The 133,647-nt window shown below is 38.9% G+C and overlaps 7 protein-coding genes and 1 long non-coding RNA gene across 9 annotated transcripts; 5 read left to right on the plus strand and 3 right to left on the minus strand.

The window, feature by feature from the left end:
• Positions 1–4,471: 4,471 nt before the first annotated feature.
• LOC143701922 (uncharacterized) lies at positions 4,472–7,167 on the plus strand. The gene is made up of 5 exons (XR_013190201.1): positions 4,472–4,635; positions 4,942–6,210; positions 6,683–6,770; positions 6,870–6,894; positions 7,051–7,167. It is a non-coding gene; the product is annotated as an uncharacterized LOC143701922 (long non-coding RNA).
• A 25,358-nt stretch (positions 7,168–32,525) lies between these two features.
• Positions 32,526–54,491, minus strand: traf4b (tnf receptor-associated factor 4b). The gene is made up of 7 exons (XM_077195630.1): positions 54,127–54,491; positions 51,075–51,126; positions 49,429–49,533; positions 48,865–49,026; positions 46,580–46,741; positions 46,277–46,432; positions 32,526–33,396 (listed from the first exon to the last, which is right to left on the minus strand). Exons 1-7 carry the CDS (start codon positions 54,267–54,269, stop codon positions 32,737–32,739), a joined length of 1,440 nt encoding a protein of 479 aa, XP_077051745.1. The 5' UTR covers positions 54,270–54,491; the 3' UTR covers positions 32,526–32,736.
• Positions 54,492–56,005: 1,514 nt separating this feature from the next.
• Positions 56,006–65,405, minus strand: aldh3a2b (aldehyde dehydrogenase 3 family, member A2b). Its single transcript, XM_077195639.1, has 11 exons — positions 65,259–65,405; positions 63,928–64,090; positions 63,613–63,844; positions 61,572–61,657; positions 61,228–61,436; positions 59,952–60,069; positions 59,171–59,312; positions 58,638–58,804; positions 58,454–58,553; positions 58,084–58,322; positions 56,006–57,152 (listed from the first exon to the last, which is right to left on the minus strand). Exons 2-11 carry the CDS (start codon positions 64,087–64,089, stop codon positions 57,135–57,137), a joined length of 1,473 nt encoding a protein of 490 aa, XP_077051754.1. The 5' UTR covers position 64,090; positions 65,259–65,405; the 3' UTR covers positions 56,006–57,134.
• A 7,627-nt stretch (positions 65,406–73,032) lies between these two features.
• On the plus strand, positions 73,033–78,562 carry LOC143757373 (uncharacterized). Of its 2 annotated transcripts, XM_077248492.1 has the most exons (10): positions 73,033–73,082; positions 73,718–73,756; positions 74,034–74,309; positions 74,401–74,700; positions 75,494–75,718; positions 75,927–76,021; positions 76,178–76,228; positions 76,473–76,857; positions 76,943–77,122; positions 77,774–78,235. In XM_077248492.1, exons 2-10 carry the CDS (start codon positions 73,726–73,728, stop codon positions 77,875–77,877), a joined length of 1,647 nt encoding a protein of 548 aa, XP_077104607.1. In that variant the 5' UTR covers positions 73,033–73,082; positions 73,718–73,725; the 3' UTR covers positions 77,878–78,235. The 2 variants fall into 2 exon arrangements, with proteins under 2 accessions (XP_077104607.1, XP_077104616.1); XM_077248501.1 differs by lacking the exon at positions 73,033–73,082 and having other exon boundaries at positions 73,640–73,756; positions 78,203–78,562.
• A 5,142-nt stretch (positions 78,563–83,704) lies between these two features.
• On the plus strand, positions 83,705–88,693 carry LOC143757006 (uncharacterized). Its single transcript, XM_077247958.1, has 9 exons — positions 83,705–83,735; positions 84,013–84,288; positions 84,380–84,679; positions 85,467–85,691; positions 85,900–85,994; positions 86,150–86,200; positions 86,446–86,830; positions 86,916–87,095; positions 88,174–88,693. The coding sequence occupies exons 1-9, from the start codon at positions 83,705–83,707 to the stop codon at positions 88,233–88,235; spliced, it is 1,605 nt and encodes a 534-aa protein (XP_077104073.1). The 3' UTR covers positions 88,236–88,693.
• Positions 88,694–93,708: 5,015 nt separating this feature from the next.
• On the plus strand, positions 93,709–97,891 carry LOC143757012 (uncharacterized). Its single transcript, XM_077247972.1, has 9 exons — positions 93,709–93,739; positions 94,017–94,292; positions 94,384–94,683; positions 95,467–95,691; positions 95,900–96,030; positions 96,151–96,201; positions 96,447–96,831; positions 96,917–97,096; positions 97,746–97,891. Exons 1-9 carry the CDS (start codon positions 93,709–93,711, stop codon positions 97,847–97,849), a joined length of 1,683 nt encoding a protein of 560 aa, XP_077104087.1. The 3' UTR covers positions 97,850–97,891.
• A 5,837-nt stretch (positions 97,892–103,728) lies between these two features.
• Positions 103,729–108,571, plus strand: LOC143757020 (uncharacterized). The gene is made up of 9 exons (XM_077247983.1): positions 103,729–103,759; positions 104,037–104,312; positions 104,404–104,703; positions 105,489–105,713; positions 105,922–106,016; positions 106,173–106,223; positions 106,469–106,853; positions 106,939–107,118; positions 108,197–108,571. Exons 1-9 carry the CDS (start codon positions 103,729–103,731, stop codon positions 108,256–108,258), a joined length of 1,605 nt encoding a protein of 534 aa, XP_077104098.1. The 3' UTR covers positions 108,259–108,571.
• A 3,058-nt stretch (positions 108,572–111,629) lies between these two features.
• Positions 111,630–123,598, minus strand: vtnb (vitronectin b). Its single transcript, XM_077195691.1, has 9 exons — positions 123,457–123,598; positions 123,231–123,350; positions 117,097–117,318; positions 116,867–117,006; positions 114,635–114,791; positions 113,325–113,480; positions 113,020–113,251; positions 112,789–112,946; positions 111,630–112,030 (listed from the first exon to the last, which is right to left on the minus strand). The coding sequence occupies exons 1-9, from the start codon at positions 123,509–123,511 to the stop codon at positions 111,909–111,911; spliced, it is 1,362 nt and encodes a 453-aa protein (XP_077051806.1). The 5' UTR covers positions 123,512–123,598; the 3' UTR covers positions 111,630–111,908.
• Between the last annotated feature and the right edge of the window lie 10,049 nt (positions 123,599–133,647).

Consider the following 133,647-nt stretch of genomic DNA (forward strand, 5'->3'; position numbering starts at 1 on the left):
CGTTGGCCAAAAAGAAATCATTGCCAAGGAGCTGCTGAGCTGCAAAATCGACATCGCAGCACTATCAGAAGTACGGCTCGCTGGATCAGGGCAAATGGTCGTTGAACCGCCATCTATCGACGACCAGATGACACTATACCACTCTGGTGGCGACAAACGAGAGGCGGGAGTCGGATTCATGGTTGCCCGCCGCGCAGTCGGGAGTGTCGTCTCGTTCCAGCTGATCTCTGATCGACTCGCGGTCCTTACCATCAATGGCACCACCAAAACCCACCTTGTCGCCGTCTATGCACCGACCGAGACAAACCCGGACCCGACCAAAAACGATTTCTACAACCAACTGCAACTCACGTTGGACTCGAATTCCGCAGACCGAACTGATCATATTGGCTGGAGATTTCAACGCCCACATTGGCATTGATCGATCTGGCTGGGAGAACACAATGGGTCGTTTTGGACACGGTGTGATCAACGATAATGGTCTGCGCCTCTTGTCCTTAGCCAGCGCCAACAGCTACATCATTGGGAATAGCCACTTCCAACATCCAAAGAAACACCAACTTACGTGGCGTAATCCAGCGGGCAACGACTCTGCGATGTTGGATTACATCCTGATCAACTCTCGTTTCCGATCATCACTCAAGGACGTCCGTTCGATGCGCGGCCCAGACTGTGGATCGGATCACTACCTCGTGCGCGCTGTGATCAAGCTTCGACTACACAGAACCAAATGCAAATCGCGTCCATCAGCCAAGCTAGACTGGAAATGCTTGTTGGATCCCGTTCGCAAGACGGAATTCCAAATAACACTATCCAACCGTTTCGCAGCATTGGCTCCATCTGAAGACGTCAACGTTGAAGAACAACAGCTTTCAAATGCCATCATGGAATGCGCAAAGGAACTGTGCCCTCCCGCCCGTCGCCGAACACAGCCATGGATATCGGATGAGTGTCTCAGTATGGTAGACGAACGGAAGCGAGTGAAGCTGGTCGACTTTGAGCGATACCGCCAGCTCAACAAGGACATCCGATGCCGAATGAAAGAAGAACGAGAGGCTTACTGGAACCAAGTAGCAGCTGACTTGGAGGTGGCGGCCTCGAAGCACGAGTACCACACGCTTTATCGAACCCTCCGACGACTGAGCGGGAAGGCTAAATCAACAAACAACAACATCCGAAAAGCCGAGGGCACCTTTGTGCGATCATCGACAGAGCGTCTACAACGTTGGAGGGAGTTCTTCGAAACGTTGTACAATCACGACCCACCGCAAGGACCCCCAGCGGAGCCGCCACAAATCGAGCCACCAGAGGCCGCGATGTCCGATGCCGAACCGACGCTCGCAGAGGTAAAGGCGGCCATCCGGACTTTGAAAAATGGCAAAGCGCCTGGTGTGGATGCGATCACCACAGAAGCGATCAAGGCTGGTGGCGACGTTCTTCTCCAGCGAGTATACCTTCTCCTGCAAAACATCTGGCGTACGGACAAAATACCAACGACATTGAAGAAGGCCATCATCATCCCGATCTTCAAGAAAGGCGACAATCGGGAATGCCAAAACTACCGAGGCATCAGTCTGCTCTCGATCGTCGGCAAGGTCTTCATGAAAGTTATCCAAGCACGCCTGCAGAAACACCGTGAGCAAACGAGTAGAGAGGAGCAATCCGGCTTCAGACCGCAACGGGGGTGCTGTGACCAGATATTCAGTCTCCGCCAGGTGATGGAAGAGCGAATTCGATGTGGAAAGCGGACGGTCATCGTCTTCATCGACTTTCGATCCGCCTTCGACTGCATCGACTGGCCAGCACTTTGGACGACGCTGGAGACCGAGCACATCTCACCGAAAGTCATCAAGCTCCTGCAGGAAAACTACAATGGATCATCAAGCCAAATACGCATCCAAAACGAGCTATCTGCGGAATTCACCATTCGCACTGGAGTCCGCCAGGGAGACGTCGCCTCACCACTGCTCTTCAACATCGTTGTCGATGCAATCATGAGGAAAGTCTTCGAGGGTAGGCGAGGAGTGCAGTTCGACGAAAATGGCTCATCGGTAACGGATCTTATGTTCGCCGACGACAGTGGCGTCCTGGCCGAGGACGATGCCGAAGCCACGGACATTCTCCACGAGATCGCCCGCGTTGCCCAATCATATGGTTTGAAAATTAACATTGACAAAACGAAGGTACTGACAACAGATGGATCGCCGGCCAACGTCCACCTTGACGGCATCCAGATTGAGCAAGTTCAGAAGTTCAAATACCTGGGCTTACTAATTGAAGAGAAGAAAGTTGCGACTACGGCGGAGACCCACAGTCGAATTGGCCAAGCAACTGCAGCATTCGCCTCGCTAAAGTGGTGTCTGTGGAAGCGAACCAATATTTCCATCCCGACCAAAATTCGCCTATTGCGGACGCTAATCCTGCCGATTCTACTCTACGGATCCGAAACGTGGACGGTGCTGAAGGCGGACCTCAACAAACTCGAAGCTTTCCAAATGCGATGCCTGCGCCAGATCTTGCGAGTATCACTTCGAGATCGCCTTCGAAATGAGGACATCCGGCGCAGATGCCAACAACCACTGATCGAGGAACAAATCCAAAGACGACGACTGCGATGGTTTGGCCATGTTTGCAGAATGAGTGGGAGCCGACTACCACACCAACTCCTCTGGCGTAACCGACCCTCCCAGTGGAGAATCCAGCGAACGGCACCAAAGAAAACGTGGCTCAAACAGGTTGAGGAGGACATCAGAAATCGCAGATTAAATATCGACGACGTCAAAACGACCGCCTTGGATCGTCCCGCATGGAAACGCCTCGTGAATGAGATTCGACAACCATTGGCACCCACAGCAGCGTACGGGCTTAGGAGCCAATCCAGACCAAGCGCCAGCTAGGGATCAAAGAAGAAAAAGAAAGAGTCCTTCGTTCTTTTGTCACGTGACTTGTCACCGTATTGAATAGCCTACTAATTTACAACCTTTTTACAAACAAGCACATAGTTAAGGTATTAAATATAATAGTACTTAATTAATGTATAATATATAATAAAACATACCACAGATGCACAAGAAACATTTAGAAAAGAGAAGGACAGGGACAATATAAGATGGAACTTTTATTTTACAGATAATGTTTTGCACATATTTTGTATTTTAATTCCTAAATATAAAACAATATACATTCAGACGCAGTCAATAATACGAATATAATGTTGTATTTGATGCGAGATAACAGCGGTCACGTGACAAAAGAACGAAGGATTTAAAACCCGAACTCGAGACTCGAAGAAAATGAACTAATCCTTTCTCTGTCCGGTACTGACAGCATAGCCTCTATGGACTGACAGGAAGAACGAAAGACTCGAACCCGAACTCGAGACTCGAGAGATGAACTAATCATTTCTCTTTCCGCTACTGACAGCATAGTCTCTATGGACTGACAGGAAGAACGAAAGACTCGAACCCGAACTCGAGACTCGAGAGATGAACTAATCATTTCTCTTTCCGCTACTGACAGCATAGTCTCTATGGACTGACAGGAAGAACGAAAGACTCGGACCCGGTCGAACCCGAACTCGAGACTCGAAAGATGAACTAATCATTTCTCTTTCCGGCCCTGCTGTATCACACACGGCACGGTCGGCCCAGCAGACAGATCCGAGTCAGACACTGGCGAGTCGACAGCTAATGTCTCGAGACACGAGAGGAGAACTAACCTGATAAATATGAAGTTGCAAAGGAAAGAAGGTCTCGGATCAGGAGGTGAGGTGAACTAACAGAATCAGACTGCAATAGCCTGAACTTAAGACCCAACAACTAATCAATTAATAAAACATTTCGGTTTCTTATAATTTGGCTTTGGCTGCATTACCCTATAGTTTATTTTTATTCTTTTTACAAATGTAATCAATATTTTCGTAAGTACTTGATGTGTTGGGATATTTAACATGCCATTTTAATTATATTATGCTGAAATGAACGAAATGACTCGAAAAAAGATTCGTTCTTTTTGCTGAACGAGACTCAAAGATTCGAGTCAGTAAAATGATCCGAACTTCCCACTACTATGGGGCAGAATCAGGACAGAATTCCTGAGTGGCTCATTTTCTCCTTTGTATTTATTAGCCATATCACCAAGCCCAAGACTGGTTGCCCATTGAAGCTAAGCAGGGTTGAGCCTGGTTAGTACCTGGATGGTAAAACCAGGTTGCTGCTGAGAGGTGTTAGTGAGGCCAGCAGGTCTGTGTGGGTCCTAAATCCCCAGTAGAGTGACTGGGACACCATACTGTAAGAAGCATCATCCTTTGGATGAGACGTTCAACCAAGGTCCTGACTCTGTGGTCATCACATGGTAATTGTCGTGAAGATTAGGGGTTTCCCATGCAAGACATAACAGGAACGAAAATCCTATCTACTCAGAATTCAAAGAAATTATACAAGATACAGTTTCAGTTTCAGTTTCAGCCTCTGTTGGAAATGTAATGTTTGACTGTTGAAAATGGGCGTATAGCACAGGGGTGCCTAACACTGTTACTGGAGATCTACCTTCCTGCAAAGTTCAGCTCCAACCGAGATCAAACACAACTGAAGAAGCTAATTGAGTTCTTCAGTAGCACTTGATCATTACAGACAGGTGTGTTGGATCAGGGTTGGATCTTAAACCTGTAAGTAGATCTCCAGGAACAGGATTGGGCAACTTTGGCTTAGCTGTTTAAATGAAATAATTATTGTAATAAACCTTCAGTTAATCATGCAGTTGTTGTTATAAGGCAATCAATTGCTTATTAAATGTTATTTAATAAGAACCAATCAGAGATGAAACTGTTCGGATGTTGTTTGCTTGCTCATTCACAGTGGGTTAGTGGGTTGTGTGGTTGGTTTTGCTCATCAGTGCTGGGCATCATGCTTTTTTGCAAGCTTGTAACAGTTTCATTTACAGCTAGATAACCACCACAGATGCCATCATGGACCAGTCGATTTACAATGTTCACATTTGTCACGGTGATCTTGAGACCAAACATAATGGATCAACCTTCAGAAGACCCTTGAAGACCAACTAAAGGATTGAAGCCTTTTCCCTCATTGAGTTCAAGAAGAAAAGACATGAAAACAGCAGCAAACTGTGATTGGACTGACTGGAAGTGATAGACACAGAATACGGGTCACAGATAAGTTTATTTCAATTAAACTTTTTGCTTGATCAGCTTTCATGTTGGTTTATTTATAATGCCTGTAATAGGCATGTAATAAATGTGTTGTTACACTATTAGACAATATTAGTTTCAATAAAAGTTTGTGGCTCCTAATTATTATATCCGGGAATAATAGTCATATATCATTATACAGGTAAACAATATATGTATTATTTACAAAGTGGTGTAATGATTCTTACATTTTTAAATTTGCTATAGTCCTATAGTTGTATTCGTATAGACTTTTTATTGCTAATTTTTTCTTTGGAGGACCTTCGTTAGGCGGCGCACTTGTGTTTATGTAATATATATTTGTCGAACACAAAGCACAGTTGTTATGGTATGTAGAAATATTTCTCATGAAATAGTTTATATTTCCATCAAACTTATGTTCTTATTCTGGTATTAATAATAAAGCAGATATCGATAATATTGAGTAATTATTGAAGCTTTTATTGTGTGACTGAAAAAAATCAGGCTGTTGCTACATTAGCTATTAGCTATTAGCCTTGCGTCTTTGTAAACTGTTGCATGTTGCGTGTGTGGTTATGTGTTTAGATTCTATAAACTGGCAAAACAATTTCTGCCTTTATTATTTAGTTGCATTTTTATGGCTTTTTTTATCGTTTCATTGACACTTGTTCATCAAGATCATTACACTGCTTTGACCACTTAAAACGAGGCATCCTTAATATTACAGTATTGATATTATATTGTTAATGTTATTTTTTAGCACCTGTAGTATCAAACATGCTTTATGTGAAACTTGTGGTGGAATGGTTTAAGTTCTGGTTAAGAAACCGAAGGTTGGAAATTGACAAGGCCCGATCCACAAGCTATCGCCATCACATATGATAAATTGAAAAATATTAGATATTACTTGAGCAACATTGGTTTTCAGGTCTTAATTTTCTTATAATTCACACTCTGGACTACATTATCTGTGCTTCATTTGCATTTGTTTTCAGGGTTCGATATGCAGCAACCTCTTTCAATCCACAGTACATGAAATTAAGGTATTTATCCTTTTACAGTATAGTGTCTGTCTGTGAAATGGTTCAAATTTTGAAAAATGGCTGAAATCATACATTTTATTGTAGAGCTTACAGTATCTAACAGTTATGGCATTGGGTTATCCCTAATGAATAACTCACAATTAAATAATAATTTTTGTGCATTATCACAGAGCATTACATTTAGTCCTTGTTTCACAGATGGGGCTTAGATTAGGCCAGGATTAGTTATTCATTCAATCAGGGCATTTAAGTGGCTTTTATAAAATTTAAAATAAAACATTACTTGTGTGTATTTTGAGACAAAACAATGGCACTGACATATTTTAAAATATGTCAGTGTGAGCTGCTTTCAGTTAAGCTCAAACATGCATTTTAGTCTGGGACTAGACTTAAACCTTGTCTATGAAACTGGGGGTAAATATTTTAAGTCTTCCTTTATTCATGACATTAACAAATAAAACTGTATATTTAGACCCCTGTACAGAGTGTGGAAAACCCTAAAGGAGTGGGTGGAGTGATATTGTATGATCTGGAGACTATCGCCATTAACAAGCCACACGGTAGGTTAACATACTTGGTAAACTGGGTTAACTGTTTTTATTCCTGTTGAATGACTAGCGACTTAGTAAAATACTTCTTTTGTCTTCTGCACGTGGCAGTTCCTGATCATGGAGCCTTGATTAGGTGAGATATTATATATATTATATTTATAATCTTGATAATTATATTGGACAAAGCCATTTCAGCAGTTCTATAAACAGCAATGCTTAATTTTGCTGCTGCTATTTAAGTCTTGTAATCATATAGTACAACTGCACTAGTAACCAAATCTTCCCTTAGGGGGAAAAGCTCCGTGAGACCATTTTAAACGCAAGCGAAGACAAGAAAGACAAATGCCTTCCAAGACATGAACATCTTCGCTTCCTTTATGCTTCAAATAAAGACATTTCATTTTCACCTAACCTGTGTCATCTGTTAATAGCATTTCCCACAGAATTGAAAAGTGTCCACATTTGACTTTCAGGAGGTCTACAGTGCATCCGCAAAGTTTTCACAGCGCTTTACTTAATCCACATTTTGTTACAGCCTTATGGCAAAATTGATTGAATGAATTATTTTCCTCAAAATTCTACAAACAATACCCCATAACGACAATGTGAAAGAAGTTTGTTTGAAATCTTTGCAAATGTCACATATACATAAGTATTCACAGCCTTTGCCATGACACTCAAAATTGAGTTTAGGTGCATCCGGTTTCCACTGATCATCCTTGAGATGTTTCTAGAACTTGATTGGAGTCCACCTGTGGTGCAGGTGCAGGTGGAAATGGGAGAAATGCCACTCAAGTTGAGAAGAATACAGCTATCTCTGAATTATTGGGTTAATTTACAGGGCCATAGTGAAGATCACCCAGCACAAAGCACTTTAAAACCTTGTTGGGAAAAGGAGAGGAGGGAGACAAAAAGCTTTGGACGGACAGTTATACAAAAAGCAACAGAGTTAGAATTAACGGAATTAAAATTCAATCTAACAGTACCACCTTGGGTACTACCTGAAGCAACAGTAGATCTTACACTATTAGAAAAGAAGAACAAGGACAGGGGGGTTATATTGAATTCACATACTACAGGCATATATTAGTTACCACCAGATATACACAGATGCATCAAACAGTTTAGTTATTAAGATAGGATTAGCTTTTATTGTTCCACAGTTTCACATTACAATAGTGAAGAGTATTAGTGACAATGTATCAGTATACACAGGAGAAATGCTAGCAATTTTGTTAGCAGTGCAGTGGATAGAGGAAATAAGACCATTGAGAGTTATTATTTGTTCAGATTCAGCTTCATCACTAATCAGTTTACAGAGCAGTCACTCAGACAGCAGAGCAGACATGTTGATAGAAATACAGCAAACATTATATAGAATTCAGATGATGGGCATTGCAGTCATATTTTTGTGTTTGTTGCTTAGGAAGTTGTTCTGTGTTACAAAATTATGAAAAGAGAGAGTTTGACAAAAAAACTAAACATAAGTGGATTCATAATGACTTGATGAAACTAGGACATTTGAACAGATGTTGTGCAATTTCTTGGTTCTTATAACTTTCTAACGGAAATTGTTGGCTTGTTGGAGCAAGTTCATAAAATGTAAAATTGCTTAACTCATTTTTTAACTCATCAGAGTTAAAGCAATGTAAAAACATATGTTGTCATAATGTATGGATTATATAATTTTTTACATTTTACCATGATTAGGCTATATCAATTGTGTTGTCGAGAACCAAATTATTTTAAGATTTGTAGTGATTAGTACTAGATTGGGTTCATGTAAGTAGTTACATCATGTAAGTAAGTTAGTTTTTAAACTGACCCTTAAACTAGAACTGAGAACTGATAACAACTGAGTTTCTATGTGGAACTGGCAAGATTGCATTTATTGTTGAGGTTTTCCTGTTGGCCTATTTGTCTGAGTGGTGCATTTTTGCTGTTGTCTGAGTGGTTGCTCTTATGTTTCGAAGAACAGATCTTCTTCTGTAATTAATGAATTACTGGATCTTTGGTAGGAGTCCTGTTTGCTTCCAGATCATTGGGTTGGGATATAACTGAAGACTGTCAGTCCAGGCAGTGACACAGGAAACACAAATAGTTTTTTTTAATTTGCTTTATTTTTTATTGTACTATTTTAATTTCTGTATTGGATTACTTGTGTATCTTTTTGGCAATAACATCACTCCAATATACTGCTGATCTCTGCAATTAAGGTTACGGGTGCTTTGAACATAAAGTCAAGCTCTGCAAGGTTAACCAAAGTCTACGAGGACTTTGAAACTTTGACTACATTTTTTGAAAAATTTTATATCAACAATATATCAGATCTCACTAGCTATACCAAGAAAGCCATACAAGATCTATACAAGAAATATATCGCTTGAAGAAGAAAGTAGCATAATCTATCAAACATGAAGTAAGCACGCAAGGACAAGATCCACGTCTTTTACAATTTTGGCGCCATTTCACACATGAATGAGTTGACCTGGAAACAAGGAAGACTTCCAAGATTTAGAGAGATTACAATCACAGATTAGTACGTAAAAGTAGAAAAGATGTGAATTACGCAGAGGTAAAGTCGGATACATCAATTTTTGAGATCTGAGCACACCAAACTGGTCAGCGACAGTTTTAGTTGGTTCTTCGACATCTCTGTCTAATTTCTGAAGTCAGTTTTGATAATACAAACTCATCTGGGGCCTCATGTATCAATCTTGTGTACGCACAAAAACTTTGCATACGCCAGCTTTCACGCTCACGGTCGGATGTACTAACATTGAAATTAATGAGAGAATGTGCATTCCTCCACGCCAATTTCATGTCTGGTGTACGTACATTTCTCATAGTTTTTGTCCGTTGGCGACTCTACAGGCAATGAAGTGAAGTTGCAAACATTACACAACAAATTGTTCTACAAGTCTATCGCAATACCACCTGTGGGAAGCATTGCTATTAATTTGCAATTTATAAAATAATTGACATATATTGTCACACAAGCCTAATGGGAATATTCTATCAATTATGCAATTAAATTAGAACATATAAAAGCATGTGCAAATTGATACAACCCTTAGTCTATGGCAATGGCAGCTTTGGCCTTATTAGAGGACATTGCTAATGGCAGTTCTCGGCAATCCGAAGAGAACGAGTTTTTAGGGACCAATATGATTTTCTGGCCCAGGATGATGACTGGCTTATCAGCCGTTTCAGATTTCCAAGGACTATCCTCTTGGAGCTCTGTGCAGAGTTTTGTCCGATTCTAGAGAGAGAGACAGCGAGGAGCCACGCAATACCCGTTCCCTTGCAGGTGCTGACAACACTTGGTTTCCTGGCAACTGGTCCTTTCCGGGGAACTGGTCCTTTCTGGCAGACCGCTCAGGAATAAGCCAGTCGTCTTTGAGCCGCGCAATGCCAGCGGTATGGGTCGGGATCATCCGCAGGTCTACCAGGTTTTTTAAGGTTCCCATATGATGCAGTTGACCAGCCAAACATTAAAACGCAATTTGCAGCAATAGGCGGTTTTCCTAATGTAATCGGAGCGATCGACTGCACACACATTGCTATAAAGGCACCATCTGAAGAAGAATTTGCATATGTGAATCGGAAACATTTCCATTCAATAAATGTGCAGATAATATGTGATGCACAAATGTGCCTAACAAATATTGTGGCAAGTCGGCCTGGGTCAACCCATGATTCATACATGATTTCAAACAGCATGGTTGGGATGAGGCTCCAAGCTGGCAGGGTGTGCGATGGGTGGCTTCTTGGTGAGTTATGCATTTAAAGTTATGGTTCTATCTAATTGTATTTTTTTAATTTTCTTTTAATTATTCAACAACCCTTCAGAAGACCGCGGTTATCCACTAAAGACATGGCTGTTAATCCCTCTCACCAACCCACAAACTGACCGAGAGCGCAGATACAATGATACCCATTCTGACACTCTGTCAGTTGTAGAGCGGGCCATTGGGCAGCTGAAATGTCGCAGTTCTCCATTTAACGTTCACCTTTATATCAGACCATTTATTTTTAATGTAATTTACAGTGCGACTTTCAGTTCCCACTGCATTGACGGTATCTGCCAAACTCTCCCACTCATATTTTTTCCTTCTGTTATTAATTCCAGAGGACAAAGTTCCAAATAAATGTTTTTTTTTTCTCGTTTCTACCTCCGATAGTAGCACCTCCAATTCACTTTCTGTAAAGTTTTGTTTCTTGCCGCTTGCTTTAGCCATTTTCTTACTGCTTTCTTTTGCCAAAGTGGACTCATTACCATATTTAAATTTATATAATTAAGGGAGGAGACTGGGTGGGGCGTTGTGCTCGTGCATGTGCGCTCAATTTTACGTTAATTGGGATGTACAAAGAGAATATGCGTTGGGTCCTTCGTACGCAGAGATTCATAGATCTGTTTTTTTTTGTGGGTACACACTACGCACATTTACAGCTTTGTCCGTACGCAATGTTTTAGTATGAATTCAGTGCAAGTCTTTGTACATGAGGCCCCTGGAGTTAGTAAATAATACCTATTGTTTATACATGTACTATTATTAGATCACTGTTATTTGTTCTATTATTTTAGTTAGAGGTTGCAGAACACTGATAGCCAACTTAAAATTTTAATTAAAAATTAATTTGTATTTGCTCAAATTTTGTGAAATGTTTCTTGTGAAATGAATCTTTTTTTCAGTTCTGTTGTTGTTTTATTTTAAGGTTTCTTTACGATATGTGGACAACCAAGAAGGGATTTCTGAAGACACATTTAGTAGTAGTAACCCTTTATTGTCACATAGTCACAAGTACCAGTGAACTTGGCCATCAACCTGTCCATACAAACATACAATGTGACAACAGGATATACAGGACAGGAAGACAGGGAATTGAGGAAAAATACAGCATGACATGAGGAGAGGTGAAGAGAAAAAAAGGCAACCCCCAGACTATGCTCCTGTAAGGAGTACAGTGTGGGAACAGGAAAAAAAACACCTCAGCAACATTAGCACATAATCAGTACACTCTACAACATGAACAAGACTTGCAACAGGGGTGGGGAGTAGGGGATGGAGGTATCCCAGCACAGGCAAGCAGCCATCCGGTCCTGCAGCCATTCTCGGCACTGGTCACAGACCCGCCTGTCAGACTGGGGGTACGAAGCGGCGAAGGCGAGGGATGGGGTGTGGGGCGGATGCATATCTGTATATATATGTAAGAGTTCATGTGTGTGTAGGCCTGGAGAGAGTCACTAAGCCAGCACCATAATCTAGGTGCCTCAGTCCGCAGGATTGTCATAGCGATACACAGCAAGTTGCCATGGAGACAACCTTGATCAGTTCCCATACAGAGTCAACAATCACCAGGTGTCTGTGGAGTCGGGGAAGGAACGCAAGAGCGGCTCACTGCAGTGCTCTTCCGGGAGAGTTGTTGTTCCAACAGCGGCCTTGGCCAAGGCCAGTGCTGGTTGGGGGGGTGCCGAAACAGATAAGATTGGGAGTCTTTGGTCTTCGGGCGAGTAGCCGCATTCAATTTACACAGGCTATTCTCCTGGTCCATATTGGTCTCTGAAACGATCCATTTGCCTTTGCAAAGCTGTGAGCTTCTCCATTATGTTATCCATATTGTGGTTCATAGACTCAGTCTGAGTGCTGACAGCTCTGTCCACCGCCTCAATCATGACGGGCAGCCTTGTGGGGTTTTGGACAGCTGTCACCGTCTTCTTGATTCCTCGATAAACCAGGGCAATGCCTAATCCAATCAGCAGAAGACCTGTTATCATGGTGCCGAATAGGTAGATATCTTCAACGTCCTCCACGGAAAGAGCCGCCAGACACACGACCCGCCACCTCTCCCACGCGTCCATCGTGTAGCCAGCTTCGAACGTTCCGGCAGGGCAGTCAGGTTCCCCCAAACCCAAGCTTCTCGTCGAGAAGATGGTGTCAATTGCGTTGAGAGACCAGTTGATCAAAACCATAATTTCTTAGTTTGGAGAGCAGTGCAGCGAGAGTCTCTCAAAGTACAAGACAATAGACTAGACGTGAGGTGGAGGCTAATATATTAATGGAACCTAATGTAAAGGTAATGAGAAGAGAGCATGGATCATGATTTCTCTAAATGATTTAAGATTCATTACAAACAATTACACATTTTCAGCTCTCAGTGCGTGGAGAACCAGAGAGGCCTATGTGGGCAGATTGTGTATGGTGATGTGTCATACTTCATCCATCTCCAACCTCAGCCAGATATTGATGATGAAGGTATTGTAATCGACTTGGAAGAAGATTGACGCCAGAAATTGGATTATTGTGCAATTGATGTCAACTGTATCATGAGGACGATCAGGGGAGTAAAAGCATGAAGGGCTTTTCACACTATGCAAACCCCTGGTTAAACCCCCTGTTGAAACAAAATATTTCACAGGCACTTTTACTTGAAGAAACAAGTACAATTGGAAATGAAGGACTAAGGCGGTATTTGTTAGAATTTTTAACAAATGGCACTTGAACGAATTTTAAATTCAGTCTTTCTCTTCTTGGAAAATTGAGCAAAACATATTGATGTCCGCAGTGCGGTGGTGTACACTTCTTTCCTAAATTAAACATTATTTTTCCCAATAATACACACTTTAAAAAAAATTAAATGCTATATATTATTGCAGTGGTTCTCAATCCTGGTCCTGGGGACCCACAGCTCTGCACAGTTTGTACTGTATGTCTCCCTCATTTACCACACCTGATTCATATCATCAGCTCGTTAGGGAAGAGCTCTATAAATTGAACTGGGTGTGCCAGATAAAGGAGACATATAAAATGTGTAGAGCTGTGGGTCCCCAGGACCAGAATTGAGAACTAGTGATGGGCAGATCGAGGCTTCGTGAAGCAATGAAACAGTCGAAGCAAATGTGCCATTTTGTTTCGAGGCTTCGAATCAATCCGAACCCGTCTTCACTTGCAGGTGTTGATCTGAAACAACCTTTACAAAGAGCTAATAAAAAAATTTGTTGGTTTTTTTTTTTTATTATTGTATTTTTGTAATATATGAAGCTTGTAACCTGTAGTCTCTTCACATTGCATAATGTGATTTTGGTCATGAAAAATGAATATTAATAAAAATAAATCAAGCCACAATGTCTCCCTTTCTTATAGATTTTTTTTCAAAAATATTAATTTCTCTGCTGTTGAAGGACTCAGCCTACTTCTTTTTTTACAGATAATTTCTCCAGCCTTTGAAAAAATTCTCTCACAAGGGACACTTGTTGCTGGCATACAAAGATATTTTTTAGCTAGGACATACAAATGAGGAAAGATTACTGCTCTCTCTTTCCAGTAAGTTAGAGGATCATGAGTTCTGGGCAAAAACGCATCGCTGAGGTATTTTTTCACTTCCACTGTGGCATCAGCTGTAGGATTGTGTATCATCTGGGTCTCACGGATACGATTGTCAAAATGTTCCCATAAACTGTCTTGTGTTTCAACTGGTGTTGATGATGATGGGCCTGATGTTGACATTTGTGGTTCTGAATTAAAAGAAAACGGCAATTAGTAACAAATCATAAACTGACAACACATATGAAGTATAAATTTCATGAATCACATTACATAAGATAACATAGACTGAAACTCACCAGGAGTTGTGTTTGAACGCATCAGTGAAGCACACTCCAGTTTGATGTGCTTTTCAGCATCCAGGGCTTTGGCAGGATTTCCAAAAGCCACATTTTTAAACCTTGGGTCCAGCAGTGTAGCCAGTGCCAAGGCTCTAAAAGTCTCGTACCCTCCACATCTGGAGTGCAGACCTTCTTGTAGATGTGAGCCTATGAGCCAACACAAGAGAAAACCATATTAATTAAAATAATGACAACAATATGAGAGTTATGGCCAATTACACGTATGGTCATAGTGTCCTACCTAATTGTACAGTTGATTCCTGCGTTGCATTTCCTTTTTTCTGTGCAAGCTTGTGCTGCAACATCCTGTACAATGGTATGAGCTTTGAAGCAGACACTCTCTGTTCCTCTGACATCTCTGTTGTTGCTAGTTTGAATGGTTGAAGAAGTGTCAATGACTGTTGAATAATGTCATACTCAAGACTTGTCAGGGGAGCAGTATCACTGTTTAAATTGGCAAGTGCAGCACCCACTGGCTCACGTTGCTCATACAAGCGTTGTAGCATGTCGAATGTGCTGTTCCATCTCGTTTCAACCTCCTGTATCATTTTCAGACTTGGTCTGCCCATCAAGCTCTGCATCTCCACAAGCTTGTCCTTTGCTTTGCAGCTGGATCTGAACAACCCCACTATCTTTCTGGCTTTCTGGCGAATTTCATTGAATACTGGGGTTTGATCCAGGGCCTTTTTCACTATCAAATTCAAATTATGAGCAAAACATGGGACATGGCGAAGGTTGAGTAGCTGGGCACTTAGGATCATGTTGGATGCATTGTCAGTCACCATGCAGTGAACTTTGGAGGTTATTCCCCACTCAGCCATTAGCAAGGCTTTAGCCTCCATGAGATGCTGGGCTGTGTGGGTTTGGTAAAACCTCCTTACACCCAGTAAAACAGTTGCCATTGTTGCCTCTGGTGTTATGTAATGGCATGTTACACCAAGATATCCATCCATATTAATGGAAGACCACATGTCAGCCGTAAGGCTAACAAATTCCGCCTTTTGTAGGTCCTCCATTGTCTTCTCCTTGGTCGTGTTGTACCTTTCGCTGACCATTGTTTTAAGCACCTTCCGGGATGGGAGGACATAGCTTGGATCAAGCTTGTTCACAAAGGCCCTGAAACCCTCATCCTCCACGATGGTGAAGGGCTGCAGATCCTTCACCACCATGTTCAGAAGAGCCTCATCCAATTCCCTCTGTCTGCCTTTTAAAAGAGAAGATAAAACATACTTTCAGACAAATATATTGGAAAAATAGTAGCCTACCGTGAAAGTAGTCTACTGGTTCATTTGGAAACCTTCCTAAACAAAGTTATGTTATGAATATTTATGCTCAGTGTGCAGAGAAAGATAAAGTGCATTATAGAAATACAACAATTACAAAAAAACAAAATGATGTCTTGGATGAAGCATTTTTGTTGCTTTAGTGTTGCATAGGAGCATTTAAATGGTTTGGTTATGGTTATATTAAACTTGACCACTTGTAAGTTGAATAAAGTGGAACACAAAACAAATGTGAAGACTATGGCTGGTTATTGTTTGTTTGAAGCTTTCAAACTTCAAAAAGCATCATAGGCTTTCCATAAAATAGTAGACTCATGCATCATATTCCAAGTCTTGTGAAGTCATATAATAGCTTTGGATGAGTAAGGCCGAAATTTAAATTTAAGTCATTGTTCACTGAAAAAAAACTAAAATGATCTGCTCTATCTCTCCTTGAGAGTTCATGACAGAATTAGCTTTGAGCTACTTGATTAACCTAAATTAACCAAAAATTTGTTGAAAAGAATGAACTCAAACAGTTTCAGTCACTGTAAAAAAAATGCTGCATTCAATTTTTTAAGTACAATCAACTTGGATGTTTAAGTAATTTCAACTTAAGTTACATTAAACGGACTTAAAAAAATGTTATATCTTGTAGCCTATAACTTTTTTTTAATTGCTTAACTTATTTTGATGAGTTAACGCAATGTAAAAACATATGTTGTCATAACTTATTGATCATATCATTTTTAAATTTTACACTGTAAAAAAGTTGCTGCTTTATATTTAAGTACGATCAACTTGGATGTTTCAGTCGTTTCTACTCAAATGACAATAAATTGACTTAAAAATAAGAGTTGAATCTTGTATAACATAAAAAATTTAAAATTGCGTTACTCATTTTTATGAGTTAAAGCAAAGTAAAAACATATGTTGTCATAATGTATGGATTATATCATTTTTTACATTTTACCGTGATTAGGCTATATCAATTGTGTTTTCGAGAAACACATTATTTTAAGATTTGTAGTGATTAGTACTATAGATTGGGTTCATGTAAGTAGTTCAGGTTTTTAAACTGATCCTTAAACTAGAACTGAGAACTGATAACTGCTGAGTTTCTATGTGGAACTGGCAAGATTGCATTTATTGTTGAGGTTTTCCTGTTGGCCTATATTTGTCTGAGTGATGCGTTTTTGCTGTTGTCTGAGTGGTTGCTCTTATGTTTCGAAGATCTTATTTTGTAATTAATCATCACTTCATATGTAAGATCCGAGATATCTTGATTTCATGCTTTCTCATGATGAACGTGATACAGAAGATAAGTAGTATGCAGGAACATGCTTTTATTTTGAGACCTACATTCAAATAATTTCAAGTCATCATAGAAGAATGTCCTGTGGACTTCATTTTGATAGTTTTAGGGTGTGTATATATTTCACAAATGTTCATTTTTTAAAATCTAATTTCACTACTGGAACATGTGGATTTGAAATAAAATGAACTCAATGGACTACTATTTTAAATTCAGAGAAGACAACTGTAATGTACAGCATATGCTGTGATTTTTGGAGGTAAATTCTTTTTTCTTCTTGCTATTTCAAATAAATTAACATACAAATGATTGTATATTAAATAACATATTTGATTAATCAGTGATACGGAGAAGTATCAGTGTTTTAAATTGTGTATTAATACGATGATTTTACAGCAATTTAATGCTGTGAAAAAACCTTTTTAGAAAACGGCAACAAGTGTAGGACTAAAAGTAAATAAAATGTTAATTCTTTGATACAGGCCTTATTTTATTTATTTGTTAACATAAATTGAAGGGATGTACAGTGCCTTATCTGTACTGTGCCCTGTAAGCAAGAGACAGACATGATATTCCCAGATAAAGCCGCACATCTCACAGTATTGACATGATGTTTTCTTGGAGTAAAGTACCTAAAGGTAAAATCCTCAAACTTTGCCAAACTAAGCTCTGTTAATTTCTATATCATTGTAAAAAAAAAAAAATCCCACCATGGATTTCTCCTTTTTTAAAGCTTAACAATAACAGGAATATAATTGTTCCGTATCACAAGGATTTGCTACTTGTTACTTATGACTGGTATGTTTTAATAGTTTCATTTAATTTACATGCCATGCTGTGTAATAGGTTCAGACACTGAAGGTACAATCAAGCCCAATGACACTTGTAACTTTTTCTGTTTGTTTTTATTCATATAAATACATATAATACTTTTATTCATCAAGGAGGAATTAAATTGAAAGTGACAGTAAAGACATTTATAATGTTACAAAAGATTCTATTTCAAATAAAAGCTGTTGTTTTTAACTTTCTGTTCATCAAAGAATCCTAAAATAAATGGTACACAACTGTTTTCAACATTGATAATAATATTTCACAATATTACTGGGTTAGTTTTGTATTTTTAATCAAATAAATGCAGCCTTGGTGAGCAGAAGAGACTTCTTTTAAAACATTAAAAATCTTACGACCCCAACTTTTGAATCGGCAGTGTATGTATGAATCCACAAAATATCACGAGATCTTCCATGTGTAATTACCCGGAAGTAATTATTTATTACCCGGAACCCGGTAATATTTACATGAGTTGGTCAGAGATTACGATTGCTAAAAGACAATCCACAAAAAAACCCACAAAATAACTGTTCACCATAAGTTCACCATAATATTAATAATCACCATAATAATTGTTTTTATACAACATCTTTTATTGGACAGCTTGGCTCAGATTGTCAACATAATGGTAAGGCAAAACTAGTATTGAGTGCTAACACTGTGCTAACAAGTGCTTCAAATCAAATATTTGAGTTAAACATTACATGTTTTATATATTCTAGACTGTACAATTTGCTTTTCTTTTAAAATAGTAATAATGTTTCTCATAACATAAGGGTACAACTTGCTGCAAATTTGTTCGAGAACAACCTTCGGAGAAATACACTCTTTTGATGGAAGAGGATGTGACCGATGAATTATTGAGTCAATCTCAGATATATAATTCATATAGAGACAGAATTATTTTAGGATTTTAGATAATCTCTACAAATGCCTGCATGCATCTTTCAGATTTCTGCCCAATGTAAGGAGAACCCTGAGGGTCAAGATGGAATGGTGGTATTTGACATGGAAGACTTTCCGATGGTCAACAACCTCTGTGTAGAAGATCTTCCTAAAGTCCAAATAAACAGCAGTAGCTCTCTGCAGATCTGAATTTGAAAGCTTCACATCAATTATGTCATGGAAATGTATTGACATTTTGAATAATTAAAAATTAAAAACAATATTTGTTTAAGAAAAATAAAATTTGGTTATTTTTTGTATTTCAGCCATTTTATTCTGTATTGCTATACTTCCAGCTAATACCATCAAACTGGTCTTCAATCATCTCCTCCATTGGCTGCCTGTTACTGCCCACATCAAGGCCTCTGGTGTGTAGAGGGAATTGTAAAACTAACATTTTTAACACGTTTAAGTGCTATAATCGGGTCCCGAGTGTATCTACCAACCCAGAAAATGTGAAAAGTGACCCATTAACTATGTTTTGGTAAGCCTTTCTCTGCAAGCATGTAAAAAAAATAAGATATTAGATTTCGCTCCACTTCTGACTAGGAAGGGGATCTTATTAATATAATATAATATTATCACCCCTTAATCTGCACGTTCCCACCCACAGCGCTGCCATTTGGTTTACAACAGTGTTACCAGTTCTAACTCGATGGCAAAATTTCCAGCAAACTGTTCTGTCGTTGCTGCACAGACGAGCACAGAACACTATTTGACCAAAAAATGTCACAGTTGTTTATAAAGACATCTTCTATCCAGCGCGATAATCTCTGCTTTGTCACACTGAGCCCTTTGGTGCGGCCGCCAAAGCATACAAAGAGCTGTTCTGACTGTCTGAATGAGGCAGAACGCTCCAAATAAACTCTGATAGCCCTGACGGGACAGAGAAAACCTCTTTCGTCTTCTGGCGAGGAAAGTGCTGCTAGTGAAATAACCTGCGCTCTGAAAGGAGTCGAGAGCACTTTAGGAATATAACCGTGCCTTGGCTTAAGGACAACTCCGGAGTCAACATGAAGGGCCCATAAGTCGGTACGGGAATGGCAGATTAATCGGTTTGCCTGCGTGAGGATGTCTCTCCTCAGCGGAACCGGCCAAGTGGTTGTTTCAAGCAGCTGTGCCAGCTCGGAGAACCATAATGGGGTCTTCCAGATAGGTGCTATTAGTAGCACTGCACACTTGCTCTCCCTGATCCGTTCGATGACCTGTGGTAACATCGTGACCGGAAGGAATGCATACAGCAGGCGGCTCGGCCAATCGTGGACAAGTGCGTCCCTGCTCTTTGAGAAAAACATTCGGCAATGAGCGTTGTCTTCTGAGGCGAAGAGGTCGACCTCTGCCTTGCCGAAGATGTTGCATATTAGCTGAACCATCTGTGGGTGAAGTGACCATTCCCCTGGGGGAACATTGTCTCTGGATAACACATTCGCACCCTGGTTCAGAATGCCTGGCACGTGCGCCGCCCTTAGGGAGCGCAGGTTGTGCTGAGCCCATAAGATGAGGTTTTTCGCCATGGTGTGCAGGTTGCTTAACCTGAGACTGCCCTGGCGATTTATATAGGACACCACTGCCATGTTGTCCGTCCGGACGAGGACAGCGTGGCCTTTTAAGTATGGGAAAAAACTTTCAGCGATAGAGCGACTGCTCATCTCTAGACAGTTTATATGTAGGCGCCTCTCTTGGCTTGACCATAGGCCAGAGACACTTTTCTCCTTGTAACCACACCCATACTCACTCCTGACTGATACCAGTCGTCTGCTTTCCAGGAAGCTAGGGCTCTGATACAGCCGTGGTTCGCTCTGATTTGTAAGTAAGCAGATCGCCATGCATGAGTTAGTACATGGGGTTTTAGCCAGCGCTGGAGAGGACGCATATGCAGTAGTCCAAGCTGGAGTACTGATGATACTGAAGCCATAAGACCCAACATCCTCTGAAATCTCTTGAGAGATCTAAAAGATGCCACTAGGCACTGAATAGTGAGCGCGAGCTCTGATGTGAGGCGCGCTTTCATTTGTATAGAGGCTATCACTGTACCGAAGAAAGAGATACTCTCGCTGGGAGACAGTGTGCTCTTGGGAACGTTGATCCTGAGTCCCAGGCTTTCTATATGGCTGAGGAGCCAGGATCTGTGAGTTATCAATTGTTCTTCTGATTGGGCTATAACCAGTCAATCGTCGAGGCAGTTTAACACTCGCACTCCCCACTGTCTCAGGGGAGTAAGTGCTGCGTCTTTGCTCGTAAAAGTATAAGGTGCCAGTGATAGGCAGAACGGCAGTACTGTGTACTGGTAAGCCTGCCCCCTGGAGGCAAATCTGAGAAATGGCCTGTGATGGGGCGATATCTGGATGTGAAAATAAGCATCCATCAGATCCACTGATATGAACCAATCCCCTGGGCGAATTTGCACAAGGATTTGTTTGGTTGTCAGCATTCTGAACGGTCGGGTCATAAGCACTTTGTTCAGGTGTCTGAGGTCTAGGATGGGTCTGAGACCGCCATCCTTCTTTGGGACGAGGAAGTAACGACTGTAAAAGCCCGACTCACATTGTGATATTGGGACTGTTTCCACAGCTCCCTTCTCTAACAGTTTTGACACTTCGGTGTGAAGGACGTGAGCCACGTCTCTTCTCACTGTCATCTGACCACGGCTGAAAAGCGTGGGGGTCTGCGAGCAGACTGTAGCGAGTAGCTCCGTTTTATTATGTTCAACACCCATTCTTATATACCGGGAATGGCCTTGAGGAATGAGCTGGAGGAAAACTTGATACTGTGTGTGAACAGTGTTTGCGTGTAGGAGTGAGCTCTTCGTAGTGGGCACATGACCTACATTTAATGCATTTCCAGTGTGAATCGAGGGAGAATTTAAGACTGTGGAACAGTGCTTGTACAGCTATGATCAGCTGTTCGATGTTTTAACAGAAAGGCCGAAGCTGATCGGTAGGTTTTTGTCACATGACCTGCGCTTTGCGGCACACGCATAAAACACGATATGTGAACGGCCCCTGACTGGTTCGAGTCGGCCCCCGGCAACACTGCGGAGTAGCACAGTACCTGCACAGTACCAAGACGCCTGCACTTTAGTTTATTTACCGCTATAGCGCCAAAAGTTACGGACTGCAGCTTTCATATATAATTAAAAAGCATGTCACTAAAGCCAAATAACAGATTTGATTTGACTGAACAGTGGGAATATTATTATCATAGTTTCCCAGAGAGCAAAGAGTAATCTGAAGTAGAAATTAGCCTATATATAAGTGTATATCAGTGTTAACGAAATGCAACGTTTTCAAATTTGACATTTGTTAAGTCCGAGAACGTAATTATTATTATCTGTGCAATGTTTTGGTGGTGTTTTTATTTTTTTGCTGTCTCTCCTTTTCTCTGTTCTGGGTGCAAATGGACACGAGCTGACACGAATTACCATCATATCCTGGTTTCCACTGATTGGCTCCTGGCTGGGAAAGCTTGTGGATAAAGCAGGAGAGGAAACCCAATTTGGAGAGGTCCTTTTTGACTCCAGCCTGCCAGGACTGTCTCCTCCTGCCTCACATCTTAGCTTGTGTGCTAAGTCCGATTGTATATCTTGTTGTTGGTTGTTGTTAACCTAAGCAGACTTTGACTGCCATTTTTCTTAACTTCTTTAGACTTTACTAAAAGAACCTTGAGTTTAAACAGTTTCTAACCATGCACTATCGCGATAAAGGTCTCACCTCCCTCTCACCTCCCTCATCCTAATCTACATTTCTCCCCCTCATTCTTCACTCTTGCAGATATTACCCAAACTCACACAAGAATCTTAATGGTTTAATGTGAATGATTATCGAGTTTTATACATGTTTGGTATTATTTGAAATGACTCATTGCGACTGGTACAAATGTCTCATTCCCAAATAAGTAAAACAAAAGTGTCGGCTGCAAAGATGAAGTTGACGATGACTCTTCGCAGCACTCTAGTGAACGCGCCGGAGAGAAATGCACATTTCATACGGATTACATAAACAGAGAATAGTCTGTTTTCTTTTGTTTTGAATTGTTCTGTTTAAAAGTAGACATGTCTGTGAGACAAGTAGGCTAGCCTACCCTACACGCTAAGTTTCGGTTCATTTATGAGATGAGCCCCAGTTCACGCACCAGCGCCTCCATGCCGTGATATCTATTGTCTGCTATATTTACTACTTATTTATTAATTCCAGCCAATTTGGTTGATGAAACATTGATTAAAATTAAGATACAATTAATACAGATCGAAATTCACTTTAAAGAAAGGCTTTGTGCATCTGTTTGATGTCTCTATGAAAGTTTTAAAGCAGTCTTTTAGTGCCGCTTTCAGAGTGGTCACGTCCGTAACATTGTTTTTTCCTCATAAATGCGAACAAGAAAAATAAAATAAAATGAATATTTTATGTTCTGTGGAGAGCCAACCCTTCTTCATCCGGTGGGTATTACTTTTGGTTTGCGCCGTGTAGCCTAATTCACAGAAGTAGTAAAAAATATTTGGCCTAAAAGTTAAATATTTTTTTGTGTCACGCATGTTTATTTCCCTCATATTAAATATAAAACGCATCTGTAGACAGATATTTTTCTAATGTCTGGACTCCTTTATTAAGGGAGTATGGATATACAAACAGAAGTTTCGATATATTGGTATTAAATGACATTTGCAGTCAAAACTTGAAATATACATTCTCAGAAAATGCATGTCCATAACGCAATTGCTAAATTTTAAATAATTATTCCGCAACTAGTTTTGTGGTGTATGACTACGTATTTTATAATCTTAACTTCAAATAATACTAATAGTAATTTAAAGATGTGGTAGCATTGGATCTGGACGGGAAGGATAACTTTGGGAGTTGGAAGGGGTGTGTCGCAATTTTGCCTTCTCGCATGCGATACAGGTTCGTGGATCTGAGTGTCGCGATTTCGGTTTCATATCGCATATTGTTACAGCCCTGTAGCTAGTAGCCTACCTGATACAACTATAAAATAGCAAGTTGACCATTAAAACTACAGCAGACGACTACCCCTGGCTAATTAAAAAAAAAAAAAAAACTTTAAGATGCTTCTTCAGGTTGGAGGTGGCGTCTTTGGACGCTGATAGGAGGATGGTTGCTTGCAAGCAGAGGTTGCACTGCACAGTTATATTTGTTCTCCCTTCTCTTTCTTTAATGTGAAATGCTGTTTGAATTTCCAAGATAGAAACGCATTCTTGCCCTGGCTCTGTTGTTCTGGCTCCATCTCTACATCTAGCTCCCGCTGCTCCTCTTTCGACTCCATTGTGACTGATCACGCAAACCGCGCATTTTTTTTTTTTTCAAATTGGGGCTTCTGGGAAATGCATGGAGTTGCCTTAATTTATTTAGAGAGTGAATAAAATCACGAAACAGAAAAGTATCGTCATGTAGCCTAATCCATTGATTTCAACAATAACTGTATTCTAAATACCAACTATTTAAATTGTAACTGTAACGGAATACAGTTACTCATAATTTGTATTCTGAATACGTAACGCCGGTACATGTATTCCGTTACTCCCCAACACTGACAAAAGGTAATTTTTTTCAAAAGGTTTTTAAGAGTTTAGGGATAATTGACACAAAGGAATTCTCCTCGTTCTCTTAGAAATCTCGTTCTCTCAGCCTCATGTATTTCTAATGTCGGGTAAAAAATTTTCCTCTTTGTTCTGCATTTGATGTTTTGCATTGATTATCTTTGAATTGATTATGAAATTGTAATGATACATTTACCTGACACAATAAATTGTTATATTTGATTATTCTTACTGACTTTGACATTATTTTCATTAGAGTTAAAAGGAATAGTCAAACATCGCTCACATTTAATGATACACAGATATCATTAAAACCTTTTTCATTTATGGAGTCAGATGAAATAACGAGTTAATACATATGAGAAAATGTATTGAATTTTAATCAAAAATACTTTGCTGCGAGAAAAGACAGTAACAAGTGAAGACCTTCCGTTCTGGTCGGATGCCGGACTTTGGGCTTATCCAGCGCGGGTTTACAAAACTATCCCCCCCAAACCCCTTTTTTTCTTTTTTTATGTTTCCCCTTTTTTTGTTCTTTGGACTAATCCAAATAAAGTCACTTTTGAGTGTTTCAAGAACCTGTGTGATTTTTGTGGAGTGCTCCGATCTCGATGCGTCCTCAGGTCATAGAACGGATCAGGGAGAGCGAGTGTACAGTGCTCTTGATAGCCCCTCTCTGGAGGAACCAGCTATGGTTCCCAGAGTTGACTCAGCTGCTAAAAACAGCCCCATAGCCGATTCCACTGACTAGAAACCTCCTCTCACAGGCGAACGGGAAGATCTGGCATCCCCGTCCCGACTTGTGGGCCCTACGTGTAAGGCCCCTCAACGGGTACCCGGGGACGTCTCAGAAAGGGTGCTGAAAACTATTACTGAAGATAGAGTACCCTCGACCAGACGCCTTTACCACCAGGCCCTTTTTACCGTCTGGTGCACAGCTTGGAACCTGGACCTCTACTCATGAGGAGTGCCGAAGGTGCTCTCCTTTTTAGAAGAGCTGTTGGACGCAGGGCGTTCCCCCTCCATGCTCAAAGTGTATCTGGCGGCCATAGCAGCATTTCATGCTCATGTGGCTAGGAAATCACTGGGAAAAAGCGAACTGGTGTGTGCTTCCTTAAAGGGGCCAGAAGGTTAAACCCACCACGACCCCCCTCCGTGCCTGTCTGGGACCTCTCCATGGTCCTGGAGGCCATTAAAGGAGCCCCATTTGAGCCGCTTCAGCTCGCTGACCTGAAGCCTCTTTACCTCAAAACTGCTCTCTTGCTGGCGCTAGCGTCGGTCAAACGAGTAGGTGACTTGCAAGCGCTGTCGGTGAGTGCTTCCTGCCTTGAATTCGGGCCCAACGACTCCAGAGTCGTTCTTAAGCCAAGGCATGGGTATGTTCCTAAAGTGCTCTCCACTCCGTTTCAGAGCACAGGTCATCTCACTGTCAGCTCTTCCCTCGTCAGAGGATGAAAGAGATGTGTATTTACTCTGCCCCGTTAGGGCTCTCAGAGTCTATTTGGAGCGTTCTGCCCCGTTCAGGCAGTCAGAACAGCTCTTCGAATGTTTTGGTGGCCGCTCCAAAGGACTCGCGGTCATAAAAAAAAGATTATCATGCTGGAGAGTGGATGCTATCTTGCTGGCTCATGAGTCTAAGGGCCTCTAGTGTCCCATAGGCGTCAGAGCTCATTCCAAGAGAGACATGGCCTCATCTTGGTCATGGTCCAGTGGAATACCAGTTGAAGATATCTGCGGTGGCCGGCTGGGCCTCAACGTCCACATTTATTAAATATTATAACCTGGAAGTTCCTGCTTTGCAAGCAAAGGTTGTAATTCAATATAATCAATATAATAAGTGTTAAGCACATAACTATAAGGCCAATGCATATCTGGTCTTAGTTCATATATATCATAAGGATTGGCCCTCTCTATGCCCATTCCTTGGTTCCCTATAGAAGGCTCCACATGGGTCTGGCCTCTATTAGGACTCATAACTTTACTCTCATATGGGCTCTGGGAATTTCCCCTGTGCTTTAGTGAGGAGTGAAGTTTAATCACGCACGGCGTTTCGAATGGGGTTTCCATAGCATAAGCTACTTACGCAATACGAGAGACCTCTCGAAAGGGAACGTCTCGGTTACTATCGTAACCTCGGTTCTCTGAGAGAAGGGAACGAGTATTGCGTAACCGGCCATGCTACTGTGCTTAGATCGGGGGATCGCTTCAGTCGATTAAACCTCGTTATATAGCGGAGAATGGGGCCTTATATAATATAAGCCATGCCAGTTCTGGCGGGCTATGACACGCCAGGGCGCGAAGCAAAGTTCGTGAACGCCCCCCTTTCAAAAATCTTGCTTCCAACGCCCCCCGTTGTTCTCTGGTACCACACCAGGGGAGAACCAATACTATGGGCCCTATTTTAACGATCTGAACGCAAGTGTCAAAGCGCAAAGCGCAAGTAACTTTGTGGGCGGATCCCGGCGCTGTTGCTATTTTCCCGGCGGGATAAATGCCTCTTGCGCCTGGCGCAAATCTAAAAGGGGTTGGTCTGAAGTAGCTTCATTATTCATAGGTGTGGTTTGGGCGTAACTGGAAACAAACCAATAAGAGCTTTAGTGGCGGTTCTAGAGGGGGGGGGGGGGCAGGGGGGCCGTGCCCCTGTGACAACAAGCTTGGCCCCCCTTGTGGCCCCCCTAAATGTGGAGTGTGAAATAATTTTTACAAAACTGTTTTTTGCTATCTTTGTTATCGTTGTATGCATATTATTTTTTTATTATTCTATCTTTGTGGATTTGCTTGTTCACGTGACAATTCGTATCACATTCGCGGGAATCGCGGCAGAATAACGTCTGTCTCCTGCACGCGAGAGAGGAGAGAAGGAGAAAGGTGGTCAGTTGCAAGTTCATTCTTTATGTGCGTATGGGGTGTGCGATGTATTGTCTATTAAAATATTGTAATCATTGTTTTAACTACTATGTACGAGGCACTGTGAGCTGACATCGCATTTGTCTATCGTTCTTTCACTGCTGTGTGCGGCTCATAGGTAGGCTATGTCCCCAAATTAGTTTATGTCTTATATTTATATCATATTATGTTCTTATATTAGAATATCAAATCAGCAAGAGTTCCGTTTACCCATGCACAATTGCAACTGTGATATTGATGTTATACAACAGTTAAATTAACAATAAATTAACATTGGGAGTTACTTTTTAGACACAATATTGTCAATATTGTTTGTTTTCCCTTTATTTCGCCGACTAGAATTTCAAAATGAAACCGTAGCAGAGTCTCAATTCAACAGACAGCGATGATTTATTGAAATCCGCGTTTTGAAGGAATCACTTGCTCCTTTCCCGAATGAATCAGCCGTTTGAACAAATCGGTTTAATGAATGAATCCCTCAACTCACTTCTGTGACTTTCCGCCGCCTACTGGCGGTTTTAGTTTCATATTTAAAGTACCCTTCAATTAAAACGTTAAAATTAGAAATCATTTCATGTTTAAATATTGATTTAAAAAAAAAAATCTCATAGCTTTATTTATGCAATTCTGTGCCACCTCTAGACTGCACTGCAAACATGGATTTTGATTGAATGAATTAATTTGACTGGTAACAGTGGTACTGTATAATTATTGTATAATTAAGTATTATTGTATAAATAAGTATAATTACTGAATAATTTGAATGTTAGTATTTGACATAGAAGGTGATTCATAACTCTAAATAAGTTTAGAAAGAATGTCCATATATAGGTGAAAATGCCCCTGGAAATCAATTTAACCCTCTACTGCACGGTGTTGCCATATGGCAACATACCCTTTCTTTGGACATTTCTTGAAATTTGAAAATAAATATGAGCTCTGATTAATCTTAAATTCATGGTAGAACCTGGTGGTAACCAATGATATGCTTTGATGACATCACGACATTACACACACCCTTGCAACGTCATTCTTTTCACACACTTTTGATGACTCCAGCTGCTGAAAAAGTGCTTGTGTATATGTGAAGATTTTCCTCATTTTTTTCATATTTCTTCGGAATAAAAAAATACATCAAGCGTCTGGGGTAAGTTCTAATCTTATTTCAATCATTGTCACATTGTTTTGATACTTAAATTACCTTTTTATTTAATAAAATAGGTGTGTTGCCATATGGCAACATTGTGCGGTAATGGAACAATATTTTGCCCATTCTAATGCAGAGTAGCTTTGTATGAATGACAATGTATGGATGCACTGATATAGTTGGATGGTTGTATTCTACTCATATATTTATATATATTTTATATATATTTATAAAGTAAAGTAAAAGTAAAGTATAAAAGTAAAATATATATCCGTCTTGACCGCTTTGATCACTGGCCAGAGATGGGTGCACCAAAAGGAAGGTGCAAGAATCCTGGCTGCAAGGGCATCGTCAGAGGGGTTTGCTCTAAGTGCAAGGTGCACCTCTGCTTAAAAGGTGGGGTATGTGATTTGCAAAACGGCCGGCAGATTTTGAAAATACACAACTCAAAAGGTCCTACCTTCTTTCCTCCAACGCTGGCCCTGACTCCACCCACTCAAAGAGGGGCATGGGGGAGGGGGGTATGGTACGACCGTTTGATTGACGCACTTACTGTCCAATGATTCTAGGTGGTCTTGGAAATGATTGGCTGTTTTTCGAGTTTTTTCGAGTTTTTCGAGTCCTGCCCGTTCCACAGATGATTAAATTTTTTAATTTTCATGTCAGTGCTTCTAACTCAGTGGCTGTAAGTGGGTTAGGAATAGGATTTCAAGTGATTTTGAAAAAATGGTCAAAAAAGAAAATCACATACCCCACCTTTAACAGAGAGAACCACTGCTTTAAGGCGTTTCACATCGAGTAGTTTCACTTGAACAGTTCTTATGAGTTTGCGTCAGATGTTTTGTAAATGTTGTTGAAATAATCGTTTCACATTGAGTAGTTTCACTTGAACAGTTCTTATGAGTTTGCGTCAGATGTTTTGTAAATGTTGTTGAAATAATACTTTGAAAATTAGTTTCATATTTTGTACACAAAGCTCTTGAAAACATTTTAAATAATAAAAACAATTTCATTTCTAAAAGACAGGTCTGTAATCATCTATGAATTTCATGTCATTTTGGGAGAAAACGCATCAGGCTGTTCCATTGTCGCACAATGTTGCCATATGGCAACGCACCCAAAAGTACCCCCCCAAAAAAAAAAAAAAAAAAAAGAAATGTTAATTTGAGTCTATTTTATATATAAAAAAACACTGTAAAATTTTTTTCCATGATTGCATAATAATGCGTGCAGTAGAGGGTTAAGGTGGCAAATTAAATTAATTAAAAATTAATAAAAAAATTAATTTCGGTCCCTGCTGTTAACTGACCACTGCATAGAATATTAAAAAAAATATGAATATCTTTGTGAGTCTGCTGTCAACAACAGGCCTGAACCAGCCATGTCACCAGCACAAAAACACAATCAGTAAAATATCATCTAATTATGAACAAAACATTGAAAATATTGAGATATATTTTTGTCAATACTCCACACCCCTAATGTACGGTATGAATTTTGATTTCTTCAGGTCTTAAAAAGCCTTAAATTTCACTTTAAAAAGTGTGCAGGAACCCTGTAAACGGTTAGACATAGTAGCAAGTCAGTTATATTCAGTAAATGAATTAATAAGCTTCTTGGTCCCCATTGCTTTTGCTCTATAGTTCTCACCAAAATGAAGAGAAAGAAGGACATCATGTCAATTACAGTTACTGTGACTAATACTGAATATGTAATGCAAATGTAAAAATATAATGGAAATGCAAATACATTGTTTAATGATTATAAACATGGTATTTTGCCTGTTAATGCCTGCAGTGCAGTGCAGCAAATGATATGACAACAATAAGGTCTAAATGTAACTGGCCCCTCTAACAGCACAACTGGCCCCAGCTTGCCCCCCCCCCCCCCCCAGTTGAAATGGTCTAGAATCGACACTGTTTATATCACATTCCCTTTAAGAGCATGATGAACGAGGTGCGCTTGTTCCATGGCGCAATACTATTATAACGGCGCATTTAACATGCGCGCTTCAGAATACAGCCGAGGAGATCGATGTTCTCGTCAGGGCCGTAAAAGAAAGAGAAGTGACATTGGGGATGGGACAAACCCACCCAAATTAGCTTCGGTTAAACATGCATATAATAATTTGGGTAAATGTGTAAGCTTTATGCCTATTTCCCCATCGTCATGGACACAACAATGATTTCCCTCGTGTTTTAATATTTTTCCTTATAATAATGTATCATTTGCAAAAAGTTAAATGCATCTGTGTAGATGAGAGAATCATCTACAGTGTTTGCGAGTTGTTCACACTCTGTCTTATGGCCAAGCATGCGCGCTTAAAATAGCATCTGAATGTACGCGCAACGCGCCATTGACTTTAGACTTTTTTTTCTGGTCAGTGGCGCAATTGTTTTATAGAACAGCAAAATAGCATGAGGGATAGTTTGCCCCGGAACACGCCTCCTCGTTGCGCTGAAGCGCCCCTGGGAGCGCAAGTGTATTTCTTAGTTAACCGACGTGTGTCTGTGGAGGGAAAAGTCCGCTTTGCGCGGGTGCAAAATAGGAATGTACATGCGTCAGTGTACAAAGTCATTTGCGCCGGGTGCAAGATAGGGCCCTATATAGGAGAAAACTAGATCAAAACACAGGTGAAGAAGAAACAAGCATTGCTTATGTACATGTAAAATAACGTGATCAAGAACCATGAAACGGCATAAAAATCAAAACTGCTTAACGTTATCGACTGAAATGTCGAAGGACTGTGCAAGCTTTGGGGGTGTTGATGGAAGCGATCTACTACATCTAGATCATCTTTCTGAACCCGATCCGGATAGTCTTTGGAAAAAACGTGATTTTCTCAACTTTTTGTTCAACATGTAGCTTTTTTTTTATTTTATGAAACACCCACAAAGTGTTAAAAAAATGCATGAAGTTAGAATACATTTTTGTTGTTGATGTTTAATAGCAGAGGCTCTGTTGTTGTTGTTTTGATATATTGCATGATCGAGATATTCATACAGCAAAATATTAGGGCCATGAAAGTTTTGTGAAAATGGTTTAAAAATGCTGGTGCTATTTGACAACTTTAAAAGAAAATGTCATATTATATAGTTATTATTGTGATCATGAATATACTGTTTTGTAGCGCAAAATTTTTTACCTTTTACTGCACTGAATAGTTTTACCTTTTACTCTTCTAGTTATTTACTATATAATGCCACTATAGGTACACATTCACAGAAAATAACTTACTTTTACAGTGTAAATATCCTTCCCTGTGGGGCAAACAAATGGAAAAGCTCATGGGAAAACGTAACTATTTTAAGAACATAACCATCACTCACTGGGGCATATAAAGATGATTGTATGAAATGTAGCCTACATATTAAATCCAAATGTATTAGCCACCAATTTGCCAAAATGTATGGTAGTTATGAGTTGCCATGAGATTGTGTTGGTTTCCCATATTTAATGCGCTTTATGTGCATTAATCATCGTTTAAATAAAAAAATGTAAATAAAAGCCTAAAAGTTAAATATCATCATATAAAGTGATTGTGTCTCTTCCAAAAAACCTTGATTAAACCGTTTTATGGTCTTTATTTGGAAATGTACAGCCCCCAGCCACTAGTTGCACTAATAATTTCAGAGTAATTCTCATTTTAGGGAGAACTATTCCTTTGAAGAGCATGGTTACTACTCAAATCTGAAATTGATGCTATAAATTCTCCTCCCCATTCACATCTGTCACAATAATTATAATTTATGTTTTACCTTTATAATTTAGATAATCCATACATCTCACATTTTTCTGCAGAGTATCTTGCATTATTTTTATGAATTTCTTAACCAAACTTAACAACATAAGGACTGATTCCTTCAGCACAGCCGATGACACTTTGAAGGTATGCTTGAGTGATAAAGAATATTCCAAAATACAAATAAGATTTCCTTTGATTCCTCCATCCTCATTTTTTTCTTTGCATCCTTCCTTCTCATCTAAGGCGGTGGATCTGAGACGTGAGGATAGGAAATGAGGATTCACAAATAAGAAATGAGAAGCACCCCTGTCTTTTTTTCAATTGACCAGATGGGTGGTGCATATTATTTTATTTTTTATAGGGTTAAGCACTACACGCACAGAACATGAAAATTTAATGTCACATTTTTTATTTATTTGAAAACGAACATATTACAGATAATATACATGCAAAAGACAAAACATTTATGAACCTTCTTAGTATCTAAATATCCTTCATTTGTGGTAAAACCCTGATTTAACCAAAAATTATGCATCCTTATTTGATGAGCAAAAAGGGCCACAAGAGATATATTTTCAGATTACTTAACATTTATTCCAGAATTCAAGAGTTCAATATCTTCTGGACCACATCTACGGAGGCTTTAATGAAAATAGCGTTGTCTCTGATATAGTTTCTTTTCTTCATCTCCTCATGCGTGACAAACTTTGGGTAGCCGAACCCCAGCATGCTCTCATCCAGACATCCCCCACGAACACTTCCCAGAGCTCCAGGCCGCGGCCTCTGGAAGTTCTTCCAGGTGGGATCCGGGTTGAAGGTCTCTGTGATGTGCTGGGGTTTGGAGAGCGCCGGGTCGCTCTGATCCAACAGTGAGAAGGAAACACGGTAAGGGAAAGGCCACTGCAGCAGCCCATCATACTCTCCTGGTAGAACTCGAATGTAGACTGATAAGTGAGAGCCCTCGCCACTGCCATTCCCATTGGGAAAGGCAGACACTTGCAGACGGTAACCATAGGTATGGGAGTAGAAGGCAGGACTAAACAATTCCAAACTCCCAGAAGTCCTGATCTTAGCATCTTGTAGTCGCTGGCTGTAGTCTGTGAGCTTCCAGAGCAGTGTGCCTTCTCGACTTCCAGAGAGTTCCTCCACCCCACGCCGCAGTTCCCTGAGCTCCAGCTTCTGACGATTCACCAGACCACACAGAAGAGAGAGGTGGGTGTGGGTGCCCTCCTCAAGGTGTTGTGCCACTCCAGTCTTAGGGCACTATAAGTAAAACAGAGAGAAACATGTGCTAGTTTTTTTGTTATTAATTTCTTAGTAAATATGGCTAAACAAATGAGAGCTACTGTGGTCCCAAAACATATTGCATGTAATTTTGGAGCAGCCCCAATTCCTATTTACTTTCACAAAAATAAATAAGTGCCTTGATGAGTCCAAAACAAAACCTTTATTTTTTGTAAAAACTTTTCTCCTATTATCTTTGGGGTCAATTTGACCCCATCAATGTTTAACGTCTGTAAAAACATAATAATAATACATAAAAATGCTTCAGATTTAATGACTTTTCCTAATTTAATGGGGACAACTCTGTAAACATAAAATTAACCTGCTTTTTCAATGTCCTGTTCACATTTTGTAGCATCGGTGTTCCTTGGGGTCAATTTGACCCCAGGCTCTTTTAGCTGTATAAAACATAAGAAATATTAAAATTTCACACACATTTGTTTTGGATGCTTTTATTGAGGTCACTATAACATGTTATAATTGTATAATGTTCATTATAATTTTACATAAATTTATTCCCCCCGTGCCGTGGGGGAGGGGAAAACATAATTCTCATGGTTTACCAAACAAAGGGGAGGAGAAAACATTATAAAAGCATGAACAGAAGCCTTCTAAACCATTTCTCTTTGTGCTCTGTGTGCTCTCTATGTTCTCCATCTCTCTCATTTGAAAATGACATCTAAACTCCCTTGGCACCCTCGTCCTGATCTTTGGAACCTCCACGTGTGGCTCCTGGACGGGATGAGGCAGATTGAGTATCCTACTACCAGCGGTTGTGGTTACCATCACTTCCGCTTAGCATCGTCCACGAGACATGTCTACCCGTTGAAGTGGAACCTCTTCGTCAACTGGGCTCTTCTCACCAAGAAGACCCTCGGAGATGTTCGATCAGTGTCACCCCTTGGTGTGACTGCCCACTCCCCTGAGTGTGGCGTCCTCTTGGGCTCTAGCGCATGCCGCCTCGCTAACAGACATCTGCAGAGCTGCAGGCTGGGCGACACCTAACACATTCGTCAGATTCTATAATCTCCGAGTGTAGCCAGTGTCCTCTCGTGTACTTGCTTCAACCAGCTAGTACTGGACCCGCTCAGGTGTCTTCGCTTGCTCGCCATTCCACTCCACGGACTGGAAACATGCGATATTCTCCTCAGGTGAGCTTCCCCGAAAGCCCTGAGGTCCTCCAGTACGTCGGCGCCAGTGTCTATTTTCTGCGCGTCGGCTAAGTGCCTCCTCTGTGCATGGTCCCCCCCCCCCCCCCCCCCCCCCTAAGTAGTCAACAAAGACATAAATTACCTGAGACACAAACCTTTGTAAAAAAATGAAATCATATTCTGGAGATATTGACCCCAGTGGGTAAAAGATGTGATCAGATTTGAGGGTAACAGGAGGGTTAAAATATTTCTTCATAGAGTGCAGCAATTCCCACTAAAGTTTGCTTTGTAAATAAACTACCTGATCAATTTCAACTTCTCAGCATACTATACAGCTTTGAAGAACTCTGTGTTGCAACAGAAACTATTTAATCTCTGTGGCGAACAGGACGGCCGAGGGACGTGAGAGAACGGCGCAAGGCCGGTGGTGCGATTGCTAAAGAGCAACACCTGGAAAGCACAACGGTCTCGCATCTCTCATGGAGGAGCGGAAGCATAAAGGAGGAGCGATGACGTTGATGATCGAGAGAGGAACAGGCCTGGTTTTACGTTGTGTTTTGTTTGTATTTTATTTTCGGTAGCCAGCAGTCGTCCGCGAGGGGCTGCTGGCGGTTTTTATTTTGTGTATTATTTGTGTTTTATTTTGAAAGCCAGCCGTCGTCCGCGAGGGGCTGCTGGCGGTTCTTTTTAGTTTGTTTGTTTCATTTAAAATAAAGTTTCTTTGATTGTTCGCCGGTTCCCGCCTCCTTCTTCCCTGAACATTGCTACACTCTCTTTATCTCTTTTTCAGAAATTCAGACATGGATTAAGGAAAATAGTCTGACACCATTCTATAATGAGCACATTCGACTTCAAGAGAGCAGGCCAAAAATGAAACGCAGCTGAAAGTAAACAAAACGTCTCGGGTTATGACTATATGACTACCTCCTAACGGAAGTCTAAAGGTGACACTGAAACACACACAAACCAGCCTCGCGATGAAGCAAGATGCTCTAAGGCCTCGAGGGGCGTGGCAGACCGACGCAGTGTCTCGTTCCCCTCTCAGGGAACAAGGGTTATAGTCATAACCCGAGACGTTCCCTTTCGAGGGAACTCAACACTGCGTTGAGAACTTGACACTTTGGGGAACGAATGCCCACTAGGCCACGCACCGAAAAAAGGCCTGTCCCGGAGTGAAACTGATTCAGGCACTCAACTAGGACGATGAGCACGTGTGCGCCAGGTGTACTAGGGAGGTGTAAACTGTAAAACCTAATAAAAGTGTGCGGGGTACCCCAGCCGGCTGCCTCACAGATCTCCTGGAGGGCCACTCCCGAAAGGAGGGCCCTAGAAGAGGCCATGCCTCTAGTCGAATGAGCCCTAACGGCTAAAGGTGAAGGCAAGTCGCGCACCTTGTAAGCCTAGGTAATAGCCTGAACAATCCAATTACTAATGGTTTGCTTGGATGCCGGGAGACCCTTCTTAGGTGACCCAAAACACACCAATAATTGGTCCGACCTCCTCCAAGAAGAGGACCTCTCGAGGTACACGCTCAAAGCTCTGACGGGGCAGAGCAAATGAAGCTTCTCTTCTTCTGCCGACACATGAGTGGAGGATGGAATGCCTGAAGCACCGTGGACCGAGCCGTACTCGTAGAAACCTTAGGCACGTAGCCCGGACTCGGGTGCAGAAAGGCCTTAACTCTGCCAAGGGCAAACTCCAAGCAAGCTGGAACCACTGCCATGGCTTGGAGATCTCCCACCCTCTTAAGAGAGTTAATAGCTAAGAGAAATGCCAATTTCAGCGTAAGATCCCTAGGCGAAGCCGACTGAAGGGGTTCGAAGGGGGCCAGGGATAACCCTTCGAGAACCACCGCCAGGTCCCAGGCGGGAACCCTGGACCTGGTCGTCGGTCTCATCCTCCAAGTACCACGGAGAAAACGTATGACCAACTGGTGCCTCCCCAGAGGCCCATCACTTAATGGTGCGTGGAAAGCCGCAATAGCAGCCACGTACACTTTAAGCATGGAAGGGGAGAGACCCGCAGAGAAACGATCTTGCAAAAACTCCAGAACTAAAGCCACCGGGCAGTTTACTGGATCTAACTCCTGTTCTCTACACCAAGTGACGAACACATTCCACTTGAGGCCATATAATCTCCTAGTAGACGGAGCTCTAGAGCTAAGTATGGTTTCAACCACCCCAGCTGATAGACCATCATTTAGGTACTGAGCCCCCTCAGAGGCCAGACCCACAGTTTCCACAGCTCCGGGTGAGGGTGGAAGACTGCGCCCTCCGCCTGAGACAACAGATCCCTCCTCAGAGGAATCTGCCATGGCGGAGCTATCAGGAGTGATATCATGTCTGAAAACCACACTCGGGTCGGCCACATTGGGGCAACCAGAAGTAGACTGATACCCTCTTGACGGACCCTCTCCAGGACTTCCAAAAGCAGAGCAATCGGGGGAAAAGCGTACAGGCGCAGCCTCGGCCAGGCCTGTACCATGGCATCCAACCCCAGCGGGGCTGGATGTGAGAGGGAGAACCAAAGTGGGCAGTGGGACGTCTCTCGAGACGCAAAAAGATCCACTTCCATTGGTCCAAACCTCTCCCATATCAACTTCACCCCATCTGGATGAAGTCTCCATTCCGCGGGCCTCAGCCCCTGCCTCGACAGGATGTCTGCTCCCTGATTCTGAACCCCCGGAATATACATTGCTCTGATAGACAGTATTTTCCCCTGGGACCAAAGGATAATCTGATGCGCCAGTCTGCACAGAGGGCGCGATCTGAGTCCCCCTTGTCGTTTCAGATAAGCCACCACTGATGTATTGTCTGATCGTACTAAGACGTGGTAACCTCTGATGTCTGGAAGGAAGGTCCTCAAAGCCCTGAACACAGCCATCATCTCTAGACAGTTTATGTGCCAAGAATGATGATGGTCCTGCCACAGACCCCTGGCAAAGCGGCCGTCCATGACCGCGCCCCAGCCAGTGAGGGAGGCGTCTGACGAAACGGATTTCCGGCGACATGACGCTCCCAACACTGGCCCTTGGGACAGGAACCAAGGTTTTTCCATATTTGTAGAGAACGAAGGCAACTGCGCGTTACTCTGATCATACGAAACGGATTCCCCTTGGGAGAAAACCCCTTGGTTTTTAGCCACCACCGAAGGGGCCTCATATATAGAAGGCCCAAAGGTAAAATTTTGGATGCCGCTGCCATGAGGCCCGCCAATCTTTGAAATTGCTTCATAGTGATGGCCCGACCTAGCTTTACTCCTCAAACCATATTTAGGATGGACTGGACACGTGCGGGAGACATGTGTGCCCGCATCGTAATCGAATTCCATACCACACCCAGAAACGTTGTTTCCTGGTCTGGTTCCAAAACGCTCTTTTTCGCGTTGAGTCTCAACCCCAAATTCTGAATGTGGCCAAGGACGACATCTCGATGCCGAACCGCCATTTCCCGAGACTGAGCCAATATAAGCCAGTCGTCGATATAATTTAGTATACGAATGCCCTGGAGTCTGAGAGGAGCCAGAGCTGCATCCATACACTTCGTGAACGTGCGGGGAGAGAGTGCTAGGCTGAACGGAAGAACCCGATATTGATATGCTTCGCCCCCGAAAGCAAACCTTAGGTACCTCCTGTGACATGGAAGGATGGAGACATGAAAATAGGCGTCTTTTAGGTCTATTGTGACAAACCAGTCCTCGAACCTGATTTGGTTCACAATGATGGGTATAGTTAGCATCTTGAACCTGAACCTCCTCAGAGACTGATTCAAGTACCTCAAGTCCAAAATCGGCCTGAGCCCGCCATCCTTCTTTGGAACTATAAAGTATCGGCTGTAAAACCCTGACTCTCTGTCTGGTAGGGGAACACATTCTATGGACCCTTTGACCAGCAGAGCCTGTACTTCTTGTTCCATAACCCGAGCCTGTTCTGGGACCACTGTAGTTGGTAACACCCCTGCAAACCTGGGAGGTTGGTGACCGAACTGCAGTCTTTACCCTTTTTCTATTATATTCAGGACCCATATAGAAATATTTGGAAGAAGGCGCCACCGCTCCACAAAATTTACCAAGGGAACCAGCCTCTCGAGGCTGGCCTCGGGTGTTTCTCGAGCACTGTTCTCGACCTTCTGAAGCAGCGAACTGGCAGGAAGCGGACGAGAATGATTTTTTGACCATAGGTGGTGTTCTTTTTTGAAAGCTTTTGGGGCGAGCGCCACGGTGTGCGTTCGCTGGAATTTGATGCGACCCGAAGCGTCAGTGACGGCGGGACAGCATCTTTTTCCGAAGGGCTCCGCTGGGAAAACAACCTCGGTTGCCTCACTGCGGGGGGGACAGCCCTTAGAGGTCCTATCACTGTGGCTAGGACCTCTTTCCTGAAGCTCTCTTAGCCTGAATGACGGCCCTTAAGTCACCCTTCTGGCCAGCAGATTTAGAATGAGAGCGTTTCCTCTGTTCCCAAGCTCCCGTAGGGGGGGCTCGAGAGGAAACGCTCTCCTTTTGCTCCAGGCGATGGGAGGAACTGGCTGACGGCTGAGACTAGCCACTTGGACCAGCCTTCCCAGATCTAGAACGGCGGGGAAGGTACTGCTGAAAAGCTGCCGACTGTTTTTTCGCCTCCTGAAACCTGTCGACGACAGTGGAAACTGCGTCGCCGAACAGGCCAGAAGGCGATATCGGAGCATCCAATAAAAAGGAACGATCCTTATCCTTCATGCCCGACAGATTTAACCACAAATGCCTCTCCGTGGCCACCAAAGCTGACATGGAGCGGCCAATGGCACGGGCCGACTCCTTAGTGGCACGGAGAGACAAATCTGCAGCTCTTCTTAGCTCGGCAATATCAGCAGGTGTTGGTCCCTCCCCCTCATCAAATCTTTGAGAATGTCGGCTTGGTACGCCTGCAAAATAGCCATCGAGTGCAGGGACGCACCAGCTCGACCAGCCGCCATATATGCCCTGCTCACCAATGCAGAGGTGTCCCTACATGGTTTGCTGGGCAGCGCCGGGGCTTTAAGTGAGGATGCCGCTTCGGGAGAAAGATAGCTCGCCAAGGCTTCCTACACATGCGGCATCCTGCCATACCTCACCTCTCTCGCACCCACAACGTTAGAATAATCACAGGATGTGCCGTGTGAGATGCGAGATGAGTGGGGCTTTTCCCAGGATCTAACTATCTCTTTATGGAGATCTGGCAAAAAAGGCAAGCCCCGACGCTGAGGTTGTAAACGGTGCTGCAGGAATCTCTCGTCTAATTTACTGTGACGAGATTCTTCCTGCTCATTTTGTGGCCAGCTTATGTTGAGTCTGGCCACAGCACGCGTTACAACCTCGACCAGTTCCTCGTAAGCGGGAACATGAGCCGGCGAGTGTGACTCATGTTCCGCGCTCCCGATGCTGAGCACATCCACTTCCTCGGAAGCAGATAACTCAAGCACCGGGCACTCGTGATGGGCAGAAGAAGCCGCAGCGCGGGCTTCTGCACCATAAACGAGCATTATAGAATCCGCAGATGACGAACGAGAAAGTGCCTCAGCAGTCTCGTTCTCATCTGCTAGATCCTTCTGCGATCCCCACGATCTACGCCTCCGCGCCGCCTCAACCGACGCGGGACCTGAACCGCAAGGATCGCGAGCCTGGCCATCTTGGGAAAAAATAGCCAAGCGGGAGCGCAGCACTCTTAATGGGAGTGCTTCACAGTGTTCACAGGGCTCACAAGCAGCTCCCTCGAGAGCTGCCTGTGCGTGCTGCACTCCCAAACAATTTACACTAAATAGGACAGACAGTTTCAACATAGAGCGCTTGCTGAAGAGCGATAGCTGGTGTGTGTGTGTTTCAGCGTCACCTTTATACTTCCAGTTATGCCGTCACATGTTACGTCAGGACGCAACACCAATCAGGATTGGAATAGTTTCATTCTTACTTCAGAGGCGCACGCTAAGGGAGTGTCCCCAAAGTGTCGAGTTCTCGACGCAGTGTTGAGTTCCCTCGAAAGGGAACTAAAGGTATTTCGCATTTTGTGGAAGGACAGTGTAACTGCATTCAGAAAGGCCTTAAAGACGGCTAGATTTGATTACGTTTCAACTCTCTTAGAAGAGAACAACCACAACCCTAGGTATTTATTTGTTACAGTTGCTAAATTAATGAGAAATTTCTCATTCAGATGTTGAAGAAAAACTTCAACTTCAGATGTTTTCAAACAAGCACAGCAGTAATGACATTATGAATTTCTTTACCTGCAAGATTGATACGATTAGAGAGAATATTATAACCATTCAACCTTCTACTACAGTATCGCATCAGACGTCGTGCTATAGACCCCCTGAGGAAAAATTCCATTCATTCTTTGCTATAGGAGAGGAAGAATTGTCTAAACTTGCTAAATCATCAAAATCAACAACATATATTACTGAAAGAGATGCTTCCAAAAGTCATAGATCCTCTTCCTAATATTATTAATTAATAATTGTCATTAAGATACATACTAAAAACCTTTAAGCTGACTGTTATTACCTTATACTAGTAAAGGCAGTATTCTCACAACTATGTTCCTTTTTAGATAGAAATGGTATTTGCAAGGATTTCCAGTCAGGATTTAGACCGTATCTTAGTACTGAGACTGCTCTTATTAGAGATACAAATAATTTGCTCTTATCGATCGTGGTTGTATCTCTCTATTAGTGTTACTGGATCTTAGTGTTGCATTGATACTATCAAAAAAAATTTTTTTAAAGACTCAAAAATTATGTTGTCATTGCATTGTGAAGTCAACTTCATTTATATAGCGCTTTATATAGCTAACAGCAATGGACTGTTTCAATGCAGCTTTACAGTGATAATAGGAAATGAAAGTAACAGAGATTGTTTTGGCTTTACAGCAGCTCTAGAATAAAGTTATTGTCCAGTTAAAGTTAGTTTTGATTAATTCACTTCCGTCGCAACGATCATTAGTAATTAACTTAGGGGCCGCTAACACAACACCATTCAGTTTTCTGACAGAAAACCTTTAATGCGATCCGGCCGCTCATTTGCATAAAACAGTGCCTGGTGGCTGAGAGAATTTTTTTATCGCTTCCGCATAGCCACGTGAATCGTAATTATCCCGACAAACTTTTATCAGTACAGAGGTAACGGGAAGGAGGCCTTCACAAGGCAGAGACTAGTTGAGACTTCAGGACTGCGTTGTCGTCGTGTCCAGGCGCAGGTCCTGAAGTTGCACCGGCATGGTTACAATAATACTTATCTAATCGGTATCAATTTATAGCTGTAAACCAAGAGGTATCGTATCGATCACAAGTTAAGTATGGAGTACCGCAAGGCTCAGTACTAGGACTGTTGCTTTTCACCCTGTACATGCTACCCTTGGGAGATATCATTAGGAAGCATGGTGTTAGTTTTCACTGTTATGTGATTATTCTTAACTCTATACTTCTTCACACCCTGATGAAACATACCAAGTCCAATTCACAAAATAAATGGAATACAAAGTTGATATAAAACAGAGGTTTTAATCATCGGACCAAAGCATGTAATGACCTAGAATACTATCTAACACTTGACGGCTGCCCTGTCAAGTCTTTGTTGTAAGTTAGGAACCTGGGTGTGCTCTTTGATACCTATCTTCATTTGAAAGCCACATTTCTAGCATCTGTAAAAACAAACTTTTCCATTTTTCCAATATATCTAAATTATGACATATGCTCTCAATGACAAATGCTGAAAAGTTAATGCGTTCATGACCTCAAGGCTAGATTATTATAATGCTCTACTGAGTGGTTGCCCTGCACGCTCAAAGGAATAGTTCACCCAAAATGTTTTATTATCCCATAATTTACTCATCTTTTAGCCTTAAACAATCAGAGTTATGTTAAATAATATACGGTCTCTTCCCAGCTTCGTAATGGCATTTAATAGTGCCCGAGGTTTTGAAGCTCCAAAAAACACATCCATCCATCATAAAAGTAATCAAAACTTTATTAACTATAATCACTGGCTTCCGGCAATGGCAGTATACGCATTCACAAGAGAGTCAAGTTCCGACATATGACGTAGCGTAAGCTTAGGTAAGAATAAGAACTCTCTAGAGAACGTGCGTACGGCTGTTGCCGGAAGCCAGTGATTAAAGTTGATAAAGTTTTAAATATGAATATTTTTCTTATAAAAATTATTTATACAAATTATTCTTATAAAAATTATTAACCCACTGGAGTCGTATGGTTTATTTTTTTTGATGGATGGATGTGCTTTTTGGAGCTTCAAAAACTCTTCAATGTCAACTCATTACAAAGCTGGGAATAACCAGGGTATTCATTTATGAATGATGATTCCCTGTCAGACAGGAACAGCATCTACAGCACCGGAAAACAAGTTGAAGAATGGCTGAAAAAGATTGACAAGTCGGGCCTGCCTGGGAAATTTAAGTGCTGGATCTACCAACATGGCCTGCTCTCGAGACTCATGTGGCTTCTCACGGTATATGAGGTGCTTCTATCAACTGTTGAAGAAATGGAGAGGAAGTTCAACAAGCACCTTAGAAAATGGTTGGGAATACCCCCGAGCTTTACAACCTTGGGGCTCTACATGAGGTTGGGCCAGCTCCAGCTTCCCCTGTCTTCGGTGGTTGAGGAGTTTAAAGTCGCCAAATGCAGACAGTCCCTGACATATAGGGACTCTCAAGACCAACTGACCAGGGAAGCAGGCGTAAGGACAAGATCTGGCCGTAAGTGGGCCGCCAGCACGGCAATTAACCAGGCAGAATGTTCTCTCATGACCAAAGATATCATTGGAAACCCTTGCATTGGAAGACGGGGTCAAGGAACAGCACATTTTGGTCAGTGGTCAAAGTCCACCCCGAGGGAGAAGAGAACCATGATCCAGGATGAAGTCCGAAACCTTGAGGAAGAAGGGAGAAGAGCAAAATCCATTGAGCTCGCAACCCAAGGCGCCTGGACGAGGTGGAACCTCCCCAAGAGGACAATCACATGGAGTGAATTGTGGCGGCTGGAGCCCTTCCGTATATCCTTTCTACTCCGAGCAGTGTACGACACCTTACCAACCCCAGTCAATTTGCACAGGTGGGGGATGAGGGAGGACCCACTGTGCAGGTTGTGTGGTGGGAAAGGAACAATGGCGCACATTCTGGCTGGGTGTAAGACCGCATTGACAGAGGGGAGATACAGGTGGCGCCATGATAAGGTGTTGGCAGTGCTCGCAGACATCCTAGAGCAAGAAAGGAGGAAGAAGCAACCAGCCAAAGCAAGACCACTGCTGACCACCATCGCATTTGTGAAAGAGGGCCAAAGAGCTGTCATCCACAGCCAAGCCAGGCAGAATCTCCTGCAGTCAGCCCAGGGATGGGAGATGGAGGTTGATCTTGGGAGGAGACTCCACTTCCCCGAGGCGGTATTGTCCACAACTCTAAGGCCTGACATCATCATGTGGTCTCCAGAGGGAAGGAAGATCATTCTGGTGGAGCTGACGGTGCCGTCGGAGGAGGGCTGTGAGGAAGCTGCAGAGAGGAAAAAAGCCAAATACCAGCAACTTGTCCAAGACTGCCGGGACAAGGGGTGGATGGCGTGGCTGATGACGGTGGAAGTCGGATGTCGGGTATTCCCGGCTCAATCTGCGTGGAATATATTAACAAAGGTTGGGTTGAGGGGCCACTTAAGGAAAGCTGCCATTCGTAGGCTGGGAGAAGCGTCAGAGAGAGCCTCCTGTTGGCTCTAGCACAAGAGAGAGGACACAAGCTGGAAGCCTGGAGGAGAGGGGCAGTGACCTGGCCAGTCACTGCTGACCCGCCAACTGGAGGGTGTTGTGGTCAAGGTTCGAAACACCCAGTGAAGGTTGAGGACCACCTGATGACCTCTCTCCCAGGCCAAGGCTTCATCCATTAGAAATGGGTGTATGATAGCATTGCAGATGTATTATACAACAGCTCTGATTGTGTTTGGCAGAAAGAAGAAAGTCATATACACCTAGGATGGCTTGAGGGTGAGTAAATTATGGTATTATTTTTGGGTGAACTATTCCTTTAAATAGTTTCTATCCCCGGTTCTGTCAACAATGCATTGACTCCCTGTTAAAGATTATACATTTTAAAATCTTGCTAATTACTTACAAGCACTAAATGGTTTAGCTCCTCAGTAATTGAGCAAATTAATATGTTATAGTCTTTCAAGTCTGTTGCAATCTCAAAATTCTGGCCAGTTGATAATTCCTAGAATATCAAAATCAACTGCAGGTGTTATATCCTTTTCCTATTTAGCACCCAAACTGGAACAGTCTTCCTAGCCTACTTCAGGAAGCAGACACACTCTGTCAGTTTATATCAAGACTCAAAACACATCGCTTTAACCTGGCATACACATAACACATTGTCACATTTCCATAATTCACATATGTTAAAGGATTGTTAGGCTGCATAAATTAGGTCAACTGGAACTGGGAACACTTCCCATAACACCCGATGTACTTGTTACATCGGAAGAATGGCATCTACTCAAATATTAGTATCTCTGTTTATCCCAAGGTTTACCGTAGTCAGCCATATTCAGATCAGATGGTGGACCTGCACCTAGACACGACCACAACGCGGCCCTGAGTGTCAGCAGACTGTCAACTAGCCAATCCCCTATGAAGGCCTCGTCGACACAATAGCCATCACCACAGATCCTCAGCAAAGACCACAAGAACTAGACAAGTCCTCTGCACAGACCCGAGACCAGCTTCGTCTCCATATTGGCGTGATGAATCCGATCTTCATGCAAAAGGAAATGGATGAAATATTTAAATGCTACCGATCCACAATCTGATTTCTGACTTGTAATCAGCCTGAATCACACTGTGATTCGTTCACGAAAGTAACTCTGTTCGCATCATTGGATCTTTTTCCTGTTATCACTGATTTGAAGCAATTTGTATTGTATAAAGCACTATATAGATAAAGGTGACTTGACTGGGCCCACTTTTTTAGCTGCCTTGGTTTCTGGAGTAATTTTTCTATTTATTTTTCTCATAGGAATTTAAAAAAATGCTATGTTAAAGAGTTACCAGTCATGAACCAAACCAACCAACTATGAGATGAATTACCGAATTACAAATAAAAAATGTATTTGAAAATCAGACAAAAGGAAAAAGGTACAAGACTGTGTACTTAACAGCTATAAAGTCACCATGAAATTAAAATTGATATATAGCTTTTTTTAATTGAATATTGCATTGTTTATTATAAATGATTTTTACAAATCAACACAAAAAAAGAAAAAAAGAAAATAGTTAACTTTTAGCAGGCGGTACCAGACTCGGCCACAAGGCGCCACTATACAGACCTCAGGGAACTGTGTCAACTTGTGTAAAAGTTAAACATGACGGTACAAGCAAGTCGATGAGATTAATCAATGTAACTCCACAACAACTACATAAATGTATCCACTAACCATTCAGAAATGTCCAGGTTCAGTCTACAAGTTGTTATATATGCCACGAATTGATATATATGCATAACTGTCATTAATACAATGACAAGCAAACATTGTGCCAAATACATTTTGGGCCACCTGTACGAGTTATTATATATGCATAACTGTCATTAATACAATGACAAGCAAACATTGTGCCAAATACATTTTGGACGACCTGTACTTCTCAAATACAAGATATGACGTCTAGTATTCATCACAGAGTTATTATATATGCATAACTGTAGATCATACCCTATGTTTGCAGCCCGCCTCCTTAAATGGGCAAAGCACCATAGCAGTGTTACATCCTTCCTTTACATGAGCCATTAAAGTCTCTCGAGTGATACCCGGTGTGCCACACCTGTTAGGGCACTGCACAGGGAAGCGCGGACACTGCTGCTGATGAGGCTGTGAATACAAAACACACTTATGAATGCACTCCCTTTACCACAAACAAAACAATACATTAATACATGTAATAAACATAACAGAAAAGTGTACTGTATGTGTAAATAAATGTTGAAAATGTAGGATGGTAGCATAAAATCCACTGACCTGAATAGTGTCATAGAGGAACTCTTTTCTGCAGTATCTGCAGGGCAGTTTGCGTTTGGGACACTCTGACACAGAGTGCTGGGCCAACAGTCTCCGCACCATACGAGCACCACATTTATTCTCACAGTACACACTCTCCTCGGGACAATCACCCTGGTGACTCTGAATGAGGACAGGGAGGGATGTGTAAGAGCTGTTGTGCGGCGTTGAAAAAAGATGAATTTTGCAAACCATGTCTTTTGTGTGTTGAATTACTAGCCACCGAATTCATCAAAATGCAAGAGACATTAAAATAATAAATCAGATGTGTTTTTTTAAAGGTGGGGTATGTGATATTTTTTGTCAATTTTTTCAAAATAACTTGAAATCCTCTTCCTAACCCACTTACAGCCACTGAGTTAGAATCACTGAAATGAAAATTAAGCAATTTAATCATCTGTGGAACGGGCAGGACTCGAAAAACTCCAGCCAATCATTTCCAAGACCACCTAGAATCATTGAACAGTAAGTTCGTCAATCAAATGGTCGTACCACACCCCCTACAAGGCCCCCCCCCCCCCCCCCAAGCGCGCGTGACCCCCTTCATGCTCATACTCAAAGCTCGTGACGCATGCGCCTCGTCAGTAAAGCCGGTTCCATGATTAGTAGTAAATCGTCATTACAATCTCTCGCGCATTTGAGTTTTCGCTCGTGCATGATTGCGCGTCCATGTTCTTCGAATGGGTGGAGTCAGGGCCAGCGTTGGAGGAAAGAAGGTAGGACTATTTGATTGTGTATTTTATCTAAATCTTTATTTAATTATCTAAATCTGCTGAAAAATCACATACCCCAAATCACTTACCCCACCTTTAAGTTGTTAATGTTAAAGGGCATATTGCAGGTTAGAGGACCCAACGAGTCAATGTATAGAAAAATTATGTAGGAACTATATCTTCTTTAAAATATACTTATAAATACGCTACAGAAGCTTCTGGAGACGTTTTTGTGAGAAAATTTTACTTCCGCGTCTGAAAATGGGTGTGGCGGGCGTGACGTAACGGGCGGAAGAGCGGTCGATTCAGACAACAGGAAAACAATGGATCGCAATGACATTTCGGACGCTGAGGAAATACTTACTCGTATGACAGACCACAGCCGTACAATTATGAGCCTGCTATGCTGCCAAGAGAGCAGGGACAGGCCAGGATTAATGTTAGACAGAACGGTCAGAGACAAATTGAGTTGTGGTGTGAGGAGAACCAGTGGAGAACAGGAGAGGTGTCTTGGTGAGAGAGACCAGTGTTAGCTTTTAACTTAGATATACACGTTCGCTAACGATATACACTGTGCTCACAATATTGTACAGATTATTACCATCGTATATCAGGCCACCAGACAGAGTATGTTTAGGGTAAATACTATTAAATGTATAAAAACTATACTTGAGTATGTTTGTATTTTACTAAAAACATACTCAAGTACATTTTTAACACATCATTTTTCACCTGGGTTATAACATAAACAGAAAATTAAAGATTTTAATATTTAAACAACCTAGTATTTTTTTTTTCAATTACAAGTTGCCTCTATTAAGGGTATGACTACCTATATCGCACTATTTGATGCCATTGGTACAGTATAAGACAATCAATATTCTTGCTTCGGCATCACATGTTAAACTCCATCATATCGCCGGGATGATGATCCTACGATCTGAAGTGAATGCTACACACGACCGCGTTTTTCGAAGCCGATGCGGAAGAGAAATCCCGTCTCTTCACCTGCACAACCCGCACCAGGCACGAAAGATATATAGCACCGTCCTTTTTCTTGTTATGGAAACCTGTGGACTCAATGTCCTGACGGGCCGGAGTTTTTGCAACCTCCACAAACACAATAATTTACCATGATGATGATAAATTAAAATACAAAAACTACCGAAACCACACTGACTCACGATAGCTCTTACTTAATACCAGCCTACTCTGCAGTCTGCACTGAGCTGAGGCTCGCTGTCGTGAAGTAAAATGACGCGATGTTGAAAAAAAAACGTTTTTACGAGCAGTCCAAGAAACGCTCACTTTATCTACTAAATTAGTGCCCTTATTTCGTTTTAAAACATTTTATATCCAGCATTAACTTTTCATATGGTATTTTCATACAAGGTTATATATTAATTTAGATTTTTTTTTTTACCTGCAATATGCTCTTTAATATTAATACATTACCATTTCTAAATCATTACTAATATTAGTAAACTTAAATGGGTTGTATTTGTACGATAAAGTGTCAGAAGTGTGTCTGACCTCATATGCCTCCCCGGAGAACTGGTTGCCACAGTGATCACAGTGTAGTTTTCTCTTAGCGCAGTCGTGCTGCAGGTGCTCAGGCAGTTCACGTCGCAGCAACTTCACAGCACAACGGTTTGGACACGACACCACGTTAAACTCACACATGGATAAATGGGCCTGGAGGGGAAGCAAGAAACACAGTGTGAGAGTGAGATTTGGCTGTTTATTGCACGTCTTGCCTCTGAGTTTGGGGTCGGTAAGATTTTTTAATGTTTTTGAAAGAAGTCTCACCAAATCTAACAATTTCTTTTTAAAAAAACTAAATCGTACAGACAACAATCTTTTGACCAGTAGTCGATAGTCAGTATGTATTTGCATGTAGTGCACACTGCAATAAATAGACACTGTAACGTACAAATAGCAGCCTACCAACATACTGGCAGCATCTAAAATGCAATTCTCAATAGGATTTCAAAAACCATAAAGAAATCTATTCAATCCGACAAAGATGTATGTTTAAATATCGACAACTACGACTGAGATTTGAGTTTGTGTGCGCATGATATGCCGTTTGTTGACCTGGAGAAGCTTGTTCTGCGCGGTCCAGCGGCAGCCCTCCTCACTGTGGATGCAGCGGATGGGCAGGGACAGAATCTGCTGTTCCAGTTCCACATCGGGAAAAATCTGCAGTGAGAATTACACATTTATAACAGTATACTGGAGTAGATCATGCAAGAACATAAAGCACAAGAAATAAAACACGAGCAAGATTGCTGTGATTATTTGAACAATTGCTTTTATACAACTGTTCAATAAACAAGAAGTTAAAGGGTTAGTTTACCCAAAAATTCTGTCATTAATTACTCACCATCATGTTGTTCCAAACCCGTAAGACTATCGTTCATCTTCAGAACACAAATGAAGATCTTTTTGATGAAATCTGAGAGCTTTATGTCCCTCCATTGACAGCTACGCAAATTACACTTTGCTGCTTCAAAAAGTTTATAAAGAGATTGTAAAACTAATCCATATGAATCGAGCGGTTTAGTCCAAATTTTCTGAAGAGATATGATTGCTTTATATTATGATCAGATTACATTTAGGCTTTTATTCACATATAAACATTCATCATCTCACTCGTCAGTTGTGGTAAACACAAACTCAAGCATGTTTGCTTGACGTGTGAGAACCAATGAGGTTCATTCTCGTGTTACGCAGAACGTTTGAGCTTCAGCAAGAACCAATGTGATTAATTATCGTGTTACGCAGCACATTTGAGCTTCAGCAAGAACCAATGAGATTAATTCTCGTGTTAAGCAGCACATTTGAGCTTCAGCAAGGACCAATGAAATTAATTCTTGTTACGCAGCATATTTGAGCTTCAGCAAGAACCAATGAGATTAATTCTCGTGTTACGCAGCATGTTTAAGCTTCAGCAAGAACCAATGAGGTTTGTTCTGTTTATGTTCGCTGATCAAAGTTTACATGTGAATAAAAGCTTAAATTCAATCTGTTCATAATATAAAGCGATCATATCTCTTCAGAAAATTTGGACTAAACCGCTCGATTCAAATGGATTAGTATTCTTTATGAAATTTTTGAAGCATCTAAGTGGAAGTTGCATAGCTGTCAATGGAGGGACAGAAAGCTTAGATTTAATCAAAAAGATCTTCATTTGTGCTCCGAAGATGAACATAAGTCTTACGAGTTTGAAATGACATGAGGGAGAGTAATTAATGAAAGAATTTTAATTTTATTTGAATGAACTATCCCTTTAAAATTCAGTAGCTTATATTTTAGACACAATATTGCCAGTAATTTTGTTGATTTTTGCTCTGCCAAATAAAATATTTCCAAATGAACTCAAAGCCGAATCGACTGTAACACACAACAGTAGCATTCCTGAAGCAATTAGTTTTGTTGAACCAATCACTTGAATGAATGATTCAATGACTCACTCATAAAGAAAATAATTTGTTGCCACCTACTGGTGTAACAATTTAAAAGTGTGCATCCCAGTTGGACAGTGAATCAGCGCTCAAAAAATGTTGAATGCAAATTTAATATATTCAGGACTGGCTTATGAAAGAATAAAAAATAAGTAGCATTTCTATATTTAATATAAGGCAAAGCCTGTACTTCCTTCATGTTAAAATATGGTCTGTATAGTCTATTTAATAAAATCAGAAGGGATTTGAACCTGTAGTATGTTATGATACACTCACTTTGGCATAATCCAGTGGCAGATGGTCCTCTGGGCACTTGAACACACCTTCACTATTAAAAACAAAGCTGCATGTTATTCAAGGAAAAATCACCTCTTGTTCACGTGTTTTTGCTTCCCTACATATCGGAAAGCGACACATGAATGTGTTAGAAGAATTTCATTTGCATTCGATTTATTTCTACATTATATGTTGTGGGTTGAAAAGCAGTTCACAACTGCCTCTGACTGATGCCTCCATGTTATAAAGCCTAAGTGAATCACGGCCAAACTGATTTGACAGGAACTTCAGAATCACCTCCCACACCACAAACTGACAGAGAGCCTTCAGGAGAATTTGAGTGAATCATCCATCTGGGAGGGTGACACCCCCCAGCATACATAATATGGGGAAGCAGTACAATCAACACATCCCATTTTAATAGAGCAGTGATCTTTCCATTACGTGTGTCACAGAAGCACACTGTCATTTCAAAATCCTATGGGGAATTTTCCTAAAAGTCCCAGAAGGCTTCATAAGAAGGTGGAAAATGTGATAGCTGCATTTTTGAGGCACATCATAAGTGTCATGCATGTGCCCACTCAGATTTTTTAATCAAATAGATGCAACTTGTATTAATGAACACTTATTTTGATTGAAAGAGTATTTAAAATAACTGTTTTCTATTTTAGTGTATAAAATTGGGTGTATTTTCAGCATCATTACATTTTTTTATTATTATCTATGTTGAAAACAGTTGTGTTGCTTAATATATTTCTGGAAAACATAATTTTTTGATGAACAGCATTTATTTCTATTTCAAATAAAGGCTGTTCTTTTGAACTTTCTATGCTCTTTCTCTCTCTCTCTCTCTCTCTCTCTCTCTCTCTCTCTCTCTCTCTCTCTCTCTCTCTCTCTCTCTCTCTCGCTCTATAAACTAAAATAACTAGCTTTCGTACTAAAGTTTTAAATATGGATATTTTTCTTACACAAATGCATCACTTCAGAAGGCATTTATTAACCCAGAGCCCTGTGGAGAACTTTTATCATGGATGGATGCACTTTTTTGGGTTTCAAAATCTCTTCCTCCATTCACTGCCATCATAAAGCTTGGAAGAGCCAGAACATTTTTTAATAGGCTATATCTCCGACTGTGTTCGTCTGAAAGAAGGTCATATACACCAATGATGGCTTGAGGGTGAGTAAATCGCGGGGTAATTTTCATTTTTGGGTGAACTATCCCTTTAAGTATATCTTTAGTTGGACCTCAGAGTCAGCACTATTTTTTAGTTAAACTAAAGTCAATGACAAAATGTATTGTTCCAATTTAGCAGACTTTTAAGTATATCAGTTTAGTACAATTATAAAGTATAAAATAATAATATAATATAATTTATATTAAGTGCATAAATATGTACATGTATTTGAAGTATACTTAGCATAAAATAATTGTATTTCAAAAACATTTTAGTATATTTATTTTTCTCTAGTGTTATCTTGACTACGACACTGAATGAGTCAGAACTGCGAATGAAGCCCCTATAAAAGTAGGTGCATCATGCCCTTCAGGCAGATGCATGCTATATCATGTTAAAAAATGTTGCGATTTAGCATAAAGCCTGTATGAAACATATTGTTCCTAACAGTACTGCTATTAGGTTAGGTAAGAGAGCAGATCATACATTGACTTTTTCTTGGTCACATTTTAAACCACAGACTGCATGAAATTCAATCCACGGATTTACATTTGAATAAGTAGCTAATTCATTTAAAATTAATAGTCTAATTGAAAAGCATGTGTTAGTCCGATAGAATGTGAATGGACGAGACTGTCCATCACTGTGATAACATCCACAGGATAACACAGGACAATGAATGTGATTGTTCCAGTCATTAAACCTGTGAGCGACACAACTCTGTGTTGACTATGTGACATTATGATGTGAATGACAAGACAAGGCATGGAATGCAAAGAATGGGTCATAACCCAAAACTGTGCTATAGCTTACAGTTGAGTAACACTACCAAATAAACTGACTCACTGCATACTTTCCTTTCACATTAAATACTTTTGGCTGTGTTCAAATGGGGATCACAAAATTTCTCAAAAAATATCAGAAGCATTCTGCAGTATTTTGATTATGCTATAATCTCTTACATTTTACAATGTAAAAACCATGTACCTGTAGGTAAACATTATACTTTGTAAAACTTCTATTGACAGATAGGATTTTGTGTCACTGTCATCTTGCTTGGCCAGTTTGGTGTTTGTTTATTACTACGCTGTCACATGAGTAGGCCTAATTATTTTTAAGTGATACTTCATATATTGAATTGAATTGAATATAGACAAAGAAAAATGTAATAAGAACATGGCCAGATCTATTAAATTATTTAAAAATACATTAAAAATGCAGATGGTGACTAAAAATACGCCTGAATTTCTGAACCTGCTTAATATTTTTGAGGAAACCATGATAGCTTTTTTCAGGACTCAAAAGAACAGCTATTTGAAATAGAAATATTTCCTAACATTAAAAATGTCTTTACTGTACTTTAACTTAATGCAACCTTAAATAAAACTCTTACTAACAAACGTTACCTTAAAAAAAAATATTTAAATGATTTTTATTTAGCCTAATTGTTATGAATTACTCACGTCAACAATGATTTACACTTAACATTCATGTATTAAATATGTATGAAATATATTTTGTTGCATTTCATGATTAGGCTATACCATATAAGAAATTTTAGAGTCAATTTGTATTCTTTTTTTAAACTAATGTCATTATACCTAACACTTACCCGTAAAGATTTTTCTTTTTAATTGTCTGCTGTTTTTTTTATTTTATTTTTTCATTATTCATCAATGACCCAGAAAATATTACGATATGTTATGCCATTTAGTGTTTTATAGACACTGATCTCATCACTATAGACACTAATCTAGAGTCAGTATCTCATTAACGTTACGCTTCACATTACAGTGTGCATGTTAAGAAATAACTTTTTGAGTCACAGTTTGAGCCATCTTTCGTCGGACAGGTGTAACGTTTTGAAGCAGCGTTACCTGAGGTACTCCTGCAGGCAGGTGTCGCAGAATCTGTGTCCGCAGGTGGACACCTGCACCGGGTCCCTCATCGGCTTATCACACAGAGGACAATACAACCTCCTCCTCGGTCTCTCCAGAAACTTCAAATCTAAACCTGGCATAATAGCCTACCTTTCTTTGTGGATATCAACTTCAGACTGTAAACTGATAAACTGCAGCAATAAAACTTTACAAATAATCTTAGTGCAAGGATGAAGAATCCTATTGGTAGGTTCAAATCCCACAGTAAAAAAGTATCGATCTATCATGACATTTCCTTCTTCTTCAGTCAGTAAAGCACAGGGGAACGTTTCTCTTTCCAACTGTCCGTCTGCTCTTCTGCCCCGCCCACAGGAGCGAGAGGAGGAGGAGCCACGAGCAGTGTTATTATCCCTGACCACACATACTATAGCCTTTTGTTCTTTAAATATTTCGAATTAGTTTTAATTTGAACACTTCTTTATTTCTTTATGTTAAAGTATAATGTTAGTCCTTTGTATTATCATCATCATAATTTGTATTATTTTAAATATAATATGTCTATATAGTTTTAGTTTTATTTAAGTTGTAGGCTACTTATTTTGGTACATCGAAGAAAATGAGAAATGTTGCCAACTATAACAATATGGGCTGTGTTATTGAGATACTATTATCCTATTGTTTTTATTCATATTTTGATGTAGGTTTTTATTTTAACTTTTCCATTTTCATTTGAATATTTAGTCATTTTGTTGTGTTTTTTATGTTGTGTTTTTAAAAGTTATATATATATATATATAGTAGTGCTGTCAAATCGATTAAGCAAGATTAATCACATCTAACAAAAGTCTGTAAATATATAATATGTGTGTGTGTGTGTGTATATACATACATATACAAACTTATATGTTAGATGCAATTAATCAGCATTAATATATAAATATATAATTAGATCACAGTTAACGTTTACGTACATAACTAAATGTTTTTTATGGTTTTAGTTTTAATTTCCTATAATAACCCTGAACATAGTAATCCCAATTTAACTTGAATTGAAACAGTTTGTCGTGCTTAACGAAATCAACGAGACACTGATGAACAAAAGATATTTCCTCCTCCCCCGTTCACCTGTTTTACAGTATTAGCAAAACAGCCTCAGTGTTGATGTTGATATTTGATACCTAAACACCTCCAAAGGGCTCACAATTCAAATGGTATGAAAAACATGTGTCTCAACAGTGAGAAGTATTCATTTATCACATTGGCTTTTGATTTACTATTTTAAAACACCCCAAACACCCTTACAGTGGGTTATTTAAAGTGCATCTTCAGTACTGAATCTTGTCTTACTAGACAGTGTAAACGTAGAAGCTTTTCGACAGTTTCATCGAAACAGTTTAATGCTGCAGAACCAGTTTTACTTCCTCGTTCGAACAAAGCAATATTGGTTGACCTTAGACTCCTTGAATAGGCCATATCAGCAGTAAAAAGCACAGAGCGCGTTCAGTGGATCTGCGTTAAACTCCATGTTAATGCCTCGTTGTTAAAAGACATGTGAAAGACGCCTTTATGCTCAGCTATTGTGACTCTTGTACAACCCTTCACAGAAAACTGTTATGAGTGACTGAAAAGTGCTTTTGTTTGCGTTTAATGATGATTCATTTTAGTTAATGTCTCAGTGTGTCGATTTAATTGGAGGCATCCACAAGAAGGAGTACATGTGAGCATTTGTGTATTTGTGTAGGAGGACAACAAAGAGACAGATAAAGGAAAGAAGAATAAAACACAAACAGAAGCCATGACAAACATGAGACATTCTTCCACCTGGTACAAAGCCAGTGAGATGCCACACAATTAAACCAGAAAACCCACATGCAGCTGTGTAAAAACAAGTTTATTGTTGCATTAAAAATTATTTTTGTGTCATAAAAGTATCTCAAAATCTATGGCTTTACAATAAGGACTAAAAATGCTTTGATCTGAGAGTGAAATGGTTGTCAGGTATATTGTAGAAATATTTTTAGGAACACATTACATATATGGTGCAGTTGGTCTGCTTTCTCAAAGATATAGTTCAAAGCCCATATGCAATTTATATGCAAACCCATATTGCAGTCCCCATTCACTTGAATTGTGTGGAAAAAAGAGCAGCGTAACTATTATTCAACATTCCTTCATTTGTGTTTCAGAGAAAAAGGAAAGACAAACTGGTTTGGGGCATCATGTGAGTGGGTAAATAATGACAGAATTTTCCTTTTTGGGTAAACTATCCATTTTAAAATGAAACATTCAGGATAATGTATTCTGTATTATATTAATACAATAATAAAAAATATCATTATAAAAATTATAATATTTTCTTCATATGAAACAATTCTTCATAAATTAATCTGGCTGAACCACATAACTGCAGCGTTCACAAACCTCACATATAGTCTTGAAATGTGCATTTCTTTAAAATGCTGGACATCTTATTCAAAATACATATAAACATATAATTAGTGTGTTTATATATTGCTTAAGAAAAATAATATTAGGTTACACTTTATTTTAAGGTGTCATACAGTGTAATATTAATTAACTACATGTACTTACTATAGGGTTAGGGTAGGATTAGGATTTGGTTGAGGGTTGGTTTCACGTAATTAGGCATAATTTACTGTTATTACTATGGTAATTACATGTAACATATGTACCAAAACACTGTAAAATAAAGTGTTACCGAATATTATTAAATCTACTCTGAGTGACCTTCATTTCCTTCATTAAAAACCAAAAAAGTGTATTCTAAAATAAACACTGATTAAAGTGCTTCAGATATCATAATTAGCATTAAAACGGCATGTTAGTTTAAATGACCTAATGCAGCATTGTCATAATGATGGAAATAAATCATGGCCATGATAATAAAACGAAGGCAAGGAGAGAAGCAGCAATTCAGTAGGAGTCTTCCCACCATCTGACCCAGGTCTTCTGAGTGGAGGTAAGATTTCTTATCATTCACATTCTTAATCAGTATAGTTTCTCTGTGGAAACAACGAGTCTGTCAGAAAATGTTCATGAGGGACTTCAACCAAAAACTGATCGTTTTAGCTCTGAAATATGATTGGATGAGCCATGTGATTTGGTTTTATAAAAGTTTCTGTTTTTATAAGTACAGTATAATAACATACTATAATATAAAATATTTTTAAAATCATGTTAAATCATTAAGATTTATAATAGGTATATATAGATATATTATATATATATAGGTATATACATTAAGATATATACAGTAGGATGTTAATAAATTATTCCACTTGGAGGAAGAATTGTTTATTTTGATCATTATAAATACATTTTATTCATTGGACTTTGGTGTCTTCGATCATACTGATATAGCCGTTTTATAAAATTATAATATAATATATAATTATATATATATATAAGTATCATAATATAATAATATACTATAACATAATGTAATATAGTTTAATATAATAATAATATATACATAAATCATGTTTATATGCTAATATATGGAAACAATATATACTGGTAATATGTTAATAAACATTATCAGTTGTTGGAAGACTTGCTTATTTTGATTATTATTAGTAATCAATTCTATTGATCATATTATATGTTTTATAAAAAAATACTATTTTATACTATTGTTTTATAAAAAAAGTTTTAATAGTATCAATATATTTTATATTTATAATAATATCTATATAACATATAATACAGTATATTAAATATTACAAAAACGCGTGTGTATATATATATATATATATATATACATATATATAAATAAAAATTATACTTTAGTATACTGTAAAAAAAAAACATGTATACTTATTTATATATACAAAAACAAATCCATAAAATACTAAATTATATCAAATGACTTAAATAAAGAATCTATGGTGATATTTTTTTTTAAAAATCTTATTTCACATGATGGTCTGTTACCTGTAAAATCACTGCAACAAAGACCGCCAGCAGAGCCAGCAGCGCCATGCGGCCCAGACTGCCAAAGTCGATGTGTTTGAGGATGAAAAAGCGTGCCCAGCCCAGCTTATCTGGTGTATGTGGTGGATAACGCATCTTATTCACCCCCTCCATCTTCAGCTGTTTGATCAGACAGCCCCGCAAGTGGCTCAAACAATCAAACCCGTACTTGCCATGATAGCGGCCCATCCCACTGTTACCTGCAGGGGGAGTCCAAGAGCTGAGCTACAGTACAGCCCACACATCAAAACATCACATGCATGCTTCTGCAGCTTCTTCAGACACTCTCAGAAAAAAACAAAAGAAGTTTACATTAAAAAAAGGAACTCACCAACTCCACCAAAAGGCAAAGAGCTTACTGAGAAGTGCATCAAACAGTCATTGGCCAACACTCCACCACTAGAGGTCTCCGCTATCATACGCTTGATCAGCTGTAATGAAAGACCAGATGTGTACAATTGTCTTAAGTAGAACATGATTTTTCTCTATATCATCAATGAATGATCAGTTTAAACCTTGTTGTCTGAAGAGAAGATGTACAAGGCAAGGGGCTTCTCTCTCTGGTTGATGAATTTGATGGCTTCATCTGCACCGCTCACTGTCAGGACGGGCAACAGAGGTCCGAAGATCTCCTCCTGCATCACCTTGGCATCCGGCTTCACGTCCCTTAAAACTGTAGGAGCTGTGAAGAGATGCATGTTTGCATAAACAGCTTATTCTATTTTCTGTAAATGTGCGAGACTTCTGATACATCAGCCGCTATAGGGAAATACCTAGAAGAAGAAGAATGTGGAGTAAACAGTAAAACTATTTGTGCTACAAACCAGTGTGTTTGTGATTATGATAATTAATAAGATAACAAATACCAGTTTGCAATATAAAGCAGCAGTTTTTGCCATGCTAAATAAAGGAAGCGGATGACACCGGAAGGTGGATAACGAAGAGTTATAAAAAATTGTTTACACTGTGATTAAAAAAAAAAATCGGTTTCATTTTCTTCTGAAAATGATTCTAGTGTCTTAGCATTAGCAATGCAGCTAAAGTTTACCAATGTAGCACTCTGACTCGTCGTTTTCACCCCCCACAGCGACGCTGCTGCCCTCCAACAATGCCATCAGTCTCTTGAAGTGGCGCTCATTGATGATGCGTCCATAATCCTGACATTTTTTGGGGTCTTCGGTATAGAATTCCTGATCATCACAAATGAAGGCATGTATTAGCTCATTTGACATATTTATAGAATGTTGAATGTTAAATAGTTATAGATTTCATATATATATTTAATTTAATAATTTATTTTCATCAAAATAAAATCTTTTTATTTGCTTATTTGCACTTTTTCTTTAGACTTCACTAATTGCTACTAATTGCCAATCCGTTCATATGAATATATATATATATATATATATATATATATATATGAACAGAGTGGAATTTAAGCAATTATGGCCCACTTCAAATATAAAAATTGACAGCAAGAATAAATCAATTAAATCAGTTTCAGAATCTATTACATTATAATATATATACTAGTAATCTATACCTCAAACTTTTCATTATTAGCCTTCTAAATCAATGGAATTTTTGGTAACATTTTACAATAATATTCAATATTTGAATGATAGTTAATGCATAAGATATCATCAACTAACTATGAGAAATAATTTATCTCAATGAGACATTTGTTATCAAATTTAATGTTAATTTAAAAATATGCTATTGTTAGTTCATGTTAGTTTAAAATGCATTTACTGTTAACATTTGCACCTTTAAATGCTGAAATGTATCAATGTACATTTACTGTCATTAACAAATAAATACATACATACTTTAATATTCTTCTTGATCTCTTCAATCACTCTGTCTTGCACACTGGTTTCACACAGTATGTAGTCCGGAGCAATGCAGGTCTGACCACAGTTTGAATACTTCCCCCATGCAATACGCCTGTAATGTCACAGAGAACATGTATTCAAAATCATTTCACAGATTCATTGCATACAAACATTCAAGATTCATAGAGTGCATTTCAGTGGCGTTAGTTCCGGAAGTATTTTTTCCATTCATTTCTCCCATAGGCATTTCACAAAAGTCTTTGTTAAACCGTTATAAGCCATGAACCAAGCTAATCAGCTACGAGGCAAATCATAACATTTCAAACTTTGATTTGAAGCAAAAGTATTTGAAAATCAGACAAAAATTCAAAGGTAAAAGACTGTGTACTTAACGACTTCAGTGAAAGAAAGAACCACAATCCCATGAAGCATTGCGAACAGTGAACAAATTAAAAACGACTGAGAAATAAAAAAAATACTAATTGAAAATGTTGATTATGTATAACAATATATTTTAAGTTTATTGCAAAATATGCATATATAATCAAATATTCAAGTATTTTGAGAGCATAGGAAGCACGACTTGATTACGCCATTTGCGGCGCATCATGTGAGTGGGCGGAGCTAATGAGATCTTTTGGTGAGTTTTACTTATATCGACTCTGATTGGTGGAATTTTCTGTACAGCATCATGGGTAATGTAGTTCTTCACCACAAATTTCACTGTTAAAGGAATAGTTCACTTAAAAATTAAAATTCTGTCATCATTTACTCACCCTCAAGTTGTTTCAAACCTGTATGAATTTCTTTCTTCTGCTGAACACAAAGGAAGATATTTTGAAGAATATCGGTAACCAAACAGTTGATGGACCCCATTGACTTCCATAGTATTTTTTTCCTACTATGGAAGTCAATGGGTTACATGTGTTTCAACTGTTTGATCACTGACATTCTTCAAAATAACTTATTTTGTGTTCAGCAGAAGAAAGAAATTCATACAGGTTTGAAACATTTTAGGGAGAGTAAATGATGACAGAATTTTCATTTTAAAATAAACTATTCCTTTAACACGATTCTTTTAAAACGACGTTTATAATAACATGGGCTAACGGCTTCAACAGAAGCAAATACTATCGATTAACAACCTCATAGCTCACAGTAAAACTGTCTTTAAAGGTTTCTAAGTTGTCGTTAAAAATCAATTTGGAGAGTCGATTGTTTTTTTTCCCAGTTTTTACTTCCAGAGTCCGACTGTTGTGAATGGACTGACCGGCATGCAACGGCGAGGTCACAGTTCTTGTCGATGTAGCACGGGCTCTTTCCGCCCAGCTCCAGAGTGGACGGGGTTAAGTGTTTCGCAGCAGCCTCCATGATGATTTTAGCCACTGTACCGTTCCCAGTGTAGAAGATGTGATCAAACCGCTGCTTGAGCAGCTCTTGGGTCTCTGTCACCCCACCGGTGACAACAGGGTACAACTCCTGAGATCAGCACCATCAGTATGAATACATTACACTGTATACTAATTCAAATGTATAGTTAGGGTTACTATCCTTTTTATTTGGTTAACAAATTATAAACCAATTTGTTTTAGAAATGTATGAAAGAAATCTTACTTTGTCTAAGTACAGTGGTAAGAGATCCTCCATTACTTTGGAAGTGTGAGAACTGACTTCAGATGGCTTGATCACAGCTGCATTACCTGTCAAATAACATAGTATTAATTATAATATGACAATATTATTATACATTTTCTTAAATATTGACAGGCGTTTTGTGTTTCCACATGTTAACCTGGTTAACATGGTAACACCCACTGATCTATATAAATTATAGACTATTAAAAAAAATATGATCTGTAATAATGGTATAACTTTTAACACAACATTAAACACTTCAAATGTATCTGTTTTGCAAACCTGACTTTTTACTTAGTAAACGGTGACAACATTCTTCAAGACAGATAACAGACAGGGATAAAAGCTGAAGCTATCTCTGTATATAGTGATAGTGAGTTCAAACGAGTTACAGCATTTAAAAAAAAACCTTGCAAATAATGTGCATAGGTTAATTCATGCATTATTATTAAAATGGGACAATAAATAAATAAATAGTTTTCAAATCTAAGGTGTTATTTTTGCAAGTGCTGACATTGTTGATAGTGACTAAGGGAAAGGGACAGTAGTGTACTTTGGTCTGTTGGCACAGGGCAGTTTCACACAAGCAGGACAAAGTACAGTGTAACACAGTTACCCTTAAATGTGCTCTTCATTCGTGTTACTAAAATGTTTTTTTTCTGTCTAAACTACAAAAACCGAGGAGGAGAAGATGTAAAACCGATTGTTCAGACAAATGCCTCATATTTAATGTTTTAAAGTGGGTGGAGAATGTAGTCACATACTGGGGTTCAAAAGTCTCAGACCACAATGGTCAGATAGTCACATCTGGTATTCTAAATTAAACACTTTTAAAAATTTAAAAAAGTTATGATGTAAATATTTTAGAAATGTTTAAAATGCTTTATTATATCTAGATCACTAATTAAATAAGCAAATTTAATCAGTGCTTATGAATAACACAATTATCAGGTTTTGCGCATTTTTGTGGTTCATGCAGCGCTAGTGCTGCTATTATTTAAGGTTTAGTATGTTATTTCTCAAAGTCGTTGCTGAACATTGTTGATATTTGAAATCAACACAAACAAACACACCCCTCTCAACATTGCTCCGCCTCTAAAGCTCACCCTCCAATCCTAACCACCCTGACTCGGTCTCGAACCCCGATCGCTGGTATGCGAGGCCGATGCACTAACAAGGAAGCTAAACACTGTACTTTCTACCTGTCATCAGCCTGCACAACTCTCACTAACTGGTCTTTCTTCAAATCTCCCTCTTGCTTTTTCTCTCTCCTACACTGTCTCTTAATGCTGCTTTGGCTACAAGTTTGTTGTTGTGTCGGTCTGACCAACTTTCAAACAGCGTTTTTCAAATATCGCTTACCACAATTTTAAAGGTTCTATATGTAGAATTCAGAAACCCTTGTTTTTAGTGACACCGGTGGCCGTTAAGTAAACTGTAGCTAGCAACTTTTTTCACACAGAACGTACAAGAGACTAAACGTGCCAAAGACTATAGAATTACACAAGACACGTCACTCGTACTGTTTTGAATGTGGAAAAGTGCAACGCTAAATATGGTGGAATAAGTCCCGCCTTCTAAGTTAGAAGCACTGTAATTCTAAGTTACTTTAGAAACAGTCAGATGCGCGCTTCCACTGCGTATTAGCTTGATCCAGCCTGAAAAATTATGCTTTCTGTCATGATTTGAGCGTTTAGAAATAAAATTTATGAGACAGTTGTTGTCAGATTTCATTGGTGATTTCAAATATGACATTTAATCGTAAGCTTGGAAAACAGTTTTGGAGAATTTGATGTTGCCCCATTCAAAGAGAAAGGAGCTGCACTTGCATCCCCGAGAGGCGTTTCATAAATGGCTGGTGAGTGAAATGACTTGTCTTAAAGGGACTTTGACGTGCCCCATTATACTCACGGCAAAGTTTTTTCCGTTCTTTACTAAAAGTAAAAAAGGTCTGGATATACCTTTGCAGCGATATAATGTTAACGAACATTCTGATGGTCCTTCGATAGACCTCGATTACCTGCTGCTATAGCTCCTATGAGGGGCCCGATGGTGACTGCCCAGGGGTAGTTCCAGGCCCCAATGACCAGCACAACTCCCAGGGGCTCAGGCTGGATGTAGACCTGGTCTGAGATGGTCATCATGCTCTTGCTCACGGGTCGAGGAGCGGCCCAATCTTTCAGCTTTCTCACAGCCAAGTTAATCTCACTCTCCAGACCCAGAGTCTCATACATAGGAGTCCCAAACTCACTCTGTCGCCAAATATATAAAGCACATATCACATAAGCAAACAGAGTTTCGAAGTGGACAATACACAAGTGGATGGGTCACCAACCCTTCTGAGATCCTTTTTGAGGCCCTCTGCGATTTCATTCTGTCGTTCTCTGACAAAACGCAGCAGGTTTTTTAGCTGTGTAATGCGGTACTCCAGTGATTTGCTCCGGCCGGTGAGGAAGGCCTTCCTGGCACGCTCCACTGCTTTCTGCTCTCGAGACATACTGTGAAAGGGGAAGTCATTCATTTCACTCTGGTTACAATTCTGTGACAATTAGGTAAACTTCACACAATGATCTCATGTCAAATCAAGTCACCTTCATTTATATAGCGCTTTTAACAATATAGATTGTTTCAAAGCAGCTTTACAGTGATGATATGAAATTAAAGAAACAGAGATTGTTTTTGCTTTACAGCAGCTCTAGAATAAAGTTATTGTCCAGCTAAAGTTAGTTTTGATTGATTCATATATTACAATTAAGGGCCCAAGTACAACATCTACAATGGTTTGACATCTGAGCCCTTGAAAAGTGAATGATGGAACAAACAAATCTTTCCAAAACTGTTGCACAATATCAGAAATCAGAAAAATTGTGAAAATCAAAAAAAGTGGCTGAAAAATTGCAATGAGCTTATAGCTGCAGTTTATAACTTTGACACCACTTTGATTAAATAATAACTGTTATTATGAGTTATTTTGATCATTTAATAATCTAAATTAAATATGTAATAAATAATCTAAATTAAATATACTACTAAATTAAGAATAATACTATAACACTACAATAATAACAATAATTAGTATTCTTTTTATTATTACTAGCCTATGTATGTTACAAGTATGTAATTAATAAATACCTGTAGGTGATGAATAGTAACGAATAGTTACTAATTAAGTAATCAAATAATAAAATAACCAACACTGTCGTAAAAATTGACAGTAGTTAATAGAAAATAACAACTCTAACGTTTGTACGTGACAGCCTTGAGTTTAGTCTGGCAGAAATGCACCGACTAAGTTGTGTAACTGATATGAGACTGTCATACTAATGTGTGCATGCAGAAACACAATGAAATCAAGCATTTATTAGCCGTCCAAAGTGTTTCATATAACTCCTTTCTGAATAAGATTAGGCTACATGTCTATATGCGCTTAATGTCTCATTGTGTTGCGCAGATGCAATTACAAGTTTATAACAGGCTGGAATCACAGGAGAAAAAACGGGATGAAACGGGTTCAGTTTCCTTGTACAGTATCGTTAACGTTATAACGTTAACTTACACGACATCGCTGCAGTCGGAGCCTAATGCTACTAGCAGCAACGTTAATAGAACATCGATTAATACGCTTTCGAGGAGGACAACAAAAAGCCTTACGTTACAGTACATTACCTTGGGTTATCTCACAGTGCTTTCAGTCCTTTCGCTGTATATGTTATGTGGCGATCAGATAAAGCCTCCGGATCAGATAGTTCAGTTAAGCTGAACGATGGTAAACATTAAACACGACACAGATCCGTTAACAGTCGAGGCTGGAGCGGAGGGGGCGGAGTCTGTAGAGTGGGCGTGGCCACGACGCTTAGCAGCCAGCCCTGAGGCAGTGTATTTAGGAACAATAACACACTCACAAAGGATTGACAAAGGATCCGGTCATGCTACGCTGCTTTGGGTTATTGCGTCAGATATCATATTCTCTGAATCATGCTTCCCCTCTGCCCTAACTCATTTAATGCTAAATTAGTGAGACCTTGACATGCATTTTGAAATGCTTTTAAAACATATAAATAGCCTACTTTGCTTTATTCTTGGCCAATTGTAAAAAAAAATTAAAATAAATAACAATATAAAAAAGGAAAGACCGATTTTGGCAGTTAAATATTGCACAGAAGCAGATAATGATAAACAATGTAAAGGCAACTGTATTAATTCTTTTTATGAGTCAATGACTTTCTGACTATTTGTCCTGTGATTTATATGAGTGATCTTATATTAATATATTATTTGAACTGAACACATTTTGTAGCTGTATGTGTATGTCATGTTTTAAATGAGCTTAGATATAAATCGTATCTTTCAGTGGAAACTGCAGTTAAAGGGATAGTTCACCCAAAAATGAAAATTTTGTCATCATTTACTCACCCTTGTGTTCTTCCAAACCGGTATGAGTTTCTTTCTTCTGTTGAACACATATTTTGAAGAATGTTGGTAACCAGGCAGTTGACGGCACCCACTGACTTCCATTGTAGGAAAAAATATATGGAAGTCAATGATACTGTCAACTGTCTGATTACCAATATTCTTCAAAATATCTTCTTTCAACAGAAGTAAGAAACTTATACAGGTTTGGAACAACTTGAGGAAGAGTAAGACATACTTTTCATTTTTGGGTGAACTATCCCTTTAAACAGTGCCAATTATACAACAATTTAACACTATGTCAACATGTCAACATGAAAACAAGACAGCTCATAATACATCAACAATTCTTTTTAAACCCTTCAAACTAAAAATAAACTACAGACGAATTTACTGATCATATTAAACAGTTTGGTTCCTCAAAGCTAATCATTCAACATTTAAAGCAATACAATATTTAGGATTTCTTTTGTGCCTTTTTTTGGACTTTCTCTACATTTTTAGTTAATTGGTCACTTGCCAGTCACTCTTAACAGTGTTTTACCTTGTTGCTACAGACTCTCAAGATATTGTGTGTCATACATTTTTTTTAAGAAAGCAAAATTATAATTGTAAAATTATATAAATCACCTAATAAACTGCTTTTCAAATTGCAACAGCAGCTGTGAAAACAGTTCCTCGTCCACGAGGATCTGTGTATAATCTATCATAGCTCCTTCTCTTTCAGGTGGATTTCTGTGGCACAATTTTGGCTTTGTATCAAAAATTCTTCTCAGTAGCACTATACCTCTAAAGTATGAAAACTGGCTGACCTCCTTGAAATATTTCCCCAAACTGACAGACTAAATGGCAGATGTCTCCACATCAAACAAAGAGCCGGCCTCAGGTGTTTGCGGACTGTGAAGGGAGAGGAACGCAGCTGCCATGACACGTCATTTGCACCATTGTGACACTACTGTTGCCCTGGGCACAGGAAAAGACAGAAGATCCATTGGAAGGAAAATATATGAATGCAAACACACACGTTCCCACATACCAGGCATATACTGTATGGACTCATGCACTACAAATAACTTTTGGACAAGGACATCAAACCATAAGGAACCATGATAGCAGGCAGTTATGATTTAGTTAATTAGGAAGTTTGTTGTTAAGCGTGATGTTGCTATCAGCATTCTTCGTGTTATCTGAGACTTTACCCATACAGAACAAGCCTCTAATAAAAGTGAGTTAAGTGAGTTAGCTTTTATTAGGGGATATCGTATCGTGCACTATGCTTGAAACTTGTGTAATTGTACATGTGCACTTGTAGCATGCATCAAATCTTAAAAGCATATTTAAAAAAAAACTACTTGCAGATATAATATTAATGAGATAAAAGGCCCCTTAAGTATAAAAAGAATACACTTTCATGAGAATGTTTCTTAACACACTTCTGTCACGGAAACACACACAGGGGACAGAAGATCCAAAAGCAGTAGTTTTTAATGATAGGGTAATCCAACTCACAATCAGTCCAGGCAGGGGTCAAATACCATGTAGCAATCCAAAAGACAAGAACAACACAGACCAAGAAACACAAACGAGAACGGAAGTGTGGGGACTTCGTACACATATTGACACAGACAGGGAATATATACAAAGATCTAACAAGACTAACAATAAACAGCTGGGAACAATGATTACGGGGAACAGCTGAGTGCAATAGACTGATGAGTGACAGTGACAGACAGAAGCTGGGAAATGAAGTCAAATGTGACGGACAGTGAGAACGAGGACCTCTAGTGACAAACAAGGGAAACACAACCAGACACTGTGACATAACCCCCCCTCTACGGAGCGGCTACCAGACGCTCCACGACATAACAAACAAACACACAGGAGTCCAGGCGGGAGGTGTAGTGATGGAGGATCCGGGGGAGGGATGGGGGGTCAGGTCCGTGGAAGGGAACAGAAACAGGGGGTGATGGTTTACCCGGTTTATCGGGCGGCCAGGGCGAAGCAGACAGTACATCGGGCGGCCAGGGCGAAGCAGACAGTACATCGGGCGGCCAGGGCGAAGCAGACAGTCCATCGGTCGGCCAGGGCGAAGCAGACGACCCATCGGGCGGCCAGGGCGAAGCAGACGACCCATTGGGTGGCCAGGGCGAAGCAAACAGTCCATCGGGCGGCCAGGGCGAAGCAGACGACCCATCGGGCGGCCAGGGCGAAGCAAACAGTCCATCGGGCGGCCAGGGCGAAGCAAACAGTCCATCGGACGGCCAGGGCGAAGCAGACAGTCCATGGGGTGCCAGTGCGAAGCAGACGACCCCTCGGGCGGCCAGGGCGGTGAAGACCCCTCGGGCGGCCAGGGCGGTGAAGACCCCTCGGGCGGCCAGGGCGGTGAAGACCCCTCGGGCGGCCAGGGCGGTGAAGACCCCTCGGGCGGCCAGGTCGTTGAAGACCCTTCGGACGGCCAGGGTGGTCAAGACCCCTCGGGCGACGAGGGCGGTGAAGATCCTTCGGGTGGCCATGGCGGTGATGACCAGGGCGAAGACGACCACTCAGGCGACCACGGCTCAGGAAAAGGAACAGACACCGGCTCAGGAACAGACACAGACACCGGCTCAGGAAAAGACACATACACCGGCTCAGGAACAGACACAGACACCGGCTCAGGAACAGACACCCAGAACAATAACAGCCACAAGAACAGACACAAACACAGAAACAAACATTGGCTCCGGCTCAGGAACAGCGGACACTGGCTCCGGCTCAGGAACAGCAGACACTGGCTCCGGCTCAGGAACAGCAGACACTGGCTCCGGCTCAGGAACAGCAGACACTGGCTCCGGCTCAGGAACAGCAGGCACTGGCTCCGGCTCAGGAACAGCAGGCACTGGCTCCGGTTCCGACTCTGGAACAGCTACTGGCTCCGGTTCCGGCTCTGGAACAGGCACTGGCTCCGGTTCTGGCTCTGGAATAGGCACTGGCTCTGGTTCCGGCTCTGGAACAGGCACTAGCTCTGGTTCCGGCTCTGGAACAGGCACTGGCTCTGGCTCTGGAACAGCAGACACTGGCATGTCCAGGATCCGAGCCAGACGCTCCAGATAGTCCAGCATTGCCTTGGCGGCCACACGAATAGGCATCTCTTGATCTGTCTCAGACTGGGCAGACGGGACGTGAACAGTCTCTGGCTGGGCTGACGTGACGTGACCATTCTCTGACTGGGCAGACGGAACATGAACAGTCTCTGACTGGGCAGACGTGACGTGAACAGTCTCTTACTGGGCAGACGTGACGTGAACATTCTCTGACTGGGCAGACGGGACGTGAACAGTCTCTGACTGGGCAGACGGAACGTGAACAGTCTCTGACTGGGCAGACGGAACATGAACAGTCTTTGACTGGGCAGACGGAACATGAACAGTCTTTGAGTGGGCAGACAGAACGTGAACAGTCTCTGACTGGGCAGACGGGCTGTGTCTCCTCCTTCTCCTTCTCCGGACCACCGGATTCAGGACCACCGGAACCGGAACCACCGGAACAGGGATCATCTCCCGACTACCTCCTCCACTGTGACCTCCATGGGACCCGCGAAACTTGACCAACCAGGTCCCCTTAAAAAACTCCCTTCTCTCCCCCTCGGTGGCTGGGGAAGAGATATTAGAAAATATACCGCTGGATCTGGGTTTGACGGAGTCGTTCTGTCACAGAAACACACACGGGGGCCAGAAGATCCAAAAGCAGTAGTTTTTAATGATAGGCTAATCCAACTCACAATCAGTCCAGGCAGGGGTCAAATACCATGTAGCAATCCAAAAGACAAGAACAACACAGACCAAGAAACACAAACGAGAACGGAAGTGTGGGGACATAATACAACAACTCCGTACACATGCTGACACAGACAGGGAATATATACACAGATCTAACAAGACTAACAATGAACAGCTGGGAACAATGATTACGGGGAACAGCTGAGTGCAATAGACTGATGAGTGACAGTGACAGACAGAAGCTGGGAAATGAAGTCAAATGTGACGGACAGTGAGAACGTGGACCTCTAGTGACAAACAAGGGAAACACAACCAGACACTGTGACAACTTAAGTAGAACAATTTTAGGAAGTGCACTTTGATCTGTTGACTAACATACTTGATTATAATGTTAGCTGCAGTGTGTTATTTTGCATTAAATTGAACATTATAATCAAGTAGGTTAAGGTGAAGTTGATATTTAGTATTTACAATTTATAGATTGTAAATGTACTAAATTGGAACTTCATCATTAAAAATGTGTAACTGCAAATATATTTAAATGCATGACAAGTTTCAATATGGTAAACACTTTATATTAAGGAGCCCTTGTTACAATGTAATTGTACATTTACTGAGTAATATCTACATACTATAGGGGAAAAAAAAGTAAAATAAATGTAAAATAAAGTGTTAACCAATTTTTAGTTTACCATGCTTGTCAGTAATTTCAGCAGTAGGCTACACTTTAACCATGTTTTAGACAATAGAAGTAATTATGAAATTACATATAAAGATCTAAGTCCTACTTAGTGGGTCAAAAAGCCCTTAAAGGGTTAGTTCAACCAAATTGAAAATTATCCCATCATTTACTCACTCTCAAGCCATCCTCAGTATATCTTCTTTCAGCCAAACACTGTCAGAATTAGAGGTCACTTCCGGTCGGAACCAGACTCACGTACGGCCGGTACTGGATGATTATAGTTTATAAAGATGCATATTTTTAAACCAAAAACACATTACTTTGCTTCAGAATGCATTTGTTAACCCCCTACTTTTATGATGGATGGATGCGCTTTTTTGGGCTTCAAAATCTCAGATAGGCCTACTATTCGATCCCATTATAAAGCTTGGAAGAGCCATATACGGTAGTTAATATAACTCCGACTGTGTTTGGCTAAAAGAAGAAAGTCATATACACCTGTGGCTTGAGGGTGAGTAAAGTATGGGATAATTTTCAGTTTTGATTGAACTAACCCTTTAAGTTCAATTGCATTTAATATACATTTATACTGTAAATAACAATGAAGAGTCTGAAAACATTACAACATTATCTACTGTGCGGCTACTTTACAACATTACTACAGCCCTCAAATATTCACCAGAAAGTGCTGATACGAAAAGAATATAACCTAATATCAACAAAATAGCTTCAATTGAAGTGCTCCTTAAAATAAATTCCTGGAGTGTTGCTTTTCGGTAAACTGCAAGCTATAGTGAATAGTAAATTCTCTTTACTTCTGGCCTGGGTTTTCTGTGACGCATATAACCATGCAGTAGATGGTTATGAGCAGAACCGTTAAACAAAAAGTTGTTGTTTTTGCAGGTAACGCCCCTTCCCCAATCTCCAGACCGAATATTTTATTTAGCATTAGCTATTATGTCAACATTCCAAAAAAAATATTTGATAGGAAGGCTGATAGGGGGATAGATGCACATTGATTTTCAGGATGAAAGTGAGGAAAAACACAACCACTTCCCACCATCCACTTCAAATGAATGCAACAATCATGTAATGAGCAAAGTTTTAACGAACCTGGAATATGATCATAGGCTACTTCTGAAGATAATTGAACATCTGATATTTTAATGTAACGTTTATAATCAAATTCGCAAGTTGTGTAAGTTTGAAGTGTCGATTTAATGCATAGACTGTAATAAAAGTTTAATGATGTTATTTCGCCATATCCTCCTCCCCCTGGACGCATCAGGAACATCAGCCTGCTTCAGGTCTGCAGCCTCCACATAAGATTTCTTTGCTTCACATTTAATGTATTTTCGTTGTTAAATAGAGTTTCTTCTAAGTTTTTACTTAGTTTTTTTTCTAGCCAGTTATATAGGCTACGTTAGGGATTTAATGTTGCATATAATGTTGTTAAATTAATTAACCATGATGGTTTTTAGTGTTCGAGTATATCACACTGTGCACCTTCTATTAATATCAATAACTTTCTCAGCTTGTGGAAAAGTTGCTTGTGATGACCATTCATCACTTGTCTTTCATCACCATTGTGTTTGATGGTTAGTACTACTTTAGATAATAGGTAAATTAACATTATATTTGTTGATGAAATACGGGTTCTTACTGTATCTATACAACATAAAATGTTATACCAGATTTGTTTTACTGTAAATTTAATGGATTTTTTCAGATACTTTCACGTTTTTATAATTCGTGGAAAGCCTTAATAATTCATCATATAAGTAGCTTATTGAGTAAAATAATTTAATGAATTCACAGTTTATTGCAATTGAGACCGCTTCAATTAAATATATACATTTAAATTTGATTTAATTCAGATGTATTTCTTTGATTGGGATTCTGTTATTTGATTAAAAGAAATTTAGGAATTAATGTAATTAAAATATCCGGGCAAAATTAACGTTGTTTTTAACGTCCATCAGAAAAGTGAAGTTAATCAAGGAAAGATTCGAATTTCTTGTGAATTTTATGCTATATTTTATTTCGATGTATGATTTTGTTTTATTATTCTTAACGCTTCTATATGGAGTTTCCTCGTGGAGTGTCCTTGTTGTCTTTTTTATGCAATCAAACATACTGCGTTTGAGAGTAAAACTAATTATTTTATAGGCCTAATTTAAAAAAAAAGATTGTCTAATTTAAAAAAAAGACATGTAAATCTTTGAAAACCTTTATTTTTCTTTGTTCATTTTTTTTTTTTTTTTTTGCGGGTTCTCAGGCCAAATCGGCACATGACAGCGCAGATAAACTGTAACTTAAATAATCTGTTAAACATTATTTGAGAAAGATTGTGCTAATGATCAATGTAAAATAAATGATGAACGTCATCCTCCACTCCATGATGAGTAAAATCAAATGGGCTTTATTAATTTGGATTTATTTTCTTCACCACTCTACTACTAACCGGTGTGATGACGCATTAGTGATACTGAAAGCTGATTGGCTCGATGTTTATATGCGGAAATTTAATTCTTCTAGAGTCTAGACTTTATAATAAAATTATGTCATGATGATTATAATCCCTTGATCCTTTTTGCACCCATTTTGGACATGAGCAATGACTATGGGATCCATTAGACTGTAAGTACATTGCGAAGTCGGCGCTTATTTGCTCAATTATGAATAGCTAATGAAGATTTTGGGCAAGACTAATTCCACGGATTATAATAATAATAATAATAATAATAATAATAATAATAATAACAACTGTTTAAAATTAAGCTTGTTACTTTTCAATGAATATGTTGAGATTCGATGTGCGCTCACGCCATAGACTGTAAAAAAGGCTCACGCACGCGACTTCAGGTGTAGGCGTACGTGGTTATGAATGATTTGAATTTGAGTTGCTATAGCGACGCGTCTTATGAATTTTGACTGCATGTTTACACTCGAACTGATCGCTTTCTGAGTTGGTGGAGAGACGAGGCGAACAATTCAGAGACTTTTGCAAAGTATTTTCTATGCAAATCTTGTGAAGCTGAAGCTGAGAAGAGACTTTTATTCTAACCAGAAGATCGGAGCATATATCCTTTACATATTTGTATTTTTTAAAGAGTTCATATTGTTTTTGTGGATTCTTCTATTTAATTGTTCATTTCTTACGTTAGAAGGAGTTTGGCGTTTTATTTAATTTTTATTTTTTATTTTTTTATTTTCTGAGGAGAGTTGTATTTTGTTCTTTTTTTGTATTGTTTTTTGTATTGTTTTTATTGCAGATTGGAGGATGTCAATGGCTCACATGGGGGGAAGAGGAGGTCAGTGCTTTAGTTTTTTTATTTGTAAATGGTATGTCATGGTATAAAAGTGTTGTAGAATGATTGAGTAAATTAATGTGAAGAAACTTGTGCAAGGTAAATTTGATCCCCCAATTTTCCCAGCTAAGTGATCACATGTATTTGATTCCTTGTATATGAAATCAACTTTTCAATTTGAGTAACCAAAGTTATGTATAGTGACAATTTGTAATTGACTACTGACATTGAGTATTGGTTATTGTTAAACCATTAATACTAACTACGTGAAATATTCCAGCATCAGGCAGCTCCAGATGCAGGAGAGCTGCTGTCTCTCAGACGGCTGGTCGGGAGGTTTGGAGACCCGGTTCCGATGGCCGTGATCAGGATCCGCTGCCAGCCCCGACCCAGACACAGATCCAGGAGCTTCATGGTTATTTAACACAGTCTTTGTCTTCTGAGTTGTCTTTTTCTGTGTCCACAGGTCCGGCTCACAGGAAGGAGTGGCAGATCGGCAGCCAGAAGAGCCCAGATGATGGACGTCCGTCCACTTCATCTAAACACTCTCGCAGAGGTCAGAATAGGCTTTGACCAATTCTTATGTTGATTCTGAATATTATTACAACAAAAGAAAAAAACAGTTTTTGATGTGTGAAATTTTCCAGACTCTTCATCATCTTTGTCCCTCTCTGAGGACAATGTGGAGAGGTGGTTATGCAGAGAGTTGTTGAGGCTGAGCAGCAGAGGCTCGTACAGCGTGGAATGGAGGTGGAGTGGTGATGTTTCGGAAAGCCGAAGTGAACAGGACAGTGGCAGCAGCTGCGGTTTGTCCAGGTCCGACAGCTTGGAAGGGTGGCAGTGCCCTCCGCTGCCGGGTCAAGTTCCTGTCGAGCCGACAGAGACTTCGAGTGGCCGAACTGCTCAGGGTGCCACGGAGGCTTCTCCTGTGCACAAGAGCTCAACAGGTGAGACTGAAATAAGGCTGGGCAGTGTAAAGTGTACAGATAGAGATTTTGCCATTTCATGCAGAACTGCTTCAAGTTTTTAGCATGTTAATGTCCCGTCACATCTACTGTTGCTCAGCTGAATTTTGCTGAAATTCTCTTTTTGAAAAATTTTTTTTTCAGATATATTTTAATTGGAACATTTTCAGAGCATTAAGAGAACATTCAAAAGTAACGTTCCCATAATGCAAAATTATAAAATATAATGTTCCTTTAACCAAGAAATTTCTTTTTTGAAACATAGACGTTGTGAACGTTCAGGGAACATTTAGAAATAGCGATTGCTTAACTTTATGGGAACATTAGCAAAACTATGAACTCAATGGTCAATATTAGAAAAATGGTATGGTACTCAATGGTACTTGCACTGTCTGACACACACACACACACACACACACACACACACTAGAAACACGCACACAGAATGCCGATTCTCAGACAGCATTCCAGCCCCAATAGAATTATATTTCAGACTTATTGCACTTGAATTGTCTAATACTCAAAAAATTGTCAAAACGGCCGTCGTGCCGAGGATTGTGAAATAAAAGGACTATTAATATATTAAATTAATATTAAATTGTGAAATACGATTTTGGGACATTTATGCAGGCATTTGGCAGAAGTCAGATGGGTAGCTTGGAAATATTTCCATTACTTTGGATTTGTAACATTACAGATAAGAATACAACAGTAAAATGTAAGTTATGTCATGATATCATTAATTTGACATCAGAGATGTTTCTCTTCATTTCAGAAAAACCTACAAGGAAGAGGAAAAGAATTGGTTGTTTCCTCAACAGGATATGGAAGGCTATGAAGGGTTATTTCTGCTGCTGTTGCCACAGTTGTGCTGTGGATGTTGTGGAGCCTTTTGTCCCTCCAGCAGATCTGGAGCCAGAGCCTGATCCTGATACATCATCACCCGGTCCTGATACATCATCACCTGCACCAGATCTCTCCGGCGTCGAGCCAAATAATGGTAAATCGCCAGTCCTTATTTCTCCCACATTATTTTAAACAGTATTGCTGTCTTGTTTTCCACTCAAAATATCTTAAGGCTTGTTTTCAGAGAATATTTATATTATTTTCCCCATATTAATGTTATTTTCTCGACACAACCAGGACTGACATTTTTTGAATAAAACAATCTTATATATATTTCTTATATTTTTCTGTTCGTTTTTCAGAGTCCTTTGAGTCTCTCTATAAAGCGGGAGAGATGATTGGATGCGGAGCGTTTGGCAGTGTGTACAGCGGAACACGCAAATTTGATGGCAAAAAGGTAAATCTTCCCGAATTGTACAAACGTTCGGCTTTTGTGTGCATCAAAACATATTCAAAACAATTTACAAATGGTTTAATACTTAGTGCAAGGTCGGGTGGTTGAATACTGTTACTGTTCTTGACTTGAAACTGTTTTTGTGTTTTTTTTTTGCAGGTTGCCATCAAGCGGTTTCGCAAGTTTGACAATTTTCTTTATCTTGATATTGTAAGTTGGCCATAACCTGAATATGTATTTAGTTGTTTAAGTGCAGATTGCTGTAGTTAATACACCCATAGGAAGCATTAGGTGTAAATGTGATTGACAAATAAGCCTAGAGGCAAAAAAGAAAAACTTTGAGCTCTTCTGAGGCTCTTTTGAACGTATCTAAAAAGATCAAAGAAAAGTGCGCTTAAAAATGTTTTTGTCAGATTTTTACCCAGCTAAGCTTCTGTCTACTGCTTTTCTCCAGCCTGGACATCCCGAACCTCTCATTACAGAAGTGGCGCTGCTGCTGCTGATGAGGCGAGAACCCATGAGCCCCTACGTCATACAGCTATACGAGTGGTTTGAACACCCTCGAAAATTCACTCTCATTATGGAGTTCCCCGAACCCTGCGAGAGCTTGCTGGACTTCATCACTCGTCGTAATCCTGAAGTGTGTGAAACGGTAGCGCGGGTCTTCATGCAGCAGGCTGTGCTGGCAGTACAACACTGCATCGAGCATGGCGTTTTTCACAATGACATTCATGCGCAGAATTTCCTGTTGAAGAGAAACTCGTTAGACCTCAAGCTGATAGACTTTGGCTGCGGTCAGCTATTCAGTAGTGAGGGCTACGAGAGCGACGTATACCTTGGTGAGCATTTTGGGAGTGTGGAAACCTGAATGTAGTGACGCTTTAAGAAAAAAAGCTCAACAATGTGCAAATGTCTTGCTTACAGGAAGACAGGATCACTGCCCACCTGAAGTCTTCACAGAACCCAGATTCCACGCCGTCCCAGCAAATGTCTGGGCTCTAGGAGTGATGTTGTATGAGATGTTGAACGCGTCTCGTCCTTTTCGCAGTAGAACGGAAGTCATAGAAGCCAAAGTTACATTTCAGAATTCCAACTTATCCACAGGTGAGTGAATAATATTGAAAACACTGATAAACACACACACACACACATAAAGAAAAGGCTCTGTACAGAAACAGTTAAAGATGAAGTATGTAAAATGTAAGAGCGAGAGTTTGGGCCGTGGTTACTGTAGCAGGCGGAGCCATGGGAAAGGAAATCCAGCTTTAGTTACAGAAGTGAAAGCCGAAATTCGCTGCATTTATACCTTCAAAGATTAAACGGGTCATGAACGGGTCAAAGTGAACAGAGCGTTGTGATGCTACGCGCTACAAAGGATGCTTCGATACCATACAGCATCATCATGTACCCGATCAGAAAGACACATTTTCATCAAGACAAATGCAACACAGCTAAATCTATTTCTAATATGTTGTTCCTGAAACATGCCTTCACAAGAACCAGTAACAGCTGGGTTTGTGATGTTTAAGTTGGGGAAGACGCGATGCACGAAAGGGGCCTTTGCGGGGTTTGTTTGAAAATATGCTTTATCTTGTAATTCCGCTTGGTGCCACTAGTGTCGCAGAAACGACATGCTTCACTTTTAAAGTAAAGATAAGGAACATTTTACATTATATTAATAATGTTTTAGATGCTGTTTTCATAGATTCCAAGTCACATGACTAACCAGCTCTCTCCTCATTAACATTTGTACAGAATGCAGTGATCTGATTAGCCAGTGCCTAGCCCGGGATCCAACGAAACGCCCGACGTTAGAGCAGATGTCACAACATAAATGGATTAGAAACGATCTACTGTAGATTGGAGAAGTTCCGGAGATTCACTCGATCAGTGATTTCAGGTGTGAGGAAGTGTAACAGACAGAGTAGGATTATTATCATTTGTCTTCAACTCTGGATTGTTTGTAGTGAGATTTTCAAATTTGTGTTCATTGTAATGTTCTTGTTATAGTCAAGTCACATTCATTTATATAGCGCTTTGTACAATACAGATTGTTTCAAAGCGGCTTCACGGTAAACAGGAAAATAACAGAATCAGTGCAAACAGAATTCAATTCTGTTGTAAAACAGCTCTTAAAATATCATTCATGAGTTGACTTGTTCATATAATCTTTGTATCGGATAGGAAAGAACACACCTTCTGTCCTTGGTGGAGGGCTTGAGCTCGAGACTCGACCCGAAGCCTGAAGTCCAACTCCAACCTGACAGGGAACTCAAGCGCCACACCAGAGAGATCCGAGCCTGTCCACGTCTGAGCAAGAACGTGAGAGACTGAAGACTGGAAACAAGTCATCACAGCTCAATTCGCTTTGTTTTAAAATTCAAGTTAAGGCAAGTCATCTTTATCTATATAGCGCCTTATGTATGACCAATCTGAATTAGGGCTGCTGGGGATCGACTTCCATACTTTTTAGGCACCGACCGAATTGCCTCGATACCATCGAGTATCAAAAATTGTCTTGTCGTTCGGTACCAAATTTTGATACCTGAGGGGTTAATTTTGTCAACGTCAGTGAAACAATAAGCATGCATCATGTATGATGTGCACAAATCAAGTGCTGGTGATTGGCTGTGGCGAGGCATCAAGGAAAAACAGTAGTTTACGTCGGCTTGATGACAACAGCGCGATGCCATTCATTGACACAGAGACACGCAGAAACATGAAGGATTCATATCTATACAGTCCTTTTTCGGTTTAATATTCTCACTTTGACAACATTTAATTTGAGCGCATTGAATTTTTGTAACAATGCCCCTTCTCGCTTGGAAAACTACCCATTAAATTAGCAAAATTTCACCAACAGGTTTTTATTATCGTGGTTACTGGTTTACAAACATCATTTTTCACCTCACCGTTGTTTTATTTGGAACAATCAGAATATTATTTACAGAAATAGATCAATATTTTTTGAGAGATGATATTTAAATAACATCTCTATTGTTAATCAGCTGATGGATGACAATTGTCAGTTTTATTCCTTTTCAGAATTCTCCAAAAAACTTGATTTTGGAGCTTCATGAAATGAATGTAATATTGTATTCAGCGCCATTCCTAGTGTTATAAAAATTCTTGAAAGGAGAGCAAACCTATAGTCCTCTTTGTATAACACTTCTATTTCAATTGAAGGGATTTTGATTACTAATGACAAATTCAATATTAACAGAAAATCTATTCCAGCATCATCTCTCAAATGGATGATGACGTTATACAATGTTAATTGGAGTCTTGTCTGGTCTCTTCCACACAAATATCTTTTAACAAAAAAAGAAAAGAAATTACATTTAAAAATGTTGCATAAATGCCATAGACAATTGTACATCTTTTTGTGAATGTGTTTGTGTTAAATCTTTTTGGAACGAGTTATGTACCTATCTCTCAGAAAAAAACAAATGTTAGAATATGTATTAATACCTTTAATGTTATTTTATTATTACATTGTTAATCTGTTCATGATACTTGACCAATTTGTTATTCACAAATGCAAATTCTTGTGTAAGATCCCGCTACTGTCAATTTTTCTGCTAGATTGTAATTCATATGTTTTGTCTTTGATGGGCATAAAAACAGAAAATCTTTGAAAAAGTCAAAGATTGCTTTCAATGTTTAACCTTGTATAATTTTATTTTATTTGTACTGTTTTCGTGACATATGTCCTGGTTTTATTGTTACTGTTGTTATGTATTCATTACATTTTCTTTCTTTTGGCATTAATAAAAAAAACAGAAGAAGGCCTATACGGAAACCCGTCAAAATAAAAGTTTGGTTTGACTTAAAGGGACTATTTGTAGTTTTTTATGTATTTTATTATCTAAAATCAATATTTTTATTCATAATAATGTCCTTAATGGTGTACAAACACCTCTGCCAATTATCTGACTTATCCACGTGAACGAAGAATTTATTATCTTTATATACATGTGACGGGTAGGTCCACGGAGGCTTCCAAAGGCTTCCTTGTCATTCCGCCATCTTGAAAAACTATAATAGCAGAGAGGGTCAAAAAGTACTAGGCCAACGCGTTTCCACAATGCTTTTTCGTTCAGAGCCAGCGTCACGTGACTGAAAGCCAGTGTTCGGGGGTAACTTATTACAAGTAACTTGAGTTACGTAATCAGATTACTTTTTCAAGTACCTAGTAAAGTAACGCATTACTTTTTCAATTTACAACAAAATATCTGAGTTACTTTTTCAAATAAGTAACGCTAGTTACTTTTTCACATTTATTGACTGACAGCTCTCCTGTCCCCATGTTGAGAGAAATAAAGTGAGGTGTTGTGTGCATTTGCATTGAACATGCATTTACTCATCTCATTTGCACAAAAACATTCAGTATTCCTCAAAATGAATAAAAACAGTCAAATGCAATCTCAGAATTTTGTGCAAAAATTTTATAATTAACTATGTTAAATTACACAAATATACTTTATGTATTTAATCTCACTTTATTAACCAATGTCTTTGCTGCTGACCTACAATGATCTAATTCAACCATACTAATAAGCAAAAATTACTTTAGATTAGGTTTAGAAATAAGAGTGTTGAACTTCCTTCTCCTGTATCCTATTGTTATTTAATCAAGAACAGCAGCAGCTGAAAGGTTTGTTTGAGCGCCGCCCTCTACTGTACAGTAGTAAATATGCATTTCCTTCAGCCTTAGGCTTATTCATTTAACTTTTGATGTGAAAGGGCCTTAACAATTGGCAAAAATAGATTGTTTTAGCTGTTATTAAAAAACAAACAAACAAGCCCATGCAGGTGAGAAAAAGTAACGCAAAAGCAATGTAACGCATTACGTTCCATAAAAAGTAACTAAGTAACCTACTTAGTTACTTTTTTGGGGAGTAACGCAATATTGTAATGCATTACTTTTAAAAGTAACTTTCCCCAACACTGCTGAAAGCAGCAGAAACGGAGGAGCAGAGCAATGAGAGGCGCTTGTCACTGCCCCGGCAAGTTTAAAAGGCTGCATTGCACTGTTATTATTCATACTGTAACATTCGTTTGTTTGTTGTGTCAAGTTGCAGTTTGTTTGAAATAACAAACCTGTTCACCCGAAGGAAAACTCGACGAAGTGCTATTAGAAGACATCCTGTCATAGCTTTTTGGTACATAACAGCTACCGTAGATGCAACACGCATTTGAAAAAGCGAGGCGCTGGAGAGCCCAATTCGTTTGAATGCAAAATACAATTTCACCGCTAGATGGGAGAAATTCCTACACAATGTCCCGTTTAAGAAACTGCGATAGAAATACATTACTCTTGTACAGAATAATGTACATCTTAATGTAATACTACAATACAGTTATTATTCAAACAAAATTTCTTCCATGTTATAATATTAACAGTAAGCCTCTGTTGTGTAGCACTTGTTTGCCCAACAATCAAAGGGCTTGTTTAATTTTCATTTGAAGAAAAGATAAATTAATGTTTTATGCCTTCATTTGATTACCAGAAAAATTGAAATACGCAATTCAGAATTTCTTAAAAGAAAAAAAAAAAAACATTTCATAGGGCCCTATTATTACTTTGTTTTTATGAATTCAATTAATTAGATATGGTTTTGATTAAACCATATAGACAAAATAAAACAGAAAGCACAGAACTGGGTAAAAAAAATGGAATTTGAAGGGGAAAAAAGTGAAGAATGTAATTTTTGTTAAACTGTTAATACAATTTTTTTTTCATTAAAAGTTTCAAGGATTTCAATTAATTACACATGCTTTTTGATTAAACTATTGATCATGTAAACTGTTCTTATCTTTAAGGTCGGCTGCACTAAGAGTTTAGCTTTCTTGTTTTTTCCCCTCTTCACATTAATGTTACAGCCTCTGCTATAATATTTATATAAATATTAATCGTTTAAAATTTTTGAACGATACCCAGTCCTAATCTGTATATATGACCCTTCTGAATAAATGCTTTCAATGAATAAAAAAAAAAAAGAAGAAATGCTTTTAAACAACCTCGGCCTATGAGAAAGTTTTGAACTGAAACAAAACTGCTGCTTCTCGAAACAAAACTGTACATAAAAATCGACATGGTTGCAAACTTCAGTGCATTGTTGAGTCTGTATAAAACATAACCCTATGAGACTGAAGAAAATGTGAGTGGTGCTTGCAGTGGCAAAACTCAGCCTTCGGTTGCTAGGTTGTTCTGGCTAGTTGCTATGGTGTTGCTAGGTGTTTGGTATTTTTTGTCACAGACGGTTACTTTGGAGTTTTATAGAGTTCTTAACATGTCAACAATCACATCATCACTATAGGGCAAAGCTGATTGGTTCCTGCTGTATCAGTAGCCAATGAGCTCGCCTGCTGCTCAACGTTCAAATACTTTGTTAGCATTTGCTGTAGTTCCAGCGTGCTTTCCGAAACCCTCCACCTTCCCCAGCTCCACCTGTATTAACTGAAATGAAGTCAGTCATGTATGAAAACCTACAGTAGATCACAGAAGGTTCATTTTCAAAGCCTTAAATATTTATATAGCCCTTAAGCTAATTGAGTAGCCTACAATCATTTAATGAATTCAAAGTTTGTTGCAATTGACACCACTTCAATTAAAAATGTAGGCATTTAATTCAGATGTATTTCTTTGATTGAGATTCTGTCTTTTGAGTTAAAAGAAATATAGGAATTAAAGTAATTAAAATATCGGGGCAAATTACCATTGTTTTTGACATCCGTCGGGAAAAGTGAAGTCAGTCACGGAAAGTTTAGATTTTTATTTTATTCATATAAAGTTCATTTTATTTCGATGTATGATTATGTTCAGTCTGAATCGGCACATAGCAGCGCAGATGAACTGTTAATAAGTTAAATAATCTGTTAAACATTATTTGAGAAAGATTGTGCTATTGATCATTGTGAAATAAATGATGAAGGTCATCCTCCACTCCTTGATTAGTTAAATCATAAATGGGCTTTATTCATTTGCATTTCCTTTCTTCACCACTCTACTACTAGCCGGTGTGATGACGCATTAGTGATACTGAAAGCTGATTGGCTCGATGAGCAATGACTGTGGGATTCATTAAACTGTAAGTGCCTTGCAAAGGCTGTGCTTATTTGCTCAATTATGAATAGCTAATGAAGATTTTGGGAAAAGATTAATTCCAATAATAATAATAACTGTTTAAAATTAAGTGTGTTACTTTTCAATAAATGTGTTGAGATTCGATGTACGTGGACCCACGCACGCGACTTCAGGTGTAACTTAGGCGTACGTGCATGGTTATGAATGATTTGAATTTGAGTTGCTATAGCGACGCGTTTTATGAATTTTGACTGCATGTTTACACTCGAACTGATCGCTTTCTGAGTTGGTGGAGAGACGAGGCGAACAATTCAGAGACTTTTGCAAAGTATTTTCTATGCAAATCTTGTGAAGCTGAAGCTGAGAAGAGACTTTTATTCTAACCAGAAGATCGGAGCATATATCCTTTCCATATTTGTATTTTTTAAAGAGTTCATATTGTTTTTGTGGATTCTTCTATTTAATTGTTCATTTCTTACGTTAGAAGGAGTTTGGCGTTTTATTTAATTTTTAGTTTTTTTTTTTTTTTTGAGGAGAGTTGTATTTTGTTCTTTTTTTGTATTGTTTTTTGTATTGTTTTTATTGCAGATTGGAGGATGTCAATGGCTCACATGGGGGGAAGAGGAGGTCAGTGCTTTAGTTTTTTTATTTGTAAATGGTATATCATGGTATAAAAGTGTTGTAGAATGATTGAGTAAATTAATGTGAAGAAACTTGTGCAAGGTAAATTTGATCCCCCAATTTTCCCAGCTAAGTGATCACATGTATTTGATTCCTTGCATATGAAATCAACTTTTCAATTTGAGTAACCAAAGTTATGTATAGTGACAATTTGTAATTGACTACTGACATTGAGTATTGGTTATTGTTAAACCATTAATACTAACTACGTGAAATATTCCAGCATCAGGCAGCTCCAGATGCAGGAGAGCTGCTGTCTCTCAGACGGCTGGTCGGGAGGTTTGGAGACCCGGTTCCGATGGCCGTGATCAGGATCCGCTGCCAGCCCCGACCCAGACACAGATCCAGGAGCTTCATGGTTATTTAACACAGTCTTTGTCTTCTGAGTTGTCTTTTTCTGTGTCCACAGGTCCGGCTCACAGGAAGGAGTGGCAGATCGGCAGCCAGAAGAGCCCAGATGATGGACGTCCGTCCACTTCATCTAAACACTCTCGCAGAGGTCAGAATAGGCTTTGACCAATTCTTATGTTGATTCTGAATATTATTACAACAAAAGAAAAAAACAGTTTTTGATGTGTGAAATTTTCCAGACTCTTCATCATCTTTGTCCCTCTCTGAGGACAATGTGGAGAGGTGGTTATGCAGAGAGTTGTTGAGGCTGAGCAGCAGAGGCTCGTACAGCGTGGAATGGAGGTGGAGTGGTGATGTTTCGGAAAGCCGAAGTGAACAGGACAGTGGCAGCAGCTGCGGTTTGTCCAGGTCCGACAGCTTGGAAGGGTGGCAGTGCCCTCCGCTGCCGGGTCAAGTTCCTGTCGAGCCGACAGAGACTTCGAGTGGCCGAACTGCTCAGGGTGCCACGGAGGCTTCTCCTGTGCACAAGAGCTCAACAGGTGAGACTGAAATAAGGCTGGGCAGTGTAAAGTGTACAGATAGAGATTTTGCCATTTCATGCAGAACTGCTTCAAGTTTTTAGCATGTTAATGTCCCGTTACATCTACTGTTGCTCAGCTGAATTTTGCTGAAATTCTCTTTTTGAAATTTTTTTTTTTCAGATATATTTTAATTGGAACATTTTCAGAGCATTAAGAGAACATTCAAAAGTAACGTTCCCATAATGCAAAATTATAAAATATAATGTTCCTTTAACCAAGAAATTTCTTTTTTGAAACATAGACGTTGTGAACGTTCAGGGAACATTTAGAAATAGCGATTGCTTAACTTTATGGGAACATTAGCAAAACTATGAACTCAATGGTCAATATTAGAAAAATGGTATGGTACTCAATGGTACTTGCACTGTCTGACACACACACACACACACACACACACTAGAAACACGCGCACAGAATGCCGATTCTCAGACAGCATTCCAGCCCCAATAGAATTATATTTCAGACTTATTGCACTTGAATTGTCTAATACTCAAAAAATTGTCAAAACGGCCGTCGTGCCGAGGATTGTGAAATAAAAGGACTATTAATATATTAAATTAATATTAAATTGTGAAATACGATTTTGGGACATTTATGCAGGCATTTGGCAGAAGTCAGATGGGTAGCTTGGAAATATTTCCATTACTTTGGATTTGTAACATTACAGATAAGAATACAACAGTAAAATGTAAGTTATGTCATGATATCATTAATTTGACATCAGAGATGTTTCTCTTCATTTCAGAAAAACCTACAAGGAAGAGGAAAAGAATTGGTTGTTTCCTCAACAGGATATGGAAGGCTATGAAGGGTTATTTCTGCTGCTGTTGCCACAGTTGTGCTGTGGATGTTGTGGAGCCTTTTGTCCCTCCAGCAGATCTGGAGCCAGAGCCTGATCCTGATACATCATCACCCGGTCCTGATACATCATCACCTGCACCAGATCTCTCCGGCGTCGAGCCAAATAATGGTAAATCGCCAGTCCTTATTTCTCCCACATTATTTTAAACAGTATTGCTGTCTTGTTTTCCACTCAAAATATCTTAAGGCTTGTTTTCAGAGAATATTTATATTATTTTCCCCATATTAATGTTATTTTCTCGACACAACCAGGACTGACATTTTTTGAATAAAACAATCTTATATATATTTCTTATATTTTTCTGTTCGTTTTTCAGAGTCCTTTGAGTCTCTCTATAAAGCGGGAGAGATGATTGGATGCGGAGCGTTTGGCAGTGTGTACAGCGGAACACGCAAATTTGATGGCAAAAAGGTAAATCTTCCCGAATTGTACAAACGTTCGGCTTTTGTGTGCATCAAAACATATTCAAAACAATTTACAAATGGTTTAATACTTAGTGCAAGGTCGGGTGCTTGAATACTGTTACTGTTCTTGACTTGAAACTGTTTTTGTGTTTTTTTTTGCAGGTTGCCATCAAGCGGTTTCGCAAGTTTGACAATTTTCTTTATCTTGATATTGTAAGTTGGCCATAACCTGAATATGTATTTAGTTGTTTAAGTGCAGATTGCTGTAGTTAATACACCCATAGGAAGCATTAGGTGTAAATGTGATTGACAAATAAGCCTAGAGGCAAAAAAGAAAAAACTTTGAGCTCTTCTGAGGCTCTTTTGAACGTATCTAAAAAGATCAAAGAAAAGTGCGCTTAAAAATGTTTTCGTCAGATTTTTACCCAGCTAAGCTTCTGTCTACTGCTTTTCTCCAGCCTGGACATCCCGAACCTCTCATTACAGAAGTGGCGCTGCTGCTGCTGATGAGGCGAGAACCCATGAGCCCCTACGTCATACAGCTATACGAGTGGTTTGAACACCCTCGAAAATTCACTCTCATTATGGAGTTCCCCGAACCCTGCGAGAGCTTGCTGGACTTCATCACTCGTCGTAATCCTGAAGTGTGTGAAACGGTAGCGCGGGTCTTCATGCAGCAGGCTGTGCTGGCAGTACAACACTGCATCGAGCATGGCGTTTTTCACAATGACATTCATGCGCAGAATTTCCTGTTGAAGAGAAACTCGTTAGACCTCAAGCTGATAGACTTTGGCTGCGGTCAGCTATTCAGTAGTGAGGGCTACGAGAGCGACGTATACCTTGGTGAGCATTTTGGGAGTGTGGAAACCTGAATGTAGTGACGCTTTAAGAAAAAAAGCTCAACAATGTGCAAATGTCTTGCTTACAGGAAGACAGGATCACTGCCCACCTGAAGTCTTCACAGAACCCAGATTCCACGCCGTCCCAGCAAATGTCTGGGCTCTAGGAGTGATGTTCTATGAGATGTTGAACGCGTCTCGTCCTTTTCGCAGTAGAACGGAAGTCATAGAAGCCAAAGTTACATTTCAGAATTCCAACTTATCCACAGGTGAGTGAATAATATTGAAAACACTGATAAACACACACACACACATAAAGAAAAGGCTCTGTACAGAAACAGTTAAAGGTGAAGTATGTAAGATGTAAGAGCGAGAGTTTGGGCCGTGGTTACTGTAGCAGGCGGAGCCATGGGAAAGGAAATCCAGCTTTAGTTACAGAAGTGAAAGCCGAAATTCGCTGCATTTATACCTTCAAAGATTAAACGGGTCATGAACGGGTCAAAGTGAACAGAGCGTTGTGATGCTACGCGCTACAAAGGATGCTTCGATACCATACAGCATCATCATGTACCCGATCAGAAAGACACATTTTCATCAAGACAAATGCAACACAGCTAAATCTATTTCTAATATGTTGTTCCTGAAACATGCCTTCACAAGAACCAGTAACAGCTGGGTTTGTGATGTTTAAGTTGGGGAAGACGCGATGCACGAAAGGGGCCTTTGCGGGGTTTGTTTGAAAATATGCTTCATCTTGTAATTCCGCTTGGTGCCACTAGTGTCGCAGAAACGACATGCTTCACTTTTAAATTAAAGATAAGGAACATTTTACATTATATTAATAATGTTTTAGATGCTGTTTTCATAGATTCCAAGTCACATGACTAACCAGCTCTCTCCTCATTAACATTTGTACAGAATGCAGTGATCTGATTAGCCAGTGCCTAGCCCGGGATCCAACGAAACGCCTGACGTTAGAGCAGATGTCACAACATAAATGGATTAGAAACGATCTACTGTAGATTGGAGAAGTTCCGGAGATTCACTCGATCAGTGATTTCAGGTGTGAGGAAGTGTAACAGACAGAGTAGGATTATTATCATTTGTCTTCAACTCTGGATTGTTTGTAGTGAGATTTTCAAATTTGTGTTCATTGTAATGTTCTTGTTATAGTCAAGTCACATTCATTTATATAGCGCTTTGTACAATACAGATTGTTTCAAAGCGGCTTCACGGTAAACAGGAAAATAACAGAATCAGTGCAAACAGAATTCAATTCTGTTGTAAAACAGCTCTTAAAATATCATTCATGAGTTGACTTGTTCATATAATCTTTGTATCGGATAGGAAAGAACACACCTTCTGTCCTTGGTGGAGGGCTTGAGCTGGAGACTCGACCCGAAGCCTGAAGTCCAACCCCAACCTGACAGGGAACTCAAGCGCCACACCAGAGAGATCCGAGCCTGTCCACGTCTGAGCAAGAACGTGAGAGACTGAAGACTGGAAACAAGTCATCACAGCTCAATTCGCTTTGTTTTAAAATTCAAGTTAAGGCAAGTCATCTTTATCTATATAGCGCCTTATGTATGACCAATCTGAATTAGGGCTGCTGGGGATCGACTTCCATACTTTTTAGGCACCGACCGAATTGCCTCGATACCATCGAGTATCAAAAATTGTCTTGTCGTTCGGTACCAAATTTTGATACCTGAGGGGTTAATCTTGTCAACGTCAGTGAAACAATAAGCATGCATCATGTATGATGTGCACAAATCAAGTGCTGGTGATTGGCTGTGGCGAGGCATCAAGGAAAAACAGTAGTTTACGTCGGCTTGATGACAACAGCGCGATGCCATTCATTGACACAGAGACACGCAGAAACATGAAGGATTCATATCTATACAGTCCTTTTTCGGTTTAATATTCTCACTTTGACAACATTTAATTTGAGCGCATTGAATTTTTGTAACAGTGCCCCTTCTCGCTTGGAAAACTACCCATTAAATTAGCAAAATTTCACCAACAGGTTTTTATTATCGTGGTTACTGGTTTACAAACATCATTTTTCACCTCACCGTTGTTTTATTTGGAACAATCAGAATATTATTTACAGAAATAGATCAATATTTTTTGAGAGATGATATTTAAATAACATCTCTATTGTTAATCAGCTGATGGATGACAATTGTCAGTTTTATTCCTTTTCAGAATTCTCCAAAAAACTTGATTTTGGAGCTTCATGAAATGAATGTAATATTGTATTCAGCGCCATTCCTAGTGTTATAAAAACTCTTGAAAGGAGAGCAAACCTATAGTCCTCTTTGTATAACACTTCTATTTCAATTGAAGGGATTTTGATTACTGATGACAAATTCAATATTAACAGAAAATCTATTCCAGCATCATCTCTCAAATGGATGATGACGTTATACAATGTTAATTGGAGTCTTGTCTGGTCTCTTCCACACAAATATCTTTTAACAAAAAAAGAAAAGAAATTACATTTAAAAATGTTGCATAAATGCCATAGACAATTGTACATCTTTTTGTGAATGTGTTTGTGTTAAATCTTTTTGGAACGAGTTATGTACCTATCTCTCAGAAAAAAACAAATGTTAGAATATGTATTAATACCTTTAATGTTATTTTATTATTACATTGTTAATCTGTTCATGATACTTGACCAATTTGTTATTCACAAATGCAAATTCTTGTGTAAGATCCCGCTACTGTCAATTTTTCTGCTAGATTGTAATTCATATGTTTTGTCTTTGATGGGCATAAAAACAGAAAATCTTTGAAAAAGTCAAAGATTGCTTTCAATGTTTAACCTTGTATAATTTTATTTTTCCATTTGTGTTTTTTATTTTTTTTGTCTTTTTTATTTTATTTGTACTGTTTTCGTGACATATGTCCTGGTTTTATTGTTACTGTTGTTATGTATTCATTACATTTTCTTTCTTTTGGCATTAATAAAAAAAACAGAAGAAGGCCTGTACGGAAACCCGTCAAAATAAAAGTTTGGTTTGACTTAAAGGGACTATGTGTAGTTTTTTAGGTATTTTATTATCTAAAATCAATATTTTTATTCATAATAATGTCCTTAATGGTGTACAAACACCTCTGCCAATTATCTGACTTATCCACGTGAACGAAGAATTTATTATCTTTATATACATGTGACGGGTAGGTCCACGGAGGCTTCCTTGTCATTCCGCCATCTTGAAAAACTATAATAGCAGAGAGGGTCAAAAAGTACTAGGCCAACGCGTTTCCAAAATGCTTTTTCGTTCAGAGCCAGCGTCACGTGACTGAAAGCCAGTGTTGGGGTAACTTATTACAAGTAACTTGAGTTACGTAATCAGATTACTTTTTCAAGTAACTAGTAAAGTAACGCATTACTTTTTCAATTTACAACAAAATATCTGAGTTACTTTTTCAAATAAGTAACGCTAGTTACTTTTTCACATTTATTGACTGACAGCTCTCCTGTCCCCATGTTGAGAGAAATAAAGTGAGGTGTTGTGTGCATTTGCATTGAACATGCATTTACTCATCTCATTTGCACAAAAACATTCAGTATTCCTCAAAATGAATAAAAACAGTCAAATGCAATCTCAGAATTTTGTGCAAAAATTTTATAATTAACTATGTTAAATTACACAAATACACTTTATGTATTTAATCTCACTTTATTAACCAATGTCTTTGCTGCTGACCTACAATGATCTAATTCAACCATACTAATAAGCAAAAATGACTTTAGATTAGGTTTAGAAATAAGAGTGTTGAACTTCCTTCTCCTGTATCCTATTGTTATTTAATCAAGAACAGCAGCAGCTGAAAGGTTTGTTTGAGCGGCGCCCTCTACTGTACAGTAGTAAATATGCATTTCCTTCAGCCTTAGGCTTATTCATTTAACTTTTGATGTGAAAGGGCCTTAACAATTGGCAAAAATAGATTGTTTTAGCTGTTATTAAAAAACAAACAAACAAGCCCATGCAGGTGAGAAAAAGTAACGCAAAAGTAATGTAACGCATTACGTTCCATAAAAAGTAACTAAGTAACCTACTTAGTTACTTTTTTGGGGAGTAACGCAATATTGTAATGCATTACTTTTAAAAGTAACTTTCCCCAACACTGCTGAAAGCAGCAGAAACGGAGGAGCAGAGCAATGAGAGGCGCTTGTCACTGCCCCGGCAAGTTTAAAAGGCTGCATTGCACTGTTATTATTCATACTGTAACATTCGTTTGTTTGTTGTGTCAAGTTGCAGTTTGTTTGAAATAACAAACCTGTTCACCCGAAGGAAAACTCGACGAAGTGCTATTAGAAGACATCCTGTCATAGCTTTTTGGTACATAACAGCTACCGTAGATGCAACACGCATTTGAAAAAGCGAGGCGCTGGAGAGCCCAATTCGTTTGAATGCAAAATACAATTTCACCGCTAGATGGGAGAAATTCCTACACAATGTCCCGTTAAAGAAACTGCGATAGAAATACATTACTCTTGTACAGAATAATGTACATCTTAATGTAATACTACAATACAGTTATTATTCAAACAAAATTTCTTCCATGTTATAATATTAACAGTAAGCCTCTGTTGTGTAGCACTTGTTTGCCCAACAATCAAAGGGCTTGTTTAATTTTCATTTGAAGAAAAGATAAATTAATGTTTTATGCCTTCATTTGATTACCAGAAAAATTGAAATACACAATTCAGAATTTCTTTAAAAAAATAAAATAAAAAAAAAAAACATTTCATAGGGCCCTATTATTACTTTGTTTTTATGAATTCAATTAATTAGATATGGTTTTGATTAAACCATATAGACAAAATAAAACAGAAAGCACAGAACTGGGTAAAAAAAATGGAATTTGAAGGGGAAAAAAGTGAAGAATGTAATTTTTGTTAAACTGTTAATACACTTTTTTTTTCATTAAAAGTTTCAAGGATTTCAATTAATTACACATGCTTTTTGATTAAACTATTGATCATGTAAACTGTTCTTATCTTTAAGGTCGGCTGCACTAACTGTTTAGCTTTCTTGTTTTTTCCCCTCTTCACATTAATGTTACAGCCTCTGCTATAATATTTATATAAATATTAATCGTTTAAAATTTTTGAACGATACCCAGTCCTAATCTGTATATATGACCCTTCTGAATAAATGCTTTCAATGAATAAAAAAAAAAGAAGAAATGCTTTTAAACAACCTCGGCCTATGAGAAAGTTTTGAACTGAAACAAAACTGCTGCTTCTCGAAACAAAACTGTACATAAAAATCGACATGGTTGCAAACTTCAGTGCATTGTTGAGTCTGTATAAAACATAACCCTATGAGACTGAAGAAAATGTGAGTGGTGCTTGCAGTGGCAAAACTCAGCCTTCGGTTGCTAGGTTGTTCTGGCTAGTTGCTATGGTGTTGCTAGGTGTTTGGTATTTTTTGTCACAGACGGTTACTTTGGAGTTTTATAGAGTTCTTAACATGTCAACAATCACATCATCACTATAGGGCAAAGCTGATTGGTTCCTGCTGTATCAGTAGCCAATGAGCTCGCCTGCTGCTCAACGTTCAAATACTTTGTTAGCATTTGCTGTAGTTCCAGCGTGCTTTCCGAAACCCTCCACCTTCCCCAGCTCCACCTGTATTAACTGAAATGAAGTCAGTCATGTATGAAAACCTACAGTAGATCACAGAAGGTTCATTTTCAAAGCCTTAAATATTGATATAGCCCTTAAGCTAATTGAGTAGCCTACAATCATTTAATGAATTCAAAGTTTGTTGCAATTGACACCACTTCAATTAAAAATGTAGGCATTTAATTCAGATGTATTTCTTTGATTGAGATTCTGTCTTTTGATTTAAAAGAAATATAGGAATTAAAGTAATTAAAATATCGGGGCAAATTACCATTGTTTTTGACATCCGTCGGGAAAAGTGAAGTCAGTCACGGAAAGTTTAGATTTTTGTTTTATTCATATAAAGTTCATTTTATTTCGATGTATGATTATGTTCAGCCTGAATCGGCACATAGCAGCGCAGATGAACTGTTAATAAGTTAAATAATCTGTTAAACATTATTTGAGAAAGATTGTGCTAATGATCATTGTGAAATAAATGATGAAGGTCATCCTCCACTCCTTGATTAGTTAAATCATAAATGGGCTTTATTCATTTGGATTTCCTTTCTTCACCACTCTACTACTAGCCGGTGTGATGACGCATTAGTGATACTGAAAGCTGATTGGCTCGATGAGCAATGACTGTGGGATTCATTAAACTGTAAGTGCCTTGCAAAGGCGGTGCTTATTTGCTCAATTATGAATAGCTAATGAAGATTTTGGGAAAAGATTAATTCCAATAATAATAATAACTGTTTAAAATTAAGTGTGTTACTTTTCAATAAATGTGTTGAGATTCGATGTACGTGGACCCACGCACGCGACTTCAGGTGTAACTTAGGCGTACGTGCGTGGTTATGAATGATTTGAATTTGAGTTGCTATAGCGACGCGTTTTATGAATTTTGACTGCATGTTTACACTCGAACTGATCGCTTTCTGAGTTGGTGGAGAGACGAGGCGAACAATTCAGAGACTTTTGCAAAGTATTTTCTATGCAAATCTTGTGAAGCTGAAGCTGAGAAGAGACTTTTATTCTAACCAGAAGATCGGAGCATATATCCTTTCCATATTTGTATTTTTTAAAGAGTTCATATTGTTTTTGTGGATTCTTCTATTTAATTGTTCATTTCTTACGTTAGAAGGAGTTTGGCGTTTTATTTAATTTTTATTTTATTTTATTTTATTTTTTTATTTTCTGAGGAGAGTTGTATTTTGTTCTTTTTTTGTATTGTTTTTATTGCAGATTGGAGGATGTCAATGGCTCACATGGGGGGAAGAGGAGGTCAGTGCTTTAGTTTTTTTATTTGTAAATGGTATGTCATGGTATAAAAGTGTTGTAGAATGATTGAGTAAATTAATGTGAAGAAACTTGTGCAAGGTAAATTTGATCCCCCAATTTTCCCAGCTAAGTGATCACATGTATTTGATTCCTTGCATATGAAATCAACTTTTCAATTTGAGTAACCAAAGTTATGTATAGTGACAATTTGTAATTGACTACTGACATTGAGTATTGGTTATTGTTAAACCATTAATACTAACTACGTGAAATATTCCAGCATCAGGCAGCTCCAGATGCAGGAGAGCTGCTGTCTCTCAGACGGCTGGTCGGGAGGTTTGGAGACCCGGTTCCGATGGCCGTGATCAGGATCCGCTGCCAGCCCCGACCCAGACACAGATCCAGGAGCTTCATGGTTATTTAACACAGTCTTTGTCTTCTGAGTTGTCTTTTTCTGTGTCCACAGGTCCGGCTCACAGGAAGGAGTGGCAGATCGGCAGCCAGAAGAGCCCAGATGATGGACGTCCGTCCACTTCATCTAAACACTCTCGCAGAGGTCAGAATAGGCTTTGACCAATTCTTATGTTGATTCTGAATATTATTACAACAAAAGAAAAAAACAGTTTTTGATGTGTGAAATTTTCCAGACTCTTCATCATCTTTGTCCCTCTCTGAGGACAATGTGGAGAGGTGGTTATGCAGAGAGTTGTTGAGGCTGAGCAGCAGAGGCTCGTACAGCGTGGAATGGAGGTGGAGTGGTGATGTTTCGGAAAGCCGAAGTGAACAGGACAGTGGCAGCAGCTGCGGTTTGTCCAGGTCCGACAGCTTGGAAGGGTGGCAGTGCCCTCCGCTGCCGGGTCAAGTTCCTGTCGAGCCGACAGAGACTTCGAGTGGCCGAACTGCTCAGGGTGCCACGGAGGCTTCTCCTGTGCACAAGAGCTCAACAGGTGAGACTGAAATAAGGCTGGGCAGTGTAAAGTGTACAGATAGAGATTTTGCCATTTCATGCAGAACTGCTTCAAGTTTTTAGCATGTTAATGTCCCGTCACATCTACTGTTGCTCAGCTGAATTTTGCTGAAATTCTCTTTTTGAAATTTTTTTTTTTCAGATATATTTTAATTGGAACATTTTCAGAGCATTAAGAGAACATTCAAAAGTAACGTTCCCATAATGCAAAATTATAAAATATAATGTTCCTTTAACCAAGAAATTTCTTTTTTGAAACATAGACGTTGTGAACGTTCAGGGAACATTTAGAAATAGCGATTGCTTAACTTTATGGGAACATTAGCAAAACTATGAACTCAATGGTCAATATTAGAAAAATGGTATGGTACTCAATGGTACTTGCACTGTCTGACACACACACACACACACACACTAGAAACACGCGCACAGATTGCCGATTCTCAGACAGCATTCCAGCCCCAATAGAATTATATTTCAGACTTATTGCACTTGAATTGTCTAATACTCAAAAAATTGTCAAAACGGCCGTCGTGCTGAGGATTGTGAAATAAAAGGACTATTAATATATTAAATTAATATTAAATTGTGAAATACGATTTTGGGACATTTATGCAGGCATTTGGCAGAAGTCAGATGGGTAGCTTGGAAATATTTCCATTACTTTGGATTTGTAACATTACAGATAAGAATACAACAGTAAAATGTAAGTTATGTCATGATATCATTAATTTGACATCAGAGATGTTTCTCTTCATTTCAGAAAAACCTACAAGGAAGAGGAAAAGAATTGGTTGTTTCCTCAACAGGATATGGAAGGCTATGAAGGGTTATTTCTGCTGCTGTTGCCACAGTTGTGCTGTGGATGTTGTGGAGCCTTTTGTCCCTCCAGCAGATCTGGAGCCAGAGCCTGATCCTGATACATCATCACCCGGTCCTGATACATCATCACCTGCACCAGATCTCTCCGGCGTCGAGCCAAATAATGGTAAATCGCCAGTCCTTATTTCTCCCACATTATTTTAAACAGTATTGCTGTCTTGTTTTCCACTCAAAATATCTTAAGGCTTGTTTTCAGAGAATATTTATATTATTTTCCCCATATTAATGTTATTTTCTCGACACAACCAGGACTGACATTTTTTGAATAAAACAATCTTATATATATTTCTTATATTTTTCTGTTCGTTTTTCAGAGTCCTTTGAGTCTCTCTATAAAGCGGGAGAGATGATTGGATGCGGAGCGTTTGGCAGTGTGTACAGCGGAACACGCAAATTTGATGGCAAAAAGGTAAATCTTCCCGAATTGTACAAACGTTCGGCTTTTGTGTGCATCAAAACATATTCAAAACAATTTACAAATGGTTTAATACTTAGTGCAAGGTCGGGTGCTTGAATACTGTTACTGTTCTTGACTTGAAACTGTTTTTGTGTTTTTTTTTTGCAGGTTGCCATCAAGCGGTTTCGCAAGTTTGACAATTTTCTTTATCTTGATATTGTAAGTTGGCCATAACCTGAATATGTATTTAGTTGTTTAAGTGCAGATTGCTGTAGTTAATACACCCATAGGAAGCATTAGGTGTAAATGTGATTGACAAATAAGCCTAGAGGCAAAAAAGAAAAAACTTTGAGCTCTTCTGAGGCTCTTTTGAACGTATCTAAAAAGATCAAAGAAAAGTGCGCTTAAAAATGTTTTCGTCAGATTTTTACCCAGCTAAGCTTCTGTCTACTGCTTTTCTCCAGCCTGGACATCCCGAACCTCTCATTACAGAAGTGGCGCTGCTGCTGCTGATGAGGCGAGAACCCATGAGCCCCTACGTCATACAGCTATACGAGTGGTTTGAACACCCTCGAAAATTCACTCTCATTATGGAGTTCCCCGAACCCTGCGAGAGCTTGCTGGACTTCATCACTCGTCGTAATCCTGACGTGTGTGAAACGGTAGCGCGGGTCTTCATGCAGCAGGCTGTGCTGGCAGTACAACACTGCATCGAGCATGGCGTTTTTCACAATGACATTCATGCGCAGAATTTCCTGTTGAAGAGAAACTCGTTAGACCTCAAGCTGATAGACTTTGGCTGCGGTCAGCTATTCAGTAGTGAGGGCTACGAGAGCGACGTATACCTTGGTGAGCATTTTGGGAGTGTGGAAACCTGAATGTAGTGACGCTTTAAGAAAAAAAGCTCAACAATGTGCAAATGTCTTGCTTACAGGAAGACAGGATCACTGCCCACCTGAAGTCTTCACAGAACCCAGATTCCACGCCGTCCCAGCAAATGTCTGGGCTCTAGGAGTGATGTTGTATGAGATGTTGAACGCGTCTCGTCCTTTTCGCAGTAGAACGGAAGTCATAGAAGCCAAAGTTACATTTCAGAATTCCAACTTATCCACAGGTGAGTGAATAATATTGAAAACACTGATAAACACACACACACACATAAAGAAAAGGCTCTGTACAGAAACAGTTAAAGGTGAAGTATGTAAGATGTAAGAGCGAGAGTTTGGGCCGTGGTTACTGTAGCAGGCGGAGCCATGGGAAAGGAAATCCAGCTTTAGTTACAGAAGTGAAAGCCGAAATTCGCTGCATTTATACCTTCAAAGATTAAACGGGTCATGAACGGGTCAAAGTGAACAGAGCGTTGTGATGCTACGCGCTACAAAGGATGCTTCGATACCATACAGCATCATCATGTACCCGATCAGAAAGACACATTTTCATCAAGACAAATGCAACACAGCTAAATCGATTTCTAATATGTTGTTCCTGAAACATGCCTTCACAAGAACCAGTAACAGCTGGGTTTGTGATGTTTAAGTTGGGGAAGACGCGATGCACGAAAGGGGCCTTTGCGGGGTTTGTTTGAAAATATGCTTCATCTTGTAATTCCGCTTGGTGCCACTAGTGTCGCAGAAACGACATGCTTCACTTTTAAAGTAAAGATAAGGAACATTTTACATTATATTAATAATGTTTTAGATGCTGTTTTCATAGATTCCAAGTCACATGACTAACCAGCTCTCTCCTCATTAACATTTGTACAGAATGCAGTGATCTGATTAGCCAGTGCCTAGCCCGGGATCCAACGAAACGCCTGACGTTAGAGCAGATGTCACAACATAAATGGATTAGAAACGATCTACTGTAGATTGGAGAAGTTCCGGAGATTCACTCGATCAGTGATTTCAGGTGTGAGGAAGTGTAACAGACAGAGTAGGATTATTATCATTTGTCTTCAACTCTGGATTGTTTGTAGTGAGATTTTCAAATTTGTGTTCATTGTAATGTTCTTGTTATAGTCAAGTCACATTCATTTATATAGCGCTTTGTACAATACAGATTGTTTCAAAGCGGCTTCACGGTAAACAGGAAAATAACGGAATCAGTGCAAACAGAACTCAATTCTATTGTAAAACAGCTCTTAAAATATCATTCATGAGTTGACTTGTTAATATAATCTTTGTATCGGATAGGAAAGAACACACCTTCTGTCCTTGGTGGAGGGCTTGAGCTGGAGACTCGACCCGAAGCCTGAAGTCCAACCCCAACCTGACAGGGAACTCAAGCGCCACACCAGAGAGATCCGAGCCTGTCCACGTCTGAGCAAGAACGTGAGAGACTGAAGACTGGAAACAAGTCATCACAGCTCAATTCGCTTTGTTTTAAAATTCAAGTTAAGGCAAGTCATCTTTATCTATATAGCGCCTTATGTATGACCAATCTGAATTAGGGCTGCTGGGGATCGACTTCCATACTTTTTAGGCACCGACCGAATTGCCTCGATACCATCGAGTATCAAAAATTGTCTTGTCGTTCGGTACCAAATTTTGATACCTGAGGGGTTAATCTTGTCAACGTCAGTGAAACAATAAGCATGCATCATGTATGATGTGCACAAATCAAGTGCTGGTGATTGGCTGTGGCGAGGCATCAAGGAAAAACAGTAGTTTACGTCGGCTTGATGACAACAGCGCGATGCCATTCATTGACACAGAGACACGCAGAAACATGAAGGATTCATATCTATACAGTCCTTTTTCGGTTTAATATTCTCACTTTGACAACATTTAATTTGAGCGCATTGAATTTTTGTAACAGTGCCCCTTCTCGCTTGGAAAACTACCCATTAAATTAGCAAAATTTCACCAACAGGTTTTTATTATCGTGGTTACTGGTTTACAAACATCATTTTTCACCTCACCGTTGTTTTATTTGGAACAATCAGAATATTATTTACAGAAATAGATCAATATTTTTTGAGAGATGATATTTAAATAACATCTCTATTGTTAATAAGCTGATGGATGACAATTGTCAGTTTTATTCCTTTTCAGAATTCTCCAAAAAACTTGATTTTGGAGCTTCATGAAATGAATGTAATATTGTATTCAGCGCCATTCCTAGTGTTATAAAAACTCTTGAAAGGAGAGCAAACCTATAGTCCTCTTTGTATAACACTTCTATTTCAATTGAAGGGATTTTGATTACTGATGACAAATTCAATATTAACAGAAAATCTATTCCAGCATCATCTCTCAAATGGATGATGACGTTATACAATGTTAATTGGAGTCTTGTCTGGTCTCTTCCACACAAATATCTTTTAACAAAAAAAGAAAAGAAATTACATTTAAAAATGTTGCATAAATGCCATAGACAATTGTACATCTTTTTGTGAATGTGTTTGTTTTAAATCTTTTTGGAACGAGTTATGTACCTATCTCTCAGAAAAAAACAAATGTTAGAATATGTATTAATACCTTTAATGTTATTTTATTATTACATTGTTAATCTGTTCATGATACTTGACCAATTTGTTATTCACAAATGCAAATTCTTGTGTAAGATCCCGCTACTGTCAATTTTTCTGCTAGATTGTAATTCATATGTTTTGTCTTTGATGGGCATAAAAACAGAAAATCTTTGAAAAAGTCAAAGATTGCTTTCAATGTTTAACCTTGTATAATTTTATTTTTCCATTTGTGTTTTTTATTTTTTTTGTCTTTTTTATTTTATTTGTACTGTTTTCGTGACATATGTCCTGGTTTTATTGTTACTGTTGTTATGTATTCATTACATTTTCTTTCTTTTGGCATTAATAAAAAAAACAGAAGAAGGCCTGTACGGAAACCCGTCAAAATAAAAGTTTGGTTTGACTTAAAGGGACTATGTGTAGTTTTTTAGGTATTTTATTATCTAAAATCAATATTTTTATTCATAATAATGTCCTTAATGGTGTACAAACACCTCTGCCAATTATCTGACTTATCCACGTGAACGAAGAATTTATTATCTTTATATACATGTGACGGGTAGGTCCACGGAGGCTTCCAAAGGCTTCCTTGTCATTCCGCCATCTTGAAAAACTATAATAGCAGAGAGGGTCAAAAAGTACTAGGCCAACGCGTTTCCAAAATGCTTTTTCGTTCAGAGCCAGCGTCACGTGACTGAAAGCCAGTGTTGGGGTAACTTATTACAAGTAACTTGAGTTACGTAATCAGATTACTTTTTCAAGTAACTAGTAAAGTAACGCATTACTTTTTCAATTTACAACAAAATATCTGAGTTACTTTTTCAAATAAGTAACGCTAGTTACTTTTTCACATTTATTGACTGACAGCTCTCCTGTCCCCATGTTGAGAGAAATAAAGTGAGGTGTTGTGTGCATTTGCATTGAACATGCATTTACTCATCTCATTTGCACAAAAACATTCAGTATTCCTCAAAATGAATAAAAACAGTCAAATGCAATCTCAGAATTTTGTGCAAAAATTTTATAATTAACTATGTTAAATTACACAAATACACTTTATGTATTTAATCTCACTTTATTAACCAATGTCTTTGCTGCTGACCTACAATGATCTAATTCAACCATACTAATAAGCAAAAATGACTTTAGATTAGGTTTAGAAATAAGAGTGTTGAACTTCCTTCTCCTGTATCCTATTGTTATTTAATCAAGAACAGCAGCAGCTGAAAGGTTTGTTTGAGCGGCGCCCTCTACTGTACAGTAGTAAATATGCATTTCCTTCAGCCTTAGGCTTATACATTTAACTTTTGATGTGAAAGGGCCTTAACAATTGGCAAAAATAGATTGTTTTAGCTGTTATTAAAAAACAAACAAACAAGCCCATGCAGGTGAGAAAAAGTAACGCAAAAGTAATGTAACGCATTACGTTCCATAAAAAGTAACTAAGTAACCTACTTAGTTACTTTTTTGGGGAGTAACGCAATATTGTAATGCATTACTTTTAAAAGTAACTTTCCCCAACACTGCTGAAAGCAGCAGAAATGGAGGAGCAGAGCAATGAGAGGCGCTTGTCACTGCCCCGGCAAGTTTAAAAGGCTGCATTGCACTGTTATTATTCATACTGTAACATTCGTTTGTTTGTTGTGTCAAGTTGCAGTTTGTTTGAAATAACAAACCTGTTCACCCGAAGGAAAACTCGACGAAGTGCTATTAGAAGACATCCTGTCATAGCTTTTTGGTACATAACAGCTACCGTAGATGCAACACGCATTTGAAAAAGTGAGGCGCTGGAGAGCCCAATTCGTTTGAATGCAAAATACAATTTCACCGCTAGATGGGAGAAATTCCTACACAATGTCCCGTTAAAGAAACTGCGATAGAAATACATTACTCTTGTACAGAATAATGTACATCTTAATGTAATACTACAATACAGTTATTATTCAAACAAAATTTCTTCCATGTTATAATATTAACAGTAAGCCTCTGTTGTGTAGCACTTGTTTGCCCAACAATCAAAGGGCTTGTTTAATTTTCATTTGAAGAAAAGATAAATTAATGTTTTATGCCTTCATTTGATTACCAGAAAAATTGAAATACACAATTCAGAATTTCTTTTAAAAAATAAAAATAAATAAAAAACATTTCATAGGGCCCTATTATTACTTTGTTTTTATGAATTCAATTAATTAGATATGGTTTTGATTAAACCATATAGACAAAATAAAACAGAAAGCACAGAACTGGGTAAAAAAAATGGAATTTGAAGGGGAAAAAAGTGAAGAATGTAATTTTTGTTAAACTGTTAATACAATTTTTTTTTCATTAAAAGTTTCAAGGATTTCAATTAATTACACATGCTTTTTGATTAAACTATTGATCATGTAAACTGTTCTTATCTTTAAGGTCGGCTGCACTAAGAGTTTAGCTTTCTTGTTTTTTCCCCTCTTCACATTAATGTTACAGCCTCTGCTATAATATTTATATAAATATTAATCGTTTAAAATTTTTGAACGATACCCAGTCCTAATCTGTATATATGACCCTTCTGAATAAATGCTTTCAATGAATAAAAAAAAAAAGAAGAAATGCTTTTAAACAACCTCGGCCTATGAGAAAGTTTTGAACTGAAACAAAACTGCTGCTTCTCGAAACAAAACTGTACATAAAAATCGACATGGTTGCAAACTTCAGTGCATTGTTGAGTCTGTATAAAACATAACCCTATGAGACTGAAGAAAATGTGAGTGGTGCTTGCAGTGGCAAAACTCAGCCTTCGGTTGCTAGGTTGTTCTGGCTAGTTGCTATGGTGTTGCTAGGTGTTTGGTATTTTTTGTCACAGACGGTTACTTTGGAGTTTTATAGAGTTCTTAACATGTCAACAATCACATCATCACTATAGGGCAAAGCTGATTGGTTCCTGCTGTATCAGTAGCCAATGAGTTCGCCTGCTGCTCAACGTTCAAATACTTTGTTAGCATTTGCTGTAGTTCCAGCGTGCTTTCCGAAACCCTCCACCTTCCCCAGCTCCACCTGTATTAACTGAAATGAAGTCAGTCATGTATGAAAACCTACAGTAGATCACAGAAGGTTCATTTTCAAAGCCTTAAATATTTATATAGCCCTTAAGCTAATTGAGTAGCCTACAATCATTTAATGAATTCAAAGTTTGTTGCAATTGACACCACTTCAATTAAAAATGTAGGCATTTAATTCAGATGTATTTCTTTGATTGAGATTCTGTCTTTTGATTTAAAAGAAATATAGGAATTAAAGTAATTAAAATATCGGGGCAAATTACCATTGTTTTTGACATCCGTCGGGAAAAGTGAAGTCAGTCACGGAAAGTTTAGATTTTTATTTTATTCATATAAAGTTCATTTTATTTCGATGTATGATTATGTTCAGTCTGAATCGGCACATAGCAGCGCAGATGAACTGTTAATAAGTTAAATAATCTGTTAAACATTATTTGAGAAAGATTGTGCTAATGATCATTGTGAAATAAATGATGAAGGTCATCCTCCACTCCATGATTAGTTAAATCATAAATGGGCTTTATTCATTTGGATTTCCTTTCTTCACCACTCTACTACTAGCCGGTGTGATGACGCATTAGTGATACTGAAAGCTGATTGGCTCGATGAGCAATGACTGTGGGATTCATTAAACTGTAAGTGCCTTGCAAAGGCGGTGCTTATTTGCTCAATTATGAATAGCTAATGAAGATTTTGGGAAAAGATTAATTCCAATAATAATAATAACTGTTTAAAATTAAGTGTGTTACTTTTCAATAAATGTGTTGAGATTCGATGTACGTGGACCCACGCACGCGACTTCAGGTGTAACTTAGGCGTACGTGCGTGGTTATGAATGATTTGAATTTGAGTTGCTATAGCGACGCGTTTTATGAATTTTGACTGCATGTTTACACTCGAACTGATCGCTTTCTGAGTTGGTGGAGAGACGAGGCGAACAATTCAGAGACTTTTGCAAAGTATTTTCTATGCAAATCTTGTGAAGCTGAAGCTGAGAAGAGACTTTTATTCTAACCAGAAGATCGGAGCATATATCCTTTCCATATTTGTATTTTTTAAAGAGTTCATATTGTTTTTGTGGATTCTTCTATTTAATTGTTCATTTCTTACGTTAGAAGGAGTTTGGCGTTTTATTTAATTTTTAGTTTTTTTTTTCTTTCTTTTTTTTCTGAGGAGAGTTGTATTTTGTTCTTTTTTTGTATTGTTTTTTGTATTGTTTTTATTGCAGATTGGAGGATGTCAATGGCTCACATGGGGGGAAGAGGAGGTCAGTGCTTTAGTTTTTTTATTTGTAAATGGTATGTCATGGTATAAAAGTGTTGTAGAATGATTGAGTAAATTAATGTGAAGAAACTTGTGCAAGGTAAATTTGATCCCCCAATTTTCCCAGCTAAGTGATCACATGTATTTGATTCCTTGCATATGAAATCAACTTTTCAATTTGAGTAACCAAAGTTATGTATAGTGACAATTTGTAATTGACTACTGACATTGAGTATTGGTTATTGTTAAACCATTAATACTAACTACGTGAAATATTCCAGCATCAGGCAGCTCCAGATGCAGGAGAGCTGCTGTCTCTCAGACGGCTGGTCGGGAGGTTTGGAGACCCGGTTCCGATGGCCGTGATCAGGATCCGCTGCCATCCCCGACCCAGACACAGATCCAGGAGCTTCATGGTTATTTAACACAGTCTTTGTCTTCTGAGTTGTCTTTTTCTGTGTCCACAGGTCCGGCTCACAGGAAGGAGTGGCAGATCGGCAGCCAGAAGAGCCCAGATGATGGACGTCCGTCCACTTCATCTAAACACTCTCGCAGAGGTCAGAATAGGCTTTGACCAATTCTTATGTTGATTCTGAATATTATTACAACAAAAGAAAAAAACAGTTTTTGATGTGTGAAATTTTCCAGACTCTTCATCATCTTTGTCCCTCTCTGAGGACAATGTGGAGAGGTGGTTATGCAGAGAGTTGTTGAGGCTGAGCAGCAGAGGCTCGTACAGCGTGGAATGGAGGTGGAGTGGTGATGTTTCGGAAAGCCGAAGTGAACAGGACAGTGGCAGCAGCTGCGGTTTGTCCAGGTCCGACAGCTTGGAAGGGTGGCAGTGCCCTCCGCTGCCGGGTCAAGTTCCTGTCGAGCCGACAGAGACTTCGAGTGGCCGAACTGCTCAGGGTGCCACGGAGGCTTCTCCTGTGCACAAGAGCTCAACAGGTGAGACTGAAATAAGGCTGGGCAGTGTAAAGTGTACAGATAGAGATTTTGCCATTTCATGCAGAACTGCTTCAAGTTTTTAGCATGTTAATGTCCCGTCACATCTACTGTTGCTCAGCTGAATTTTGCTGAAATTCTCTTTGAAATTTTTTTTTTTCAGATATATTTTAATTGGAACATTTTCAGAGCATTAAGAGAACATTCAAAAGTAACGTTCCCATAATGCAAAATTATAAAATATAATGTTCCTTTAACCAAGAAATTTCTTTTTTGAAACATAGACGTTGTGAACGTTCAGGGAACATTTAGAAATAGCGATTGCTTAACTTTATGGGAACATTAGCAAAACTATGAACTCAATGGTCAATATTAGAAAAATGGTATGGTACTCAATGGTACTTGCACTGTCTGACACACACACACACACACACACACACTAGAAACACGCGCACAGAATGCCGATTCTCAGACAGCATTCCAGCCCCAATAGAATTATATTTCAGACTTATTGCACTTGAATTGTCTAATACTCAAAAAATTGTCAAAACGGCCGTCGTGCCGAGGATTGTGAAATAAAAGGACTATTAATATATTAAATTAATATTAAATTGTGAAATACGATTTTGGGACATTTATGCAGGCATTTGGCAGAAGTCAGATGGGTAGCTTGGAAATATTTCCATTACTTTGGATTTGTAACATTACAGATAAGAATACAACAGTAAAATGTAAGTTATGTCATGATATCATTAATTTGACATCAGAGATGTTTCTCTTCATTTCAGAAAAACCTACAAGGAAGAGGAAAAGAATTGGTTGTTTCCTCAACAGGATATGGAAGGCTATGAAGGGTTATTTCTGCTGCTGTTGCCACAGTTGTGCTGTGGATGTTGTGGAGCCTTTTGTCCCTCCAGCAGATCTGGAGCCAGAGCCTGATCCTGATACATCATCACCCGGTCCTGATACATCATCACCTGCACCAGATCTCTCCGGCGTCGAGCCAAATAATGGTAAATCGCCAGTCCTTATTTCTCCCACATTATTTTAAACAGTATTGTTGTCTTGTTTTCCACTCAAAATATCTTAAGGCTTGTTTTCAGAGAATATTTATATTATTTTCCCCATATTAATGTTATTTTCTCGACACAACCAGGACTGACATTTTTTGAATAAAACAATCTTATATATATTTCTTATATTTTTCTGTTCGTTTTTCAGAGTCCTTTGAGTCTCTCTTTAAAGCGGGAGAGATGATTGGATGCGGAGCGTTTGGCAGTGTGTACAGCGGAACACGCAAATTTGATGGCAAAAAGGTAAATCTTCCCGAATTGTACAAACGTTCGGCTTTTGTGTGCATCAAAACATATTCAAAACAATTTACAAATGGTTTAATACTTAGTGCAAGGTCGGGTGCTTGAATACTGTTACTGTTCTTGACTTGAAACTGTTTTTGTGTTTTTTTTTTGCAGGTTGCCATCAAGCGGTTTCGCAAGTTTGACAATTTTCTTTATCTTGATATTGTAAGTTGGCCATAACCTGAATATGTATTTAGTTGTTTAAGTGCAGATTGCTGTAGTTAATACACCCATAGGAAGCATTAGGTGTAAATGTGATTGACAAATAAGCCTAGAGGCAAAAAAGAAAAAACTTTGAGCTCTTCTGAGGCTCTTTTGAACGTATCTAAAAAGATCAAAGAAAAGTGCGCTTAAAAATGTTTTCGTCAGATTTTTACCCAGCTAAGCTTCTGTCTACTGCTTTTCTCCAGCCTGGACATCCCGAACCTCTCATTACAGAAGTGGCGCTGCTGCTGCTGATGAGGCGAGAACCCATGAGCCCCTACGTCATACAGCTATACGAGTGGTTTGAACACCCTCGAAAATTCACTCTCATTATGGAGTTCCCCGAACCCTGCGAGAGCTTGCTGGACTTCATCACTCGTCGTAATCCTGAAGTGTGTGAAACGGTAGCGCGGGTCTTCATGCAGCAGGCTGTGCTGGCAGTACAACACTGCATCGAGCATGGCGTTTTTCACAATGACATTCATGCGCAGAATTTCCTGTTGAAGAGAAACTCGTTAGACCTCAAGCTGATAGACTTTGGCTGCGGTCAGCTATTCAGTAGTGAGGGCTACGAGAGCGACGTATACCTTGGTGAGCATTTTGGGAGTGTGGAAACCTGAATGTAGTGACGCTTTAAGAAAAAAAGCTCAACAATGTGCAAATGTCTTGCTTACAGGAAGACAGGATCACTGCCCACCTGAAGTCTTCACAGAACCCAGATTCCACGCCGTCCCAGCAAATGTCTGGGCTCTAGGAGTGATGTTCTATGAGATGTTGAACGCGTCTCGTCCTTTTCGCAGTAGAACGGAAGTCATAGAAGCCAAAGTTACATTTCAGAATTCCAACTTATCCACAGGTGAGTGAATAATATTGAAAACACTGATAAACACACACACACACATAAAGAAAAGGCTCTGTACAGAAACAGTTAAAGGTGAAGTATGTAAGATGTAAGAGCGAGAGTTTGGGCCGTGGTTACTGTAGCAGGCGGAGCCATGGGAAAGGAAATCCAGCTTTAGTTACAGAAGTGAAAGCCGAAATTCGCTGCATTTATACCTTCAAAGATTAAACGGGTCATGAACGGGTCAAAGTGAACAGAGCGTTGTGATGCTACGCGCTACAAAGGATGCTTCGATACCATACAGCATCATCATGTACCCGATCAGAAAGACACATTTTCATCAAGACAAATGCAACACAGCTAAATCGATTTCTAATATGTTGTTCCTGAAACATGCCTTCACAAGAACCAGTAACAGCTGGGTTTGTGATGTTTAAGTTGGGGAAGACGCGATGCACGAAAGGGGCCTTTGCGGGGTTTGTTTGAAAATATGCTTCATCTTGTAATTCCGCTTGGTGCCACTAGTGTCGCAGAAACGACATGCTTCACTTTTAAAGTAAAGATAAGGAACATTTTACATTATATTAATAATGTTTTAGATGCTGTTTTCATAGATTCCAAGTCACATGACTAACCAGCTCTCTCCTCATTAACATTTGTACAGAATGCAGTGATCTGATTAGCCAGTGCCTAGCCCGGGATCCAACGAAACGCCCGACGTTAGAGCAGATGTCACAACATAAATGGATTAGAAACGATCTACTGTAGATTGGAGAAGTTCCGGAGATTCACTCGATCAGTGATTTCAGGTGTGAGGAAGTGTAACAGACAGAGTAGGATTATTATCATTTGTCTTCAACTCTGGATTGTTTGTAGTGAGATTTTCAAATTTGTGTTCATTGTAATGTTCTTGTTATAGTCAAGTCACATTCATTTATATAGCGCTTTGTACAATACAGATTGTTTCAAAGCGGCTTCACGGTAAACAGGAAAATAACGGAATCAGTGCAAACAGAATTCAATTCTGTTGTAAAACAGCTCTTAAAATATCATTCATGAGTTGACTTGTTCATATAATCTTTGTATCGGATAGGAAAGAACACACCTTCTGTCCTTGGTGGAGGGCTTGAGCTGGAGACTCGACCCGAAGCCTGAAGTCCAACCCCAACCTGACAGGGAACTCAAGCGCCACACCAGAGAGATCCGAGCCTGTCCACGTCTGAGCAAGAACGTGAGAGACTGAAGACTGGAAACAAGTCATCACAGCTCAATTCGCTTTGTTTTAAAATTCAAGTTAAGGCAAGTCATCTTTATCTATATAGCGCCTTATGTATGACCAATCTGAATTAGGGCTGCTGGGGATCGACTTCCATACTTTTTAGGCACCGACCGAATTGCCTCGATACCATCGAGTATCAAAAATTGTCTTGTCGTTCGGTACCAAATTTTGATACCTGAGGGGTTAATCTTGTCACCGTCAGTGAAACAATAAGCATGCATCATGTATGATGTGCACAAATCAAGTGCTGGTGATTGGCTGTGGCGAGGCATCAAGGAAAAACAGTAGTTTACGTCGGCTTGATGACAACAGCGCGATGCCATTCATTGACACAGAGACACGCAGAAACATGAAGGATTCATATCTATACAGTCCTTTTTCGGTTTAATATTCTCACTTTGACAACATTTAATTTGAGCGCATTGAATTTTTGTAACAGTGCCCCTTCTCGCTTGGAAAACTACCCATTAAATTAGCAAAATTTCACCAACAGGTTTTTATTATCGTGGTTACTGGTTTACAAACATCATTTTTCACCTCACCGTTGTTTTATTTGGAACAATCAGAATATTATTTACAGAAATAGATCAATATTTTTTGAGAGATGATATTTAAATAACATCTCTATTGTTAATAAGCTGATGGATGACAATTGTCAGTTTTATTCCTTTTCAGAATTCTCCAAAAAACTTGATTTTGGAGCTTCATGAAATGAATGTAATATTGTATTCAGCGCCATTCCTAGTGTTATAAAAACTCTTGAAAGGAGAGCAAACCTATAGTCCTCTTTGTATAACACTTCTATTTCAATTGAAGGGATTTTGATTACTAATGACAAATTCAATATTAACAGAAAATCTATTCCAGCATCATCTCTCAAATGGATGATGACGTTATACAATGTTAATTGGAGTCTTGTCTAGTCTCTTCCACACAAATATCTTTTAACAAAAAAAGAAAAGAAATTACATTTAAAAATGTTGCATAAATGCCATAGACAATTGTACATCTTTTTGTGAATGTGTTTGTGTTAAATCTTTTTGGAACGAGTTATGTACCTATCTCTCAGAAAAAAACAAATGTTAGAATATGTATTAATACCTTTAATGTTATTTTATTATTACATTGTTAATCTGTTCATGATACTTGACCAATTTGTTATTCACAAATGCAAATTCTTGTGTAAGATCCCGCTACTGTCAATTTTTCTGCTAGATTGTAATTCATATGTTTTGTCTTTGATGGGCATAAAAACAGAAAATCTTTGAAAAAGTCAAAGATTGCTTTCAATGTTTAACCTTGTATAATTTTATTTTTCCATTTGTGTTTTTTATTTTTTTTGTCTTTTTTATTTTATTTGTACTGTTTTCGTGACATATGTCCTGGTTTTATTGTTACTGTTGTTATGTATTCATTACATTTTCTTTCTTTTGGCATTAATAAAAAAAACAGAAGAAGGCCTGTACGGAAACCCGTCAAAATAAAAGTTTGGTTTGACTTAAAGGGACTATGTGTAGTTGTTTAGGTATTTTATTATCTAAAATCAATATTTTTATTCATAATAATGTCCTTAATGGTCAATTCGCTTTGTTTTAAAATTCAAGTTAAGGCAAGTCATTTTTATCTATATAGCACCTTATGACCAATCTGAATTAGGGCTGCTGGGGATCGACTTCCATACTTTTTGAGGCACCGACCGAATTGCCTCGATACCATCGAGTATCAAAAATTGTCTTGTCGTTCGGTACCAAATTTTGATACCTGTAATCAACAGTTAAGCTCAGTTAAAATGAAACCTCTAAATTATCTCAGCTCAATTTTGGTTATATTTACAAAATCCAATTAAGTTTAGCAGTGAAAACATTGGAAATCTTTTCTTTTTTGTCAGTTAAATACAGTTTCAAGAGAATTAACAAATCACACAGATAATTAATTTAATTGCAAAATGTCCCAACTTTTCTGGAAATGTGGTTGTATATTGATTATTGCCTGCTTTGTATTTTGTTTTGTTATTTGGTGTTGCTCTGTTTATTTATTGCCATGTAAAAAAAAAAAATCTTAAGTTCAGTTGCTGCATTTCAAGTAATTTCAACTTAAATTTGATTAAACTGCATGACTTAAAAAATGTAGCTGAATCTCATAAAACTTTTACAGAAGGTTGAAACTGCTTAAATTATGTTGATGAGTTAAAATAATGTGAAAACATAAGTTGCCATGACTTACTGATCATATCATTCTTTAGAGTTTGAACCTTTTTCAGATGCTTGCACCACATTTTTAAAATGCTGTGTCATGGCAAGACATTTAGAGATTTTTTTAATGAGGTTTTCCTTTTGCTGTTTTTTTTTCATGCTCTGGTCAATTTTGGCCTATTTGGCTTTTCTTATTGTGTGGTTTCAGACTAGTGGATTTTTTTTTGCATCTGTAGATTTCAATTACAATACAAATTTTCAGTCAGAAATCTCTATTTCAGGAGCACTCAGTATTTGAAGGACTAGAAGTGAAGCATTATATTTATTTCAACAATTACTGTTTGATGGAGGCAGAGGGTTTTTAAAATGTGGAAATTTGCCTAGTTTTCCACTTCGCCTGAACTTACTAAGTTTAAATGTTATCAATGTAAAACATCTTGCAATTCCAACACTTCACATCAATGTTTCAATAAAGTCTTTCGTTGTTGGGCAACTGGTATCAGTGAATGAATATGCTCAGATGTGCATGTCTTTTCCATTTTAACTGTCTTTGCTGCTGACCTTCGATGATCCAATTCAACCATATGATAAAGCAAAACTGACTCAAGATAAACATCACATTTGTGTTTCATTTGTTTTGTTTTTATAGCTGAAGGTCAAAGTAATCATACCATAAAAAGTAGTTTAGTTAGTTAGTTACTTTTTGGGGAGTAATGCAATATTGTAATGCATTACATTTCAAAGTAACTTTCCCCAACACTGCTCATTGCTCAATACTATACTGCTACACTCAGTCACTTTTATGTGGCCTTACTTGTCTCTGTGAGTGAAACACTCATTTATGCCACTAGAGGATGCACTTATCATTGGAAAAGAGATGAAGGATGTGAAATGGAATTTAAACTTACACTTCTTGTTTTAAAATATACCCATATTAGACTGAGACTTCTCATTTTTTTATAGGTTCATTAGAAAAAAAAATATTCCATTCCAGCAGTGGTGACAATGCATTTATATATATATATATATATAAACATTGAGGAAATACTAAAATACTGGTTGCACTGGGCAGAAAGTTTATTATTCAGCAGTTTTATACTTATAACTAGAACAGTTCATGAGTTCATTCAATCTTATTGATTCATAGTAATACGTTGATCAGAAGCTTTGTTCTATTACATGCAAAACCATTGTCAGATATAACTGTCATGTAACACATCAGGAATACTTACAACTATATTGATAGTAGTACTGATTAATCCTTATAAATGACTTCTAATTAGCTAATGACATTAAAATCTTTGTTATTAAAGCAAATATGGAAACCTTGTTTCTTATCTTTTTTCTGACATGTCCTTTTCTTTACATCCCAACCAATATTTGCCAATGGATCTTGGGTAAGGCGGGTTTACGTAGTCAATGTGTTTGGTCTGCAGGTCCACCCTGTAGTATTTATCTATAGAGGAGCAATGCCACAATATTAATACAAACATTGAAAAATATATTAATACAATGTGTTTTATTGCCACTAAAACAACATGTACACTACTGTTTTTTGGGGTGCTAGTACGTTTTTTTTTTTTTTGAAAGAAGTCTCTTACACTAAAGCTACATTTATGTGAATATTTTAAACAATTAAAAAAACTTCTACTTGAATATATTTTAAAATTAATTTATGGCAAAGCTGAATTTTCAGCATCATTACTCCAGTCTTCAGTGTCACATGATCCTTCAGAAATCATTCTAATATGCTGATTTGCTGCTCAAGAAACATTTCTGATTATCAATAAAATCAATATTGGAAACGGTTGTGCTGCTCCTGACTTTTGTGGAGACAGTGATAAATGTTTTCACGATTCTTTGACTAATAGTTTGTTCATATTTTGATGATCAAAAGAACAGCGCTTACTTTTGTAACATTATAAGTGTCTATACTATCACTTTTGATCAATTTGTTTAATCCTTGTTGAATAAAAATGTTAATTTGTTAATTTCTTGAAAAACACTTACTGATTTCAAACTTTTGAACGGTAGTGCATGTAACTTCTCTATTGCCATTTGTGATTGAATAATAAAATAGTCCCTTACTTTTATAATTAAGATGTTTATTTTTTGAAGTTTTGAAGTTTTTACCAACCTTCCGGAGTGCACCCTAAAAGGAAACTTTATGTTAACAGAATGAACAGAACATTATCATGACCTGAACTGAAGTACCTTTCTTAAAGAAGAAGACGTTCTGCACAGGTGTGGCCTTCTCTTGGACGACCTCCACATCCATGTAGTCCATCGGCTCGTAGCTCATGTCAAAGAAAGATGGACGTCTTCCACGGCCCCTTTTCGGATTTTTTCTACTCTTCTCTGCTCCATAATACCTATATAACACATACATGATCTATACATCTACTGTACAAATATACCCTCAGCAAACCTGAATAATTAACAAACCTTTCCTCATAGTCCAATCCAAAGTCTTCCCAGAACAGCGAGCGGCTCACTCTGGCTCCTCGACTCCTGGTCTTCTTTCTCCGTCCGGTTCGTCCTCTGCTCAGGCTGCTGGCTGGAGATGGTGAAGGACCAGGGTTTACATACAGTCGGCCAACCATTGCAGCATCTATGGGAGGTTTGATGCCAATCCAGTCTTTGGAAATGAAGCGCGGCCCTTTGTGATGCCCTTGAACTGGGTGGACAGGGAATTTATTGAATTGCATTTATTGAACCATCTGCTTAGCAGGGTATGCATGCAAACTTACTGCCTTGAAAGAGCTGAGCAAACAAGCTATCCAAGTCACAGGTACTGTACATGTTTGTATAACGTGCGAAGGCAACAGAAGGCGAAGACTTGGTCATGCGGTCACATTCTTCATGGGAAGGCTGGTGTTTGAACTCATATTGGTAGTACTGGTCACCTGTGGGACAAAGGAAAACATTAAACGTTGAAAAAATCCACTGCGTAAGGTGAACAACCATATTTCAGTGCTGCGGTGATGGCGTGTTTTTGAAGGCCAACCATTAAGTCGGCGTCAAACTGGTTCCCTCAACAAAAACCCAATATAATTTTTCATTGGCTTTTAGACTGTTGCCTGAAAGGCTCATCATGATAATGAACACAACTTTTGTTGTCCTAAATACAACCGACAGAAGGAAAAAGCTAAATGTAGGCCGTGAACTAACTGCATGGTTGAATGACTTCAATGTCACCTTTACTGAGGCTGTGTTTGAAATCGCTCCTTATACCGTCATTTTAACAATTTAATAATCACTTAAAAGGAATTCATACATGTATGATATTACACTTTACCCACATTGGACCAGCGGTTTTGAGGATGGATGAATGGATGGATGGATGAATGGATGGATGGATGAATGGATGGATGGATGGATAATTCAGCTGCGGCCACAATGTTCTGGCGAGATGCTGGAATTCATTCTGCGTGACTCTGACAGTGCAAAAGGGGTATTCTCTAGCCGTTGAGCATACATCGGTTGTACACTCGTTATTACAGTGCATTGTGGGATTGAATGAGTGCACTCGATAACATCCACTATGGTTTCAGACACCACTACTAATGGCTGTTCCCTCAAATAGTGCCCTATTTAGGGTATTAGAGGCAATTTCAAACACAGCCTAAGATTGCGACAACTTTTTAAGTCTTTATTTAAAAAAACATTTTCCCTGAAAGTTCGAGTTAGAATAGCTTGCAAGAGTGTGAATATAAACACAACGAGACTGTGAAAGCAGACTAAAGAGTAGATAAGTTTTCCTGTTAGGTGTGATGACGTTTATTGCCACTGACAACCTCTGTAGTCCCATTTAGCTACTTGTTGGCTTGTAACAGCTTTAAAAAAAATCACAAGGGAGTTTACTGATGTGAAAATATCTTGATCTTATGTTAACCACAGACCTTATTTTAGGTGTTTCACCAAAAAACCCATTAAAAAAAACAACTCACTTCAGGATGATGGAACCGGAAGTGCTAAAATTTCCATGATTTGGCCTATAAAACAAAAAAACTTCATCCCCGCAGCACTCAATTATGACCCTCATTTGACTTTCGTATACCTTTAAAAAAATACACTTTTTCCTTCCCATGATGACCTGGAGCTGGGATTGCAAATGCAGCATCAATATCATCTGGAATCTTCTCGAAGCCCACAGATATTTCTCTTGGATAATCTTCATCCAAGACGTCACCATCAAAACGCCAGTACTTGTTGCCCTGCAATTCAGTATCAAGTGACATAACCTTTGACTTCTGCTCTAAATATTTTAATTTCTGTCAAACTAGCTTCTTGTTCAGTGACATATATGACTGTCTATGATAAATAAATATTGATTAAAAATAAACTATGATTTTAAAAATGTGCCATGTTCTTTGAAATGTACTCTAAAATATTGTATACCATTTGTAATAAAAGATGAAATATATGTTTTAATGTTTTTTTGTTGTTTTTTAATAGATTTTAATGATTCTAAAATGACACTGTGGCCATCAAGTAAAAGGTAATAACATATTTCTCTCACACCTTGAAAGTTTTTAAAACGTTTTGGTATTTTAAAAAATATCATGAATTACATGACATTTTACAACCTGAAATAACCTTGTTATAAAAAGCTCAAATTGTCTGAAATTTTAGGATTCTTCTCTATTTATCTCTATGACATGAGGTCAATGAGGTCTACAAGTAAGTCATTCTGTATGTATGAATTACAATATTTTTTATATAATTTTGAATAAATGTATTTAAAGAGTGTCAAGTCATTGAACCCTTAAAGAGGACAAATTATGCCCTTTTTAGTCTTGATTTTGTATTTGGGGGCTACTAAAATAGATTTTCATGCTTGAATGTTGAAAAAACACATTATTTTTCACATTTGAGATTGTTGCAGCACCTCACTTCCCAGTCAGTAACGCTCTCTATAGTTCCTGTCACTATAATTGATTGGTCAGCTGGATCAGATTGTTCTGATTGGTCAAATGCTTCAAGCATGTTTCAGAAATGCCACACCCCTAAACCCCTTTACTGTCCCTTTTGATAATGGACATTAAAATGCACTATACAAACTTAAATGGTTGTAATTCAAGAATGCTTTAGAATATAGACCTAAGTCTTGTTTTAAAGAAAACACTCGGCAAATTATTGCTGAAGTGAAAGCACTTCAAAATATGAAAGTATGAAAAAGTTATGGAAGTTTAAATTTACACCAAATCAAATATACTGTATTAATATTTTTTCTTTTAGATAAAATAAATATTTTACAAAATATTTTTTACTATAAAATTACTATAAAATGAAAGTCATATATCTAACCAAGTTGTGTTCCAAATTTAAAGTTGATATCACAAAAATTGAAGTTCCCATGAGATTTTGTTCAGGCGTAGTACCAAAAATAGCCACCGGGTGACATACATTCCATTGAATTTAATTGTATGCATTCTGCCGTAAACAAATTAATAAATTTCTATCCAAATATCACTTCTGTCACTAAATATGGAACCTTGAGACTAACATCTTTCTGACAATATGTGTTTTGTCAAGATTAGAAAAGGTTTTGATAGTAAATTATGAAACATGATGACGCCCAAAAGGGGAGGAGCCTGATAAAATAATTTAAAAGAATATATTATACTTTTTAGAGGATGATATTATTTTATAATATTTTATTGACAAATACTAGATTATATGTTTTATTATGAACTTTTAGCATTAAAAACCAAAGTTTAAATTATTAAAAGTGTGTGCGTCAACTTTTTGTGACAAAGGTCAGAAACTCCTTTTATTATGTCGATTTTTTGAGGTGCCCTCTTGTCATAAATACATCTATTACTGTTCCTACATAATTTGTAATAACAAAACAGCGCTAAAATATCTATTTAGGAGTCTTAGACCTTTCCAACGATATATAGTTTGTCATGATTAAATTAGGATTTAATAGTAATATATTGAAGGAAAGTTAGGCATCCCGCTAGCGGGACGGTGACATTTAAAAATATAACCGCAAATTTCAGCACACTATTAATGCAACTCAACCAGACCTGCTCCCTTTTTCTGTGTATGACTTGGGCTGGACTTGTGATGTGTTTGTCCCCAGAAAACTCCAATCAAGGCATTTGGGAATTCAGAAACAGTGTGCACTGATATAGAGAATAACTCCCTTTGGGGTTACTTTGTGCTTTGTAACTTTGCAGACATTTTTCATGCGCAAACAGCAACATTACACACTTAAGGAAGCTGAAAATGTAACAAAGCATTATATATCCTCTTTAATATTAAATAAAATCAATAAACAGACCTTGAATATGTAAGTTTTTCCCTGGCAGTTGATGCGCGTGAAAGCAGCATCAATGGGCCCAGAGATGCCCCACACATCCTTGATGAGTTTGGGATACCCAGACATGACAGATCTGTCATCTAACTCAAAGAAATAGTCTCCTGGAACACACATGAACAGAGACTTGTGTAGAAAAACTGTACTTGAAGTGAGAAAAAGCCATAGTGATTGCATTCAACCTCTGAACTCACCTCTGAATGCAAAGATTGAGCCATTCTTCAACTGCATGAATGCGTCAAAGGTGCGACCGCTACAGGGGACGGCGTCGGGATCGGGTGGAAGTGTAGGAGACACAGGAGTGGGAGTTATGGTGGTAAGGGGCAGAGAGGTGGTGACTGTCACATTCGATTCCTCTGTCGGTGTCACTGAAGAGGTCAGATCCTCAGGCACATCAAACATGTCACCACGGGCAACTGAGGAACAATTTAACGTTCAATTAGTAGGCCTAAAGCATTTTCACAATGTTTCTCATAGGGACACTATGTTGTTTTTCAACCTTCATAATATATTTCCAAGACCCTTGAGATGGTACATCGACTTACAATAGGTTGAATGACACATCTGCCGTAGCCTGACAGTGTCTGTATCGCTTTTACTGGCACTATTTAACTTCGGGTTTCGGGTAGGAACCCGAGCACAAAAAGAACTACAAAATGCACAGGAGACTAAAAGAAGAAAAAGGGAGAGTGACAAATTAAAAGGCCGATCGAGGATCAATATTGGAGCGAGAGCAAGACAGTTTGAAGACGGTAGGAGTGCGCGCGCGCGCAACACCGGTGTTACGGATCAACTGGGGATCATGTTAACTGGGGAAGTGCTCCTGTACGCAGATAGTTTTACCTGGATTTCCAGCAGATGTTAAACGGTGACAGATTTGTCACTGCTAATTTTTCACTGAGCAGATTTAAAAGCTTTCCACATTATTGTTAAATCTTTGTATCATATTAGGACTCTGTTGTTTACTCTGCGCTGCTTCGCTGTATGTTTCAGACGTCTTTAAGGGAAGTTTTAATGTGCTTTAATTTCGCGACACACAGACCACGCCCACATTATTTTGTAACATTCGTTTCAATGAAATTTGTATCTGATGACAACTGTAAATATATGAAATAAATTACACTATTGACATTGTGTATTTGCAGTGCGTGTGTATTCCCAGATTATTGTTATGATGCCAATTTGTGGCTTAATTTAAATTGAGCAGCAATACTGCTGTGGTTAAATGGACATGTCAAGCATTTATTTATTTATTATTTATGTATTTTAATGTTGCTGAGGAATGAGTTAAAGCATAGGGCATACAGTACACTCCATAAATGTTCATAAAGAGGGGTGAAAATTGATAAGCCATAGCTTATGGATCCAGTGATTTGCCCACAGCATTTATAGGGGAATGTTCAACAAACATATTCATTAGCTAACAGGTATGAAAGCAATAAAAGAAAAAAATAGGCAAATGTGCATGCATGCAGGACAGCTGTATTTGTCAACTGCGAAGGTCTGACCACACAGTCTCACCTTCTGAACATTCAATCTAAGGAAGGACGAACAAACTATAGAATAAGTTAGAATATAAGTTACAGTACATGCTAATGAACAGTTACTTGTTTTGCAATGTGTATACATTTTTCTTACCCATTGGCCAGTTTGGCCATCATACCTATCTATCCATCCATCTAATGTAATCATGTTATATTAGAAAATAAATGTCACAGTTGTATTACCTTTTTATAGTAAGAGCAATTTAACACACTATGACCCTTCATTGTGAAATTTTCACATCTCCTCTTATAATAGTGTTCCTTTATTGAGCAGCTGCCAGCATGTTGGTTATCCTACAACGTTTTTGATTTTTCTAACTTTAATTGCATCAATTTGCTGTGGTAGTCTATGGCCTAACAACAATGACACCAGCTACAATAATGACACTTAATTTATAGACCTTTTTTTAATCTGTTCCTAACAGATGACAACAATGAATGCACATGATGTGATGGATAACAAGTAAAGAGAATATGTTCAAGGATTAATTCACTTTCAAAAACATTTTTTTTGCTGATAATTTACTCACCCCCATGTCATCCAAGATATCCATGTCTTTCTTTCTGCAGTCGAAAAGATATTAAGGTTTTTGAGGAAAACATTCCTGAGTGAGTAAATTATTGGCAAAAATTTGTTTGAAAGTGAACTAATCCTTTAATGAGTTTCATGGTACCAGTCAAATGAAGAGAACTGGCATAATTTATATTACATAAAAAGAGGCCCAAACACATTACATTTTATTTATAAAACTCATAGACCATTGTGTAATATTTCAGCAAAAAAGTAAACAATAAAGCATTTCCTATTGTTTTAGAGAGGGTCATGCTACTCATGTGAGGTGACAAATGAGTAAGAGGTTAGTGATGTAGGTGAAAATTAGACATAGAGAATATCAGTAGGCCTATATATTTGTAATAATTCATCATCACTATATCATATGTTCTGCTTATTTCAGTATTACAATTTGTGGTTGCACTTTCCACTCTGTGTTTTTCACAGGACTTTAATCACTGAAGACAAAGTGTTCTCTAAATGTCCAATCCAAGACATTAGATAGGCTACACAACATTCAAGTTCATGCTACTGAGCATTATGTACAATGTTTGATGGACTTACATTGCATTTCAAGGTACACATTTTAAAGTCGTATCAGTTCTTGCTTTCCCTGGGAATCGAACCCATGATTTGGCGTTGCAAGCACAACACTCTACGGTTTGAGCTATAGGAATGCTTGATACACTGGTTTGATCACTTGGTTGATCAAATGATTATATGCTTCTCAGAAGATGCACTAGTAAATATAGAATTGTTCTGAAAGAAACGAAGAAACTCTTTTTTATTTTATAAATCTTTTGAAAATGTTATAAGTTTATGAGATAATTACCTTAATGTCCCTATAAGCATTGCTGCTTTATATTCAGGGAAAATAATACGGACGCGTCACAGCTGGTTGTTCAAAAAAGAGATCTAAATATCATAGCAGAGTAAAATAAGCTGATATGTATTTTTATATAAAAAATAGTTGACCCATTATAAAATTAGGCTATATGCAGGTCGATAAATGCAACTTGTTGAAAACATGTAAATGACTTTGCAATTTATGTTTCTTTTAGGTAGCCTACTTTAACTTAATCTACATCTGTTGTTATTTGTGATTAGAACTCATGACAACACAAGTGCGCTGACAAGTCTGTTCATCCAATGAAATCGAATGACCCTTGTTAACATGGGCGTGGTTTCTGATCTTGACACTAAAGTATGTTAAACTTCTTTGAAAATGCGTCAAATACGAAGGAATATCCTACAGTGCAAAAACAAAGCGCTTTATTCGCATACCGTGTATACAACTGGTGAAATATTCGTTTTTAATCAGTGATCTGTAAAATAGGGCATGAATCTGTCGCTGTCAACATCTGCTTGAAATCCAGGTAAAACCATAGATATCCATAATAATGGCTAGATGTCTCGTCCGCGTTGCTGGCCAATGGAGGTCAATAATTAATGTATTAATTATGTAAACATCCAGTATTATAGCCACATTAATAACGATAGTAAGAAACCAAACCGTTTGTAAATCTGCCAAGATTTCAGCGAGATAAGAGTATTTGTGTTCTCACCTTAGCCTACATCAGGTACCTCAGAGCCTGCCAGAAAGCTTGCCTGTGACAAGATGGCCGCCGCCGGTGATGACGATAGAGACTCCGGCGTAAGACATCTAGCCTTTATTATGGTAAAACTATCTGCGTGCACGCGCGCGTGCGTCCCCAGTTAACATGATCCCTAGTTGATCCGTAACACCGGCTCTGTCTCTCTATGCTCGTTCTTTCAGTAACATGTTGTAACCCTGTCACAAGCGCATCATTCAGTCATCTATAAAGTGTATATATATTTTTAAATAAATCAGGGAGTCAGGGAGCTGACTACCGCGCGAAATGTAAAAGGCTGAATAACATGGCTGGCCATGTTATGGAATCTATCTGGTCCTCCATTTAACGTTATCTTCATGAATCAAGTAATGCTAGTAGAATAGCGAATTATCAACCTGGTAGCTAATAACGTTAAACACTAACATGCTAGTTTACGATGGTTATAATAAATAATCTTTCAGGTTAATGTCTGCAGGCTGATAGTCATATTTGTTTATTTATTTTTCTGGTGAAAGTGTCTTGCCTCAGGCTATAATGCAAATCGATTTTCAAAATTGCAATAATCATGTCTAACGACATGATAACGGACATTGTTACAAAATAATGCGACGTACATGTAACTTTATTAATGTCATCTGACATTATGTAATGTTTACATTACACTCAAAATACACAAATGAAATTATACAGTAGGCCTAGGCTATAGGCTATTTACTTGTAATTTAGCTGCAATCATGTAAAAACGTAATAAGCCATCAGAGACGCTCTGCGTGAGTGGTAGGCTATTTACGACAGTAACGTTAAATACAAGTACTCTACAGCGACTCATGGGGGCGCTGTTTGACAAAAACGGAATTCCTGCATAGTGTGCCTTTAAGGCATTACTGTAAAAGTGAAATGTGTACTACTTTCACCAAACAGAATTTCAGGAACTGAAATACACAGAAGAAAAGGTTTCATATAAAACCTTAAACGGTTTTATTAGGCACTTAGAACCTTTTATATTATATTTTCCAAAGAATTTTTTATTTTTGGCACAATTTTTTATTTTTATAGGGTTGATATGGTAACTAGAAAATACAGTAAATTTTGTCATGCTGGCATGTGTGGAAAGTTTTAAATCATGTGTGTTACAAGTAGCCTCGTGTTAGTTTGTGCCCCGCTCACCCCTCCCACGTCGTCACTTCTTCCACAACAAACAATTTTGTGAGTAATAAAGTTTTATCAAAGTTTAGTTCTTGACTAAGAACATAATTAGTATCAGTGAAGTGCAAGTTTGAGATAAGAGACATGTGATGTGTGAAGAAAACAGCAAAATCAAGGAATAATTGTAAATATATCACTTGTGAACAGCATATTTTATTTCCTATTTCCAATCAAGCTGTAAATTTGTAAAATGTGTGAAAATAATAATTCCTCAAATGAACAAATGCTGGTGAAACTTCATGACTCTTCAGGCCAATATTTTTAATCAAAGATGGGGTGATTTCTAGATTATTCTGAAAACAAATGAACAAAAATGGTTTGTCAACCTGTCATTCTGGTTGCTTAGTGTGTATTAAAAAAAATGTCATCTTTTTTATTATTGTGTATGTGTTGTATGTCTTATGTTTTGAATTTGTATTGTTATTTACTTAAGTTAAAAATAAAAAAGTTAAATGACAAAAAGATTGAAAATGTTATTTAATTGTGTGAATTTAGGATACATACATGTTTATAATTTTCATTTCCATCAATTAATTTAAGAAAATTATGCATGGAAAATTGAATGTTTATGATGTTTCAGAAAAGACAAAAAAGAGACAGAATTGTCATGTAATACATGTATATATTGAATTGTTAGTAGACAAATTAAATAACTATTGGGCTGTGAAAAGTGTGTTTTAAAAGTTTATTAGTCCACAAAGGGCCAAAAGTGCACATAGTTGTTGCAAAACGTTATTGTAAACACGTTTCCCACACTCCCCTCATCTGCCATTGGTCAGTCAAAACAGAAAGCCCCTCCCCAATATTACACCATTGTTTGAGCCAGAGTTGCTGTGTAGGACTGCTCAAACTCCTCAAACAAACAGAGCAATGTATGTAGCACCACAGTGTTTACACTTTTCAGGGAAATCATCCCATGAATTCTGGACTTATAGTTGCTTCTGCATAATAAACTATAGAAAACGAAATAGTAAAACACACTTGAGCACTAACAAGCTCAATAGTACATACATGTTTGGTCAAGATCTCCTGGAATATGGCCATGATACGTCTTTCTACGTGGTTATTTAAGAAATGAAAAGTTACACACTCCATCAATTAGGGTTAGAATAACTTTTGCCAAACATATAACATACTAGAAAAATCAAAATCACTGCAATAATGATCCAATCATAGACTCTTAAGCATTTGCCTATTTAAATCCAAACAGCTGGGGTTTTTTTTTCTTTGGCCAGGAAGTGTATTTCAACATAATTACTGTTGTTGTTACTATATTTTTAATAAAATAAATGCAGCCTTGTTGAGAATGAGAGACTAAACATCTTCTAAAACATCTTACAGACTACAAACATTTGAACCGTAGCGTGCATTAAAATACAAAAATAAAAGTTAGACATTAATTACTATTGGAATGTGCATCAAGTTCTTACTTTTTGTCCGACAAGTGCTGTCAAAATCCTCACAGCAGCTTCCATAGTACTTGCACATTCTGTCACACTGGCATTTCTTTGTAGGATCAAAGCCACTCTGACAGCGCCCCGTGCATGTTTCTGTGGAAAATCCAGTAAAATAAGGTCAAACAGCAGCAAAAAAAAAACATAAATAGAGAACAAACCAGCAGTCTGATAATAACAAAGCAGTTTTTGAGGCACTTACCCTCCGCAGCGAAACAAGTCGCCAAAACAAGGGAAAATAAAATCACAAATTTCATTTTTAATCCCACACCTGACAGCAGTGAGTGCCTAAACTGCTCTAGAAACACCAGTGTGAAAGAACGACAGAGGACAGTTCAGACATCTGTGCCGATCGATGATTCCAAAAGTCACCCTGTTTGTTTAGTCTGAAAAAATCAATGATTAGAACTACAAAGTTGCTCCGTTACATTTAGGCCTGCATGTTACGATTAAGCCTATATAAGCTGATTTAAAGTTAAGAGAGTTTAACAAAGATGTAACCAAATGAGGTCCGAAATGTATAAGGCTAACAGAATGGTAATAAGCAGGACTGTTTCTGTGACCTATAGTATTGAACTACTATTGAGCTGGCTACTATTGATTTCCCTGTCTAGCTGTTTATATTGAAACGGCCGATGTTCAGTTCAGTCTTTAACATTCTAAAGAGAACAATCAGAGATTATAACCACTTTAAACATTCGTATACTGTATATAAGAGGATTGAGCTATAGGCCTTCAACCCCATTACAGAAATATTTGCATCAAAAGATGTGGGAAAAAGTCTGTTCAGTTCATATGACAGGTGTGCTGACCAAGGTGCTGAAATAATTAGAGGAATAAGAGCTATAACTTTGCTTACTAAACTCGATTAGTTGCTGTGAATGTAGTGTCTGTAAATTATCACAATAATTTCTGATGTTGAAATATCGTTTCATTTTCAATTTCTTTATTTTTTACTGTGCTTGGTATAAAACATCTACTCAAACTGAACTCTTCCAAGCTCCAAAGGGTAACAAAAATGCTTTATTTTATTCTTCTGTAATTGTTACTCTAATATAAGGAGTTTTATATTATCGCGACAGGTAGAGATCCATCCGTGTTAGATATAGATGCAGGTAGCCAAAGACCCGTTAATATATAAAAGTGATTGTCGAAACATTCATGCATTTAAGGGTTAAAACAATCAAATTATGTTTCTTTTTAGAATCTCAGATAAGTCGTATCACGTTTGTAACTGTATATTTCTTTTCAGGCTGTAACTTGATGTCCTGCCAGATGTTATTATTCAGAAATAGCACAAATTGTTATGGGTAAGCTAGATGATAATGTAGAATGAATGGACTTTGTCTTTTATTGAGGTCAAAATCCAGAAGTTGGTCATTGAAAAAAAGATAAAAGTTCATATTCAGGAACAAGGAGGTTTGTCATTAAAGGAATTATCTTGATTTAAACCATAGATGGCCAATGTCAAATTAAAGTCCAATTGAGTTTAATTGATATGTCATGTAACACATTTGTTTGATAAATTCAGATGCCCAGCTGGCTTTGACATGAATAATGACCCAGAGCATGTGTAGAAATACTGAATTCCACAAGGATTCCTGAAGGGAGGTGCATGCGTTCAGAAACAATATTTTAAGACCTTGAGATTATCTCCCAATAGACTGTTTTGGAAGACTTAGTGTCTGTTAGACAGCCATAAAGATGACTACTGTACAATGTCCTGCTGCAACCACGGTCTAGCATCAAAGCTAAATGTACTAAAGAAGATCATCTATAATAATGCTGAACAGCTCCATAAAGCTACTGTTATTATGAACTTGTAAATTGAGGGCAGTGTCTATGAATTCTCAGTGCCTATAAGGAACCTAGACACGGATTTTTCATGCAAATGTTACATTTACTGCATTTACTATCAATATATTGCATTGACTATCAATGTAAAAGGGTTTGACACTATAGTATTTGGGTTTTATTGGAAGCTGTCCTCATATCACACAGTACAACTCCAAAGGTTGTAAGTGAGATTACGTAACACAAGAGCTTTATCTTTAAGTAACAGAATTGCTAAAAGAAGATCATAACTTTGGACAAAATATATGTTGGACCTTTAGCAAATATCAGACTGTTATAATAAGATGAAATATTTTCATTGTATTGGTCAATGGGCTTCAAAGATGAAATTAGTCATTCTTGATTTAATTTTCACATTAAGTCCTTAATAATTACAAACGGTGAGTTCAAAGTCTGTAAAGATGACTAATTAATGTTTATAAAAGTGTAAGTAAAGGCACTGGTCTCAGTCTGTAAGATTAGCAGGTGTATCACATGGTTGGATCTGTTGATCACCAATGAATTTATTACAGTAATCCAGCTGAGCACATCATGTTTATGGATGAATTGGGTTTCAGGAAAAGACTGAATTGTGTATGCAACATTCATTAACCCTTATCTTAGTTTTGTGAACAGAAAAATAAAAGCCATATTGCTCTTGCACAAGGCTATTTAAAACTATGACATTTTTAAAGTGGAGTTATGGAACTGTAAAAGTCAAAATGAAAAGGTACAAAACATTTTATATGCAAAAGAAAAGAAAAGAAAAGTAAAGGTCTAACAAACATAAAAAAAATATGAAGACAAAATACTCTAAGGCACTTATGTGGTAAACTAAAATGCCTTTAATTCACTGGGCTAAATCATTAAAAACAATTATAAGTGTAGATCTACGTGTTTCAGCTACACAACCGTCTTCAGGATTTCAAAATGAATCTGAAGACTTTATGAAGCTATACTGTATGTTTGCTGAATGAATGTGTAATGGCTTTCCAAAGCCGTTGCCGTTGATAGTAAGAGTAAGTTTAGAACGTCTACAAACAGAGTCCATGCAGACGGATGTAGATGCAAACAAATGTCTTTCTTTATTACTTGTGCTCCATTAAACATGGTCTCAAAACTTGTCTCGAAACTTCTTGTGACCATACCTTGTAGGCAGCATAAAATTAAAATCCACCTGCGCGCTACCCTGCCGTGTGTTCAAAAACTGTGTGCTTCCCAATCACCACTTGTTGCTCTGGTGCTCTAATTATACTCACAGTCACAGCGCCACTCAGTAGACAACAAAAACTTTGCAATTCAACAAATGGCTACAGAATGCAATGACAATCATATATTTTGTATTGTTGACCCGACCCGAGTCATTTCTTCAGTATCCTGAAGAAGGCTGTGTAGCCGAAATGCGTAGATCTACAGTTTTAATTGTTTTTAATGATTTAGCCCAGCTTATTAAAGGCTTTTTACTTCACAACGTGAGTGTCTTGGAGTATTTCACGTCCCTTTTAGTTTATCCAATGAGCACACGTGGCTACGTAAAGAATAATAAACTGTTCCAATAAACTTAATTTATTCAAACCTACATGTCAACTAACTCTCATTAGAGTATTAGTAGACTGTAGAGTAGGGTGTTAGGTTATAGGGTTAGGTGTTTGGGTTTGGGTTAGTAGAATAAGTTGCAAAGTTACTTAAAGTCAGTTGAATGTCTGTTGGGGAGCATCAAAATAAAGTGTTATCAGATAAGCAGACAGTCAACTAATACTCTAATGACTGGTATTTGACTTGTAGTTGTAAAGTAACTCAATCAAAATGAAGTGTAACAAGATTTTTTATGTTTTTATAAGAAGTATTTTATGTTCACCAAGGCTGCATTTATTTAATCAAATATAAATGTAAAACAGTATTGTGAAATATGATTAGAATATAAACTGTTTTTTTTAAATGTCAAATTTTCAGCATTATAACTCCAGTCTTCAGTGTCACATGATCCTTCAGAAATCATTATAATAGGCTGATTTGATGCTAAAGAAACATTTCTGATTATTATTGTCACATCAGAGAATGGTGATGAAGGAAGGAGATGGTGTCACGGTTTGAGTTTGCTTGTTCACGATTAGAGTTTTGCCCTTTTCAAATACCCATACTTGCGGTCTTTGCACTTGTCCACTTGCGTACTTTCATAACGTATTTCCTGTATTTGGCCCAAGTGTTCAAGTAAGTGTTCGTGAAGACTGCAAGTGTGTATTGAACATTTTATTACCTGATGGGACACACTTACAGTGTTGCAAAAAATGCAAGTGTTTACAAAGCTTTTTTATTTTCAATACTTTGCATTTTGAAATAAACGTCTGTTCAGTGGCTGCTATGTAACTAACAGAAGATACAATTTAAAAATTGTGGTGCTTCTAATTAAGTTATAAAAAAGCAGCAAGTGCAAACACTTTATGTTTTACCAAATTATGGTCTGCAAGTCTTAATGCACAGATCCAATCTTTGACCATATCCAATTTTTTGGCCCGACTGTTTACTTTTACTTTAGACAGGACTGGTATCCGATATCTGTGTTAACCTCAATTCCTGCCCAAAATTAAACAATTTCAGTGATGGTTTTACTATGCACATGGTAGACCCTGGTTTTGAATGGCCGTGCTATTAAAATTGTTTATACAATTAATGTTGGGTGGTCATGATTAATTTGCCAGCATGGAAAAAATAACAGCTTTCATGACTCATGAATGTTTTGCAGCACAAATCTGACTGAACAGATATATAGTCCGGAAATAATTTTTGTTTATCTACAGCTCAGATATAGAATTCTGAAGTGAAATAAAGTAGCCCTGTAATGGTCCAATTTTTTTGTTCAGAAATTTCTTTCTGTGTCTTACCTTACTTGCTTAAGGGTGTCAATTATGGCCTTCTGGACAGCAGTCAGGTCGGCAGTCTTGGCCATGATTAAGGTTTTGAGTAATGAAACAGGCTGGGAGTTTTTAAAAGCCTCAGGAATCTTTTGCAGGTGTTTAGAGTTAATTAGTTGATTCAGATGATTAGGTTAATAGCTCTTTTAGAGACCCTTTTCATGATATGCAAATTTTTTGAGATATGAATTTTGGGTTTTCATGAGCTGTATGCCAAAATCATCAGTATTAAAACAATAAAAGACCTGAAATATTTCAGTTGGTTTGCAATGAATCTAACATATATGAAAGTTTAATTTTTATCATTACATTATGGAAAATAATGAACTTTATCACAATATGCTAATTTTTTGAGAAGGACCTATATATATATATATATAGGCTATATATGTTTCTGCGTTTGCGCAATTTCTTTTCTTTACAAAGATAAATATAAAGTTCCTGTAACGCTTCATTTTACAGTCCTGTTTCCCATGTACATACTATGTACTTATTATAGTAATTACAATAACTGGGTAATAAATGGGTAATAACTAGGTACTAAACCTGAACCTACCCCTAAACCTACTCTTAACCCATGTACTTACCTTATATTACCCAGTACTTTATAGGTAAGTACACTGTAAGTAATGTACTGTAAAATGAGGCGTTTCCAAAGTACCCACCTCAATAAAAAAGCTGTGAGCGAGGACATTTGTGCACATCTGCCTCATAATACAGCATTAAAAAGCTATCTTTGTGAATAAACGTGTCGTCCTCGCCTTGTGGTAGCTTGGGATTCAAAGTGGAATCGGATATGTGTGTTTAGACGTAGGTCGGATGTCCAGATATTGGATATGCATCTTATTTAAAACCACATTTGGAAGTGGCTCAGATCGGATGCAAAAAAATCGGATCTCGTGCAACAAATTCTGATCTGTGTCAGATTTGAGTAAAGATCAGATTTTCTGTGCCAGTGTAAATAGGCCACACAAATCAGCTCCAGAGAGGACTCCTGCCCCTAACCAGAGTCCAGAGAGGACTCCTGCCCCTGACCAGAGCCCAGAAAGGACTCCTGCCCCTGACCAGAGACCAGAGAGGACTCCTCCCCCTAACCAGAGTCCTGAGAGGACTCCTGCCCCTGACCAGAGTCCAGAGAAGACTCCAGCCCCTAACCAGAGTCCAGAGAGGACTCCAGCCCCTGACCAGAGTCCAGAGAAGACTCCAGCCCCTAACCAGAGTCCTGAGAGAACTCCTGCCCCTAACCAGAGTCCAGAGAGGACTCCTGCCCCTGACCAGAGTCCAGAGAGGACTCCTGCCCCTGACCAGAGTCCAGAGAAGACTGCTCCCCCTAACCAGAGTCCAGAGAGGACTCCAGCCCCTTATCAGAGTCCAGAGAAGACTAAAGCCCCTAACCAGAGTCCAGAGAAGACTCCAGCCCCTAACCAGAGTCCTGAGAGAACTCCTGCCCCTAACCAGAGTCCAGAGAGGACTCCTGCCCCTGACCAGAGTCCAGAGAGGACTCCTGCCCCTGACCAGAAGTCCAGAGAAGACTCCTCCCCCTAACCAGAATCCAGAGAGGACTCCAGCCCCTTATCAGAGTCCAGAGAAGCTTACAGCCCCTAACGAGTGTCCTGAGAGGACTCCTGCCCCTGACCAGAGTCCAGAGAAGACTCCAGCCCCTAACCGGAGTCCTGAGAGGACTCCTGCCCCAAACCAGAGTCCAGAGAGGACTCCAGCCCCTGACCAGAGTCCAGAGAGGACGCCTGCCCCTAACCAGAGTCCAGAGAGGACTCCTGCCCCTGATCAGAGTCCTGAGAGGACTACAGCCCCTAACCAGAGTCCTGAGAGGACTCCTGCCCCTGACCAGAGTCCTGAGAGGACTCCTGCCCCTGACCAGAGTCCTGAGAAGACTCCTGCCCCTGACCAGAGTCCAGAGAAGACTCCAGCCCCTAACCAGAGTCCAGAGAGGACTCCTGCCCCTGACCAGAGTCCAGAGAAGACTCCAGCCCCTAACCAGAGTCCAGAGAGGACTCCAGGCCCTGACCAGAGTCCAGAGAAGACTCCAGCCCCTGACCAGAGTCCAGAGAGGACTCCTGCCCCTAACCAGAGTCCAGAGAGGACTCCTGCCCCTGACCAGAGTCCAGGGAGGACTCCAGTCCCTAACCAGAGTCCAGAGAGGACTCCAGCCCCTGACCAGAGTCCAGAGAGAACTCCTGCCCCTGACTAGAGTCCAGAGAGGACTCAAGCCCCTAACCAGAGTCCAGAGAGGACTCCAGCCCCTTACCAGAGCCCAGAAAGAACTCCAGCCCCTTACCAGAGTCCAGAGAGGACTCCTGCCCCTGACCAGAGAGGACTCCTGCCCCTGACCAGAGTCCAGAGAAGACTCCAGCCCCTAACCAAAGTCCAGAGAGGACTCCAGCCCCTGATCAGAGTCCAGAGAGGACTCCTGCCCCTGACCAGAGTCCAGAGAGGACGCCTGCCCCTGACCAGAGTCCAGAGAGGACGCCTGCCCCTGACCAGAGTCCAGAGAGGACTCCTGCCCCTAACCAGAGTCCATAGAGGACTCCAGCCCCTAACCAGAGTCCAGAGAGTACTCCAGCCCCTAACCAGAGTCCAGAGAGGACTCCTGCCCCTGACCAGAGTCCAGGGAGGACTCCAGTCCCTAACCAGAGTCCAGAGAGGACTCCAGCCCCTGACCAGAGTCCAGAGAGAACTCCTGCCCCTGAGTAGAGTCCAGAGAGGACTCAAGCCCCTAACCAGAGTCCAGAGAGGACTCCAGCCCCTTACCAGAGTCCAGAAAGAACTCCAGCCCCTTACCAGAGTCCAGAGAGGACTCCTGCCCCTGACCAGAGAGGACTCCTGCCCCTGACCAGAGTCCAGAGAAGACTCCAGCCCCTAACCAAAGTCCAGAGAGGACTCCAGCCCCTGATCAGAGTCCAGAGAGGACTCCTGCCCCTGACCAGAGTCCAGAGGGGACTCCAGCCCCTGACCAGAGTCCAGAGAGGACTCCTGCCCCGGACCAGAGTCCAGAGAGGACCTTTTCCCCCTAACCAGAGTCCATAGAGGACTCCAGCCCCTAACCAGAGTCCAGAGAGTACTCCAGCCCCTGACCAAAGTCAAGAGAGGACTCCTGCCCCTAACCAGAGTCCAGAGAGGACTCCAGCCCCTGACCAGAGTCCAGAGAGGACTTCTGCCCCTGACCAGAGTCCAGGGAGGACTCCAGTCCCTAACCAGAGTCCGGAGAGGACTCCAGCCCCTAAGTCCAGAGAGGACTCCTGCCCCTGACCAGTGTGGAAGCAATTTAATATGTTCTATATATGTGCATTTTCTTATATTCATAGTAATTAGATTAAGGTAGTAAAATGCACAAGGATTGCATATGGAGTCCCATGATTCTCTGCTACATTGATGGAACAAAGAACTATTAAACCTTATCTGTGTATGTATGTGTATGACCTTGAATACGTGACTAGACAAAAAGTAATGTGTGACTCTGTATGACTGAGACAAAGGGCCTTTTACACATTAGTAGTAGGATGCAACAATGTGTTAGTTATGGGACATGTTGTTCATGGTGACATAGAGGGAGTCAACTATAAAGAAGAAAGGATGCCCTCCCTTCTCTGTCATACTCTGAAGTCATTCTATATGACTGTATGACCGCTGGCCTTTTCTTGCAAGAAAATTAATACCCTCTAAAGACAATTGGCACATGTTTGTCTCTTATTCAGTGATGTAAAATTGTTTGCCACCACACCAGAGTCCAGAGAAGACTCCAGCCCCTGACAAGAGTCCAGAGAGGATTCCTTCCCCTGAGTCCACTCAAGAATCCGCTTCAGCCCAGGAGTCCATCCCAGAATCCGCTCCAGCCCATGAGCCCGCTCCAGTCCACACCCCATGGTCCCTCCCACAATTATTTGGGGGCGATGGGACTATATATCCCCGGCCATAGTGGCCAAGCAAAGCTCTCAGGTCAAGGACACAGAGGCCAATCCGCCCTGGGCCCCTGAACTGCCGGCGCCACCCTTGAGGCTTCCTGTTCAGCTAAGCCATGTCCTCGTCACCCTCCAGGGCACCCACACTCCAACACCTGTGGATGTAATACAGCATGACGACGCGCATTCCAGGAGGATGGGGCACTGTCATGGTTTGAGTTTGCTTGATCACGATTAGAGTTTGTTTTCATTCATGTCTGTGTTTCTGAAGTTTTGTGAAGATTTGTGTTTAGTTCATAATAAAGACTGCTGCACTTAGATCCAGTTTCATATCTGCTGCAACCAGGCTGACAGATGGATACAATTCCAGCTGTTTTATTAACAAACCAAAAACAAAGAAGGTAATAAAAACTCAGGAGTAGGAGAAAACATAACATCTTACTAGCTAAATAGCATTAAGACAACACAGGACACTGAACTGCAAACTGACCGTATGTTTACACATCAGCGATGTACTAAAAACAGACAACAACATTGTCAAAAAGATCCCCGTTCACACAAACCTGCAAAAATTACTGTATGAGGCTGCCAAGGTCAGAAGTTGGCGATGTCACATTGTCAAGAAACACCCTGCAAACATGTAATACGCATGCTTGAACATGTAATACGCATGCACATGACGTCACTGTCAAAGAAGGAACATTGGGAACAAAAGCAACAGGTACAGGAACTAGAACAAACCCAAAACAGAACATGGCAATTATCAGTGTGCTGCTTAATATTTTAATGGAAACAATGATAAAAAAAGATTGGATTCTTTGATGAATAGAAAGTTCAAAAGAGCAGAATTTATTTGAATTAGAAACATTTTGTAACTTTAAAAAATGTCTTTACTGTTATTTCCTATCAATTCAATGCATCTTTGCTCAATAAAAGTATTTCTATCATGGAAACTCAGGTGGAGCTGGGGAGGTGGAGGATTTTAGAAGAACTCTGAAGGCCCACTGCAAACTGCTATAGTGAATCGTAACCAGCCATTTAAATGTTGAGATGCAAACTCATTGGCTATAGATCCAACATGAACCAATCAGTTTGTGCCAAGAAGTTAGCGCTGTAAATATCATCAGCTTGCATTTCATCACATAACTAGGCATTAATTTCTTCTAAAAAAAAAAAAGAGACGTACTGACCCCAAACATTTAAACAGTATTGAATGTGTTTATTAAATCAGGTGTGCCCTTGCTGGAATTATTTTCATATCTATTTAACTTTACGCTTCTTTTAAACTGTAAATAACAAACAGCTTTGGAACTGCAAAGACAAATTCTTTGGATTCCATAGATATGGACAATCTTTCATTTTGTTTGACATTAAATAAATAACACTAGTTATGAAACATAACACTTCAGAATAATCAATTCGTTTAAAATACATTTTTAAAGCATTTAGGTTAATGTAAATTTTTACATATACTAATACATTAACATAAATTTACATGAATGCATTATAAATGAACATGAATTAAAAATAGTGCATAAAAGTCTATTTATAAATGAACAGTAATAGAATAATAATTGCAGTAAAAATAGGTTATTGTTATTTCATGATGTTGAACTAATGCTAATGCTAATCAAATGAACCTACTGTAAAGTGTTTTGTTACTTGATTATTTACTTAATCTTTCATTTATTCTTTACAAACCAGCATAATGGCGATTATATTATTCCCACA

This window comes from Siphateles boraxobius, unplaced genomic scaffold, assembly GCF_051911475.1.
Source record: "Siphateles boraxobius isolate OS27281-9 unplaced genomic scaffold, OSU_SipBor_1 11, whole genome shotgun sequence".
Classification (NCBI taxonomy): Eukaryota; Metazoa; Chordata; class Actinopteri; order Cypriniformes; family Leuciscidae; genus Siphateles; species Siphateles boraxobius.

Bases quoted from the DNA above. Each gene is read 5' to 3' on its own strand.
- traf4b (XM_077195630.1), bottom strand. From the start codon at position 54,269: ATGCCAGGTTTAGATTTGAAGTTTCTGGAGAGACCGAGGAGGAGGTTG. The intron at 49,027-49,428 runs GTCAACAAACGG...CTTCCCCTCCAG, and splicing joins CGCAGAACAAGCTTCTCCAG to GCCCATTTATCCATGTGTGA. The intron at 46,742-48,864 runs GTCAGACACACT...GTCCTCATTCAG, and splicing joins TCTCCGGGGAGGCATATGAG to AGTCACCAGGGTGATTGTCC.
- LOC143757020 (XM_077247983.1), top strand. From the start codon at position 103,729: ATGTCAATGGCTCACATGGGGGGAAGAGGAG. The intron at 104,704-105,488 runs GTGAGACTGAAA...TCTTCATTTCAG, and splicing joins TGTGCACAAGAGCTCAACAG to AAAAACCTACAAGGAAGAGG. The intron at 106,854-106,938 runs GTGAGCATTTTG...TCTTGCTTACAG, and splicing joins CGAGAGCGACGTATACCTTG to GAAGACAGGATCACTGCCCA.
- LOC143757373 (XM_077248492.1), top strand. From the start codon at position 73,726: ATGTCAATGGCTCACATGGGGGGAAGAGGAG. The intron at 75,719-75,926 runs GTAAATCGCCAG...TTCGTTTTTCAG, and splicing joins CGGCGTCGAGCCAAATAATG to AGTCCTTTGAGTCTCTCTAT. The intron at 76,022-76,177 runs GTAAATCTTCCC...TTTTTTTTGCAG, and splicing joins GCAAATTTGATGGCAAAAAG to GTTGCCATCAAGCGGTTTCG.
- aldh3a2b (XM_077195639.1), bottom strand. From the start codon at position 64,089: ATGTCTCGAGAGCAGAAAGCAGTGGAGCGTGCCAGGAAGGCCTTCCTC. The intron at 61,437-61,571 runs GTAAGATTTCTT...TGCTGATCTCAG, and splicing joins TACCACTGTACTTAGACAAA to GAGTTGTACCCTGTTGTCAC. The intron at 60,070-61,227 runs GTCAGTCCATTC...GTGACATTACAG, and splicing joins GACCTCGCCGTTGCATGCCG to GCGTATTGCATGGGGGAAGT.
- vtnb (XM_077195691.1), bottom strand. From the start codon at position 123,511: ATGAAATTTGTGATTTTATTTTCCCTTGTTTTGGCGACTTGTTTCGCT. The intron at 117,007-117,096 runs GTGAGTTCAGAG...TGTGTGTTCCAG, and splicing joins CTCAATCTTTGCATTCAGAG to GAGACTATTTCTTTGAGTTA. The intron at 113,252-113,324 runs GTAAGTTTGCAT...CTGTCCACCCAG, and splicing joins TGCTCAGCTCTTTCAAGGCA to TTCAAGGGCATCACAAAGGG.
- LOC143757012 (XM_077247972.1), top strand. From the start codon at position 93,709: ATGTCAATGGCTCACATGGGGGGAAGAGGAG. The intron at 95,692-95,899 runs GTAAATCGCCAG...TTCGTTTTTCAG, and splicing joins CGGCGTCGAGCCAAATAATG to AGTCCTTTGAGTCTCTCTAT. The intron at 96,031-96,150 runs GTGTGCATCAAA...TTTTTTTTGCAG, and splicing joins TGTACAAACGTTCGGCTTTT to GTTGCCATCAAGCGGTTTCG.
- LOC143757006 (XM_077247958.1), top strand. From the start codon at position 83,705: ATGTCAATGGCTCACATGGGGGGAAGAGGAG. The intron at 86,831-86,915 runs GTGAGCATTTTG...TCTTGCTTACAG, and splicing joins CGAGAGCGACGTATACCTTG to GAAGACAGGATCACTGCCCA. The intron at 87,096-88,173 runs GTGAGTGAATAA...TGTATCGGATAG, and splicing joins GAATTCCAACTTATCCACAG to GAAAGAACACACCTTCTGTC.